Below are 144,179 nucleotides of genomic sequence, written 5' to 3'. Positions count from 1 at the left end.
AACCGAAGTGACATGGTGAGTGAAAAATGAAGTAGTGGGATGCCGCCCAAGTGATTTTCAGTGGCCAAGATTAATTGGAGCATGCCACCCGTTACCTTGTTTTTTCATTTGCCATCCTAAGTGCACTGGGAATGCCCAGGCATGGCTACCGGTGGAACCAAGCTATATCTGGCTGAAGAGCCCTAACTGGTACAAAACCAGTCCTAGTTTGTAAGTGTTCTGGTTCAGGAAGGAGCTGGTCTGGCAGTTCAGGCTGGACTTGTCCCATGTGGAGCAGGTCAAGACTGATTTGCATATGGCTGGATTCAAACTGAGGTGGCATGGTGGGTGAAAAATGATGGATGGAGATGCGGCCTGAGTGATTGCCAGTAGCTGAGATTAATTCAAGTATCACAGCCATTACCTTGTTGTTTTTGTATTTGATGCCCTAAGTGCAACAGGCATGCCCAGACGTGGGTCCTGGTCTCACTGTACCGCTGGAACCAAGCTATACCTGGTGGAACAGCCCTAACTAGGGCAAAACCGGTTCTAAGTTGCTTTTGCTGTGGTTCAAGGAAAACCTGGCCCGGAAGCTCGGGCTGGACTGTTCCCATGAGGAGCAGGGTCAGGACTCATTTATGTGGCACTGCGATGCCCAGATGTGGGTCCCGAGCTCACTGTGCCACTGGAACCAAGGTATACATGGCTGAAGAGCCCTAACTAGGGCAACACTGGTCCTAGGTTGTATGTGTTCTGGTTCAGGGAGGACCTCATCTGGGAGTTGAGGCTGGACTGCTCCCCCGAGGAGCAGCGTCAATATTGATTTGCATACAGCTGGGTCCAAACTGAGGTGAATAATGATCAATTCGGATGCAGCCTTGATACCTTGCCAGTAGCTGAGATCAATTCCATCCATCACCTTGTTGTTTTTGTCTTTGATGTCCTAAGTTTGGCGGGTATGCTGAGACGTGGGTCCTGGCCTCACTCTGTCACTGGAACAAAGCTATACCTGCTGAAGATCCCTAGCTAGAGTGAATCATATAATTGTGGTAAATACTTCTTAAGAAAATATCTGAGAAAAGGTAAATATTACTCAAATGGTCATTTTGGATTCCCAAAGACCAATTCAACAGAAAGGAAGTGTCAACAATGTTATTTCATCCGACATGCGGATAATGGCAAATCAACAAAAAACATATACATTCTCAGAAGACCACAAGCATCACAATGGATCAATGAACACAACCTTTTAATTCTACATATGTGGAATGCTAAAATGGATATACAATTTGTAAAAGATAACTCAACAGCAGTTGCAATTTATTGTACTTCCTACGTTACAAGGGCAGAAATACCAGATATGAAGGAAGTATGGGAATAAATATGTGGTGGCCAATCCTTAAGTAAAAGGTTATACAGATTTAGCCTACAAATGCTGTCTCACTGTGTGGATAGTAGCTATGAAGTCTGTGATCACTTAAATACATCAATCTTATATGGTGAATTAAAGGCAATTGTGGCTTAATATAGGATTGTTATCACCACATCAAAGAGCTCTGAAAGGCCTATCCGAAATTCAGGCCCTCATTATGGCATTGGTGGCAAATCCCACTTACCGCCCTGCTGACTGCCGCCAACATACTGCTGCCGCGGCGGACATCTGTCCACCATATTATGACACACACAAACCAATCCGTCACTATTCAGCCACATACACAAATCTGCCACACCAAAGGTCAGTGATAAACTGGCAGTATCCAAACCCATACCGTTACACCAACAAAACAACCCCCATCACATTATGACACATGAATCACCACTGCGGACATTCAATGGCGGTAAACCATTGGCGGTACATACCGCTGCGTTCAAAATTCACACACACATACAAAACAACACCACATTGGACAATTCAAACTACACACACCTCACTCCCATACACACACCACACCCACACACCCACACCACTATAAAACACACACCCGCATTACCCACAACCCTTTACAAATACAAACTATTGGCACGAGACAGACACCATGGCCACAGACACGACCAGAGCCACACACCACCATCACCTACATACCACACACACACACCCCACATCACACACCCCAACACATAACCCTACACACCCTCACCTACACACCTTACACAACACCCATGGCACCACAAAGACACCCCCAATTCTCAGAGGAGGAGCTAAGGGTCATGGTGGAGGAAATCATCAGGGTAGAGCCACAGCTATTTGAAGCACAGGTGCAGCAGATATCCATTGCTAGGAAAATGGAGCAATGACGGAGGATCGTGGACAGGGTCAACACCATGGGACAGCTCCCCAGAACAAGGGATGACATCAGGAAGAGGTGGAACAACCTACGAGGGAAGGTACGTTCCATTGCAGCAAGACACCAACTCGCTGGACAGAGGACTGGCGGTGGACCTCCACCTCTTCCCCCACAACTAACAGCATTGGAGGAGCAAGTCTTGGCAATCATGCATCCTGAGGGCCTGGCCGGAGTAGCAGGAGGACTGGACTCTGGTAAGTCAACTCTCTATTACTATCACCCCCCTACCTGCATGGTATCACATAACCCCATCCTCAAACCCATCACTCCACCACTTCCCACACACTCCACCATCACATCTCACTCATCCCAATGCCAAGCCCTGCATGCCATACCAACGCATGGACACCACTCACAGACCTGCATGGACACCTATCACTAAAGCATGCACACTACAGATAATCAGCTATCCCACCACATACCAACTTACACAAGTGAAAGCTGCCAGGGCAAATACAACCAAAGAGGGCAAGCCATCATTGCACAATATGCACACATAGAAACAATAACACTGCATTTACATCCCCACAGGTGCCCTAGCCAATGTACGCGGCGAAGTGGTGCCAGCACTATCCAGTCTCCCCACAGAAGAGGCCCACAGTGATGACAGCAACTCTGGTCACCTGGATCTGGATGACCAACCAGGCCCATCAGGGACCTCTGGACCGTCGATTACCCAGCCACAGTCACATACCACCACAGAGCCTCCCCCATCTGGAAACCCCACTGCAGCACCCACCCAGCTTACCGATACCTCTGTCCCCAGGACACGTCAATCAGCAGTGTGTCCACCACTACAGGGACCCCAGGGCACACCTCATATCCAAGACAATCAGGGAACTGGGGTCAGTGGCAGTGGGCACATGGTTCAGGGGACAGGGGCACAGGACAACAGGGACACTGGGAGGACTGCTGTGCGCCAGGGGGAGGACAGGCTCAGGCAACCGACTCTCCAGGAGGCACTCACCGAGATCCTGGGAGCATACCAACATTCCCAGGATACTCTGGGCCAGATCCTGGCCAACCTGCAGGAGAACAGGCGGCTGCAGGAGGGACAGTACCAGGGGATCAGGAGGACTTGCAGGCCATTAACACCACCCTGGTCTCCATAGCAGGGGTGCTGGCATACATGGCCAACATTACGAGGGAGGCAGTCTTACAACAGCGGGCCCCTGCCACTAGCCAGACATCTGAACTGCCTTCTACCTCCTCTGCTGCTAGTGGACAGGAGGCCCCACCACAGAACCAACAGGCCACCAGCACCCCCCCCCCTGCAGAAGGAGAACCACCCTGCAAATGTTCCCTGCGATCCAGGCAGAAGCCAGAGACTATTGCCAAGACCCCCACCAGGAAATGAGACTCTCCTGATTGTCACACTTGTGTCCCACACAGTCACCCTGTCCACCTTGAACTTTCATTGCTCCCCTTCCTATGTCCCCTTGGACAATGCACCTGTGCTACAAACAAACTGGAACTATACCCTGGACATTCCTCCATCATTACTCCACCCCATTGCACATGCCCCTCTATATGTTAGCACTTCAATAAACACCCTTTGAATAAATACAATTATGGAGTATGTCAAATGTTTTAAGTATGTATTTGTTTAACCAGGTTCAAACATTGCAGTTCAACTGTACAGTAATGTTCATATAGGAAAGACCTGTAGTTGGCTGCAGTGATCACATCAGGAGAGATAGTGGGCCACCAACATCTGCAAAATGAGTTGCCAAAGGGTACAGTGAGTGGGCATAGAAGTGGGAAATAACAGCATGCCAGTGACAAAGATAAACCAAAAAATGACATTTAAATGTTAAGTAACACTGTCTTACCTGTGTGTGATTGGACGTATTGTCGAATCACTGCAGTTCTGTTGTCCACATCCTCATCCTCACTATTCACAGGGTCCACTGCTGCCACACAGCCATCTCCAGCCTCCTCCTCCTGCAGAAAAGGCACATAGCGTCTCAAGGCAAGGTTGTGCAACATTCAGCATGCCACGATTATCTGGCAGACCTTCTTGGGTGAGTAGCACAGGGATCCACCTGTTAGATGGAAGCACCGAAGCCTGGCCTTCAGGAGGCCAAAGGTACGTTCAATAATCCTTCTTGTTCGCCCAGGTGCCTCATTGTAATGTTCTTCAGCCCTTGTCCTGGGATTCCTCCCAGGGGTCAGTAGCCATGATAGGCTGAGGTAACCAGAGTCACCTGCAAATATCGAGGGACAACATTTACCCACACACTATCCCATATGGCCCACACCATACCCATACACCAACATTTACTGGGTGAGAACCAGGGCTCACCTATTAGCCACAACCTATGCCTCTGTAGTTGGACCATCACATTTGGGATGCTGGTATTCCTCAGAATAAAGGTATTATGCACTGAGCCAGGGTACTTAGCAATGACATGGGAGATGTACAAGTCCGCCAAGCACACCATCTGGACATTAATTGAGTGAAAACTCTTTCGATTTCTGAACACCTGTTCATTTTGCCAGGGGGGGAACAAATGCATTATGTGTACCATCAATTGCCCCAATGATGGTGGGGATACGTCCCATTGCGTAGAAGTCAGCTTTCACTGTGGCCAAATCCTCCATCTGGGGGAAAACAATGTAGCTGCACATGTGTTTAATCAGGGCAGACAACGCTCTGGTCAGCATGTTTGAGAACATTGGCTGTGACATTCCTGCTGCTAAGCCCACTGTCACTTGGAAAGAACCTGTTGCCAAGAAATGGAGCAAAGATAGGACTTGCACAAGAGGGGGGAACCCAGTGGGGTGACGGATAGCAGATATGTGGTCAGGCTCCAATTGGGCACACAGCTCCGTGATTGTGGCCCTGTCAAGTCTACAGGTGAGGATAATGTGCCTGTCCTCCATTGTTGCCAAGTCCACCCGGGGTCTGTACACGGGGGTATGTCTCCATCTCTTATTCATCCACAGTGGTAGCAATCTATGGGGCAAAAGAGTGAGGAGCCGGTCACAAACTGAACATCGTAGTCACAACAGTACAATGCATGATGTTGATTTTGAATGTATGAGTGGTATCTGTCCTGTATGTATGAACAGCCGTGCAACTCCTCATTGGTTAACATTGGACCCTATGGGGTACAGTGGCCAATGGTGATGTACACTGGCCGTGATGGTATGCACCGCCACGGATATGACCACCATTTTCTATCTGATCACTCACTTGCTACCTGACCTTCAACAGGAGAGGACCTACACTGCATGTGCTGTTGTGACCTGTGTCTGGAACCTACCATGGCTCATGTGACTGGGGAAAGGGCCCCTGCCTTCACCTCGGCGGAGTTGGAGTGACTGGTGGGTGAGGCCCTACCCCAGTATGGACTGCTTTGTGGGCCTTTAGACCAACAGGTGGGTACACTGTGAGCACGATGCATGGGGCATGAATGCATGAAGTGGTGTGTACAAAGGCCTTGTGTGGGGGGGGGTTGGTGGATGTCCCCTGGGCGGCATGCAGCTTGTGTGCTGGGCCCTGTGTGTGCAACTGGTGATGTGAAGGGGTATGGTGGGCCATAAGTGTTATAGACAGGACGGTCTGACTAATACCTTTTTCTGTGTGTATTTCTCTGCAGGTCAGCGCCCATCAAAAGAAGTGTATATGGCGTGCCATCGCCAAGGACGTGAGGACCCTGGGGGTCTAGGGCAGGTGGAGCACCCACTGTCGGAAATGGTGGGAGGACCTGAGACACTGGGAACGGAAGACGGCAGAGGCAGGGGTGCCTGTCGAACCCTGACCCCCGGTTGCCCGCATACTGGCTATGGCCTATCCGGAGCTGGATGGGCGCTTGAGGGCATCACAGTAGCCACAAGGGGGTTAGTACAGTTCCCATCATTACAACATAAGCATGGTAGGAGGGTACCCGAGTGGGGATGTGTGTCAGTGGGTCCCCTAGGCCAGGCCTGACATTGCAGAGTAGGTCCCATGTTGGCCAGGGTTCTGAAGTGAGAATCCTGCTACCTAGCTTGTAGGCATCCACTACTGGTCAGAGCTGTGTGGGTCCCAGTTGTGCTACAGTTGGCAGTATGTGCCCCTCCCCATGCCCTGGTGGCTAGCATTATTACTGGTAGTGTATTGCATAGTGCGTAGGGCTGTTCTCTGTGTGTGACGGTGGTGTGTATGCCAACAGTGGTATTGGTGCAGCCATTGACCCAGTGTAACCTTTGTCTCTCTCCCCCTTTTTGTTTTGTCATCCTGTCCTTATGAGCATTAGCATCATCTGGCGGAGGCGAAGAGGCTACAGAGGGAGCTATATCCCACAGGACCCAGGAGGCGGAGTCCACTGACGGTGAGGGCACCAGTGGGATGGAGGGCGAGGGGAGCATCACGGTTGAGACTGGAGTGGACAGTTTGCACACAGATACCTCCTCCAATGGAAGCTCCCTGGTGGTGGCGGACACTTCTGTGGCCACCCCAGCTACAGGTACAGCCGCTACCCCCGTACCAGCACCGCCCCCCCCAGCAGCCCCTCAGTGAGTTGCTCGTGCCCGCTCACCCAAGAGGGTGGGCATCTCCTTTGCCCCCAGCACCTCAGGCCCTGCCCCTGTTAGCCCTGCTGCCCTGAGTGAGGAGGCTATTGACCTCCTGCGATCCATCTCTGTAGGGCAGTCAACCATTGTGAATGCCATCCAGGGGCTGGCAGCCCAAATGCAACAGACAAATGCATTCCTGGAAGGCATTCACACTGGTTTGGCGACCCATCAGAGATCAATCCAGGTCCTGGCCTCCTCTCTGAAGGCAGTCATTGTCCCTGTTTCCACTCTCCCTGTAAGAAGATAGCCTCTTTCCAGCATTGTTACCCCACTTTTAGCCTGTTTGTGATTATATGTCAGTATGTTTTTACTGTCTCACTGGGATCCTGCTAGCCAGGACCCCAGAGCTCACAGCAAAAACCCTATTTGTCAGTGTGTTTTACTTGTCTCACTGGGATTCTGCTAGCCAGGGCCCCAGTGCTCATAGTTTATGTCAGGAATAAGGCCATGCACGGTCCAGGTCTTGCCCGAAACTCCGCTGCGCGACTCTGCAGCGCTTTATGCGCACCACTTGTCATCCCCTCTTGTTCCAAAGGTGGCCTTCAGCGTCGTCTAGCCTGTGGCAAAGCTCATAGATCTGCAGGTTCAGGACATTGGCGGTCAAGATGCACTTATTAGTGCTATCCCATGAAGGGACTATATTTCCCATGTTTTTAGAGGCAGCAGCCATCTTGGGGTGTGGCAGGCCTATAAAGCCCAGCCACACCCAAGCACGTTGCTTACTATTTTGAAGACTTCAATGCAGCCAGACCTCGTGGGGGTTTCTCTGGAGAAGAGCAGAGTTCCTGAATGGCAGAGTGTCATCCAACCGAAGTATCCTTGTTTCCATGGTGCATTCAAAAACGGGTAGGTCGTACTCATAGCGGTAAGGCCTTGCTGAATCCAAGTTTGGAGGAAGTCGTTACTTCCAAAAGGTAAAGCGCCCCGTAAGAGCATAACGAGCAGCGTTTTCAGTTTCTAGAGTACAGCGGCCTTGGCGCAACGATCAAAGGCATTTCGGAGCACAGGTGTAAAGTGCTCCTTGCACGGCAGTTCAAGCAATTCAGTTCACAGATGTAAAGCGCTCTTGGCACGACAATTCAAGCGCTTCAGTTCACAGATGTAAAGTGCTCTTGGCACGGCAATTCAAGCGCTTCAGTTCACAGATGTAAAGCGTTCTTGGCACGGCAATTCAAGCGCTTCAGTTCACAGATGTAAAGCGCTCTTGGCACGACAATTCAAGTGCTTCAGTTCACAGATGTAAAGCGCTCTTGGTACAGCAATTCAAGCGCTTCAGTCCACAGATGTAAAGGGCTCTTGGCACGACAATTCAAGCGCTTCAGCTCACAGATGTAAAGCGTTCTTGGTACGACAATTCTAGCACTTCAGTTCACAGATGTAAAGCGCTCTTGGCACGACGATTCAAGCGCTTCAGTTCACAGAAGTAAAAGGTTCTTGGCACAACAATCAAAGTGATTTAGGCCACTTAAGTAAAAGCGCCCCCTTAGTATAATGAGCGTAGCGCTTCAAGGCAAGACAAGTAAAAGCGCTTCCTGGTATTATAAGTAAGGCGCTTCAAGTTCAATGAGTAAAAACATTTCAGTCTTTCTATTTGTGAATGTGAAAGTATTTTTGGAGATGAGCAAATCATAGTTTTCATTGTTCTTTGAAAAGCTTAAGATGTGGAAAGCATATTTAATTCTTTGAGATTTTCTAGGTCATGATCAAAGGTTGATGTGAATGCAGAGATGTTACAGGATTGATATTCTGAGTGTAATCATAATTCAAAGCTCTTGCCTTCTCTTGTTTCTGAGGTCATAGTTTATTCTTGTTCCATGTTTAAAAGAAGGGGCTTTGCCCTCATTTCAAAAGGGGTCTCCATCTGATATCTTGGAGACGCATTTAGTCAAGAGTCTATTGATAAGTTACATTTCTGTGAATGAGTAAATGCATATCTGTTCTAACCTTTTATTTTCAGATCTCTCTCCCTGCTGTTCCCTACCCTAATTCCCTTCCCCCCGACTGGCTTTACCATAACTCTGTGCTATAATAGCCTTCTGAGTTGGTGACGCCGGAAGGTGGGCCTTTTGTTCAGCGACAAGCAGATCCAGAGGAAAGGACACCATGACAGTTTGTGGCCTGAATGTTTATACCTGTGTACTGCATAACTGTGTCACTGAGGCTCTGCTAATCAGAACCTCAGTGCTCATGCTCTCTCTGCCTTTAAATGTGTCACTATAGGCTAGTGACCACTTTTACCAATTTCAATTGGCATTCTGGAACACCCTAATAATTCCCTAGTATATGGTACCTAGGTATCCAGGGTATTGGGGTTCCAGGAGATCCCTTTGGGTTGCATCAATCATTTTTTCACCCATAGGGAGCTCAGACAAACCTTTACACAGGACTGCCACTGCAGCCTGAGTAAAATAACGCACATGTTATTTCACAGACATTTTCACTGCATTTAAGTAACTTATAAGTCACCTGTATGTCTAACCTTCACTTGCTGAAGGTTGGGTGCAAAGTTATTAAATGTGAGGGCACCCTTGCACTAGAAAAGGTGCCGCCACATAGTTCAGGGCCATTTCCCCGAACTTTGTGAGTGCGGGGACACCATTACACGCGTGCACTACATATAGGTCAATACCTATATGTAGTTTCACAATGGTAACTCCGAATATGGCCATGTAACATGTCTAAGATCATGGAATTGTCCCTCCATGCCAAATCTGGTGTTGGGGAGCCAATTGCATTCATCCCCGGGGCTCCACTATGGACCCCGGGTACTGCCAAACCAGCTCTCTGGGGTTTTCTCCGCAGCTACTGCTGCTGCCACCCCACATTCAGGGTTCTGCCCTTCTGGGGTCTGGGCAGCCCAGGCAGAACAAAGCATTTCCTCTGAGTGCAGGGTGTTACACCCTCTCTCTTTGGAAATAGGTGTTAAAGACTGGGGAGGGGTAGCCTCTCCCAGCCTCTGGAAATGCTTTGAAGGACACAGATGGTGCCCTCCTTGCATAAGCCAGTCTACACTGGTTTAGGGAACCCCCAGTCCCTGCTCTGGAGCGAAACTGGACAAAGGAAAGAGGAGTGACCACTCCCCTGTCCATCACTACCCCAGGGGTGGTGCCCAGAGCTCCTCCTTGTGTCCCAGACCTCTGCCATCTTGTTTCCAGAGGCGTGAGGGTAATCTGGAGGCCTCTGAGTGGCCAGTGCTAGCAGGTGACATCAGAGACCCCTCCTGATAGGTGCTTACCTGACTAGGTGGCCAAATCTCCTCTGAGGGCTATTTAGGGTCTCTCCAGTGGCCTTTTCCTTGGATAACGACTTGCGAGAATTCACCAGAGTTCCTCTGCACCTCTCTCTTTGACTTCTGCCAAGGATCGACCGCTGACTGCTCCAGGACACCTGCAAAACTGCAACAAAGTAGCCAGAAGACTACCAGCAACATTGTAGTGCCTAATCCTGTCGGCTTTCTTGACTGTTTTCTGGTGGTGCATGCTCTGGGGCTGCCTGCCTTCTCCCTCACTGGAAGCCATGAAGAAATCTCCAGTGGGTCGACGGAATCTTCCCCCCTGCTTCAGCAGGCACCAAACTTCAGCTTCTCTGGTTGTCTGGGACCCCTCTCATCCTGATGAGCATGGCCCCTGGAACACAGATGGTGGACCCAAGTGACCCAGACTGTCCAGTAGTCCAACTGTCCAAATTTGGAGGAGGTAAGTCCTTGCCTCCCCTCTCCAGGAAGTAATCCTATGCACCACATGAACTGCAGCTAGTAGGGATTCTGTGCACATTTCCACAAAATCCGCCATGCACAGCCAAGCCTAAGTCCCCAGCACTCCGTTCTGTGATGCTCAGCTCCCTGAGTTGATCTCTGGTTTCGTGGGACATCCTTTTGCAGTGTTGAGATGTCCACTGTGTTCAGACTTCTTGAACCCATGTTCAAGGACTTCTGCGGGTGCTTCCTGCTTGTGCAAGAGCTCTCTATATTGCTGAGGGCCCCCTCTGTCTCCTCTCCCAAGTGGCGACATCCTGGTCCTTCCTGGGCCCAGGCAGGACCCTTTATCTCTAACCGTAACTCTTTCAGCTAGCAAGGCTTGTTTGTAGTATTTTGCCAAGGAAACAACTCTGCATCCTCCAGCATGCTGTGGGACATCTTCTGCACAAAGGAGAAGTTCCTAGCACCTTTCGTTGTTGCAGAATCTTCAGCTTCTTCCATCCAGAGGCAGCCATTTTGCACCTTCATTTGGGGTTTAGTGGGCTTCTGCCCCCCTGGACACTTTCGCGACTCTTGGACTTGGTTCCCTTCCTTTGCAGTTCCTCAGGTCTAGGAATCTGTCTTCAGTGCTTTGCAGTCTGTTGTGATCTTTGCAAAATCCCTTATCACAACTTTAGTGTGTTTCTGTGGATATAGTAGTAGTTTTCTCCTACTTTCCACGGTCTTGGGGTGGGGTATCTTGGACACCCTTAGTGTTTTCTTACACTCCCAGTGACCCTCTACACACTACACTAGCCTAGGGGTCCATTCGTGGTTTGCATTCCACTTTCTTAGTATATGGTTTATGTTGCCCCTAGGCCTATTGCATCCTATTGTATTCTACAGTGTCTGCACTACTTTCTGACTGTTTTACTTACCTGATTTGGTTTGTTTGTATATTTTGTGTATGTTAATTACCTCTAAGGGAGTATATCCTCTGAGATATTTTTGGCACATTGTCACTAAAATAAAGTACCTTTATTTTTAGTAACACTGAGTAATGTCTTTTTTATGATATAGTACCTATATGATATAAGTGGTATTGCATGAGCTTTGCATTTCTCCTAGTTCAGCCTTAGCTGTTCTGCTATAGCTACCTCTATCAGCCTAAACTGCTAGAACACTACTAGACTACTAATAACGGATAACTGGACCTGGCACAAGGTGTAAGTACCATTGGCACCCACTATAAGCCAGGCCAGCCTCCTACACTCCCCCCTAAAATTTCATCTTCCCAGTCCCATTTCCCTCAACCCCAACCTATCCCAAGAACACAGGCAGACAAGCATGCACACAGGACAACACACAAGAGTGGCACAGGCAAACACAACCACCACACATCATCCAACATTCCCTCACACAAACACCATCCAGATGCAGACATACCAGCATCCACTACCTCCACTGTGTCCCCCTCCTCCTCCTCCACCTCCCTCCCAGTTGTGTCTACACTCACACCTGCATGTACTACATCCTGATCCACTACCACCATCACCACCACACCTATCAGAAAACACTTCTCACTGGCAGACACCACCACAACAGCCATGCACATGTCCCCTGTGTCCTCTCCCACTGTGTCTGCCCCCCCCCCAAGGTACACAAACGCAAGCACTCAGACACCCAACAGCCATCCTCCTCGCAACAGCATCCAGCCCATGCACTTGCACAGAAACACAGCAGACAGACCCCTCCCACAACCACTCCCTCTTTCTCCACTCCCAAAACCTCTACCTCTTCCCTCCCCAATGTCCCTAAGAACGTTTTCCTCTCCACCATTGACCTCTTCCCTACCCCTCCCACCCCCGTCCTTCACGTCTGGCCAGGGTGGCAGAAACCCAGGCAAGCACCTCAGCCACCCACTGCACGGGACCAGTAGTCTCCACACCCACTCATGGTGGGAAAGGATCCAGGGCACCAAGCAGCCTCAAGGAAAGGGTGCCTGCCCCAAGTGCTGCCCAGAAGGGCAAGGAGCTTGCCCCAAGTGCTGCCCGGAAGGACAAGGAGCCATCCCCAGCTGCTGTTCCCAGGAAGGGCAAGGAGCCATCCCGAGCTGCTGCCAGGAAGGTCAAGGAGCCATCCCCAGCTGGTCAAGGAGCCATCCCCAGCTGCTGCCAGTAAGGGCAAGGGGCCTGCACCAGCAGGCAGGAAGGACAAGGGGCCTGGTGCAGGGAATCAGTCAGAGCCCCCACCACCAACCATGGTTGCGCAGCCGTCCGAGGCTGCAGGGGATGGGCTGGAGCCTCCCCCCACCACCTCCAGCAGCAACACCACCACCAGCAGTGGACACCATCCGAGGCTGCAGGGGATGGGCTGGAGCCTCCGCCACCAGCATCAGCAGCAGCATCACCACCACCAGCAGTGGGCAGCTGTCCGAGGCTGCAGAGGATGGGCTGGGGCCTCCCGCCACCACCACCAGCAGCAGCACAACCACCACTAGCAGTGGGCAGCCATCCGAGGCTGCAGGGGATGGGCTGGAGCCTCCCCCACAAGCATCAGCAGCACCACTACCACCACTGAGCAGCTGTCACCGCCAGTGAACGGTATGTAGTCCTGCCTCCATGGGCTGCTGTGCGGCCTGCCCCCTGCTAATCCTGTGGGAATAACACCCAGCTGACAGACTGTGACCTTGCACTCCCCAGGATAAGAAGCACAGGGCACAATGCCCCCTCCAGTAGCAGTGGGTAAGACACCCACTCACCCCATCGTCCCAAGAATCAGAAACACAGGACACAATGCCCCATCAAGAACCAGTGGGTAAGACACCCACTCACCCCATCCTCACAAGGAACAGAAGCTCAGGGCACAATGCCCCCTCCAGAACCATTGGGTAAGACACACACTCACCCCATCCCCCCCAAGATCAGAAGCACAGGGCATGTTGCCCCCTCCATAGCCAGTGGGCAAGTCACCCACTTGAGAGACTGTGGCCTTGCACTCCCCAGGACCAAGAACAGGGCATGTTGCCCCGTTCAGAGCATGTGGGCAAGTCACCCACTCGAGAGACTGTGGACTTGCACTCCCCAGGACCAAGCACAGGGCATGTTGACCCCTCCAGGACCAGTGGTGTTGCTCAATCTGCCAGCTGAGGTGCCCCCCCCGTCGCTCGGCCCCCTGTGGTGCCTGCCTATTTTCCAACTGATGCCCCTGCAGTGTTCTCTCCGTGTTGCTGGAGGTGACAAGTGGGGCCTTGGACTTTGGCGTGTGGCCCTGTGGCCCACGCACATTGAGGACTGGGCAGTGTCCCTTGAACTGTACATTTGTATATACCATTAGATTGAATTTACATATTTCTACTGTATTTATAATATTACACTCACTTTATCACTATCCTGTTGTCCTTGCATTATTTCTGAGGAGTACGGGGTATATATGTTTTATTACTCCATCTGATTGTGTGTATGGTGTTGGGGGTGGGGGTAGGGGTGTTGTGTGTGTGTGTCACTCTCTTTTTCCTCCCTTCCTCCCCTGTGTGCTAGGTGGCTGTACTCACCGTGGTCGTCTTCGCCGTCGTTGGTGTTCGTGGTGGAGCAGGACGTAGAAAATCATCTGGAATATCTGAAGTTCGGGCTCCATGGCGGTGTGGTTGTTCCCTGTGTCTCCAAAGGTGAGTCCTTTTCTTTCTGAGCTCAGTTTCCGTCAGGCTTTTGATGTCGTTGGTACCGCCCCGGAAAAGGTGGCAGATTGGCATGTCGTAAAATGGTGGGCGGAACATTGACTTCCGCCTGGCTGTAGGCGGCTACCGCTGTGGTGCCTGTTGTTTCCGCCCTGGCAGTCAGTGTGGTAAAGTGGCTGTCTATCTGAGTTCGCACCGCCATGGTCATAATTTGGCAGTAGTTACGGCCAGCCTGTTGGTGGTATTACCGTCACTTTATCACTCACTGCCAGGGTTGTAATGAGGGCCTAAATGTTTCACACATTTTGATCCCTCAAACAGACATTTTTAAAACAAACATGTTGGCCACATACTACCCAAAGAGAAGTCCATGGTTATAAAAACTATGCCTCTATGAAGTTGCTCATTTCTCCACATATAGAATTAATATGACACTGAAAAATTTCAAATAGATGGTATCAACGGTTATTTAATACGTCATACTGAACTTTCTCTTAATAATAATCTAAAACTAAGTTATGAGACAATACTGTTTATCCTATGGCACAAAAAAGAACTGATAGGTCCCTTTCATTGCTATGAGGATACATTGAATGTTTACCAGAATTACATTGCATTGCCTGAATTTGAAACATAGTTTGAAATGCTCAATCAAGAAACAGAAAAAGAAAACAAGATCAATGATGAAATTTAATGGAATACTATATCTACTAATACTACTTCTACTTTCAGGACTACTGTCTCACATGGACAACCAATTATTGATACGGAAGTTGTTGTTGCCATAGTCAGGGTTGAAAATGCAATGGACCAACTAAAAAAGGATGTACATAATTTAGATAAATTTGTATCTCAATTAAATAACAAGCCACTTCAAACTTACAAACACAGAAATAGTCAGTAGATCATTGACTTCAACATAAAAATGGAATATGCAAATGTAGTACTTATGAACCTACATTGCATGTAAGTGGACAAGCAGGCACAGTAAATCCTTTCTTATTAAAATTATTACTGGTTATATTCATAAAGATACTAGTGTAACTTATCTTGTGTAGTTACTGATCTTACTGGCTTAGGTGCACATAACATCAACGGAATTACCTTTCATTGTCTACTGTTATTATCTGTGGAGCACTATAATAAACTGGAATATAAAAAATTAAGCAATGATACATGCCAGTAACTTGGTAGAGTCCTGAAAAACATAAAAGGTTTGATTATAGATTAAATTATTATGTTTTCTAACTTAATGTTGGCTTTTTTTCATCTTCAAGTCCAGGAAGTGCTGAAAACACCAGAAAAAGGACATAATATTTTCAAAAAATGTTTGCTAGCCCAGAGCGACCCCCAGCACCAAAAAAGTAAAGAAAAACAGCAAAAAGTGGCATTATCCTGCAAAATTCTTACAGCATAAAAAACAAATAAAATGGCAGATGGGCTGCACTAATTCAGTATAAGCCCCGGGGAGCCTACCCATAGGGCTGTATTTAGAAAGAGGGAGGAGGGCTGTGTGCCCCCCCCCCCTGCCCTGTGCCTCGATAGGCCCCTTGGAGTCAAGCCCTGAGGCTGACATTAATTGTTATGGGGAGGAGGGCCACATGGCTCCCCTCCCCAAGCCTGTGTTTACTTTCACTTAACAAGAGCATGTTTAACTCTCCTGCCAAGCAGTAGCAAACATCAAGTCTGCTTCCAGCTGGCAAGAGCTTCAGAGATGCTCCAGTCCAATGGGAGCAGACTTTGGGAAACAGATCTAATATTGTTCCCACCCATATGGAGCAGCCGGGGGGAGAATGCTGGCTCACTTGGATGTAGAGAACCAGGTCAGGCTGTGGCAGCCTTTGGGCTCTCCTCACAGCCCCTAACAATAGTGTGGTGGATGCCCTGGGTGGGCACCAGGGCACCTACTTTTGGGTGTGTCAAAACTGGGTGTATATATATAACCTAATGGCAGTTGCCAGTAGGAAGTTGTAACTAGGACCTAGTGTCCAAAGGAAGAGAGTTTTTTTGTTTTGCCAATAACTTTGGTGCCGCTTGTTCGATCTTCATGAAATTTTCAAAACTTATACCACAGTTAGTTCAGTTGCTGTCTAGAAAGTATCAGGGAGATCCGTCAAGCGGGGGCTCAGAAGAAGGAGGGGTCCCAAAATTCATTTTCTCCATTCATTACCCCATAGGATCTTTAGAGAGGGCTACAACATGAGCTGCTGAACGGAATTACTCCAAATTTGGCAGGAAGATAGATCTTGGTATACAGATTGTGCTTTTTGTGATTTCGTGTATATGTGTTCAGTAGATTCAGATTTATATAAGGCTAAAAATAGAGATATATAAGGACGCAGAGGATCCACGGATCTGAGGGAAAAGCAAGGCCCTGATTGGCTGTCCGCAACCAGACATAAAAGTTGTAGCTGCCATTTCTTTGTTGCATTAGCTGGTGGGGTGGGAAAAGAAGAGTGCAAAAACATAAAAGGGGTCAGGATACAGGTTCCCTGACCCCATAGGACACATTGAGGGGTGCCTTAGGGATCCTCATGGGCAAAAAAAAATCCCTTTTTTTTTCCCAATCCATGGATCCATTGATCCACCTGGTGGATCCATGGATCAAGAGAAAAATTGAAAAAACTAACCACCCGCTGCATCCACACTCATGCTGGATTTGGGTGCATGCAGGTGGGTTGGCCTCAGGCCTGGCCATAGGCCAGGCCCTGCAACCAGCCCCCGCCATGTACACCAAACAAAATCACTGAAAGTATAGTTATGGTTAACTCAAGTAACTATAACTCGCGCCCTAAGGTAACTTTAACTTGCACCGGCGTCATACACAGTTTTCTCATTAATAATTTAATTGCAAATGTTGCATTGATAATATCAATGATGCCATAGAAGGTATCATCAATGATGTAATATGTGGAGTAATTAGCTGTCTATGGCAAAGGCGCAAGTTATAGTTATGTAAGTTGACCATAACTATAACTGGTGAATTTCTATGGTTTTGTGCGAGTAAATTCAGAACCAAACTATAACGTCCCTGTAACTTTTGTTTTTTTCAGTGAAAATATATATATATATATATATATTGTTAGAAATTGGGTCTCTGGTTGGCAGAGGTATACACCCTTGTCCAAATAGGGAACACAATCCTAGACAGGGTAAGTCACACACAATCCAAATTGTCCTGTGCTCACCCTCTGGTAGCTTGGCACTGAGTAGTCAGGCTTAATTTAGAAGGCAATGTGTAAAGTATTTGTGCAATAAATCATGCAATAGCACAGTGAAAACACCACAAAAATACACCACACAGGTTTAGCAAAATATAAGATATTTATCTGATTAAATTAAGGTCAAAATGATCAAGATTCAATAAGAACAAGTTGAGATATCACTTTTTCAAGTTTAAAAAGGCTTAGATCTTAAAAATCAACAGTTGTCTCTTGTTTGTACAAAGTTTCTGGTTTGCATTGAAATTACCACCCCCCGGAGACCGCAGAGGAGGAGATGGCAGGAAAAATAAGGTGTGCGTTGGGTTTTCTGACGTGTCACAGATGATGCGCTGTTTCTTTCCACACTGCAAGTGGCTTTGCATCGATTTCCGGCTTGCAGTCTTGGATCCTCGCTGCAATGTTCTTTTGATGCCCAGGGATGATGTGGGAAAAAATCTAGGGTCTGGGGGCAGAAGTCACAGGCGTTGCGTCAGTCCGGTAGACGATGCCTCAAACTTTCTGTCACATGGCAGGCGCTGCGTCGATTCTTCACTCAGGAAGTCGGGCTGTGTCGTTCCAGCTCAGCTGTGCGTCGATCCGGTAGGGCCGTGCATCGAATTACCAGTCGCAATGCAGGCGCAGTGTCACTCTTCGCTCGGGAAGTCGGGCTGCGTCATTCTGGTTCAGATGTGTGGCGATTTTCTCATTGTGGGGCAAGCTGTGTGTCGTTTCCGGCAGGCTGTGCATAGATTTTCAGTGCACAAGGAGTTTCCTTGAAGAGATGAAGTCTTTTTTGTCCCTGAGACTTCAGAAAAAAGGAGGCAAGCTCAATCCAAGCCCTTGGAGAGCACTTCTCAGCAAAGTCAGAGGCCAGCAAGGCAGCAGGGCAACAGCAGGGCAGCAGCCCTTTACAACAAAGCAGTCCAGGTGAGTCCTTTGGGCAGCCAGGCAGTTCCTCTTGACAGGTTGCAGGATTTGGTCCAGAAGTGTCTAATTTGATGGGGTCAGGGACCCAGTTTAAATACCCAAAAATGCCTTTGAAGTGGGGGAGACTTCAAAGAGTGGTTTTGAAGTGCACAAGTTCCCCTTTCAGTACAGGTCTGTCTGCCAGGGTCCCAGTAGGAGGTTTGGCAGTCCATTGTGTGAAGATAGGCCACTAACCTTTGAATTGTAACTGTCATGCCCTCCACCCTCCCAGCTCAAGAAGACCCATTCAGTATGCAGATGAGTGCAGGTGTGACGGAGTATCCTGTGTTTCGGGTCGTCTGGGTGAAATGCACAAGGGAATTGTCAACCAGCCCAGCCAGACGTGGATTGGAGACAGGCTGTAAGGCACAGATGGATTTTAAGTGCAGAGAAATGCTCACTTTCTAAAAATTGCATTTCTAAAACAGTAATATAAAATTCAACTTCACCAATAAGCAGGATGTTGTATTACCATTCTGGGCATACTAAATAAGAGCTAGTTACCCCTTCCTGATCAGAATCTACCACTCAAACAGAATATGAGGGTAGCCCTAATGTTATCCTATGAAAGGGGCAGGCCTCACAGTAGTGAAAAACGAATTTAGAAGTTTTCAACTACCATGACATATAAAACATACATGACCATGTCCTGCCTTTTACCTACATAGCACCCTGCCCTATGTGTTAACTAAGGCCTACCTTAGGGGTGACTTATATGTAGAAAAAGGGGAGTTTAAGGCTTGGCAAGTACTTTTAAATGCCAAGTTGAAGTGGCATTGAAACTGCCCCACAGGCGTTACAATGGCAGGTTTGAGACATGGTTAAGGGGCTACTTATTTGAGTGGCACAACCAGTGCTGCAGGCCCACTAGTAGCATTCAATCTACAGGCCCTAGGCACATGTAGTGTACTTTACTAGGAACTTCCAAGTCGATCAAATATACCAATTGGGTATGAACCAATGTTATCATGTTTAAGGCGGAGAGCATATGCACTTTAGCACTGATTAGCCGTGGTAAAGTGTGCAGAGTCCTAAAACCAGCAAAAACAGTGTCAGAAAAGTGGAGGAAGACAGGCAAAAAGTTGGGGGATGACCACCCTAAGGCTGTCAGGTCTAACATATATATATATATATATATATAAAAATATATATATATATATATATATAAAATCTAGTGGTGATTGCTACTAGGTAGTTAGGACTTAGGCCCTCATTGCGACCTTGACGGTCTGAAGACTGCCAGGGTCGTGGTGGCGGTCTCACCACCGACGAGCCGGCTGTGAAAACCACCACATTACGAGTGTAGTGGTTTGGCCTCTGCCACATCTCCACTGATATTACGAGTTACCTTACCGCCAGGGTTTCCACGGCGGTAGCACCTCCACAAAAACCCTAACGGAAAGGCTGCCGGTGACAGGAAATTAATTTCCTGCCACCGGCCGATGACTCCCCCGACCCCTCCTTCGATTACATCACCCCAACCCCTCCTTCCATGACAGCACCACCCGCCCCGCATACACACACACAACCACAAGCATCCACACACACACATTCACAACACTTACATACATGCATTCACCAATACTTACATACATGCATACACCAACACTTACATACACGCATTCACTAACACTTACATACACTCATTCACTTGCACCGACAGGCATGCATTCACAAAAACATACCAACACACACTCACTTTAACAATCACACACGCATTCACACATGCATTCACACACGCATACACACTTAGATTCACACACGCAGACATACACCCACTCACACATGCACACACAACACCCCCCCCAAGCCTCCTTCCCTTTGTCGGACGATCGACTTAGCTTGTCCGATGATGAGGTTGTCTGCCAGGGAAAGGGACCCCGTGCTTCTACCGCCAGCAGCGCCCCGCCATCAGGACACCGCCAAGCCGTATTACTGCTTGTAATTCAGCGGGCAGAGTCCTTTTGACGTGGCGGTGATGGCTGTGGAACCGCCTCTGGGCTGCCAACCGCCAGCATGACTGCTGATAGATTTCCACCCAAATTGAGGCGGGAATCCCTCAGTAGTGGCTGTCTTTTGGCACCTGTGGCTTTGGCGGTTTTTGTGAAAGACCTCCAAAGTCAAAATGAGGGCCTTAGTTTCTATATAAAAAAGTGTTTTTTAACTTGCCTATATCTTTGGAGCTGCTTGACGAATCTTCACGAAACTTTCCAATATAATTTACCAATCATGTCAGCTGCTATCTGGAAAGTTGTGGGGTGCTCCAACTAGGGGGGCAAGAAAAAGGGGAGGTCTTAAAACAATTTTTCCCCATTCATTTTTCCACAGAACAACAATAGCGCCAAAACTAGTGGATGGAATTACAACAAATTTGGCAGAAAGGTAGGTCTTGGTCCAGAAAGCAACTTTATTTGTTTTGGTGTAAATGCATGCAGTCGTTTTTGAGAAATTAAGGGGAAAACAAATTGGTGTATACAGGGACCTGAAGGATTCGTGACTCTTCACAATCTTGTGCTGAGATCTGATAGGCTGACAACACTTCAACAAGGAAGTGTTGTCAGCCCAAAAAAAAGAAAGGGGGCCAGGGTACAAACATCCTGACCCCTTAGCTCTGGTACTTGGGTCCCAAAGGGACCACAAAAGAAAGAATACACAGTTCTACAAAGAAGGGGATTGATTTCAACCAGTTTAGGGGAAATCAACCGGTCCCTGGGAGTATTGGAACTCAGGAACAAGAGCCCTCACTCACCATTCGGTGACATACTTCATATCGGGTTTGCTCCACGTCAGGCTGGCACTGCAATGCCTGATGGGCCATTCAAGGGGGCTGTTTGCCAGAGATCTTTTAATATTTCTTGCCGGTGGTGAATGCAATAATGTGGGATTGGTGAGATAGACTGTTAAAATTGGCTAGAGGGACCATATAATGGAATATTTATTAAAGATATGGGCCTCTGTCAAGATTAAAAACAAAGAAAGTAGAGGGAAAGTAAGAATAATGTATATTTTTCCCTACTCATATGTAATGTCTTATGTAGCCTCTATCATTCAGGGATATAGTATGTGTAGAGCAGAGTTGGGATTTCCTACACTGCCGCAAATAAAAAGGTCAACATGTTTCTCACTAAGTTAGTCTACAAAGATCTAAACAAGATTCATCAGGACCAATAAAGTTCATACCTAATCCTCACTGTTATAATAAGCTAAATTAGTTGAGTGCAGCAGGAACCCTCCTCAGATTCAAGGATGGGCCCCAAAGGGATAGCGACGGGCATACATGACCCCGCAATTGTAATAATTGGCACTTTGATCCTCCAGTTGGGCTGCACCTACGCTTGCTCCACACTCCCTGCTAAAGGGACCCCCCTCTCCCTCAGGGCTAAACATCTGTTTTTAAAAATTTTGTCATGGAGTCGCGACAGGGTCGCAAATCAATGGCAATTTTGTTTTAAAAAAACAAAGTGCAGGTTCCCGTGCTTCATCATTGTAAAGCCCCCAAGTGAGCCAAGTCCCAGGGGAATTTGCAGAATAATGCAGAAGAGGACCTCCTGGCCCCCTCCCACTGCCCGGGCCCGCCACCTCCCTGGGGCTTATAAGTAATATGCACTGGGGCCATGAGCCCCCTGCTGGCCCATGGAACACCACTTCCTCTGGGCTATAAATAGCACGTGGGCGGCCAAGTCCCCTTACTGCCCCGGGGACCACCACTTCCCCAGGGCTTTTGATACTTCTGCGGGCAGCCATGTGCCCCCGCTGTTCTGGGGACCACCTCCCTGGGTCTATTAATAAATAAAATGTGGGGGGCGTGTGCTCCCCCCTGCACCAGTGACCATCACCTCACCGGGACTATCCATAAATATGCATAAATATACATAAATATGATATAATATAACCATTATAATATAAGTATAATATAATGCTACCTCCCCGGGGCAAATAGTTAAAAAAAACAAAGGGGGTCCATTTGGGGCCCCCAAGCCCAAGGGATCACCATCCCTCCAGGGCTTCTACCACATTGGAGGGGGGCACGTGGCCCCCCCTTGTGCAGCCACTGATGGCACTGGGGACCGCCATCCCCCAGGTCTGGCTCCTGCTATGTCTCGGGGTGCCCAACCCTGGGACATAGTTGTTTGCTGTGGCTTGGCTGCAGCTTTGAAGCTGCAGCCAAGCCACAGCAAACAGTCTGGTTTTTGACAGTGGGACCTGTCAAACAGCCTAGAGGCTTCCCCAGCAGTCCCAGATAGCCAGTAAAGGGCTTGTTATAAAATAAAAGTAAAAAAATGCAGGAACTGCGGGGAAGCCTGTAAAGGTTCCCCTGCGGTCCCAGATAGCCCATGAAAGGCCTTTGCACTGAGTGTTCAGGGTTTGAATCCAGCCGGACTCATTTCCCTATTTATTTTTTTAAGTAACATTTTTTAAGGCTTATACTAAAAGGTGATCTTACTCTTTTCACATAACAAATAAATTTTTCTTTTCAAATTGTACAGAAATATCTCATTCTAAGTATATCATACATTAAAGCCTAAAAAACGTGCTATCTCTCTCCCTCTCACTTTCTCTCTCTCTCTCTTTCAATCTCTTTCTCCCACTCACACACCAATTCAGACACTTACGCACCCACTCACAGACCCACTCAGACACTCACACACCTACTCATAGACCCACTCAAAGCCTCATGTACCCACTCAAGCCCCAGTCAGATCCTCATGCACCCACTCACAGACCCACTCAGAAAGTTATGCACCCACTCACAGACCCAGTCAGACTCTCACACACCCACTCACGGACACACTGAGAGTCTCTTGAACCCACTCACAGACCCGTGCACACACTGACGCCCCCACTAAAACAATGATGTGTGCACTCTCACACCCAGACAGACACTCTCACCCCCAGATACATCCTTTCATACCTATTCTGACACCCAGAGAGGCTGCTGCCAACGTTCGACACGCACAGCCAAAGGGCTGTGCACAGTATGAAATTGGGTGATGAGGGGGGTTGGCCACAGGATCTGGCTGAAGGCCAGGTCTTGCCGACAACCTCCGCTGCGCATGGTCGAAGGCCGTGCATGGTACAAGGTTAGGTGCTTGTAGGGAGTTGGCCTCAGGGCCTGGCTGCGTTGGTTGGATTAAGGTATAGTAATAGAAATACCGGAAATTAAAAAAATAACTATAGAAATTCATGAAAAAAACAAAGTTTACAGGGATATTATAGTTAGTAAATCGCATTTAAAAAACCATGTGAGTTATAGTTACCTTAGGGCATGAGTTATAGTTACTTGAGGTAATTCTAACTATAACTGGTAAATTTCTATGGCTTCTCACATTTAAAATGTGAGCCTAATTGTAACATCCCTGTAACCTTTGGTATTTTAAGTGAAAAAAAAATAATATATATAAATATATATAGTTTCCATAGGAAATTGAGTTTTTGATTTGCTAATAAGTTTTGGCGCCATTTGAGAAATCTTCATGAAACTTAAATTTCGTCAAAAAATAGTTTCTCAAGCTTTCCTGTAAAGTTTTAGGGTCTAGAAAAAGGGGGATGTCCCAAAACACATTTTCCCAATGCAACTTACTTTCCATAGCGCAATGGCTGAATGGAATTAAACTAAATTTGATAGCAATTTGCATCTTGGTCCAGAAAGTATGCTTTTTGTGATTTGGTGGAAATCTGTTCAGTACTTGTTGAGAGATTAGGGTTCAAAATGTATTTCTCTAGAACTCCATGGAGAATCTGTGGATCCAAGAGATCTAAAAATAAGATGTGATTGGCTGCCACCACATCAATAAACATGCGATGGCAGCCATTTTAGGACCCGGGCAATCCTCTGTCCCCAAAAAAAGGTAAAAGAAAAATATAAAGGCAGGTTTGACAAAGTCAGAAAGTCTGCCTTACTGAAAATGACACCCTTTATATTGTTACATGACAGTGACATAGCAGTGCATGGTGGCGGGCTGTTGGCCACAGGGTTGGCCTGTAACCAGGCCTTGCATTTAACCCCATACTGCACCCAGAGATGGACCTTTTACTTTATTTTAAAAAAAAGAAATACACTGAATAAAACAAAGGTTAAAGTGACATTATAGTTAGGAATTGTAATAATATTTTATGTTACATTAAGAAAAACCTTAGAAATTGACTAGAAAATCAAAAGTTAAAGGGTCTTTATAATTGGGTGAAAATGTCAGTTAAAACATACCAGTTTAAACAAACAAAATCACTGAAATTTACCTGTTATGGTTATCTCAAGTAACTATAACTTGTAGCCTAAAGTAAGTATAACTTACACTCTCACCGTGCACTGCTAATTACCTCACATATTACATCACTCATGACGTTCTATGACACCATTGATAACATCAGTGGAGCATCTAAAATTACATCGTTGATGACAACATTGCGCATGGAAAATTCGGAGTTGATGTGAACAACAAAATATCCTCGTAGTGTTCCATATGGGATTCATCCAGCTGAAGACAAAATGAAAGATCACCAGGGAAATGAATGTGAGAGAAGCTAATGAGCGATTGTAGTAAAATGATATCCTTAGTGTCCTTTCATATCTGTAAGTGACACGGGTTCTTGCTAGAGTCCATATTTAATTTTTATCTACATTCAGAGAGAGATTTTAATTTGTTGCCAAACCATCGTTATCATGTAGATGCACTGCTTGGCACTGCTTGGCTATTTGTTTGTCTTGATCTCATTAGCTTATCTGAAACAAGAGATTTCAAGAGAAAGGGTGATAGATGCTGGGTTGATACAAAGATGCCATGTTTCGAACAGTTTTTAATTTTGAGACTCATGGTACTTGGGTTGCCAGCTTTTTCAAGGAAAAATACTGGACATTTTTAAGTACTTTGATGTTTTGAAGGGGCAAGCGATAGTAAATTAATAACATTCTGTCTATAATGTGCTGTGTTCTTATTTTAACACATCGGTGTCGTGTCTAATTGCTTTAAATATCGTGTAGGAACTGTCTTGATACTGTGAGAAATTGTGCTTTTGGTTGACTAGAGTATGTACCTTGGGCAACAACAGCACATTCCTTAACAGGGTGAACCATAAAAACCCACTAAATTAACCTGTGATTAACTCTGGGTAGCATGGCACAAAAAGCAGCTACGCTTAACTTAGAGGCAATGCATAAAATAATTATGCAGCACTCAAACAGTATTAACGTAAAAACAAAAGACAAGAAAAATCTCATACCAATTTAGAAAAATAGAGTACATTTTAAGAAATCATTTGACAGTTTGATTGTTTTTTATTTTGAGTTGAAAATATGGCCAACCGCGATGGAGAGTAGTTCTCATAGAAGGAGTAGATTGGGATCGGTCAGTGCTTACTTTCTGATGTAGAACAATTCTGGTGAAAAATGTTCCGAGAAGGAAAAGTCCCAGCGGATCCAGCAGATCAAAGCTCTAGGAGGTGTCTGAAGTGGGTGTGTCATCATCGAATAGCCTTGAGGTCAAACCCGCAGTGAGCATTTCTACATTTGGCCTTAGGGCCTGATTTAGAGTTTGGCAGATGGGGCTTACTCTGTCACAAAAGTGACAGATATACCATCCACCGTATTGCAATCCCGTTATAGCCTATCAAGATCGCAATACGGCGGACGGAATATATGTCACGTTTGTGATGGAGTAACCCATCCGCCAAACTCTAATTTAGGCCCTTAGGCTCTGAATTGGAAGTTGAAAATCATAAGCAGAATGAGGCGGAGGGCTGTAGCCGAAGACAATTCCACAAGGTTGGATACCCCTTTGGGGAAGGATTGTTGCAACGGATTAGCCATTGCAGAGAAGAACATAAGGGGATAAGCTCAAAGTCAATCCGACTGCCGATGCACCTCAGGCGGACATGCAAGCAGGTTGGAACTGGTCTCCTCCTGGTTCTCAGAGAAGTTTTTAGCTAAAAATTGGAGTGTCAGAACTCACTCAGGCTGGGTGCAAGTGCAGTTTCAAGATGGAGAAAGCCTTTTGTGTCCCTCTGGCTCTGAAAAGGAGGCCAGCAAACTAGCCTTTGTGAGGCACTGTGGTAGTCCTGGGACAGTTGAAGATCCAGTCCTTGTCCCCAGACAGAAGGTAGCTGAGCAGCAGGACAAACAGGGCAGCAATCCAGCAGGTCAGCAGTTCTTTATAGTAGCAGTCTAGCAGAGTGTCAGTTCTTCTAGCAGCAGCACAGCAGTCCTTTTAACTGGCAAGGTCCAGAAGTGTACTGAAGAGTTCATGTCAGGTCCTACTTTTATAACCTGATGCCCTGTCTCTGGAAGGTGGGAGAAGCCTATAGACAATGGCAGTAAATGCATGAAATGTCCTGCTTTCCCTGTCTTGGTTCCAAGCTAGCTACAGTAACAATGTAGGGTCCTTAGTCCCTTTGTGCAAAGGCAGAGCACAGGATATTTAGTTGCAAGTGGGGCTGTGCTCAGATCCACCCCCACATCCTGACAGCATTTGACCCATTGAGGCTTACCTAATCCCTCTATTGTGTGACTGTCTGGTAGAAATTCACAAAGTCTAACTGTCAGTTATACAGAGTCATGTTACCTAGGCCAGGCTACCAGCACAAAAACGCTGATGCAGAAAAATGTAAACTTTCTAAAAGTGGCATTTTTTAAATCGTGGTCAAACACCTGACTTTACCACTAAATAGGGCTGTTCACCACAATTCCAAAGACACCAAACATGACATGGCTACCAGCTTCCAATTGGAAATTACAGGTTATTAAATGTAATAAGGAATCCTATGGGAGGAGGAGGCCTCACAGTAGTGAAAAATGAATATAGAGTTTTTCACTATCAAGACATAAAAAACTTAAAAGTATCTGTCCAGCACCTGTCCACCCTTTTACTTACACAGCACCCTGACCTATGGGCAGCACAGGGCCTACCTTCGTGGTGACTTATATGTAATAAAAGGGGGTTTTAAGACTTGGCAAGAGGGTTTAAATGGCAAGTTGATATGGCAGTTTTAAAACTGCATTCAGAGTGCAGGGCAGACCCAGAACATGTTTTAGGGTGTTACTAAAGTGGGTGTTACAATAAGTGCTGCAGGTCCACTAGTACCATTTAATTGAGAAGCCCTGGCTATATAGTATACCAGCCTACAAAAGCCGTAAAAGAAAATAAATATGCAAAAAGAGCATAAGCCAATGTAACAATGTTTTAGAGGAGGAGAACAAGCATTCTAGCACTAGTTAGCAGTAGTAAAGTGCATGGAGTCCTAAGGCTAATGAAAAGAAGCGCAGCAAAAATTGAGGACGTGAGTCAATAAAGTTGGGGAAGACCACCCTGAGGCTGACAGGTCTAACATGTGCCCTCCCATCTGAAAGTGGGGAGAACTACCCAGCCCCTTTGGAGTTCTTTTCACAGAAAAACTTGGGGAGACCATCAGCATTATTGTGGTCTGATGCAGAACGGCGCTCCACCATAAAATTTAGTCTCTATAGGGAAATGGACCACCTCAACAATTTTGGATTCTCATCCCTTCTTTGCATTAGCCATCTGAGGGGCCTGTGGTCTGTCTGAACCCCTAAGTAGTCTCAAAGAGGTATTTCTCAGCTCCTTCAGTTCCCAGACCACAGCAAAGGCTTCGCTCTCAATAGCACTCCACCTCTGTTCCAGGGGAAATAGCCTTCTAGAGATGAATGTTACTAGTTGATCTAGGCCCTCCCCATTCAGCTGTAATAGGACTGTCTCTGTACCATGCTCTGAGGCATCTGTTTGGAACATATATTCCTAGGTGAAGTTAGTGGCCTTAAGCACAGGGGCTGTTTGCATGGCCTGTTTAAGGGAGTCTTAGGCTTTCTAACAGGTCTCTGTCCAGATCACCTCCTTGGGTTGCTTCTTGGAAGTCAGCTCAGTAAAGTAGGCAACAATGGTGCCATATCTGTTGATAAACCTCATGTAGTACCCAGTGAGGTCCAGGGAGGCCTTTACTTTTGTTTGAGTTTTTGGTGGCTCCCAGGCTAGGGCAGTCTCTATTTTGACCAGGAGAGGTTTCACTGTACCCCCCACCCAACACGTGTCCCAGCTACCCCACAGTCCCCTGCCCTATCTGGAAGGTACTGGCCTTGCTAGTCAGGCCTGCCTGTTGCAGAGCCGGCAGCACTTCCTGCAGTTGACGTAGATGGTCCTGCCAGGTGTGTCACGATCTGAATGCGTCTTACCGCGATTGTTTGTCAATCTCGAGGCACCACCTGGTCTGGTTCTGGACTGACCAAGGTAAGGACGACCCTTTCCAGTAGCCATGGTGCTGCTGATAGAGTAACACCAAGCAGACAGTGACCTCCAGAAGGAGTCCCAGAGGAAAAAACCCAGTCCTGGGAAAAACCTCAGAAGCAAGGAACTCCTGGAAAGGAGGTAAGAAAGAAGAGAAGCGTAATATAAACTGGAAACAGCAATACTGCAGCCAAGAAAAAACAGGAGAAGTCCAAAAATCACCGGAAACAGGAGAGAGGAGCACCACCAGAACGGAAGTGTTTGCAACGCAAGGAACAGAAGACCAACTGTGCTTATATACTGGAAAACAGGAAGTGACACGCAGGAAGTTCCAAAGACACAATCTTGAATTGGGAAAAGCCACATTTGAGTGAATGGAAAAATAGCCATGGTGTAAAAGAGGAAGCAAAGCATGCAGGGAAGGAAACATAGACTCCTGGGACGAAGAAAAGATGGCTAAGAGGAAAACCATAAAGAAAGAGAAATGAAGAAAAAAGGCAGAAAGAATAGGTAAGAGAGATTATAAGGGCAAAAAGTGGGCGCAGCGCGAAGCAGCACCCAAAGAAAGATTGACTGGTCACGCTGTGTACCGAAAAATAGGTAGTGGCTCAAAACGTGGATCAAAACGCGGCCTGCGGCAGAAACGGCTGTCCAGGACTCGGACCGCCGATCTGACCGCGGTCCGCAAGTGGTGCCCCGCAGGTCCTTGCGGCGTCACAGTAGGTCCCCTCCCCGAAGCCCCAGGCTTGTCCGGAAAATGCTGAAAAAAGGTACGGACCAAGCGGGGAGCATGGACAGAGGAGGCATCCTCCCATGAACAGTCACTAATGGGATAGCCCTTCCAGTGAATCAAAAACTGGAGGCGATTCCGAAAAATGCGCGAATCGCATATCTCTTGTACTTCATACTTGGGCTGACCATCAACCAAAAGAGGAGGAGGACCATGGACAGTTCTCTGGTAGGGATCTGGAACAAAAGGCTTGAGTTGGGACACGTGAAAGACAGGATGCACTTTCCAAGTCAATGGCAGGTGAAGTCGAACAGAGACTGGATTAATCACATGCAAAACTCGAAAAGGCCCATAGTAACAAGGTTTGAACTTGTTCTGGGATAAGCGAAAAGGCAGAAATTTTGAGGAAAGCCAGACCTTGTCTGCGGGCTGAAAGGATGGAGCAGCATTACGCCGAGCATCAGCTACCTTCTTCATATATCGTTTTGTAGCCAAGAGATTGGCACGTATCAGGTTCTGGACCTGATGGAGATGACGAACTAATGAGGTAACTGCAGGAACAGGGGAGTCCTTAGGAATGACATTAGGAAAAGCACTAGGGTGAAAACCATAAGTGCAAAAGAAAGGTGTAGACTTAGTTGCACTATGGACTGTATTGTTATAAGAAAACTCAGCCAACGATAGGTAAGAAGGACAATTATTCTGAGTCGCATTACAAAAACAGCGCAAATATTGTTGGAGTCTTTGGTTAAGGCGTTCTGTTTGACCATTGGTCTGCGGACGGAAACCGGAAGATAGAGCCACATCCATATGTAAAAATGTACAAAACTCTCTCCAAAAACGGGATACACATTGAGGTCCCGATCAGAAATAATTACTTGAGGAAGACCATGAAATCGAAAGATATCTTGTATAAAGACTTGACTCATTTCTTTATGAGTGGGTCATTTCTTAAGTGCTGAAAAATGGTCCATCTTAGTAAAGGAGTCCACTGTAACCATTATGACCTGACAACCTGCAGAAGATGGCAAAGAACATATAAAATCTGTGGTTACCGTATGCCATGGAACGGGGGGTACTGGTAAGGGCATCAACAGACCCGCTGGCTTAGTCCGAGGTGTTTTAGTTTGAGCACACATTGGGCAAGATCTTACATATCTTTCAGCATCAGACTTTAACATGGGCCACCAAAAAGAGCAAAGGAGAAGTTCTTGTGTGTTCTTAATTCTGCGATGTCCAGCAATTGGAGTCATGACACATTTGCAAAGCATCTGTCTGGACCTTCTCGGTAGGCAAAAATATGGTGGTTTTATGAAAGTAATATTCCTGATGCTTTTGTAAGTGGGGATTTAAAGTGTTCCATTCTTCCATGGATAACTTCTGATACTCGGTCTTCACCCGATCAAGAAAAGATTGAACAAGTCCCACAATGTGACATGGCTCAATGATGTGTGGAGTAATAGAAATATTGCTCTCCAGATATCAGCGAGATAAAGCATCTGCCACAATATTTTCAGATGCGGGAATGTAAGTAACAATGAAATCGTATTGACTGAAAAAGAAAGCCCACCAGGCTTGATGACTATTCTGGCATTGAAAACTGCGGAGGCATTGTAGATTGCGATGATCAGTTCGTACTTCAAAAGTCTCCTGAGAACCCATTAGGAAATGCCTCCATTCCTTGCAGACAGCCTTTAATGCCAGTAATTCTCTTTCCAATACAGAATAGTTTTGTTCTGCGTAGGATAACACGTGGGATAGGTAAAAGATTGGATGTTCAAGGTTATCATCGTCTTGTTTTTGAAGTAACATGGCTCCAATGGCTCGATCTGAAGCGTCCGTGACCACAATATACTTCTTAGTAGTGTGAGGATGACGAAGACTCGGGGCTTGGGTAAAGGCACGCTTTAGAGTCTGACAGGCCCTTTCCGCTTCTTCTGTCCAAATGAACCCCTTCTTTAGGCCTTCTTTTTTGATGGTCTGGGTTATACATCCTTGTTGTTGGGCAAAGTCCTTTATAAATTACCTATAGAAATTGGACAACCCTAAGAAGCACTGTGTTTCTTTGACAGACGGAGGAGAAGGTCAGTCTAATATGGCTTGTACCTTTTCAGGGTCCATGGCGATTCCAACTGGATTGATACGAAAACCTAGATATTGAACTTTGGTCTTGTTGAACTCACACTTCTCCAGTTTACAGTACAAATTATTTTGTCGGAGTCTTTCCAAAACTTGAAGAACATGTTGAGTGTGTTGTTCGGGACTGCGAGAATATATTAGAATGTCATCTAAATAGACTATGACACTCTGGTTCAAAAGATCAGAGAAAACTGATTCCATAAATCTTTGGAATATGGAAGGGGCGCTGACAAGACCAAAAGGCATAATACGATATTCAAAGTGGCCCAACGGGGTACAAAAAGCAATCTTCCATTCGTCACCTTCCTTAATTCGTAAGAGATGATAGGCACTCCTTAGGTCTAACTTAGTGATATTGTAGCTCCTGGAACTGCTTCCAGAACATCCTTAATAAGGGGTAAGGAATACCTATCCTTGATGGTAATCTTATTCAACTCTCGAAAGTCTATACAGGGGCGGAGATCTTTAGTCTTTTTAGGGACAAAGAAAAGAGGAGCCCCAGCAGGTGATGAAGAGGGAGCAATCAATCCACTTTGTAGGTTTTCCTCTATGTATTCCTTGAGTACCTTCTTTTCCTGTTCTGATAAGGAATACATTCTTCCAAATGGGAGAACTTCCCCAGGTATCAAAGGAATAGAGCAGGCATAGTCCCTATGAGGAGGCAAAATGGGTCTTTGAGGTTTCTGGAATACATCAGAGTACCCCTGATAGCATCTGGGTACTCCTTGAATCACATTAATAGTACTGCTTGCTTCGTTGGAGGAAAACATGGACCCTTTTGGTGACCAGTAGGAGTCAGTAGAATAACAATGCAACTGACAAAAGTGAGAGGAAAGGGATATAGTCAGTGTCTCCCAGTTTATATATGGGTTGTGTCTTGCTAGCCAAGGAATACCCAAAATCATAGTATGGTTTGGAGAAGATATCAGGTCAAAGGCCACATGTTCCTTATGTTATCCAAATTGCAGGCAAAGGTTGGGTGTGGTATCAACCACTGGTCCAGAAGTTAGAGGAGAACCATCTACAGTTTGGACGTGTTCTGGGATTTCTTTAGGAACACGAGGTATTCCTTTTTCTGTAGCCTGTTTCTCATCTAAAAACATACCACTGGCTCCACAATCCAATAACGCAAAGACTTGTTCTTCCTGGTTCGGGCACTGAAGAATCACTGAGACGATAAAAAGAGCGGAGTTGTCTTCTCTGGAGTAGCAGATTGAAGGAATTTCAATACCTCCTGTCCCCTTCCTTCTCACAGGGGGCGGGAGTTGGCGTTTCCCGAAGGTCTGATGGGACGGATGGGACACATTCGAATTAAATGACCTGAACTGCCACAGTAAAGACATAAGCTTTTACGTCGTCGGTTCTCTCGTTCTGCTTCAGATAATGGGCCACGGGCAACATCAATCTGCATGGGTTCTTCCTCCTTAGTAGCGGGGAATTCTGCTTGGTTTTCTTCAGGACAATGTGGAGACGGGCGAATAACCACTGTCGGAGACTGGACCCTGGATCTTCGTTTCTCTAATCTACGTTCCCGTAAAAGGTACTCAATATTAAGTGCCAGGTACATCAGTGCCTTCAATGATCTTACTGGAGTAGAATGCACCAGTTCATCTTTTATTTCTCGTAACCCTTGACGAAAAAGTGTCACAAAGGTGCGTTCAACCCATGTGGTGTCCGCTTCTAGTTGTTTAAATCGGGTTATGTAAGTCAGAACATCCTGATTCCCTTGTTGTATTTCACATAACGCCTCTCCTGCAGCAGCTTCCAATCCAGGTCGTTCAAACATCTGTTTAAAGGATGCAGAAAGTCTGAATAATTGCATATTATCAGATCATTGGCAGCTACCAAAGGAGTTGCCCAAGCTAGGTCTGCGCCGCACAAGGAGCTTATCAAATAACCAACCTTGGTCTTATCCTGGGTAAACTGAGAGGGTCAAAACACAAAGTATTCCGTTAAGGAGTCCAGAAATTCCTTTAACGTGTTTGGATCTCCAGTATAACGAGGCGTGGAAACAGAAATAGCAGGTACATCACTGGACTGTGACACCAATGCTTGCCTCAGAACTGTGTTCTCGGTCGGCAGTTGTCGTAATTCCTGTGTCTGTTGTTGTATAGTATGAAGCATAGACAGCGCAGTTTCCACGACATCATCAAGTTGGACGTCCATGGTTCCAGGGCAAAGCAGATTCTTTTGGCGTTGCAATCTGTCACGATCTGAATGCTTCTTACCACGATTGTTTGTCAATCTCGAGGCACCACCTGGTCTCTTGCTGGTTCTGGACTGACCAAAGTAAGGGCGACCCTTTCCAGTAGCCACAGTGCTGCTGATAGAGTAACAGGGAAAAGCCACATTTGAGTGAATGGAAAAATAGTCATGGTGTAAAAGAGGAAGCAAAGCATGCAGGGAAGGAAACACAGACTCCTTGGATGAAGAAAAGATGGCTAAGAGGAAAACCATAAAGAAAGAGAAAACAAGGAAAAAAGGCAGAAAGAATAGGTAAGAGAGATTATAAGGGTGAAAAGCGGGCGCAGCGCGAAGCAGCACCCAAAGAAAGACTGACTGGTCACGCTGTGGACCGAAAAATAGGCAGCGGCCCAAAAAGTGGTTCAAAACACGGCCTGCGGCAGAAACGGCGTTCCAGATTCCGGACCGCCGATCTGACCGCGGTCCGCAAGTGGGGTGCCGCAGGTCCTCGCGGTGTCACAAGTTGTTGCTGAAGACAGCTTTGTCATCTAAATATGGAGCACTGAAGGCCTTCAGCCTAGCGAAGACCTGGCTCCAGCCTTTGAAAGGTAACAGAGCATTCTTGATTCCAAAGGGCATCACCTTAAATGTAAAGTGGTCCTCTGGGGAAGAGAATGCTGACCTCTCTTCAGCCCCCTTGGTCAGGGCAATCTGCGAGTACCCTTAAGTCAAGTCAAACGTGCTCAGGAACTTGGCAGCCCTTAACCTATCAATGAGCTCATCAGCTCAGGGGTGGGGTCTGCATCAGTCTTGGTGACTGAGTTGATTCACCTGTAGTCAACACAGAACCTAAATTCTGGGGCAGTGCCTTGTGGGGCTATCTTTGGTACCACAACCACTGGACCAGACCACAGACAACTGGATGGCTCAGTGACCCCCATTTCCACTGTGTTAGTGTTTTCTGCTTTGATGCTGGCCCTCATTTTGTCAGACAGCCTTTACGTTTTGACAGGCAGGCTGCCTCCATTGTCTTTATCATGGGTACACATGTATGTAAGCCCAGGAGTGAGGGAAAATAGGGAGGCAAACTGTTCCAGTAACTGGTGACTGTCTCTCTGCTGCTTTGGTGTCAGGGTAGAGGAGAGGTTGACACCCTCCACTGACCCATCCTTCTCTTTCGATAACAGGAGATCAGAGAGAGGTTCACTTTCCTCCTCTTCTCCATCACCTGTCACCAGCAACATGGTAACCTCAGATCTCTCATAGTGGGGTTTGAGGCAGTTGAGATGGAGTAACCTTACGGGATCTCTGGGGTTCTTGAGATCCACCTCGCAAGTGGACTCACCTGCCTCTCCACCACCTCATATGGTCCGGTTCAGCTGTCCTGGAGAGACTTGGGTTCCACTGGCTCCATCACCAACACTTTCTGTCCTAGTTAGAATTTCAACATGGTAGCTTCTTGGTCATACCATTGCTTCATTACCTCCTGGCTAGTCTCAAAGTTCTCAGATGCCTCCTTCCAGAGCTTGGCATCTGGTGTCAGAGGGCTAGCATGTAGGTAACCACATCCGGGTTGTGGAGAAGGGGGTTTCTTGGGAGCTTGCTTCCACACCACCTGGACCAGACTAATAAATTCCTTTACAGGATAGCCAAACAGAAGTTCAAATGGGCTAAAGTCCACCCCCTTCTATGGTACCTCTCTGTAAGCAAATAGTAGGCATGATAAGAAGACATTCCACTTCCACCTTGTGAGCTCAGTCAGGCCCTTAATCATGCCTCTAAGTGTCTTGTTGACTCTTTCAACAAGTCCTTTGATTTGTAAATGGTAGGGGATTCATAACTTATAGATAACTCAACAATCCTTCCACATAGACTTCATGTACTCAGACATAAAGCTGGTGCCCCGGTCTCACACCACTTCTTAGGGGAAGTCCAATCTGATGAAAATCCCCATCAGAGACCTAGCCACTATAGGTGCAGTGACTGACTTCAGAGTAACGGCCTCTGGGTATCTAGTGGTATGGTCCATCAAGACTAGGCTAAGGCAATACTATTGCCTAAGGCTGTATTGGGGTTCAAGGGCCCTACAATGTCAATGCCCACCCTCTCAATGGGTTTGCCAACCACAGGCATGGGAGTCAGGGGAGGTTTTCACTTTTCCTCAGTCTTCCCACTAGCCTGGCCAGACTAATAAATTCCCTTACAGGATAGCCAAACAGAAGTTCAAATGCGCTAAAGTCCACCGCCTTCTATGGTACCTCTCTGTAAGCAAAAAGTAGGCATGATAAGAAGACATCCCACTTCCACCTAGTGGGCTCAGTCAGGCCCTTAATCATGCCTCTAAGGGACTTGTTGACTCTTTCAATAAGTCCTTTGATTTGTAAGTGGTAGGGGATTCAGAACTTATAGATAACTCCACAATTCTTACACGTAGACTTCATGTACTTAGACATAAAGTTGGTGCCCCGGTCTCACACTACTTCTTTGGGGAAGCTCAGTCTGATGAAAATCCCCATCAGAGCCTTAGCGACTATAGGTGCAGTGACTGACTTCAGAGTAATGGCCTCTTTGTATCTAGCAGCATGGTCCACCAAGACTAGGCTAAGGCAATACTATTGCCAAAGGCTGTACTGGGGTCCGAGGGCCCTACAATGTCAATGCCCACCCTCTCAATGGGTGTGCCAACCACAGGCATGGGAATCAGGGGAGGTTTTCACTTTTCCTCAGTCTTCCCACTAGCATGGCAGGTGGGACAAGGCCTACAGAATGCATCAGTAGCTGTCCTCATCCAGACCAAATAAAAGTGGGTGACAAGCCTTGCAAAGGTTTTGTCCTGTCCCAGATGTCCTGCCAGGGTTATCTCATGAGCCAGCCCCATTAGAAAGGCCCTGTATCATTTGGGAACTACCAATTTCTGAGTGGCCCAATAATCAGGATCCTCAGGCTCACTATACAGGAGAAGGTTATGCAAGTATATGAGATGATCTCCAGAGGTATCACCAGCTGCCTGGGCATCAGCTTGCTGTCTCAGACACTCAGGTGTTGGGCAGTCCTTTGGTGCCTTGCAGAACTCCTCACTGGTGGGTCCTCCTTCTACTTGCCATCCAGAAATTTGAGGTAGAGTACCTCCCTAATAGGCCACAGGGTGTCCTCCTCTGGTGCCCCAGTCACCTATACTGTAGGCCATTCAGGGGCTTGTTTCCTACACCCCTTGCCCTTCCCTTTCCTGGCAGCTGTCTGGGCCATTTCTACAGGCTCTGGACCTTTTTTATTCCCCAATGGGACCCACTGAGGCAACCCTAATATTTCCGGTTATGACCTGAGCTCCACTTCCTTCCAGGCAATGTTCTCCAAGTCATTCCCTAACGGACAACCCACAGCCTTAGCAGGGCTCACAGTACCTTTAAGCATACCTGAGACCACCCTGCTCAATGGGAACCAGAGCCACAGGGTTGTGTCTTTCTCGGTTGCCTGCTACTACAATCTGGTGAAATGTTTTGGATATTACCTGCTCTGATGACACCAGATGTCACCTGGCAGTAGACATTCTGGCTCCTGTGTCCCTCAGGAACCTCCACCTTCTGCACATGCAAACCCGCTGCCTATACTTTGAAGAATTGAAAGACATGTGGGCTTTGGGCAGCACCTCTGTATCACCCGAGGACTCTAAGGTAACCTCACTAGTGTCCCCCGTACGACCGCGGCCCATCTCCTCCCCAAGCCCTACTCTGGCCACCCCCCTGTGACTGCCCACCACTGGGGGCTAGTGCCCTCTTGGAGCACATGGCATCTCTCTTGATAAACCCATATTGGTAGCATTCGTAGCACTTAGGGACAACTTTTCCAGTTTTCTTATCTGTGGAGCCTTTCTTCTGGTGTCCAGATTAGGATTGGTACCCTTTTCCTTGCAAACTGTTTTGAGGTCCTTGAGAGAACGCCTTAATTTTATTTTTATCTCTTCTCTCTTTCTTCTATTGGTGACACTAATCACCCCCAGCTACCTTGTTAGACACTCTGGTGCTGACCCAGAGGTCTGTATCCTCAGCAGGCTTGTCAGGATCAGAAAGCCTGCTATCTACTAGGTGTTGATGCAGTTTTATAAAACAACTACTGAGCATGTGTTCCCTCAGGATTACGTTTTAGAGCCCGTTAATGTTATTTGTTCAACCATTTTTCAACTTATATGGTGTTAGCTTTATACATGTTGTATAACTTTGGGGTCTTTTCTGCCACACTGCTTTCACCACTACTTGATGCGTTCTCCCCATGACTTATTTTTTCCTACTTTTCTTATCTCAGGCATTGAAGAGATGTGCAATTTCTGTCACTCCTTTGTCACCGAAACGGCATCCTTTTTTTCAGAGGTGTGGGATGAAAATTATAATTTAATTGATAAAGTTTCAGAAAGGTGGCAGACTTAATAAATTAACAAAGTTGTGACAATGATCACCTTCGTAATACTGCCCTTGTCGGAAATCTGCCTTTATAGTTACCATAGATTGTTTGCCTTGATTTTTTGCCTATTGCTGATCCCCACATTATATTTTTGCTGGTTTTAGAACTCTATACGCTTTACCCTGCGAATCAGCAGCAAAGGGCCTGTGCTCAAACTTTAAACATGATCAAATTGACATATTCCTAATCAGTATCTTTAACCTACCTGTAAATCCCTAGTATATTGTACAAGATGTACAAGGGCCAGGAAACTAAATGCCACAAGTTGGCTGCAGCACATATTGTGCTATCCATCACAGTGTGTCAGGAATAAGGCTGTGCGCGGTCCAGGTCCCGCCCGAAACCCCGCTGCGTGTATTTGCGGCGCTTCATGTGCACCACTTGTCATCCCTTCCTGTTCTAAAAGTGGTCATCAGCATCGCCTGCCCTGTGGTAAAGCTCATGTAGCTGCAGGGTCGGGACATTGGTGGACAAGATGCACTTATCAGTGCTATTCTATGAAGGGACTAGAATTCCCAGGTTTTTAGAGGCAGCAGCTATCTTGGGGTGTGGCAGGCCTATAAAGCCCAGCCACACTCAAGCACATTGCTCACTATTTTGAAGACTTCGATGCAGTCAGACCTCGTGGGGGTTCCTCTGAAGAAGAGCAGATTTCCTGCATGGCAGATTGACAGCAAGTCGGAGTATCCTTGTTTCCATGGTGAATTCAGATACGAGTAGGTTGTACTCGAAGCAGTAAGGTCTTGCTGAGCCCAATTTTGAAGGAAGTTGTTACTTCCAAATGTACAACGCCCCTTAGCACAACGAGCAAAGCGTTTCCAGTTCTAAGAGTGAAGCGGCCTTGGCGCGACGATCAAAGCACTTCAGATCACAGGAGTAAAGCGCCCCTTAGCATAACGAGCAAAGCGCTTAAGGCCACACATGTAAAGCGCCCTTGGCACAATAATCAAAGCATTTCAGTCCACATGAGTAAAGCGCCCTTGGCACGATAATCAAAGCGTTTCAGTCCACATGAGTAAAGTGCCCTTGGCACGATAATCAAAGCGTTTCTGTCCACATGAGTAAAGCGCCCTTAGCACGACAATCAAAGTGTTTCAGTCCACATGAGGAAAGAGCCCTTGGCACGACAATCAAAGCGTTTCAGGCCACATGAGTAAAGCGGTCTTGGCACGAGGATCAAAACGCTTTAGTCCACATGAGTAAAAGCGCCCCCTTAGCACAACGAGCAAAGCGCTTCAAGGCACAAGAGTAAAGCGTCCTTGGTACGACAATCAAAGCGTTTCAGGCTACATGAGTAAAGCTATCTGGGCACGAGTATCAAAACGCTTCAGGCCACATGAGTAAAGCGCCCCTTGGCATAACGAGCGTAGCGCTTCAGACAAAGCAAGTAAAAGTGCTCTTTGGTATAATGAACAAAGAGCTTCATGTATGATGATCAAATCGCTTCATGAATAACAAGCAAGGCGCTTCTGCCTAATGAACAAAAAACACTTCAAGTTTAATGAGTAAACTTTCAGGCCTAGATAGTAAATATGAAAATGTTTCAGAGATAAGCCAATTATAGTTTCATTGTTTTTTGGGAAGCATAATATGTGAGTTACATATATAAGTCTTTGAGAATTTCTAGGCTAAGATCAAACGTTTATCTTATGAATGCATAATTGTTACATGATTGATATCTAGAGTATGACCATAGTCCAAAGCTCTTGCCATCTCTAGGTTTAGAGGTTGCAGTTTGTTCTTGTTCCATGATTTAAAGAAGGGGCTACGCCCAAGTCACAAAGGGTCTCAATCTAATATCATGGAAACGCCTTTATTCAAGAGTCTATTGGTGAGTTATACTGTTATAAATGAATGTATGCATATTTGTTCTAACCGTTTCTTTCAGATCTCTCTCCCTGCAGTTCCCTACCCTAATTCCCTCTTTCCCTGCCTGGCTTCATCATAATTCTGTGATATAATAGCCTTCTGAGTTGGTGACGCCGGGAGGTGGGCCTTTTGTTCAGCAGCATGCAGATCCCAAGGAAAGGGTACTGTGACACAGTGGCAGTGTAAACATGGCTTCAGGCATATCCACTATAGTGGGTAGTAGTGCAAAAAACGCAATTTGATCTGCCAAAAGAAAACCTATGGTTCGTAAAACATTCTTTTAAAAAAAACCTTTTTTAAAGTCACCCTCATATAGGTGGTGCAGTCCACAAGGCAGGATGCATTGTATTTAAAAGTAGAACATTTAGGAATTTAATGTTAACATGTCCTTACAGTCACTAGCACCCAGATGCTATTTTTCTGTATGAAGGCTGGGTGGCACCTAGAGATAAACAGAGTACAGATTAAAATCCTAATGCCATATCTTTGGAATGGGACTAGGTAGACAAATAAACAACTAATTTTAATGATTGTTAACAATCAAATTCAATGGTGTAGTTGGATTTTCAATAACCATTAAGGAAAAGTAACTCCTGCTTAACAGGACTGCTGGGTTTACATATAACACTTTGGGGCACACTTGTAAGGCATAGAACAGGATGCCAAGATAATCCTTTATTTTAGCTTTTTGAAGTCCTCATATAACCGAAATCAGACACTGATCAGTGTGTTAGAATGAGCCTTGTCAGCAAATGCAAATTACTCAGTTACACCAAATTTTTGCTCGATCTATGAATACAAATACTCATCTGCACATATTGCATATGAACAAAAAAAGTGTAATCATTAGAGCAGCATGTGAGAACCAGTCATAATCTACCATCTCACAAATGGCATCCAGAATTTTCCTTGCTATACAGTGGGGATTCCCCAATCTTGGGTATTTGCATTTCTAACTGACACTACCCAGTCCTCTATTGTTGCGGGATAAACGTGAGTCCATATTTTACATATTCATCTGAAAAGTAGCCTCATACACAGATGACCATATTATGTATACAGCTGACACTATGAAAAACATCGTGTTTGGACATAACTGTCATTGTTAGAAATGGGGTAACTAGTTGTCAGTGGTTTTCACCTTGTCCAAGTAGGGATCCTCACTCTAGTCAGGGTAAGGGAGTCACACACACCTAAGATAATCCCTGCTCACCCCCTTGGTAGCTTGGCTCAAACAGTCAAGCTTATCTCAGAGGCAACGTTTAAAGTATTTATACACACACACACACACACAGACACACAGTAACGAAATGAAAACTCTACAAAAGGACTCCACACCAGTTTAGATTAGCCAATATTTATCTAAGTAACACAAGAACAAAACAAAGAAATCCAACATGTACAAGTAAAGATATCACTTTTTTAAATTTTACATGAGACTTAATCCATAGGAATCAATGTTGTATCTTTTAGTACAAAGAACCTGGGATAGATCAAAATCAAAGATGATGCAGGACATAAGAGAGGTGAGGCTCTGAAAAAAACAAAGTGATGCATCAATCAATCAGTAATTTGTTAAGCGCGCCACTCACCCGGAAGGGTCTCAAGGTGCTTGGGGGGTTGGGGGAGAGGGTGCTAGTGCTCGAAGAGCCAGGTCTTGAGGCACTTCCTGAAGGTCATGTGGTCCTGGGTCAGACGTAGGTTAACGGGGAGGGAGTTCCAGGTTATGGCAGCAAGGTGGGAGAAGGATCTGCCGCCAGTTGTCGTCCGGATGATGCGGGGGCGGTAGCGAGGGGGAGGTTGGCGGAGTGGACCTGGCATGTAGGGATGTGGAAGTTGAGCTGCTCGTTACAGTAGGCTGGTCGTGGAGAGCTTTGTGAGCGTGGATCAGGAGTTTGAAGACAATCCTTTTGTTGACGGGGAGCCAGTTTAGCTTTCTGAGGTGGGCTGAGATGTGTTTGTGGCGAGGGAGGTTGAGGATGAGATGTGCTGAGGTGTTCTGGATGTGCTGGAGTTTCTTCTGGAGCTTGGCCGTTGTTCCCGCGTAGAGGGCATTGCCGTAGTCCAGTCTGCTGCTGACGAGGGCGTGGGTAACTGTTCTTCTGGTTTCCACGGGGATCCATCTGAAGGTCTTGCGGAGCGTGCGAAGGGTGTTAAAGCATGAGGATGAAATGGCGTTGACTTGCTGGGTTATAGAGAGCGAAGAGTCAAGTATGAAGCCGAGGTTGCATGCGTGGGTGGTGGGCATTGGGGCAGACCCCAAGGTGGCAGGCCACCGGGAGTTGTCCCATGCTGCTCTGTTGGAGCCGAAGATGATGATCTTGGTCTTCTCTGAGTTCAGCTTCAGGCGGCTTGCCTTCATCCAGTTGGCGATGGCGGGAAGTCCGGTGTGGAGGTTGGTTTTAGCGGTTGCGGTGTCCTTCGTGAGAGAGAGGATGAGCTGAGTGTTGTCTGCGTAGGAGACGATGTTGAGGTTGTGGGATCGGACAGTGTTGGCGAGCGGTGCCATGTAGACATTGGAGAGTGTGGGGCTGAGTGAGGATCCCTGCGGACTCCGCAGATGGTATTGGTGGCTTTAGACAGGAATGGGGGTAGGCAGACTCTTTGGGTTCTTCCAGAGAGGAAGGATGTGAGCCAATCCAGGGCTCTGTGGCAGATTCCGGTGTCGTAGAGGCGTGTTCGAAGGGTTTGGTGACAGACGGTGTCGAAGGCTGTGGAAAGGTCAAGGAGGATGAGGGCAACGGTTTCACCTTTGTTGAGCCTGCTCCTGATGTCGTCGGTGCAAGCGATGAGGGCGGTCTCTGTGCTGTGGTTCTTGCGGAAGCCAGACTGGGAGATGTTGAGTAGGCTGTTGTCCTCCAAGAAGCGGGATAGTTGGTTGTTGACTATCTTCTCAATGACCTTTGCCGGGAAGGGGAGTAGCGAGATGGGCTGATAGTTTTTGAGGTCCTCAGGTCAGCTTTGGGCTTTTTGAGCAGGGCGTTGACTTCTGCGTGTTTCCAGCTCTCCAGGAAGTTGCCGGTTTCGAAGGAGCTGTTGATGATGGTCCGTAGCTGCGGAGCGTTGATTTGGCTGGCTTTATTGAAGACGTGGTGAGGGCCGGGGTCGGCAGGTGAGCCAGAGTGGATGGTGCTCATGGTCTTGGTGGTTTTCTTGTCGTTGGTGGGAGTCCAGGGACTCAGGATGTTGGTGTGGTTGGGTGCGTTGGGGTCGACCTTGGTGGTGGTGGTGGTGGGGGACGTCGGAGCGAAGCTGGCATGGATGTCTGTGATCTTGCGGTGAAAGAAGGTGGCAAGGGAGTCGCAGAGGTGTTGCGAGTGGGGTGGCGGCAGAGCAGGACTTGGGGTCGGTGAGTTCCTTGATGAAGCAGAAGAGCTCCTTGCTGTTGTGTGTGTTGTTGTCTATTCATTCTTTGTAGAAAGATCTTTTGGTGGTCCGGATGAGCTGGTGATGTTTGCGGATGGCGGTTTTGAGGGCGGCGTGGTTGCTTTCCGATTGTTCTAGGCACCAGATTTTCTCAGCTTTCCGGCATTCAAGTTTGGAGACCTGAAGGTCTGTGGTGAACCAGGGAGCTTTTTTGTTGGTGCTGGTGTTGGTGGTTTTCCTGAATGGAGCGAGGGTGTTGGCACAGTTGTCGAGCCATTGCTTGAAGTTTAGGGCGGCGGTGTTGGGGTCGCTGGTGTTGGGTGCTAGGGAATGGGTGAGGTTGGATATCAATTGGTCCTTGGGGATCTTGTTCCATTTGTGGTGTGTGATCCGATGCTGTTGGTGGTGGGTGGTGGGTTTCTGAAAGGAAAAATGAACACAGCGGTGGTCGGTCCAATGGAGTTCGGTGGTGTGAGTGAAGGTGAAGTGGCTGCTGGAGGAGAAGATGGCGTTGAGTGTGTAGCCCGCTGAGTGGGTGGGTGCTGTGACCAGTTGCTTGAGGCCGAGGTTGACTAGGTTGTCCAGTAGGGCTAAGGAGTTGCTGACGTCGGTGTTCTCCAGTTGGAAATTCAGGTCGCCGAAGAGCATGTAGTCCGTGGAGGCGAGGGCGTGGGTACTGATGGTGTCGGCGATGGCATCGCAAAATTGTGGGCGGGGCCCGGTGGCCTGTAGACGAGGGTTCCTCTCAGGGTGATGTTGGCGTTGATGTATATCTGGAAGTGCAAGTGTTCAGTGGCATCTAGGGTGTCGTGGGTGTCGGTTGAGATCCTGATGGAGCTTCTGTGGACTATGGCGATTCCTCCTTCTGGATTGTTGGTGCGGTCTCTCCGGGTGATCTTGTAGCTCTCAGGGATGGCTATGGCGATGTTGGGTTCCGATGAGGGGTTCATCCAGGTTTCGGTGAGGAAGGCAATATCTGGGGAGGTTGATGTGAGCAGGTCCCAGAGTTCGACGGCGTGCTTGTGGACGGAGTGGGTGTTGAGGAGGATGCAGCTGAGGTGGTTGAGGTAGGTGGCATTGTTGTGGTGCTTGGTGGCTTGGGCGCAGGTGAAGTGGCACGTTGGGCATGAGAAAGGTCCGTAGGTGTGCCTGGGGGAGGTCTGGACGCAGGCGGTGGAGCAGCTGGGGTTGAGCTCGAGGAGTTCTGTTGCGGTGTAGCGGTGTCTGGTGGCGTGGGAGGTGCGAGGAGCAGGGGGACTGGCACTGGGCGCGATCCAGGTGCGAACGGGCGCAGATGGGCTTGCCTCTGGCACGCCAGCAGCGTGGCCGCGCAGCGGCCACCTTTAAGAAGGGGAGGTGGGAGGGAGGAGCAGCTGGGAGGCGGGTGGCGGTGGCAAATGGGGGTGCGAGGGATGTGGGGCCACAGGGACGCAGCTGCCGGAAGGAATGGCTCAGAGGAGCTGAGAAAAACAGGCGGGAAGGGGAGCGCGAAGCAGGGCCGGCAGAAAAGGGCTAAAATGCACAGATAAGCACAAAATGGCAGAATTAAAAAGCAGATACAAAAAACACAGTCACAGACCTTATGGAGACCCACTAGACACCAGGGATGAGGCACAGACGGGTGCCTGCAGGTGGTGGAGGGCCTCGAACTTGCGGCATCAGAGAGGGTGGGGTGGAAGGCACGGGCACAGTCTGGTGGAGCTGCGCGGCGTGAGGAGCAAGCACTGGATCTAAAAGCAGGTCAGGGGTCACTCCGAGCACCGCGCAGCGGCCGCCATTAAGAAGGGGAGGTGGGAGGGAGGAGCAGCTGGGAGGTGGGAGGCGGTGGCAAAAAGGAGCGCGATGGGGGCAGGGCCGTAGGGACGCAGCTGCGGGGAGGAACAGCTCAGAAGAGCCGAGAAAATTGGGCAGGAAGGGGAGCGCGAAGCAGGGCAGGCAGAAAAGGGCTAAAATGCACAGAAAAGTACAAAATGTCAGAATTCAAAAGCAGATACAAAAAAACACAGACACAGACCTTACGGCGATCCACTAGACACCAGGGATAAGGCACAGGCGGGTGCCTACAGGTCGTGGAGGGCTTCGAACTCACGGTGGCAGCGAGGGAATGGTAGAAGGCACGGGCGCAGTCTGGTAGAGCTGCGCGGCATGAGGAGCGAGCCCTGGACCTAAAAGCAATTCAGGGGTCACTCTTTTCTTTCCTTGCAGGAGAGGCGATGCGTCTGTTCCTTAGTGGCAGGAGAGGTGATGTGTCCATTCTTTCCTTGTGGGAAAGGAGATGCGTTGGTTTCCAGACATACAGCCTTGGTTCCTCACTGCGGTGTGGGGTCAATAAAAAATTAAGGCCCAAGGACAATGCATGGAAAATCCAGATGCACTGTGTTGATGGAGCTGTGGTGAAATAGGCCTTATGTCGATTCTCCAGCTGCGGGACAGGTGCTGCGTCGATTTTTTAGGCGTGCCACATCATTGCGAGGATTTTCTCCTTCAGGTCACCAGCTTACACTTCCAAGGGCCCAGAGACTGGAGCTGGCAGCACTTGGCAAGTCAGGACTCTCAGCAGAAGAGGCCAGTCACTGGTAGATGAAGTCTTTGATGTCCCTGAAACTTCTTAACAGGACGCATGCAAAATTCTGGAGCATAGTGGTGAAGAGCCACGCTGCATGGATGATGAGTTCATTTTGGAAGCTGCCAGCAGGTGTTGCATCGATTTTCCAGCTGCGATGCAGGTAGTGTGTCAATTTTTCAACCACAAAGCAGGCGCTGCGTCGTTTTTTACTCCTGCATGGCTCCTGTGCATGGATTTCAGTCTTGGTTTCACCAGCTTTTCCTTTGAAGGGCCCAGGAACTGGATTAGATATCACTTGGCAGAGTGGGAGTCTCAGCAAGAGAGCCCAGGTGCTGGCAGAGGAAGTCTTTGATGGCCCTGAGACTTCAGAGCAGGGGGCAAGCTCAGTCCAAGCCCTTGTAGACACTTCACAAGCAGGAAAACACAGCAAAGTCCAGTCTTTGTCCTCTCAAAGGCAGAAGCAGCAACTGCAGGCCAACCCAGCAAAGCACACTCACAGGCAAAGGAGCAGTAGTCCACTTCCAGCTCTTCAGCTCTTTTCCTTCGTAGAGGTTTCTCTTGATCCAGAAGTAATCTAAAAGCCTGGGGTTTTGGGTCCACTACTTATACCCATTTATTCCTTTGAAGTAGGCAAGCCTCAAAGGAAAGTCTCTGTTTTTTACATGATCCTGCCTTGCCCAGGCTTGGCCCCAGACACACACTAACCCAAACCATTGTTTGAGAACAGGCACAGCCCTTTCAGGTGAAAGTGTCAGCTCCTCCCTCCCCACTCTAGCCCAGGAGACTCATTAGGATATGCAGGCTACACCCCAGCTCCCTTTGTGTCACTGTCTAGAGGGAATTCACAAACAGCCCAACTGTCAGTCTGACCCAGACATGGATTCCACAAGCAGGCAGAGGCACAGAATAGTTAAGCAAGGAAATGCCCACTTTCTAAAAGTGGCATTTTCAAACTGACAATCTAAAAACCAACATTACCAAAAGATGTATTTTCAAATTGTGAGTTCAGAGACCCCACACTCCACATCTCTATCTGCTCCCAATGGAAAACTGCACTTAAAAGATATTTAAAGGCAGCCCCCATGTTAACCTATGAGAGGGATAGGGCTTGAAACAGTGAAAAACGAATTTGGCAGTATTTCACTGTCAGGACATGTAAAACACACCAGTATGTCTCATATCTTTAACATACACTGCACCCTGCCCATGGGGCTAATTAGGGCCTTACATGTACAGAAAGGGAAGGTTTGGGCGTGGCAAGGGGGTACACTTGCCAGGTCGAATTGGCAGTTTAAAACTGCACACACAGACACTGCAGTGGCAGGTTTGAGACATGTTTACAGGGCTTCTCATGTCAGTGGCATAATCAGTGCTGCAGGCCCATTAGTAGCATTTGATTTACAGGCCAGGGGCACACATAGTGCACTTTACTAGGGAGTTACTAGTAAATTAAATATACCAATCATAGATAAACCAATTGGCAATTCATTTTAGACAGAGAGCATATCCACTTTAGCACTGCTTAGCAGTGGTAAAGTGCCAGAGTCCTAAAGCCAACAAGAACTGGTCAGAAAAAAATAGGGAGAAGAAGGCAAAAAGTTTGGGAATAACCTTGCAAAAAAGGCCAGGTCCAACACAACACTCTCCCAGCTTAAAGCAAGGGCAGACCCATCAATACTTTGATGGACTTCCCTGCGTAGGGCAGTAGAACATGGACCCTGGCCCACAACATCAGGGGTACATTCCAGTTCTATACCTTTTTGAACCCAGTTGGATTCCTCTGTCCATAATCTCAGGGCCCACTAAGCTAACGAATGGGGAATCTTTTTCTTCACCTGCAGACCCTATCTGAGCCACACCTAACCTTACTTTGTTCACAGACATATTCCAGTAGGCAAACAGTCCCAGCAAGGCCAAAGTAGTGGTATGGTCCATTCCACCCTTGTGGTGTGACTCCTGTCCCCAACTCAAAGGCAACTCTGTCCACAAGGACAGCAACCCACAGTGGCCACTAACAGCTGTAAGTGATGATAGTCAGGCCACTACTCTTCCTGTGCCCCCTCTGAGAGCAATCCGTGCACTGGAACTGAAGATAGGGCACCCTGGGCCTCTGCCCACTCCCACCCCTTCTACTACTCCTGGAAAGACGTGGGCCCTTCTCACCCCCTACTACATTGGGACCTGTCTGAGGAGTGCAACCATTCCCCTTACTCTGATGGAAAAATCCTGAGCCACTCCCCTTAGGATTACTCCCCCAATGCCTCTTCAAGCCCTTGGGCACTCACCCAGAAGTCTGCCTCCAGTGCAAGTGCCCTGGTGTCAGGGAACTCCCACTCCACAAGGTTTTGGCTTAGCTCTGGAAAACTGTGACTGAACATATGCTCTCCAGCAATCAAATTGTACAACCTCTCACATGTGTTAACCATACTACCATTCAGCCAACAATCCAGTGCCTTGAAAAAGTACCCCACATAATCCCCCATCTGGCGATACAGTATCTAACTGCCCTTCAAACTCAACCTACAATGCTCTGGGTGACTCCATACTCCAATACCAGGGCTTCCTCCCTTGGGGTACACCTCTCCCTGTCAATCCCTTCTAGAGCCAGTAGAGTATCCCTCTCACAACCAGGAATATGACTCCCCTTGCCAGTTCCCCAAACAACCTCAGGGACCCTGCTCACCTCTGGAGCTACCTCATATGTCTGAGCCCACTGCTTTATGTCATCCCACTCTGTAGAAATCATGCCTCTACCTATGAGCACACCATATGCAACCTGCAAGACAAAGTAGATGTCTTTCTACAAACCTGGACCCCCTTCCTCCAGATGACCGAGGACTGAACACGGCCATCCACCCTTTATACCCCCTGTCCACCCTCAACCCCTTACTCCCCCACTTTAGTCATCACCCTCATCTTGGTATCTTCCAGACAGTCTCTCCCCATTTTGTCCTTCCACCCTCTTTTCATGTGCCCTCTGGTATGTATTTTTTCCACCTGCCATCCCTGCCCCACTGCCAGATGGTATCTGCCACCTGCACTTCTCACCTGCCCCCACGCACCGATGCAATCATTTTCTAGGTCCTTTATTCCAGTCCCCTGTGGAACATCCCTTCTTTTGCCGAGGCCTTCTTTGACCTTCTCCCTCCCTTACTGTGATATACATGGTCCACTGTAGCCTTATAGCTGCGCACCACCCCTACCTTTTCATGTCCCCATACACTGTCCATCTGGCTTACCGAGCAACCACTCAGCACCTTTGCCGAGCTTTGGTGAAAAGCCAAGACATCCCCTCTGACAGGACATTAGCCCAATGACTTCGCCCTAACCTTTGCAACAGAGGATCCTATCTCCACACCTTCTCCTCCTTCCTTACCCAGACTGACACCTGTCCTGTCTCCCATTCATACCAGACTATTACACAGGTCTCCTGCAAGTGTCAATGTTCCACCATCACCCGGTTTTCTTTTGTACCCACGATTGTTCCTTCCCAACCTGCTGTATCTCCTGTTTTGATGTTATATTCAATAAAAAATTGCAAACCAAAAAAAAAAACATCACGCCTCTGGGTATGTGGACCTTTTCATCAGTATTGGACATAGTACTTTTGCTGCCACCCTCTGAGCTGAACTCAGTAGTTCTGACTTTCAGCTCTATCAGACTGAGCTCCTGAGCTAAAAGAGCTTTGTTCTCCTTCAGGGCCAGTCTTATTTCCTCCAAAGCTTTTTCTTCCTCCTGCTTCAACCTGAGCTTTACCAGCTCCAACTTGAGCTTCCTGTCTCTCTGCCTGTTTTCCAGCTCCTCTGGAGACAGACCTAGAGTGGAAACACTGCTGGATGGAGCTCTTCCACCATTCAGGCTGGCCCCTAACCACACAGGTGATGCTGGTTCCTCCAGCCATACCAGATACAGACTTTGTTGCTCATCCTCCATAACATCATTCATATCCTTTGTGTGCTCTCCAGCCTTCCTGGCTGCCAAACAGGCACTCAGTGCTTTTGCAGCTCCTCGTTCCTAGTGAGGCCTTTAAAAGAACATTTGAACTTCCTGCAGAACTTTTTGAGCTGAGGCACTGTATAGGTTTTCAACCTCTCCTGCTCAAACATCAAATCTGCAGGTACCACTGATGGCTCACTAGACTGAGACATAATTGTGGCCAAAACTCAAGGGTTGCAAAAACAGAAAGAGAAAAACAGTATGCTGGTATGTAATGGTCTGCAATATGGAATTAATGTACACCAATCACTGTATGTAAAGTACAACTACAAGTCCTATCCTCACCATTGATCACCAATGTTAGAAATGGGGTCTCTAGTTGGCAGTGGTTTGCATCCTGTCTAGGGTCTAGTCAAACATAAGGGAGTCACACAGCTAAGATAACCTCTGCTCACCCCCGTGGTAGCTTGGCTCATACAGTCAGGCTTATGTCAGAGGCAATGTGTAAAGCATTTGTACACACACAGACACACACAGTAACACAGTGAAAACGCCACAAACGTACTCCACACCAGTGTTGAAAAATAGCCAATATTTATCTGGGTAAAACAAGAACAAAATGTCAAAAATCAAACATACACAAATAAAGATACACGTTTTCAAAGATTAAATCTTAGTAAAGCGCTTAGAAACATAATCTTGACAGAGTCGTCGCCAACAATCTGATGCCACTCGTGAGGGAATGCAGGCCGGTCATGGAGTCGCACGAACCCCTGGTATAGTACCTTGGAAAATGATGAGGAAACAAAGACTTATAGGGAGCCGGGAAGGTGAGGCGTCGCTGGAGTCTGTGCAGCATCGATTCCTTACTGCTGCCAGGGAAGTGAGGCATCAGCTCCTTACTGCGAGGCAGGGGAGGTGAGGAGTTGGTTCCTTACAGTTACAGGGGAGGTGGTGCGGCATTAGTGGCAAAGCATTGCTTCTTCACGACCCAGCAGGGTCAATTAACCCAGCAGGTCAAGATGTGAGGTGTCGACTTTGTGGTGTCGCGATCACACCACAGGGCCACAGGTGATGCAACAGTTTTGGAGTTGGGTGTCCTGGACATCAGTGAGACAGTGCTCGGATGCAGGCAGTGGCATGGAGTCGGAGAGCAGCACCAGTTCCGAAGTCACTCTGGAGTCGATGTGCTCAGTTTCTTCTTAGTTGCACCAAAGCTCACCTCTTAGGGCCCAGGAAGATACTGCAGCCCATAGCTAGACTGTGGTACAAAGTTACATAATTTCTGTAAATCTCATATTAGAGCATGTTTGCTCCCATTTGGGATTCACCAGGGACCTCAGAACTCCTAAAGAATAAGTTATGCAGGCCAATTTACAAAGACAGGATATCAAAATAGGGGGATCTACTGATGAAATGCTTACCTGGGAAAAATGGGGAGAAAGAGAAGGAGGCATTCTCTAGATTTAATTATGTACAAATAACCTTGTGGTTGAAGAAACAGGATTGTACTGAGCAAGAAGTGTGTCAGATGGAACAAGATTTGAAAAGCACAAATCCTAAAAAGAAGAAATACATACCCAGCACTGACATCTGGCTGAAGCTGCTGAAAACAGTAGGAAACTGCCTAAGGATTTTTGGAGGGAAGACTTGCCTCAGTCAGCAATAGATAGTCAGTGGCAAGTTTCTTAGAAATTATTATATGCTACTGTTAAATGGCCTGCACTTAGAAAAAAATACATTTTCATGAGTCAGAGAAGCTATAGGATCCATCTAGGTTAGTAAAAATCAAAAATGATGGGGAGAGTAAATGTAAATGATGCAGCCTACCTGAAGCTAACAATTTTCAAATGTTTATTGAATGTCCCCACTCATTAACCCTCACCTGGTAAGATGTGGGTAAGAAAGTAACATCTATGTTTGGCCTTGAAATGAAGGAAAGCCTCATTACTGCATTCTTTAGGTTATGGCAAAACAAATATGGTACACATGAGCAGATCAGAAACAACTATGATTAGAGGAAGTTGTTCTCTTTTTTTTTTACTATTGGCAAGAAGAGAAATCTGCAAAAGGATACCAAGATAAGTGTTGTCTATTCAATGTCTCGTTGCATAAAAACTCTGTTTTTTGCTACCAAATATCTGTCTCTGCATTTACATATAACACTGGAAGGGAACTTTAAATGACGGGAACAGGGTGGCAAGATGATTATAGTGTATCCACCATCTTGTTGCTGATAAATCCTGTTTTCTTCTACCAGATTTCTGTCAGTGGGTTTATTTGGGGTACCATGGCTACTTCAAACTGGGTTTTGGTGTTAGATGTGGGAGGACACTAGGATTACCGTAAGACTCCTCCCACATACGCACAACTAACCCTCAGAGCCAAAGTTTAGTGTGGCCTAAGACTTTTGCCATCTTGAAAATATCCAAAGTGCGAAGGGTTGGCCATGGTAACTTTTACCCCATTGGTTAGGGCCTGCAATTCTAACCAACTAGCGTGTGTCATACATAAATGTTTCATCTCCATGCACCCACTTCAGAACAGGTTTGATGCCGGTACCCCAGGGCCAGATTATTCGGTGGAACGATGATGGACAGAATATAAAGATACTATACACTTTGGACTTCTGACCAACTCTTGAAAATCTAGGTTGTTTTTGTGACTATAAACACCTATTAAAAATCAAACTAGTCACTCCATTGGAGACTAATAAGTACAGACTTGTTGTGGTTCTGCAAGAAATTTGGGAATCTCAATTTGAATAGAACTTAACAAACTTAATAAGAATAAGCCTTGATAAAGTCCTTCATAGGACGAAACACGTGTCGGCTGAATTTGGTTGAACTTCAAGATCAATTCTTTCATTTGGATGGAAAGGAAAAAGATGAATTGTTTTACCATTGATTTAATTATGCAAAGTGTGAAAAAACACTGCCAAGTTTATGTGTAACATTAGCTCTGTATTGTATTATTATAGCTTTGTTATAACTTTTGTATATTATTTCATGAAATTGTGCTACATTTGTATTATGTATATTAAATTTGCTAATGGAATAATGCATTTTTTGCAATTATCACTTATCATACTGATGCCACATCTGTTTCACATTATGCCTGTTGCTTAAGCTTTCTAATATAATTTAAGGATCCATGAACAGAATTGATAATTTATGAACTCTCTTCGCGTGTGCTCCATTCTCATCTTAGATATAAAATTTTGTTGGTACAAGTTTTCTTGTTCCATTACACATACTTGACAACAGGTATGTTCAGAATGTATTGAGCACCAGTACAACACCTCACATTATAGGAAAGTGCTGCCTTATATTAGGTTTTCTGCTGTCAACCACCACTTCAGAACACTCCTGGACCTGAGGAAGAACAGAAGAGGACTGAGCCTACTGCCTTAACCTGAGATGAGCTCTAAAAGATTGGGCCTGTTCCCTCTTGTACCTAGGACAACGATGTGTGTCTTAAGGCATATCTCCTGTTCAAGCCACATGGATACAACAAGCTAGAAGAGACCTTTTCTGCAAATGCCCAGCTGATTAGTGGCAACTGGACCTAGACTGTACCCTGCTCTGGGCCTCTGCCTGACACCTATGAATCTCTAAGTGCCTCGCAGCAGGCCCTGTGGGGTTTTAGAAATGTTCTTCTGTGGTGGCTTGGAACTGAAAGGACTAAAGTTAGAAGGTAAAATCTTTGACCAGGAAGAACCTAGTTGATGTATCAGACCAGCGCTATATCGCAGTCAGTGTCAAATTGTGCCTAGGTTTACAGTGACCATGGACTATCATTAACACTTAGTCCTTCTTGAAGTTATGTTTGCTTAAAGCTTTAAAAATTCATAACTCCATTCCCCCTATTGTAATTTTGTTGTTTTGGTGTCATATGGTTTATTAAATTGTATTCAATTTTTCTAATTCAGTTTGGAATTTTTATTGTTCTACATTGCTACTCTATCACTGTTTTGGTACGGCATAAATACTTTACACATTGCTTCCAGGTTAAGCCTGTCTGCATCAGGGAGTTGAGCTCAAGCAGGAATCATGAATTTAGTGGTTTACCCTGACAAGGGTTGTGATACTCCTTGAAGTGGGTAATCACCCACCCCAAGTAATAATCCAATTTCCTACACTACCTGAAAATTACCACCCTCAAAAATTCCTTTTTTGAAGGGGTGGTGGTGAGGGTTGTTACCCGCTCACCTTTGCACGATTCTCTCACATACTTTTACTGTTTGTTCCTACAACTTTAGTGACCTGCATGAACAGTGTAGTGATTTGTAAAAAAAACAACAGAATGCTTTCGGATTTAAACATTTGCAATCTTTGTAGGCCCGTTTGCCATCACCCAGGGCAAAATCCGTACAGTGTAGCGGTCAGTAACGACAAAAATAATTTGAAATGTCAGTTTGTTGCCTTTCCTGGATGACAGCAAACGGCTGCCGGGTTCACTTGACCATAAAAACTTGTAACACGTTCTATGCTCACGAAAGAAAAGCACAGCAAAGCCTTTCTCAGCGAAGCCATGCCGAAGCCCTGCGTTGCGTAAAAATGTGAATACGGCCAGCTTCTGACAACGCTTCAGGGGGCCGGAGGCATTTCTGTCATGTCCATTCCTCTGCACAATGGCGAGCGATTATTTATTAAACACTGAAGCATATTTGTTTTGGTGACCTCTTCCTAAGGCACGTGCTTGGCGGTGGCTGAACCTTGCAACGGCAATATACCCTCGCTCTTGGCAGCTTGAAGTGAGGGCATGCAGAGACGGCAATTGAACTGACGGATTTCAGACGGTTAACTTGGAAATGGTTTATGGGGGCTACTCAACAGCAGCTCTGCAGCTTGTATAACACAGGGCAGATGTGAAACTATTCAGAAACAGCTGCAAGCTGCTCTGCCTGAGGCAGCCATAAAAGGCTGTGGAGCAGGGATGATAAGGACACTCTACCAGATAAAACGGCGAGCTTTCTGAAAAACACTTAATTGGTAGAAGAATAGGCAGCATTTGTGAGTGCAGTGTTCTTTAAATACACTTGTACAGTAGTATATTGTAGCGATTATATAGCGCTTCATACTCCTGATGGAGTCACTAGGTACTCCGAAGTGCATCAGGTTACGGCACTGCCATAGCTTAAAATGATTCGAACTGCCATAGCTTAAAATGATTCCCACTGCTGAACGTGAAAGGGAGCCCAAGTCTCCCATAGCTAAGTGCCTGCGGTTTGGAGATGTGTTCTAAACACGACCCAGTTATTGCGGTACATAGGCATGAAGTGGGGGAGAAATAATGCGAGAATAGACACTGCGTTGCAGGTGACTACTTCTAATTTTATTGAAGGATTGGTTACTTCATATTAGTTGTGCACATGACGTGAATTATGTATTTAATGCTCTCTGAAATTCAAAATATTTGTAAATTATTCTTATTGGCAAGTGTCAAGTTCAGTAGTGATTTGATAAACTATGCGTTTCAAAACCAATTCTCTGATGATGTAGAACAGATGAACAAGAACAATTTATAAGGGTTGAAAAATGTAATAACATTGGTAGAAATGGTAGAAATGGTTTAACAAATATGAAAAAAACCTACATGAGCAACATAATTGTACTTATTACAATACAATTCACAATTACATCTTCATATATCATGAAAATGTACAGGAAGTATTTGATTTTTGCGACACATTTCCAATTGAGGAAAGAAGACAAAACACATTTTTATAAGCTGAGCATTCTAGTTAAGAGGAACACGTGAAGCAAAAGAACCCCCAAAACATATACAGAAATTCGGTTCGGAGAATAGAATGGAAATGTTGAGAAATCGTCTAAGTGCAGGGAATGGGAGTCAGAAATTGAAAAATCAAATATGCATAACCTAAGACAATACTTAGCATGTCTGTCAGATTTTAGTGGCAGACAGATACGATTCTAGAGCCAGCTATTGTGTTTCCGGCGCAGGCTGAAGTGATTGCCCTCATCATAAGGGAAGAAGAGGCTGCTGTTGCTGAAGGTTGTTAGGTTATGAGGAGGTAGATGTTGAAAGCACCAATGTGCATGCATTTTTGGCAATCTAAGCAGAATGTAGGTATGCAAAAACACCATTTGTAAGTCCAAATTCACACAATAAGAATGTCTGGACCATTACACCTCCAGAGTGAATTTAGTGAGGTGAACAGTTCACCAATTGGGCAGACGTATGTTCTACTAAGAGCTATGTGTAGAGACATTGATGTAACCTGGAGAGAGACGATGGAGAGGAGAAAGGCAAGGCAGTGAAGAAATGCAAAGTTGGAACTTCGTAGGTTTGCAAATGCTTCTTATGGTGTTCACACATCATGTGTACTTAAATATGGAATCTTGTAAGTTTGCAAATGCGTTTCATGGTGTTCACCCCCCAGATGTGTACTTAAATAAGGTGCTAGTAAAGACTGGCATAAGTGTACAAATTGGATTTGAAGGAAACCCGAACACTCCTATGTTTCATAAGGGTAAAGTGGAAGGGCATTGTCCACAGTTGAACTGTGTTCCCAATCAAGACAAAAATAAAATAAAATGGTGTCATGCATTTGTGCATTTGGAATACTGTTAGCAAACCAATTTTATACGTCTTTTTACTGAGTCTGATCCCAAACACTATTACCAAGCGAAGCACACATCAGCGCTCTTTAGCCACAGTGCAGTGCCCACCGGTTATTCTCATGAGACACAGAACTACATTTGTCCCCTAAAGCACATTTTGAATGATAGTTATTCACAGAAGGCTGGTTTATGTCACCCTTAAATACGCCATCCTCGTTACTCTACCCAAAATGTCATCAGCTACAGACTCATTAAGAGTATCACCGGCATATAAAAAGGCCTTAGAAAAATGTATTGTCTCAATTCCAAGCTTTGTTCAACAACTACAACATCCTCTTTTCAAATCATGTGCAATTCTCTCCTTCACATTGAAATGAATGAGTCTTAAAGTTAGTGGATGGAGCTTTTATAACAGTTGTCAGGGGAGAAATATGATTATTGGTAGTCTATACATCACAATGTAGATATTTACACCGTATTGCATCTGATCCAACGTTACTACCATGCTCATATAGCCAGGGTCATATATTCCTCCTTAGCAAACTAATCTCTAATATGTCTCACTCGAAGTCCCTTAAAAAATTCCCCATCAGTAGTGCTCTGCAAAAGTGCAAGTTACACTTTCGGAGAAAACTTACATTCAGATTTTGTGAATATCAAAAAAGTAGTAAACTTACTCTAAAGTTTAAATTTCTCAAGTGTAAGGCACGTTTGTCAATCAGGCCAGTTATCTTTTTTCCTTTTATAACTCTTTTACATTCTTTTTTGTGTATTTTTAATTCTGCAGCAATAATGACTCATCAAGCATGTCTATTAAAGTTTTGCATTTTAATTTCTAATTTTTGGCAAGATTGATCAAACCATTGATATTTAGCTAAGATGGAAATCCTACCTTTACCTACTAGAGTTCTACAGAATACATACTGGAGGCATGCAACACCATTACCAGATTTCACTAGGTACCATGTAACTCTATTCCCAGTTTGGTTTAGATATCCATATATACACCGTGGGATGTTTGGTAATCCTGTGGAGGTAGTATGTGGACGGGGTCTCGTCTTGCAGTTAATTTCCTTGACTATTCAATCTCCAGTAGCAGAACTATATTGTAAGTTCATTCTTCATTTAAGAGGATGATCACTTGCATAGTCGAGTGATTGCTCCCTTCATAATCAAGAAACTTGAAACCCTTAAAAAGTTGAACATTGTTAGAGCTAACAGCCTTAGGATGGTCACCCCTAAATTTTTGCCTGCCTCCTTCCACTTTTTGACATTGTTTTGGCTTTTTTTTTAGAACTCTGCGCACTTTACCACTGCTAACAAGTGATAAAGTACATATGCTCTTTCCCTTAAAACATGGCGACATTGGCTCATACCCAACTAGCATATTTAATTTACTTGTAAGTCCCTAGTAAAGTGCGCTGCATGTGCCCAGGGCCTGTAAATTAAATGCTACTGGTGGGCCTGCAGCACTGATTGTGTCACCCACATAAGTAGCCCCTTAACCATGTCTCAGGCCTGCCATTGCAAGGCCTGGGTGTGCAGTTTCACTTCCACTCGACTTGGCATTTAAAAGTACTTGCCAAGCCTGAAACTCCTCTTTTTCTACATATAAGTTATCCCCAAGGTAAGCCCTGGATGACTCCCAGGGCATGGTGCTATGTAGGTAAAAGGCAGGACATGTACCTACTTGTTTTATATGTCCTGGTAGTGGAAAACTCCTAAATTTGTTTTCCACTGCTGTGAGGCATGCTCCTTTCATAAGATAACATAAGGGCTACCCTCATATACGGTTTGAGTCATGGGTTCTGACCAGAAAGGGGTAGACAGGTCATATTTAGTATGGCCAGAATGGTTATACAAAATCCTGCTGACTGCAGAGGTTGGATTTTATATTACTATTTTAGAAATCCGCTTTTAGAAAGTGAGCATTTCTCTGCACTTTAAATCCATCTGTGCCTTACAGCCTGTGTCCAATTCATGTCTATCTGGTTGACAGCTCCCTTGTGCATTTCACCCAAACAACCACAAACACAGGATCATCAGTCACAACTGCACACATCTGCATACTGAATGGGTCGTTCTGGGCTGGAAGCGTGGAGGACCTGCCAAAAGGACTCACCTGGACTGCTTTGCTGTGAAGGACACCTGCCTTGTTGTTGTCCTGCTGCCTTGCTGGCCTCTATCTCTGCTGAGAAGTGCTCTCCAATGGCTTGGATTGAGATTGCTTTCTGTTTCCTGAAGTCTCAGGGCCAAAAAGACCTCACCTCTGCAAAGGAACGCCTTGTGTGGCAAAAATCGATGCACAGCCTCCCAGAATCGACACACAGCCGGCCCTGCAGTGAAAGAATCACCTCATCGCTGAACCGGAATGATGCAGCCCAGCTCCCCGAGTGGAGATCAACGCAGCACCAGCGTTGTGACCGGAACTTCGATGCACAGCCCACTAGATTGACGCACTGCCGAGCCGGAATGACGCACCCGACTTCCTGCAGGAGGAATTGACGCAGCACCTGCTGTGCGATAGAAACTCTGACGCATCACCCAGCAGATCGACGCAGTACCTGTGACTTCGTCCTGCATGCCTAGGATTTCCATGCATCGTCCCTGGGTTTCAAAAGACCCGCATCGCAAAGAGGATTCCAGCCTGCGTGCCGGAATTTGATGCAAAGTCCTTGCAGCGAGGAATATAATCGACGCATCATCTGTGTGTGCCGGTAAATCCGACGCACACCATTTGTTTTCCTCGCATACCCTCCTCTGTAGTTTTCAGTCGTGTAATTTTAACACCTACCAGGTACTTTGTTCTTGCTAGAGACACTTGTTGCTTTTTAAAGACTTAAGACTCTTCTTATCATTACAAAAGTGATATTTCCACGTGTAATTATCAAATCTTGATTGTTTTGACACTAATTCACCCAGATAAATATCTTATATTTTTCTAAACCTGTGTAGTGTATTTTTGTGGTGTTTTCACTGTGTTATTGCATTACTTATTGCACAAATACTTTACACATTGCCTTCTAAGTTAAGCCTGACTGCTCAGTGCCAAGTTACAAGAGGGTGGGCACAGGATAATTTGGATTGTGTGTGACTTACCCTGACTAGGATTGTGGTCCCTACTTGGACAAGGGTGTATACCTCTGCCAACTAGAGATCTCATTTCTAACAAACATAAATATAATCCTTGGGACAGAGGTGAATATCATAATGAAAGGTGTGGTTGGTTGGAGGGTCAAGGGGGCCACACCCATTGCGACAGATCATTCAGAGATCCTCTCCAGGGTGACCACAACTGAGACACTGGTGGCACCGGGGAAAGGTGCCTCAAGGCCATGCTAGTGAGTCTGGAGGTCCTGTGCTGGCACAGGCACAGTGAAAGAGGATATTGGGGCTTGCAACAGAGACTCACTTCCAGGATCCGGGCACTGCCGGTCCCTCTGAGAGGTCATGCGACACCTCATCCGAGTCAGTGGTCACTCAGCAAAGCGCATTCTCCATCCCGCTCCTTGCAGTGACATTCCAGATGGCTGGTGATATCTTCTAGCCGTGACCACAATGATATAATGACTTATGAAATAGTACTCCCCCACGTACTAGAGATCCCGGCATATAGGAGGCCGCACAATGGCCCCCCTTTTTAGGTCGAGCGCACAAGTGCTCTGATTTGTTGTAATCTATCTGTGGGCTTTTATCCACGCACATAGCATGCCCATTACTATCACTCGTTCATGGGCTTGCCTTTCAGAAATCCTTTATCATCATTGGTAAATGCTTTATATTTGTCCCTCCTTTCACCGATTTTGTTATTGCCTTGGCCATCGACCCTGTTACATGGATAATTGCACGACTGTCAATACGTTTGACTGCGAGCAAACTTATTTTTCTTTTTGTGTCTCTCCTCCACACTCATGGTGGCCAATTGAATTTGCTCGCTTATGTCAACTGTTTTACTTTTCATTTTCAAATTCTGCGGTAACAAAAGCCGAGCTAGGAATTTACAACACTAATAGCTCTAACTACTCAAGCAGATGCTAGACCCATTGCATTGCAAATGCTTGTTTGCTTTTCCCTCATTTTGTTGTTTTTCCAAGAAATGGGGATCTTTCATCCTCCTGGGCGTCACCCACGGTCCAGCCAGAGGGGCAGGACATTTCTGTACAATAGCCTCTGGACAATGCATGCTTGGAAGTTGAAGGCTCTAAATGACCCGCTGAGGCTATGCTAGTGCCCCCTTGTGCTCAGAACCCTGTGGCCCATGAGATGTCATTACAAAGGACCCAAAGGCTTTCGGTATTACATTAACTGTTTGGGCAGCCAAATGTCTCTGCTGCGCTAGACTACGGAGTTGGGGAACTTATGTTGTTGTTATATTTGAGTCTACCATGACAACCACAAGGTATTATGTCTAGGGACTGACCTCCGGCCCACAGTCATGGGGGATCGGAGAACCACCCTTGCAGCTCCTGCCACTCCCCTTCCTAGGAGAATTGGCATTGCTAGAGTATTGTTTCTGACCTGGAATGTCCAGGGAATGGGCACTGCCAGGAGGCACCATGCTGTCCACCAGTCTATCGGGTGATGGGGGGCCCATATAGCCTTTTTTCAGGAAGCACATATTGTCCAGGGGGAGGATTAGTAACTGCGAGTTGGAGGGGTAAATGCATTGGCAACGTTACTTGGGCTTTGCCTATGGGCATTAATTTGGATATGCCCCTCAGGACCTTTCCAAAGCACAGGGGTTGCGATGGACCCAGAGGGGTGCTATGTGCTCACGAACGGGAGGTTAGATGGACCGGAGGTGCTGTTGGGCACTGTGGAGTGGCGGAATGGTGCTTCCCAGTGCTAAAAGAGTGGAGGACATGTTTAAATTGCACCCGTGTTACCTTTCACAGCAATGGGATAGGATCGAGGTTGCTGTTTTGCATTGCTATTTCAAATCTATTACACCACCGTGTTGCTCATGGCAATTTCAGTATTCAACATCTGTGTTATAGAAGGCTGTAAATAAACTCCTGTACTGTGATGCTTATCAGGCTTGTTGTACATTACTTGCACCTACAATCCAATAAAGATGGTTAAAAAAAAGACAGCTGACTAGTGACTGAGTTCTGCACCAATAAATTCAAAACAATGGTGTATATGATGGGGCTGTGTAAGTCCCAAAGGATAAGGCCCTAGTGGGATTAATCACAGGAGAATACTCAAAAAGTCAAAACCGTTAAGGTTTATTCAAAATTAGGAATCATATTAGAAGACAAAAATGTAGTCACTTATTCATATTCAAATCAGCACAAATAAAGCATAAAATAAAACCAATTGTGAGAGGTCATAGTCTAAGGAGTTTAGCCATAAATAGCCATAAAAAATGAACTAGCATAAATCAACTCATTTTGACAGCCTATAAATAAAATCAGATGACATACCAACATGGAAACTGCTCAATATGAAATCAAAGAAAGCTCTTTATGTATAAATCAAACAAAATACTACCAAAGAGTGTGCTTTTTTAGAAGCCAGCTAAAGATCTGACATGAATCTAAGAAACGTCTCAGGAAAGTCTGGCAAACATCTCAGCACTTTGATAATTTCAGAGGAGTGAAAAAGAATGCTCCATACATACCATGAAGTGAAATCATAGGGTTGTACTAGCAAAGATACGTGGCATAAACCTGTCAACATCATAGAAATTGTGCTGCATTACTATTAAAAGAAGAGTATGAACAAAAAGACCTCTAACAAAAATTTTGATCTAAGAGAGTTATGCAGGCCCACTATGAAAAATCTAATTCAAAATGTTCTTTTCAAAATTAAAAAAAAAACAGTTTAATTTCTTCATCAGGACAATATTGAAATGTCGATCACCTTCATTTTCAGTTGGTGTCTATTCATGGAGTTTCCTCCAACAGGCACCAATACTCTCTCAGATCAATCAATCTTTCTCTGGTTCAAACTTTGACAAATATACCCATTCTGGAGCTGCATATTTCTTGTGCGGAACTCTTTCTCTGGTTGATCTCTCCTCTCCTCAGGCTTCTCAGTATGTCTGTCATTCTGATGTTTCACTATTTCAGCTGATTTTTCTCCAACGTTCTTCAAACTGTCAACTCTTTGCAACACTCTTTTCTTTCTCTCATATCTTTAGCAATATCAGCTTGTATCAAGCTTCCATCTTCAGTCAGATTTGTTTCACTTGCAACAATTTTATCTTTAATTGTTTCGTGATTTGCACAAATTGCAACTACAACACCTTGAGTTATTATTGGAGTTTTCAGAGCTCTATTTGTTAATCCCTCAGGTGCCCAGGATGTAACGCTTACATCCTGGGCAGCACCGCTCGGGGGCCCAGGACCTAACCGTTAAGTCTAGCTATGGCCCTCGGGGGAAGCGTCAGCACCCCCCTTCCCTGGGCAGGGATGGAAGGGGAATCGCTTCCCCTTCCACCCTTAAGTGATGTCTGATGAGGTCAGCACGTGATCGTGCGCTGACCTCATCAGAGGTCGCTCCCACTGCGCTGCATGGATCGGAAGAGAAATGCAAAAGCATTTCTCTTCCGATCACGTGGAGGAAGCGAGAGAGGCATCAAAGGAAAGGAAAGGCCATTTCAGCAGCCCGACTGTGAAGCGATCAGGCTGCAGAAATGCCCACTAGACACCATGGAGTTTGTTATTTTTTAAATAAACAATAAAGGGGAGCAACCCCGTGAGCAAGGGTCGCTCCCATGTGTGGCATTTTTTCTTAAGGCCTTTTATGCCCCCCTGGGGGCAGATCGGCCTATTGTTATCAGGCCGATCTGCCCCTTGGAGGGGCAGAAACCTCTAGACGCCAGGGATCCTTTTTTTTTGTTTACTGTTTTTTACATGTGGGGAGCGACCCCTTAGGCAAGGGTCGCGCCACTGGGAGGGAAACATTTCTTTAGGCCATTTCTGCCCCTCTTGGGGGCAGATCAGCCTATTTTTACTATTTTTTATTAGGCCAATCTGCCCCCAGGGGGGTAGAAATCACTTGACACCAGGGATTGTTTTTGTCAATTTCATGCAAGGGGAGCAACCCCTTAGGCAATGGTCGCTCCCCTGGGGGGAGGCAAATTTGTTTTAGGCCATTTCTGCACCCCTTGGGGCAGATCGGCCTATCTGCCCCCAGGGGGGCATAAACCTCTCAGCACCAGGGATCATTTTTTTGTTTTTGTTTTTTTAGACATGGGGAGTGACCCCTTAGGCATAGGTTGATCCCCTGGGGGGAAAAGTCTTTTTAGGCCATTTTTGTCCCCAACCACTAGGCACCAGGGATTTTTTTTAACAGATGGGGAGCGACCCATTAGGTAAAGGTCACTCTCCTGGGGACAATTTTGTTTTAGGGCATTTCTACCCCCCTTGGGGCAGATCGGCCTATTTTTATTAGGCCAATCTGCCCCCAAGGGGCGAAGAAACCACTAGACACCAGGGATTTTTTCTTTTTTTGTGTCAATTTCACGCAAGAGGAGCGACACCTTAGACAAGAGTCGCTCCCCTGTGCGGGCAAATTTATTTTAGGCCATTTCTGCCCCCCTTGGGGGCTGATCGGCTACTTTTAATAGGCCAACCTGCCAGTGGGGGGCCGAAACCACTCAGCACCAGGGATTTTTTTTTTGCACCAATTTCACGCAAGGGGAGCGAACCCTTGGAAACCACTAAGGCACCAGGGATTGGTGTGTGTATATATGTGTGTTTTGTTTGGGGGGCAGCCCCTGGGCAAGGGTCGCTCCCCATGGGGGCACATTACTGTTTGCCACCATATCTGCCCCCCTTGGGGACAAATCGGCCTATTTTTGGAAGGCCCATCTGCCCCCAAGGGGGGCAGAAAGCCCACCAGAGACCAGGGAAGAATTTCTTTAAAAAAAAAAGAGGGTGGGGGTTTGGCCGTACCCCCACCACAAATAAATGGGGCACAGTTGTTCTGCCCACTGGTGGGCAGATGGGTCAATTTCCCCGATCAACTCCCCGGGGGGAAGAAAGCCTACTAGATGCCAGGGAATTAAAAATAAAAACAATAGTGGGGTGATGGCTACCAACTAGTATGGGCATAGTTATGCCCCCACCCCAACTGAAGGGGGTAACAGTCTTTCAGCTCCCCCTGAACACTAAAACAAGTTATCCCACGGCAAGCAAGAGGACATTTGTTTATTATGGGTTTTGGTTTTACATTTGGGCCATGAAAGCTTGTCTAACTCTCAAAATCGTCCCACTTGGAATGGTGAGGGGTGCACTATTTGGACTTTGGGATGCTGAAATGTAGAACAATCCACAAGACCTAGACACATCTGAAAACTAAACATCTGGGTGAGCCTAGGGTGGTGTGCTTCACATGCACCCCACACCATTTTGTTACCCACAATGCCCTGCAAACCATCAACTTTGCTGAAATCACAGATTTTTCCCACATTTTTGTGATAGAACCTTCCGGAATCTACAGGAAGCCACGCAGCATTGTCACATCTATACCCGATAAAAAGTCTGCCTGACTTGTCAGCCTAAAATGTTTTTATTTTCAAACTGCCCTTTTGGACCCGCTTTTTTGCCCCTCAATTTCGACATGTTTTTGGCTCTTCCCTGTCACAGGCACTTAGCCCACCTACACAAGTGAGGTATAATTTTTACCCGAAGACTGAGGGGAACGTTGGGTGGTAGGAAGTTTGTCCCAGTGCAGAGATCCCACACAGAAATGTGGGGAAAATGTATTTTTTGTAGCTAAATTTGAGTTTTGCTGAGGATTCTGGGTATGAAAACACTGGGGGATCCACACAAGTCACACCTCCCTGGACTCCCTCAGGTGTCTAGTTTTTAGAAATGTTTGGGTTTTGAAGGTTTCCGTATATGGCTGCTGAGCCCAGGACCAAAAACGCAGGAGCCCCCCCCCCCCTGCAAAAACAGGTAGCCTTGTATTTGATCATTTTGATGTGTCCACACAGTGTTTTGGGGCATTTCCATTCGCGGGCACTAGGCTTACCCACACAAGTGAGGTATCATTTTTATAGGGAGACTTGGGGGAATGCTGGGTGGAAGGAAATGTGTGGGTCCTGTTAGATTCAAGAACTTTCGATCACGGAAATGTGAGGAAAAAGTGTTTTTTTGCCAAATTTTGAGGTTTGCAAAGGATCCTGGATAACAGAACCTAGTGAGAGCCCCACAAGTCACCCCATCTTGGATTCCCCTAGGTGTCTAGTTTAAAAAAATGCACAGGTTTGGTAGGTTTCCCTAGGTGCCGGCTCAGCTAGAGGCCAAAATCTATAGCTAGGCACATTACAAAAAACAGCTCTGTTTTCTTTGGGAAAATGTGATGTGTCCTTATAGTGTTTTGGGGCATTTCTTGCTGCGGGCACTAGGCCTACCCACACAAGTGAGGTACCATTTTTATCAGGAGACTTGGAGGAATGCTGGGTGGGAGGAAATTTGTGACTCCTCTCCGATTCCAGAACTTTCTGTCACCGAAATGTGAGGAAAAAGTGTGTTTTTTGCTAAATTTTGAGGTAACAGAAGCTGATGAGATCCCACAACTCACCCCATCTTGGATTCCCCTAGGTGTCTAGTTTTAACAAATTCACAGATTTGGTAGGTTTCCCTAGGTGCCGGCTGAGCTAGAGACCAAAATCCACAACTAGGCACTTTGCAAAAAAACAGCTCTGCTTTCTTTGGGAAAAAGTGATGTGTCCATGTTGTGTTTTGGGGCATTTCCATTTGCGGGCCACAGGCCTATCCACACAAGTGAGGTACCATTTTTATAGGGAGACTCGGGGGAACGCTTGGTGGAAGGAAATGTGTGGCTCTTCTTAGATTCCAGAACTTTCTATCACTGAAATGTGAGAAAAAAGTGTTATTTTGCCAAATTTTGAGGTTTGCAAAGGATCCAGGATAACAGAACCTGGCGAGAGCCCCACAAGTCACCCCATCTGGGATTCCCCTAGGAGTCTAGTTTAAAAAAATGCACAGGTTTGGTAGGTTTCCCTAGGTGCCGGCTGAGCTAGAGGCCAAAATCTACAGGTGGGCACTTTGCAAAAAACCTGTCAGATTTCAATATAAAAATGTGATGCGTCCAAATTGCGTTTCCTGTTGCAGGCACTAGGCCTCCCTACACAAGTGAGGTACCATTTTTATCAGGAGACTTGGGGAACACAGAATAGAAGAACAAGTGTTATTGCCCCTTGTCTTTCTCTACATTTTTCCTTTCAAATGTAAGACAGTGTGTACAAAAAGCGTCTATTTGAGAAATGCACTGTAAGTCGCATGCTAATATGGGGACCCCGGAATTCAGAGATGTGCAAATAACCACTGCTTTTCAACACCTTATCTTGTGCCCATTTTGGAAATACAAAGGTTTCCTTGATATCTATTTTTCACTCTTTATATTTCAGCAAATTAATTGCTGCATACTCGGTATAGAATGAAAACCCATTCCAAGGTGCAGCTCATTTATCAGCTCTGGGTACCTAGAGTTCTTGATGAACCTACAGGCCCTATATATCCCCACAACCAGAGGAGTCCAGCAGATGTAACGGCATATTGCTTTAAAAAATCTGACGACCAGGAAAAAGTTACAGAGTAAAACGTGGAGAAAAATTGCTGTTTTTTTACCTCAATGTTAATTTTTTTATTTATTTCAGCTGTTATTTTCTATAGGAACACTTTGTAGGATCTACACAAATAACCCCTTGATGAATTTAGAATTTTGTCTACGTTTCAGAAATGTTTAGCTTTCTGGGATCACACCCATTTCTGTCACTAACTGGAAGGAGGCTAAAAACACAAAATATAGTAAAAATGGGGTATGTCCCAGCAAAATGCTGAAATTATGTTTAAAAATGTAGTTTTCTGATTCAATTCTGCCTGTTCAGGAAAGCTGGGAAGATGGTGATTTTAGAACTGCAAGCCCTTTGTTGATGCCATTTTCAGGGGAAAAAACACAAGCCTTCTTCTGCATCCCTTTTTGCCCATTTTTGTTTTAAAACAAGCTTTTCGCTGTATTTTTGGCTATTTTCTTGGGCTCCTCCAGGGGAACCCACAAACTCTGGCTACCTCTAGAATTCTTAGGATGTTGGGAAAAAGGATGCAAATTTGGTGTGGGTAGTTTATGTGGACAAAAAGTTATGCGGGCCTAAGCACAAAGTGCCCCAAATAGCCAAAAAAAGGCCTGGCACCTGAGGGGGAAAAGGCTTGGCAGCGAAGGGGTTAAAGTCTCCTCGTTGTGTATTTGGTCTTGTACTCTTTCTTGTTGTTCTCTTTGTTCTCCCCCATAGATCCACATAGTGAACTTGAGCTTGACTCTGTGAATTAGTGGTTTGTGTTACCACTTCTTCATCTGCAGTCTTATCTCTCTTCGTGTGAGATGTGTGGATCTAGTGTGGCAAATCTCCAACCTTCACAGCAATATTCATCACAAACATCACTTGGTAACGGCCTTTCCATTGAGGTTGCAAGCCACATTTTCAAATATGCTTCTTCACCACAACCAAATCTCCAGGTTTCCAGTTTGTGGCAAGGTTTTTTTTACATTCTGAAGGTGTAGCCAAATTCACTTGGTGGGGGAGAGAGAGAGTATCTGTAGGAGGCTGGCCTGGTTTGTAGTGGGTACCTTGGGTACTTCCACTTTACACCAGGTCCAGTTGTCCCTTATTAGTGAAATGTAGTAATGTTCTAGCAGCTTAGGCTGATAGAGGTAGATATAGCAGAGTAGCTTAGGCTGAACTAGGAGACATGCAAAGCTCATGCAATACCACTTATAATTACACAGTACTTATACACAAGTAAAGACAATACTCAGTGTTACCAAAAATAAAGGTATTTATTGGGGTGACACAGTACCAAAAATATCTTAGAGACAATACTCCTTCTGGAGGTAAGTATTATACACAATATATACACTAGACAACAGAATTAGATAAGTAAATAGTCATAGAACAATGCAAACAATGGGAAATGCTATAGATTGCAATGGGAGAAAATAGGCCTGGGGCAACACAAACCATATACCAAGAAAGTGGAATGCAAATCACAAATTCCCACCTAGACAAGTGTAGTGTGTTCAGAATCATTGGGAGAGGAAGAATACAGTAAAGGTAAGTAAATGACCCCACCCCAGAGCCCAGAAAAGCAGGAGTAAAGTACTGTAAGTCTCCTTAGGACACACTACACCTCGTGATTGGGAGTTTGCAGCAGCCAACCAAGTCTGCAAAGAACAACTGCTGGATTCCTGGACCCGAAGACCTGCAAAGGAAGGGGACCAAGTCCAGAAGTCCAAAGAAGTTCCAGGAAGGACAGGAGCCCCTGCCAACCCAGATGAGGGTGCAAAAGAAGAGTCCACTGTTTGTCGAAGACTGCAGAAATGTACACCAGGAAGATACCAGCGAGTTCCTGCATGATGCAAAGGATGCCCTAAGATGGGAAGATCGTTGCAGATGTGATTTTATGTTGGAAGTTGCCAACAAGCCTTGGCTACAACAAAAGTGAATTTGTGTCAAAATGGAGCTGGATGGACCCAGGAGGGACTTGGGGTCTCAACTCTGTGAGACGAGGAAGAGGGGACTCTCAGCCCTCTATAAAGCCCTCAGGATGCCAGCCAGCACCCCCAGATGTCCCAGGTCATGGGTACAAAGGAGGTGTAAAACCTGGTTGATGCAGCACAACAAAGGAAGGTCCCATGCCGCTGGAGAACAACTCAGTGAGTAGAGCATCACAGGATGGAGTGCTGGGGACCTGGGCCAGGCTGTGCACGAAGGAAATTTGTAAATAGTGCACAGAGGCTTCAGGAGGTGAGGAAGATGCAGTACACAGGTGTACCGTCGCTCCCTGGGAAGGCAAGGTCTTACCTCCTCCAAATTGCATCAGCAGCCCCTCAGGACAGTCTATGGCGATAATGTGCACCCTCTGTGTCCTTAGGAGCATGTCCGTCACTAGGAGAGGAGTCCAAGGGTACGGGTCGTCGACTTGGAAGGTGCCTGCTGGAGCAGAGGAGTGACTCCGTCACCCCACGTGAGATTTCTTTGGTCCTTCTGGTGCAGGATGAAGACAAGGAGTCCTCATTGCTTGCACACCATGGAAACTATTGCAGATGCTGAGTTGGAGCTGAGGTTGCGGAAGAAAAGTATCTCTTGTGGATACTTTGTTGCAGTTACAGCGTTTCTTGGAGAAGGCTGTGGTTGATCCGACGTCAGAAGAAGCTGAAGTTGTTGCAGAGGATTGCCGAAAGAAACTTGCAAGCAGAATCTGAAGAGGATCCACAGGAGAGACCCTAAATAGCCCTGAGAGGGGGATTGGCTACCTCATCAGGTATGGACCTATCAGTAGGGGTCTCTGACGTCACCTCCTCGCACTGGCCACTCAGAGGCCTCCAGAGTGCCCCTACACCTTGATGGTAGTGAATTGGCAGGAGGCCCCGTAACTATGCAAACCTCAAATACAAATAATTTGCAAAGATGACAAGAATGCTGAGGTTAGTGTTACACAACCCAAGTATAGACTGGTTCAACCAGGTTTTACATCCTTCTTCATTTTCTTGCCTAGATAAGTGTCTTCTACCAAGTGAAGATAAAAAGGAAAATCCCCAACATTCTGTTGCCACAGCCACCTGCTAAAATAGTATTCAGAATATATTGATGTCTTCTATGAGAAAAAGAACCAAGTTTTATGAGAATATCTTAATCACTGCTTAGTCAACGAACTAATTAGATCATCAAGATCACTACCAGCTTCTCTGTTGTTTTTCGAACCCAGAGCTAATGGCGTGCTAATGACTAAGAAAAAGATTCAAGCTGTAGCAGAGCTGGCTCATAACAACTCCCACCATTCTTCTATAGACTCAACTCCTTTCTCTGGTTCATGTGGATGCCGTCCCCACATTTTACCTGTCAGGCTGCCTGCTTCTGCCCAAACCACACCAGAAGTTGTGGTCAAGAGTGAAAATATGTTCCATCCAAAATTCATAAGGGCCTATGAAGTGCTTCGACAGGTGAACCCTGTAACATACAAACTAAAGTGGCCATTGTCCTTAAAAATTCATCAAGTGTTTCAAACTTCACTTCCGAAACCTGCTCCTCCATTAGGCCAAGGTCATTGGGAGTATGAGGTATGATCTATCCTAAACTCCGGATATCGTAGATCTTCCCTTTGGTATTTAGTGTCCTGGAAGGAATACGGACCGGAAAATGACTCATGGGAACCTGAGAAAAATGTCCATGCACCACGTTTGGTGCGACAATTTCACCTCCTCTATCCTGGTAAACCGGGCCCTGGACCGCGCTTGGGAGAGGGGTGTAATGTCAGGAATAGAACCATGTGTGATCCAGGTCTCGCCCGAAAATCCGCTGCGCGGCTCTGCGCGCTTTCTGCGCACCACTTGTCATCCCCTCTTGCTCCAAAGGTGGCCATCAATCCCGCCTGCCCTGTGGCAAAGCTCATAGAGCTGCAGGTTCAGGTCATTAGTAGACAAGATGCACTTATCAGTGCTATTCCATTAAGGGACTACAATTCTCATATTTTTAGAGGCAGCAGTCATCTTGGGGTGTGGCAGGCCTATAAAGCCCAGCCACAACCAAGCACGTTGCTCACTATTTTGAAGACTTTGATGCAGCCAGACCTCGTGGGGATTTCTCTGGAGAAGAGCAGAGTTCCTGAAATGCAGAGTGTCATCCAACCGAAGTATCCTTGTTTCCATGGTGCATTCAAAAACGAGTCGGTCGTACTCATAGTGGTAAGGCCTTGCTGAATCCAAGTTTGAAGGTAGTCGTTAATTCCAAAAGGTAAAGCGCCCCTTAGCATAACGAGTAAAGAGTGTCAGGCCACACTGTTAAAGCGCCCCGGGCACGACATTTAAAGCGCTTCAGTTCACAGAAGTAAGGCCCAGTTGGCATGGTATTCAAAGTGCTTCAGTTCACAGGAGTAAAGCGCACTTGGCATGGTATTCAAAGCACTTACAGGAGTAAGGCGCACTTGGCATGACATTCAAAGTGCTTCAGTTCACAGGTGTGGAGTGCCATTGGCACAGCTATCAAGGCGCTTCAGTTCAGAGGAGTAAAGCGCCCTTGGCACATCATTCAAAGCGCTTCAGTTCACAGGAGTAAAGCACCCTTGGCATGACATTTAAAGCACTCCAGTTCACAGGAGTAAAGCGCACTTGGCATGGTATTCAAAGCGCTTCAGTTCACAGGAGTAAAGCGCACTTGGCATGATATTCAAAGCGCTTCAGTTCACAGAAGTAAAGCACACTTGGCACGACATTCAAAGCGCTTCAGTTCAATGGAAGTAAAGCGCCCTTTGCACAGCAATCAAAGCACTTCAGTTCATATGAGTAAAGCGCCCTTGGTCCAATAATCAAGGCGCTTCAGTTTACATGAATAAAACTTTCAGGCCTAGGTGGCAAATGTGAAAACATCTTAAAGATAAGCAAAGCATAGTTTCATTGTTTTTGGAAGCATAATATGTGAGAGACATATTTAAGTCTTTGATGATATGTGAGATACATATTTAAGTCTTTGTGAATGTTTAGACTGAGACCAAACGTTTTATGTTCATGAATGCATAGTAGTTGCATGATTGATGTTCAGAGTATGTCCATGGTCCAAGCTCTTGCCTTCTCAAGGTTCAGAGGTCTCAGTTCGTTCTTGTTCCATGATTTAGAGAAGGGCCATGCCCAGTTTTGCTTAATGCTCACAACATCCTGAAGCATCATGATTTTACTAATTGTTCTTGTTCCATGACTCAGAGAAGGGCCAGGCCCAGTTTTGTTTGATGCTCACGACATCCTGAAGTATCATGATTTTACTAATTGTTCTTGTTCCATGATTCAATGAAGGGCCACGCCCAGTTTTGTTTAATGATCACGACATCCTGAAGTATCATGATTTTACTAATTGTTCTTGTTCCATGATTCAGAGAAGGGCCACGTCCAGTTTTGTGTAATGCTCATGACATCCTGAAGTATCTTGATTCTACCATCTGTTGCACCTACTGAGATGCCTTTGTTTATTCCATAAGGGTCTCATCTCTTGCATCCACGGAGACGCCTTTGTCTATTCCATAAGGGTCTCAACTCTTGCACACACAGAGATGTCTTTATCTATTCCATAAGGGTCTCAACACTTGCATTCACGGAGACGCCTTTGTCTATTCTATAAGGGTCTCAACTCTTGCACTAACGGAGACGCCTTTGCTATTCCATTAGGGTCTCAACAGTTGCATTCATGGAGACGCCTTTGTCCATTCCATAATAGTCTCAACTCTTGCACACACAGAGATGTCTTTTTCTATTCCATAAGGGTCTCAACACTTGCATTCATGGAGACGCCTTTGTTTATTCCATAAGGGTCTCAACAGTTGCATCCACGGAGACGCCTTTGTCTATTCCATAAGGGTCTCAACTCTTGCACACACGGAGACGCCTTTGTCTATTCCATAAGGGTCTCAACACTTGCATTCATGGAGACGCCTTTGTCTATTCCATAAGGATCCCAACACTTGCATTCACAGAGACCCCTTTATTTTATTCCACAAGGGTCTCAACTTTTGCATTCACGGAGACCCCTTTGTTTATTCCATAAGGGTCTCAACACTTTCATCCACGGAGACACCTTTGTCTATTCCATAAGGGTCTCAACTCTTGCACACAAGGAGACGCCATTGTCGATTCCATAAGGGTCCCAACACTTGCATTCATGGAGACGCCTTTGTCTATTCCATAAGGGTCCCAACACTTGCATTCACAGAGACGCCTTTGTCTATTCCATAAGGGTCTCAACTCTTGCTTTCACGGAGACGCCTTTGTTTATTCCATAGGGGTCTCAACTCTTGCATCCACTAAGACGCCTTTGTCTATTCCATAAGGATCCCAACACTTGCATTCACAGAGACCCCTTTATTTTATTCCACAAGGGTCTCAACTTTTGCATTCACGGAGACCCCTTTGTTTATTCCATAAGGGTCTCAACACTTTCATCCACGGAGACACCTTTGTCTATTCCATAAGGGTCTCAACTCTTGCACACAAGGAGACGCCATTGTCGATTCCATAAGGGTCCCAACACTTGCATTCATGGAGACGCCTTTGTCTATTCCATAAGGGTCCCAACACTTGCATTCACAGAGACGCCTTTGTCTATTCCATAAGGGTCTCAACTCTTGCATTCACGGAGACGCCTTTGTTTATTCCATAGGGGTCTCAACTCTTGCATCCACTAAGACACCTTTGTTTATTCCATAGGGGTCTCAACACTTGAATTCACGGAGACGCCTTTGTCTAAATGGATAATTGAATGTTAATGCTGTTATGAACAAGTATATATATACATGCTTAACCACTTTTCCTTTTCAGATCTCTCTCCCTGCTGTTCCCTACCCTAATTCCCTTCCCCCTGACTGGCTTCACCATAACTCTGTGCTATAATAGCTTTCTGAGTTGGTGACGCCGGAAGGTTTGCCTGTAGTTAGGCGGTGTGCAGATCCCAAGGAAAGGACACTGTGACAAATATCATCTAAATATGCTGCACTGAAAGCTTCCTAACCTTGTAGGACTGTATTCACTAGCCTCTGAAAAGTGGCAGGTGCATTTTACAAACCAAAGAGAGGGCATAACTGTGAAGTGATAATGCCCTCATATGGTAGAAAATGCAGTTTTTGCTTTAGCATCTTCTGACATCTTGATCTGCCAATACCCTACAGTCAATTCAAAAGTGCTTAGATACTTGGCAGAGACTAGTGTATCTATTAGTTCATCTGCCCTGGGTATAGGGTGAACATCTGTTTTTGTTACTGTATTGAAACCTCTATAGTCCACACAAAACCGCATTACTCTCTTTCCTTCTTTGCTATGTGGTTTGGGACAAGCACCACTGGGCTGGGCCAGCGGCTCTCAGAAGGCTCAATAACTCCAAGGTCTAATATTTTCTGAACCTCTGCTTTTATGCAATCTCTGACATGGTCAGGTTGCCTGTAAATGTTACTTTTCTCAGATAAACTGTCTCCAGTGTCAATTGTATGTTCACACCAAGTAGTTGTACCAGGTGTGAGAGAGATGAGTTCAGAAAACTGATCAAGGAGATTTTTACAGTCTTCCTTCTGCTCAGCAAGGAGGCAGTCGGCCAGAACTACTCCGTCTATTAAACCATCAGTTTTAGTGGTGGAGAAGAGATCAGGGAGAGGGTCACTCTCTTCTTCCTGTCCCTCATCTGTAGCCATGAGCAGAGTTAAGTCAGCGGTGTCATAGTAAGGTTTTAGGCGATTGACATGAAGCACCGTAAGGGGGCTTCTGGCAGTGCCCAGGTCCACCAGCTAGGTGACTTCACCTTTCTTCTCTACAATTAGATGGGGTTCACTCCATTTGTCCTGGAGTGCTCTTGGAGCCACAGGCTCCAATACCCACACCTTCTGTCCTGGGTGGTACTCTGTCAGGGCAGCCTTCTGGTCAAACCATTGCTTTTGGAGCTCTTGACTGACCTGAAGGTTTCTTGCTGGCCTTTTTCATGTACTCAGCCATTCTACTTCTTAGGCCAAGTACATAGCCCACTATGTCTTGTTTTGGAACTTTTAAAGGTTGTTCCCAACCCTCCTTAACAAGAGCGAGGGGACCCCTAACAGGGTGACCAAAGAGGAATTCAAAGGGGCTGTAACCCACTCCTTTTTGGGGTACCTCCCTGTAGGCAAAAAGGAGGCATGGTGATAGGATATCCCATCTCCTTCTGAGTTTTTCAGAGAGTCCCATAATCATACTTTTGAAGGTTTTATTAAACCTCTCAAGCAGTCCATTAGTCTGTGGATGATAAGGGGTAGTGAACTTGTATGTAACACCACTCTCCTTCCACATTGCTTTTAGGTATGCAGATATGAAGTTACTACCTCTGTCTGACACCACTTCCTTAGGGAAGCCCACCCTGGAAAAGATTCCTAGGAGGGCCTTTGCCACTGCAGGAGCTGTAGTGGTCCTTAAGGGGATAGCTTCTGGGTACGTTGTGGCATGGTCTACCACCACAAGGATAAACCTATTGCCAGAAGCTGTTGGAGGGTCAAGGGGGCCAACAATATGAACCCCTACCCTTTCAAAGGGCACTCCAACCACTGGTAGTGGCATTAAGGGGGCCTTTGGGGTGCCACTAGTCTTGCCACTGGCTTGGCAGGTGACACAGGAGCGACAAAACTCTTTTGTGTCTTTTGACATATGGGGCCAGTGGAAATGTGTAACAAGTCTGTCCCGTGTTTTACTCTGGTCTAAAGGCCGAGCTAATGGAATGCCATGAGCCAGAGTTAGGAGGAATTCCCTGTACTGAACGGGGGTGACCAGTCTCCTGGTGGCACCAGGTTTAGGGTTCCCTGCTTCAGTATAAAGGAGATTATTCTCCCAGTAAACTCTGTGTGTGTCAGTGACATCATAATTTTGCTGTGCCACACTCAGCTTTTCCCTGGCCGGCCTCCCTGCACCCAAAAGCACAGCTGTATCAGCTTCCAGCTCCTCTGGTGTAGGTTCTGCACAGGGAGAGAATTACTCTTCCTCAAAAGGGGAATCATCTGTGGAGGGAGGGATAGTGGACAAGGGTTTGCCCTTCCTACCCCTAGTTTTTGGGAGCACTTGGTCCATTGTGCCAGGATCCAAGTTTCCCTGTCCTCTTTGCTTCTTGGCCTGAGCCCTGGTAAGAGCAAAGATATGCCCTGGAATGCCCAGCATTGCTGCATGGGCCTCCAACTCCACTTCAGCCCAAGCTGAAGTCTCCAAATCATTGCCTAGCAGACATTATACAGGTAAATCAGTGGCTGCCACAACTTTCTTTGGACCAGTAACCCCCCAGCAGTTGGGATTCACAACAACCATGGGGTGGCTTACAATGTTGCTATGGCCGTCTGTCACTTGGTATTGGTGACCAAGTAGGCTTTGCTCAGGGGAAACCAGTTTGTTCATCACTATGGTGACACTGGCACCTGTGTCCCTGTAGGCCTCAACCTGAACACCATTAATCAGGAGTAGCTGCTTGTGCTTATCCATATTAAGGGGACAAGCAACTAAAGTGGCTAGCTCAATGTCATTATCAGAGACTAAAACAGCCTCAGTGATCTACTTAACTAGACCAACCCCAACTACATTACTAATGGTGATCAGCTACACCCTTTGACTGGCTATTATTAGTGTTCTTCCCACCACCACTGCTGTTACTAGGGGCACTAGTGGTTGCAGTTGGGGTTGTAGTGGGGGGAGGTTTGGTGTTTTTCTTTGGACAATGACTGACAGTTGCACAGTGGCCTTTGGCTTTACACATATAACAAACACCAAGGTTTCTTATCTTTGTGAGAAGAGAATTTGGACCCACTACCCCCAGAGGATTTTTGTGGGCCTGAGGAAGACTCTCTTGATTTTCTATCTTTGCCCCCACCCTTGTCATGTGACTTACCATCCTTCTTCTTGCCATCCTTGTCACCCCCTGTTTGAGCCTTTCTGCTCACCCTTGTTCTGACCCATTTGTCTGTCTTCTTTCCCATTTCTTGGGGAGAGGTCAGTTCTGAGGCCATAAGATACTGATGCAACAAGTCAGACACACAATTATTCAAGATATGCTCTCTCAGTGTCAAGTTATATAGGCTTTCATAATCGGTCAACTTACTGCCATGCAAACCAACCTTCTAGGGCCTTCACAGAACAATCTACAAAGTCTGTTGAGTCCTGTGATGACTCCTTTCTGGTGTCTCTGAACTTACGTCTATACTGTTCAGTGGTTAAGCCCAGACCATCCAAGAGTGCATTCTTAAGAATTATATAATTATCTGCATCATCCTCTCTGACAATAAGAAGTCTGACTCTCCCTTAGACAGAGAAGGACAACCAAAGGATAGCAGCCCACTGTACATGAGGGACCCTCTGAACTTTACAGGCCCTCTCAAGTGCAGCAAACTACTTGTTGATGTCATCACCATCCTTGTAAGGAGCAACAACTTTTTGCAGATTCCTAGAATCAAATGAAGGTTCCCTAACATTTGTATTCCTAAAACTGCTGCTGCCACCATGGGGAACTAACCCCAAACCCTGCCTGTCTTTCTCCACAGCCAGGGATTCCCTGTCTAAGGCCAACTGTTGCTGCACTAGCTTCAGGCTGGCCTCCTCTAACCTCAGCTTTCTGAGTTCCCTGTCTAGGGACTGGTCCTCAGGGTTAGAATTATGTGAAGCCTCTGAAACAGAGATAACATGAGAGTGTGCAGAGGCAGACCTATCTCTAACAGGGGCCACTCTAGTGACCTGGCCTCTAGGGGTGAAGGGAGCCCTATTTGAGTGTGAACCCTTCCCACTAAAAGTTAGACTAGGGGGCTTGTTGACAGATAGGTCTGTGGAAGGGACCTCCACAGGACTGTCATCTTGCTCCTCGGAGCACTCCTGGTTGGAGTCATCCTCTACCTCTTCCCCTGTCTGATCAGGACCAGTGCTGAGTCCATGGTCATCCTAGAGGAGAAGAGTTAAGAGGAACTCCTTGTTGGGGTTCTTCCCAATCCCTAACCTTCTTTCAGTGTAGAGACCCCTCAAACTTTTAAAGTTTAGATTCTCATAGGTAGTCTTGACAACTCCAGGGGTAGCTTCTACAGAAGACATATTGAAAGAAAAAAGTTTAGGAAAGTGAGTAAAACGTTAGTAGAATAACAGAGCTAACTTTTTAGAGAAAAGAGAAAACGTTTCAGAACTTCATAAAACTTTTGGAAAGTTTAAAGAACTTTTAGAAAGTTAGAAAATGGTTTCTAAGTATATATTATATATGCTCTAAGTATTGGAGCAAGCTTTTCTTGTGAGAAGCACAGGTGACAAAGTGGTAAAGCAATTGCAAGTACTTATCGCTGCACCACCAATGTAGGAGTCTGGCCTGGTTTGTGGTGGGTACCTTGGGTACTTACACCTTATACCAGGTCCAGTTATCCCTTATTAGTGAAATGTAGTAGTGTTCTAGCAGCTTAGATTGATAGAGGTAGCTATAGCAGAGGAACTAGGAGACATGCAAAGCTCATACAATACCACTTATAGTTACACAGTACGTATGCACAAGTAAAGACAATACTCAGTGTTACCAAAAATAAAGGTATTTATTTGGATACCAATACCAAAAATATCTTAGAGACAATACTCCTTCTGGAGGTTAGTATTAACCACAATATATACACTAGACACCAAAATTAGACACGTAAATAATCATAGAACAATGCAAACAAAGGGAAATGCTATAGATTGCAGAGGGAGAAAATAGGTCTAGGGGCAACACAAACCATATACTAAGAAAGTGGAATGCAAATCCCGAATTCCCCCCTAGACAAGTGTAGTGTGTGCAGAATCACTGGGAGAGTAAGAATACTGTAAAGGTAAGTAAAATAGCCCACCCCAGAGCCCAGAAGAGCAGGCGTAAAGTACTGTAAGTCTCCTTAGGACACACTACACCTCATGATTGGGATTTTGCAGCAGCCAACCAAGTTTGCAAAGAACAACTGCTGAATTCCTGGACCTGAAGACCTGTAAAGGGAGGGGACCAAGTCCAGAAGTAGAAAGAGCCCCTGCCAATCCAGAAGAGGGTGCAAAAGAAGAGTCCACAGTTAGTCAAAGACTGCAGAAATGCACCCTAAGAAGATGTCAGTGGGTTCCTGCATGATGCAAAGGATATCCCATGACTTGAAGATGTGATTTTGTGTTGGAAAGTCACCAACAAGCCCAAAAAAAAATTGTGCTGGTTGGACCCAGGAGGGACCTGGGGCCTCAACTCTGTGTGAGGAGGAAGAAGGGCCTCTCAGCACTCTAGAGAGCCCCCAGGATACCAGCCAGCACCCCGAGGCCCCAGGACACAGGGACAAAGGTGGTGCAAAATGCGGTTGATGCAGCATATCAAAGGAAGTTCCCACGCTGCCAGAGACCAACTCAGCTGAGTTAAGCATCGCAGGATTGAGTGCTGGGGACCTGGGCCAGGCTGTGCACAAAGGAATTTTGCAAATAGTTCACAGAGGCCTCAGGAGGTGAAGAAGACACAGTACAAAGGGGTAGCATCACTCACTGGGAAGGGAAGGCCTTACCTCCTCCAAATAGCGTCAGAAGGACCTCAGGACAGTCTATGTTGATGATGTCTACCATCTGTGTCCTTTGGAGCATGCTCGTCGCTGTGAGAGGAGTCCAAGGGTACCAGTCGTCATGCTGGAGCAGGGGAGTGACTCCGTCACCCCATGGGAGACGTCTTTGGTCCTTCTGGTGCAGGATGAAGACAGGGAGTCCTCAGAGCATGCATACTGTGGAAACTTTTGCAGTTGCTGACTTGGAGCTGAGGTTGCTGAAGAAAAGTAGCTCTTGTGGATACTTTGTTGCACTTACAGTTTTTCTTGGAGCAGGCTGCGGCTGATCCCAGGGCAGAGGAAGCTGAAGTTGTTGCAAAGTATTCCTGAAGGAAACTTGCAAGCAGAATCGGAAGAGAACCCACAGGAGAGACCCTAAATAGCCCTGAGAGGGGGATTCGCTACCTTATCAGGTATGGGCCTATCAGGAGGGGCCTCTGACATCACCTGCTGGTACTGGCCACTCAGAGGCCTACAGAGTGCCCCCACACCTTGCAAAGCAAGATTGCTGAAGTCTGGGACACACAGGAGGAGCTCTGGGCGGTGATGGACAGGGGAGTGGTCACTCTCCTTTCCTTTGTCCAGTTTCATGCAGGAGCAGGGGACAAGGGGTCCCTGAACCGGTGTAGACTGGCTTATGGAAGGAGGGCACCATCTGTGCACTTCAAAGCATTTCCAGAGGCTGGGGGAGGCTACCCCTCCCCAGCCTGTAACGCCTATTTCCAAAGGGAGAGGGTGTAACACCCTGCTCTCAGAGGAAATGCTTTGTTCTGCCTTCCTGGGACTGGGCTGCCCAGACCCCAGGTGGGCAGAAGCCTGTATGTGAGGTGGCAGCAGCTGTAGCTGCAGTGCAAGCCTCAAAGAGCTGGTTTGGCAGTACTGGGGGTCCATGGTGGAGTCCCCAGGATGCATGGAATTGGCTCTCCAATACTAGATTTGGAATGGGGGGACAATTCCATGATCTGAGACATGTTAAATGGACATATTTGGAGTTACCATTGTGAAGCTACATATAGGTATTGACCTATATGTAGTGCACACGTGTATCGGTGTCTCCGCACTCACAAAGTCTGGGGAAATGGCCCTGAACTATGTGGGGGCACCTTTGCTAGTTCAAGGGTGCCTTCACACTCAGTAACTTTGCACCTAACCTTCAGCAAGTGAAGGTTAGACATATAGGTGACTTATAAGTTACTTAAGTGCAGTGAAAATGGCTGTAAAATAACGTGCGTTATTTCATGCAGGCTGTAATGGCAGGCCTGTGAAAGGGTTTGTCTGTGCTCCCTATAGGTGGCAAAAGAAATGCTGCAGCCTATATGGATCTCCTGGAACCCCAATGCCCTTGGTGCGTAGGCCCCATATACTAGGGACTTATAAGGGGGGTCCAGTGTGCCAATTGAAATTGGTAAATGAAGTCACTAGCCTATAGTGACAAATTTAAAAATAGAGTTAGCATAAGCACTGAGGTTCTGATTAGCAGAGCCTTAGTGACACAGTTAAGCACTACACAGACACACATTAGGCCATAAACTATGAGCACTGGGGTCCTGACCAGCAGGATCCCAGTGAGACAGGCAAAAACATACTGACATACAGGTAAAAATGGGGGTAACATGCCAAGGAAGATGGTACTTTCCTACAGTATCAGATCAGCACAACTCTTGCAGTAGTAATCCAGAACCAGATAATCAGTAATATTTAGCTGAATAAATGCCAAATCTTGGCACATTAAGACAAGCATGTAGTCTTGTTCGGTGTGCTTCTCACACTCAACAAATATAATGGAATGGCATCTATCCATTTCAGTTCTGTTGAGATACAGACTTCGGCTAACTGTGCATTCAGGGTACCGTTGGCATATCTGCAATTCCTGATGCTTCTGGTTGATATCCACAATGGAATTTCTGGCCCACTTTCAGTGCCCTGCAAAGGACCCTGAAGACTTTCTTTGAAATGAATCATCCTAACTGACTCTAAAGAAACTGTAAAACTAAATCTAGGGATCAGCTCCCTTAGTGAAAGCTTGGCTACAGTGAGAGCATCACTTGTACTGGTTCAAAATGCTTCCCCTATGAAAAAACAAGCAAATAACCACTACCATATTTCCTAAATCATTGCACAGAAATATGTAGGCACAATCTATTTATAATCTTGTGAAGGGACACTCTTATTTCCCTATATGACTTATGGTCACATTTGTCCTCCTACCTGTGATCACCTGTTCAGAGGTAACACATTTCTGACATAGGGGGTCATTGTGACCCCGGCGGTAGGTGATAATTTAGTGGCAGTACCGCCAACAGGCTGGCGGTACATACCGCCACATTATGACATTGGCAGGTTGGCTGCAGCCAACCTGCCATATTACCATTCATACCGTCTCGGCGGTAGCAGCCGCCGGGCCGGAGATGACAATCTCCAGCCATTATAGTACTGTTGGTGGCATTTTGAGACAGCCTACCGCCATGGTTTTCGTGGTGTTAGCAAAGCCAAGGAAACCATGGTGGTAGGCACTACAAGTGACAGGGAATTCCTTTCCTTTCACTGGTAGGAGGCTCACCCACACCCAAACACTCCCCAGGCGCCGCCTCCATCCACTCTCCCTCCCCCTTCTGATTCCCCACCCCCATACACACACACACGCAGATACGCACCACGCATGCACCCACTCACTCACACTGGCATACATGCATTCATTCATGCATACATCCATTCATGCTTGCACACATCCGTACATACATTCACACTGACATGCAGACACGCATTCACATTTCGATTCTTACACACATTCACACACATGCATACACCCATGCAAACAACACTACACACACAGACACATTCATGCACACACTCACACATTCATGCACACAACTGCACACACACAACACCCCTCCCGTTGGAAGGCCAACTTACCTGCATCGAGGTGGTCTTCCATCAGGGAACGAGACAGGCGCTGCTACTGCCAGCAGCGCCCGCCAGCAGAACACCGCCAGGCCGTATCATATGTCATGATATGGCTGGCGGCAGTCTACTGGCATGGCGGTGCTGGTGGTAGCGGCACCCCCTTACCACCATCCGCCAGTATGGCCACGGCCGGATTTCCGCCCTTCCTGTGGCGGAAGTCCGGCTGTGGGCATAATCTAGCAGATGGATGGTAGCTGTTGTGACGGTCTTTTGGCGGCCGTCACCGCAGTGGTAGGCGGTTTATACTGCCAATGTCATAATGAGGACCATAGGGTCTTCACCGCTTTCTGGAAATGAGGGTTAAACCAATATTTCTTAATGATTGAAAGCATACCATCACGTCCCACATGTGTAGACCTGTGAAAATATCTTCCATATGCAGCAACATGAAATCAGGTAGTACGTTTCTTATGTCACTTGGCATCCAGATCTTACAATTGTCTTTTGAACATCCTACTTTTTCCCATTTATACTTTTTATTTTTTGGCATTTCATTTTGAAAATCTCTCAACTCCTCAAGTGATAGAACTGACATTGTTAATAAACTGTTGAAGATTTCCATCTTCCATTCACATTTTTCTTTTGTTCCCAATATAACAGACACAAGAGCACAAAACCTCGCAACCTCTTCTGCAAAATTATTGCCCACTAAAACCATGTCATCTCAACTCTTGTGTACAGCACATTTAACAGCAATCTTCTTTGGGAATTGTAAGGCATCTACAATATCCAGAATTTATTATGTATTAAAAATTGATGTGTCAGCAAGAAACCTCTTTGTGACAACAGTGACCAAAATCATGGACGACTCCAAAACTGTATTAGCTATATGTATAATTTGTAACCCTCAATCCACTGACTATGCAGAATGCTCTTGTGATTGCAATCAATTCTGCTCCTTGTGCTGGTATTACATTATACAAGTATGAGCTCTACAATATATTCAACAGCACAAACTCGAAGTATTCCATAATGGCCTCTCGAACAAGAACCATTCATAAATAAAATCAGATCATCAATTTGTGAAGTACATCTTGAATATCCAGGCTTGGTTTGGTACACAATTCTGTCACATCAATACAATCGTGGTCACTTTAATCTACTTTGTCATTAAGCTTCTCCTTTGGAAATTGCAGAAGTGTTGCTGGATTAAGGGTATTTTATGTTTACTTGAAATGGACTCTGCTGCTAGAATAATTTGTTCATATTTATTTTAAATGACTGTTTGTATTATGCTTAGTATGTGTATGAGTGAGAAAGCCTCAACTAAATGTGGAACCAGCACAATAAGTGCATGCTCCACCACAGTCACCTCATTTTGAACAATTGCCAACGTAGTTGCTGTAATGTTCTTCATACATCTAGGAAGCAGAGCCACGGCATGTAGTGTAGCAGAAAAATATACAATGGGCTGCTGTGTACATCATCCTGCTGCTTACTCATAAAATGCTTACTCTTCTCTTTCATAGCAATATAAATAACAATTGGTCTCGTAATTTGGCATTCCAAGAGCAGGGGGGCTATACAAGCTGTATCTGAGCTCCAGAAACACTGGTATACATTAATTGTCCCCAAGGCACCGGGTCCCTCACATCACTGTGTTTGGAATCCATTGACAGCAGTAGTTAACCATCTCTAGAAACATTCTCACTTCTCACTGTGTTGTTGGTGGATTCATTTTCACAATTGCAGACATGCATTCTTTGAGAACTTTCCTTACTCCCTTCTCAATCATACTTCTTTTTTTGGTGTCCCAAATAAATTACTTCCTCCTGACAATACTGTAATTTCACACAATACTGTAATTTCATAGGAGTTACTCAATGCCAATTTTTAGCTAAATGATTCTACAGGGCAATTAAATCAAGTCTACAGCCTCTCTCATTTTGGCTGAATCATAAGGTAAATTTAGATTTTCCAGATCCTTCTTCAAGATTTGGAAAAAGATTGATGGACTTTCCTTAAACCCTTGTGGGATTGTGTACCAAATAAATATTCTATTTTGGAATCTGAATGTAAAAATATAATGACTATCCTCGTGAAGAAGAAATGTGAAGAATGCTTCAAAGGGGAATCTGAAACAATATTACTGCAGGAATTGGTGAAGGACATCAAAGGACATCAAGGATTCAATATGTCATTAATTTTGAGCTGATCATGTACCGTCCTCCATTTTCCACAGGGTTTCTTTATTTTCATTAATGGAGAGTTACTTATTTTAGAATGCTGTGCTCAATCATTTTATTGATAGCAGATGAATCCCCTCCTCTGCTTCACAATCAAGCTTGTATCAAGGAGTGCTGAACACACAACATTAATTGTTACAGTAATCTGCAGTGGCTCTGCACCTTTGCTCGATCCAATCTCTTTTCCTGAAAAATCCCATACCTCCTTATTCACAATATGTCTTAAATATGGAATTAAGTATACATCTCTGAAAGCTGGGGATAGTATAATTCTTAATTATTTTGATTTTATTTTCAAAATGGAATTCTCATTCTCTGTCTGAATGCCAGCACCATCCACTATACAGTAACTTACACAACAGAGTTTAAATTTTAGATCTTGTCCCAACACATTAAAGGAATCTTCTCACTGATTATGAATTTATAGTTATTTAAGATTGAATCAATCTTTACCAGGACTTTAGCTGACCACCTATTGGTCACTTGTTTATTTCAAAATGCCTTTTTTTCAAAGAGGGGTAGGTTTGGAACTTCCACTGGTTTAAGAGTGGAGCGCGTACCACCCATATAGATAAAAATGATAATGCATAGCCATTCAGTTGTCTTTCAACAAATGGGCCATTCTGGTCTATTCCTAGGTCTGCCCCACTGAGACATCGTCATTGTGCAAAACGTGGTCCTGTAGGAATTCTGACTGTAACTGCAAACTGAGAAAAATGATCATTAATTGCTGAAGGTTTTTGCAGAAATACGAAACTCTGTTGGAAACCCTGCATATTATTTTGTATGGCTGTTGCATGACTGGAGCTGAACACATATTCCCATTGTACTGTCTTGGATTCTGCATGTTCTTCACTGAAGCCGGTTGGGCTGGGACAGTTGACTGTATTTTTGTGCCATTTGATACATATTCTGCTATATTTGGGGAACTATTTGCGACTCATTCTGAAATCTATTTGAATTAAGCCTACAATAACATTTCCAATTACCATTTTCACTGAGATATGGCAAAGGTAATTTCCCATATGTGTAGTATTCAAATTTGAAATAGGCATGTTGTTATTAAAAAATCTACCTCTGCCATTAGGACCACCATTTCTACTTTATTCAAATTGTGCACCATTGTGTTACACACCAACAACAGTGCCATTACCAAAAGCAAAGCTAGGTGCCTGAAAACCACTTTGACCACCTTTTTGGAAAATCTTTGTTTGAGCCACGATCAATTTCTCTTTCGACATTTTCTTTTTTAGCATTGCTAGAATACGTTGCATAGATCACAATCTCACCCAGCGATTTGGCTTGCCAACACATTACACTTTGCTAAATATGTGAACTGATCTTCGGACGCCATCCCATCACAAAACTGAAACAAATCAAGAAATGCCATGTTTCATGGGGTCTTCAGCGCCACTATACTGTCGGTAAATCTGCATCAATCTCTCATAATATGTGTGCACTGATTTATCTGGATCTTGCATCTCGCTCATGACCTGACTGATTATCTTGTTTCTGGGGAACCATTGTTTTCAAATGCTTAACAACCGATAACATTTGGAGAAGGCCTATTTTGGGGGGTTTTCTATCTGTTGTTCTTCTACGAGGCCACTGTACTATGGTCTTACATTCACTCTACAAATCTCGAGGAAAAACAGTTGAAAATAAAGCATCCAAACCTCTGCAAAGTACTTTTGAAGTGTTCACCATCCTTTCCAATTCAGTACACTGTTTCTCTCCTCTCTGACCTTTAGGAAGTTCTTTGTAAATATGAGAAGGACCACTCATTGACCAAGCTATACACACATATGCTCCAACTTGCACTTCTCTCAGTGGAAACTATTTCCAACCACCATTTCACATTTAGAATCACACACACTCACATATTTCTATTCTTTTGGCACCCCAGGCTTATCGGGTGTGTCCATTCATTCTTTATGATACTTCGTCAGGTCCTCCCATTTTTAATCTTATCTAGTAATTGTATGAGTTTCTTGCAATATTTTAAAATTAATTTTCATTAATTTGTTTATAGACAACTCCATCCTACATTAGTCATGAATTATGTTTTGTCTTAAATCCATTATGAATTCTCCAGCCAATTCCTGAACTTTCTCAAAAGCAAGGTGACCACGTCTACCTGCTTCTGCACCCAAAACTGGCAATTCACTTTTATTATATATCAAAATGTTGTCTTTATGATTTCAATTTCTGCTATTATTTCCAAATCTTGTCTAAGTTTGAAAGTCCCAATGCCCACCACATTTGTCTCACTATGTGAAGTTGAATTAGCCATCATCTTACCTTTCCTGACACTCAGCACTTCTGATCCTAGTTCTTCTGCATGCATGTGAGCCTCATTATACAAAGGTTGCCTCACTTCAATCAACAATGTGTCCATAAACTCACTCTTTCCCTCTGAATCACTTTAATTATTTTCTATCTCATTCTTGTTCTCATTTACGTCATCTTTTATTTACTTTTTCTCTGATTCATCAGTAATTACAGGGAAGCAGCTATCATTTCCAACATTTCGTGTCTCTTTGCCTTCTTCTGTAAGCACAATCCCACATCCTTGCAATGGTTGCCAGCCTTACAAATTTGCACTTTTGACATTTTCTTATGTGCTCTCTCATTCACCACATAATCCCACTCATTCAAGGCTTCGAATTGTGCAGGTATAGTTACGACTTCATCTCAAACTCGGCATGCCTCAAATGTACATTCTTTTTCATTTCAAATGTACCATTCACTGAAGATTGTACGTTTTCATTATCACCAGTAATTCTGTTCCATTCATTAAGCTACTAACATGTATGTAATCCATTGTCCAACAGCATTTCACAGGTGGGGATACCAATCGGGGGCAGTGAATCTCCTCTGTTGAAAATCGCACCTATTGTAATTTCAGCCTAGCTCACAATACAGGCAATACCAATACAATCAATCACAATACAATTTCAAAATGAGGAATGAAATGGAATAGGTAAACCCAAAAATAAATATACCTTTGTCTGCCTATCAGGATACAGGACAGAAAATAAATCTCACAATAGAAATTGGAAAACACCTTAAGTGACAACTAACCTCTAGAATAAGCATGGTTATCTTCTTGCACATAAGAAACGAAGTACACAGATAGAGTATTAAGAGTTTTGTAGGAATACAACCAATATAACTTCAACCTATAAACTGATGTGATGCCCCATGCCTTTTTAAGCAGACAGCCTTCAATAATATCTTGAGACCTAGGATTTCTGTAAATCTGTAAACAGCTGCACATAGATCACATACGCACAATAACTCTTCATCAAGAAAAAAATTCAAACAGCTTCAGCAATTTATACAAAACTTACAATGCACTGCAGGGTTTGATGCATGTGCAAAACAAAAACACAGAATACAATTGATAAAGCACACAGTTCGAATTGCATACCCTGCAAATGAATTCACAAATTGCAAGACAACATGAGCATGTTGTTACAATCTGCATAGGACAACTAGGCCTGGGAAGAATTTTAATTATGGGGGAGTAATAAGAGCAATGTTAGTGATTTAACAAAATGTACATGCAATTACTGAGATTACACTATTATGCCACATTGTGTGATTTCGGGGGAGGTCAAGAAATGTTAGCATGAAATGTACCCTATGGGTAATTTTGTAATAAAACCTGCATTTCAGGTAGAATATTTTACCCTAGCTGTCTGTTCAGGTAATTTTTAGTTTGAAGCTACAAATTTGAATGTGAACAGCAGTATTTTCAATGGAACCAGTAATTTTTTTAACATGGGTGGCCATCAAATATTTCAGGTAGATTTTTTACCCGAGCAGACCATTCAGGCACTTTTTGAAAGCAAAACTTCAAATCCAAACATGACAAGTGGTGTTTTTAACACAAGCAACAAAAAATAAACTCAAAACTTTAGGGGGCGCCTAAATTATTAATCAAAATATTATCCCACTTACTCTAAAAACAAAGAAAATGACATTGCACTCCTGAAAAAAATTAAGAAATTAACCATCTAAAAATTAATACAAATACTATTGTGGTAGCCTTGATAAATGAAAAATACTAGATCATTCCAACCTTTATCAACGCCACACTGATTTATGTAGTACAAGAAAACCACCATAACATAAATTTCATTTTGACTATTTTACGAAAAGGAGAAACACAGAAGAGGAAGTAACATATCCATAGATACCTTGTTTGTGCAAACTAAAAGCCGTATTTTCTTCAGCTGTCAATGTAAATAGGCCAAGGGCCTAGTAATGTCGTTTTGCAGCCTAGATATGCTGGCTTAAACACATGTAAATAAGCATTATTTTCTAATTATTAAAACACTCCGATGCTAGTATGTTGTTGACTATTTCGTTTTTAGGAAGTCCTGTATATTTAGATTAATGCAATGAGCTAAACATGGCACTCTGAAGTATTCTTCATCCACCATGGCTTTTGACAGTAATACACCCATAGTCAGTAGCAACAACTGCAATGCTGAGACCTCTGGATTAAAGTGATTCTTAATTTTTCGTATAGCATTTTTCCAGGATGTTGGCAGCTGTATACGCTTTTTCCATGAAGTACATTGTAACTGTAGCAAGCTGATGAATGCCTTGAAAAGCATCAACAATGGCGACACCAGCAGCTAACCTTTGTATAATATGCTTGAATGACACCCAGGGTGCTGTGATACACATATAGGGGGTCATTCTGACCTCGGCGGTAAAAGGCCCTTACCGCCGGTCAGAAGTCCGCCATTCTACCGCCGCGGCCGCGGTAAACCGCCACAGTCATTCTGACCCACAACGGCGGAACCGCCAAAATCCCGACATCCAAGGAAGGCAGCCACATCACCGGGCCGCGGAAAACTGGAGATGACCAAACCTCCACCGTCACGCCAACACAAACACGCCCATGCCATTCTGACCTACGAATCCACGCGCCGGTCTTTCAACCGCTGTATTCCATTGGCGGGACACACCGCCGCGGTCAAAATACACACACAGCTCCAAAACACAGCCACATAGGACAATCTGAAATACACACACCTGACACACATACAAACAACACTCCCACACATCCAACCAACTATAAAACACACACCCACATCACCCACAAACCCCTACGACCGAAGATCATAGACGAAGGAGAGAGAGACACATCACAGAATAGAGAGCTACATCACACAGAGGCACACTACACCATCACACACACCACATAGAAGCACAAAGCACCACACACCAACACACTCTTCACCATATACACCACCCCACACCTCATCCACACCACCCCATGGCACCCCAAAGGCACCCACGCTTTTCGGACCAAGAACTCCGGGTCATGGTAAAGGAGATCATAAGAGTCGAACCCCAGCTCTTCGGCTCACAGGTGCAGCACACCACTATAGCCAGGAAGGCGGAGCTATGGCAGCGGATCGTGGACAGGGTAAACGCGGTGGGACAGCATCCCAGAAATCGAGAGGACATCCGCAAACGTTGGAACGACTTACGGGGAAAGGTGCGCTTGATGGTCTCGCGACACAACATCGCAGTGCAGAAGACTGGCGGGGGACCCCCACCCACACCACCCGAATTCACAGCATGGGAGCAAGAGGTACTAAACATCCTGCATCCTGATGGCCTCGCTGGAGTACACGGAGGAATGGACTCTGGTAAGTACAATCTCAACTACTTCACCCCCCCCCAGCATGCCAACCCCCACCACCACCCTCACCCCCAACCCCCCATCACACATCCTCCCTGAGAATGTCTCCCCAGCATAACCCACCCAACACCAACCCCTGCATGCCACCACAAACTATGGACACCCATCACCTAAGCATGACCACTGCACATACCCCCCCCCCAACACCCCCACAACACCTCCCCCAAGGGAATGACAGCACTGGGGGACAAGGGCACCCATAAATCGCACACAATAGCACACACAGAAACAATAACCATACTCTCTTACCCCATGCAGGACCCGAACGCCAACACACCGGCCAGGAGGGTCCAGAAATGTCCATCCCCCCCGGAAGAGGCACCCAGTGATGACAGCAGCTCTGTCGACCTGGAACCTGACGACCAGCCCAGACCATAGGGGACCTCTGGACAGTCGGTTCCCATCACACAGGCCACAGCAGACCCAACCCCCTCTGGGAACAACAGCACAGCTCCCACCCAGCGGGCCCATGGCTCTGTCTCTAGGACAGGTCAATCAGCGGTGTGTCTGCCACTACAGGGCCCCCAGGCTAACCAACCACCCCAACAACAACAGGGACCTGGGGGCAGTGGTAGTGGGCACACCGTCCAGGGGACAGAGTCTGGGGGAAACAGGGCAACTCGGAGGGCTGCTGTGCGACAGGGGGGGGAGGAGAGGCCCAGGGAACCGACTCTCCAAGAGGCCCTCACCACCATCATGGCAGCCTACCACCGCTCACAAGAGACGATGGCGACGGTACTGGCCAGGTTCCAGGAGATCCAGGCACAGCAGGAGGAACGCTACATGGGGTTCAACAATCATCTCACCAACATCTCTACCGCCATGGGGAGCCTAGTCCAGGCCCTCCACCGGATAGAAGACACGTTGCGGGACCATGTGGCACCACACAGGGCCCCTGTCACTAGCCCGGACCAGGAACAGCCTACCACCTCCGCCGGCGCTAGTGGACAGGAGGCCCCACCACAACGACAGGCCACCAGAACCCCACCTCCTGCTGAAGAACAACCACCCCGCAAGAGGAGCCTGAGATCAAAAAAATCGACAGAGTAGGATGTCAAGACCCCCGCCAGCATGAGATACCCCCTGAAGTCATCCCACTGTCCCACATTGCCACCCTGTCCAACCTTGAACTGCCCCTGCTCCATCCTTCCACAGGCATATGGACAATGCACCTGTGAGACTGAGAACTGGACTCTGCCATGGCCATTACTCCACCCCCACCCATCACCGTGTTTATATCATGTACCATTATCTAGCACAAAAAATAAATCACTCAATGTACTGAAATCATGCTGGAGTCAGGCTGTATTATTTACAAATGTAAAACACATTACCGATCAATTATGTTCTGTAAACTTTGTGCTGAACACATACCGAGATCAATAAGCATTAGTCCATGGGCTAACCAAGCAGAAGTCACGCAGTGGGTCATACAGCACTGAAAAGGGAAGGGAGAATCAAACATCAGTTTCAAATAACTGGGGGGTCATAGACAAAGTTGAGAAAAACGAGGCAGTCAGGAAAATTAAAATGGCGTGTGTGATTCTTACCTGTGTGCTACTGAAAATACTGTTGGATAACTCTGTCCCTGTTGTCTGGGTCGTCCTCTGAGTCTTCCTCCTCTTCACTCTCCACAGGCTCTACAGCTGCTTCAACACCACCATCTGGACCATCCTCCTGCAGGAAAGGCACCTGACGTCGCAATGCCAGATTGTGAAGCATACAGCAGGCCACGATGATCTGGCACACCTTCTTTGGTGAGTACATCAGGGATCCCCCTGTCATATGCAGACACCTAAACCTGGCCTTCAGGAGGCCAAAGGTTCTTTCAATGACCCTCCTAGTTCGCCCATGGGCCTCATTGTACCGTTCCTCAGCCCTGGTCCGGGGATTCCTCACTGGGGTCAATAGCCAAGGCAGGTTGGGGTAACCAGAGTCACCTATTAGCCACACACGTTATCTCTGTAGCTGTTCCATCACAAAAGGGATGCTGCTATTACGCATCACATACGCGTCATGCACTGACCCAGGGAACTTGGCATTCACATGGGAGATGTACTGGTCAGCCAAACAGACCACCTGGACGTTCATAGAATGGTAACTCTTCCTGTTTCTGAACACCTGCTCATCGTCTTTTGGGGGGACTAAGGCTACATGGGTCCCATCAATGGCACCAATTATGTTGGGAATATGTCCAAGGGCATAAAAATCACACTTCACAGTGGGCAAATCAACCTCCTCTGGGAATATAATGTAACTCTGCATGTGTTTCGTCAGGGCAGACAACACTCTAGACAACACCTTAGAAAACATTGGCTGAGACATTCCAGATGACATGGCCACTGTTGTCTGGAATGAGCCACTTGCAAGAAAATGGAGGACTGACAGCACCTGCACCAGAGGGGGAATTCCTGTGGGTTGGCGGATGGGGGACATCAGGGCTGGCTCCAGCTGGGCACACAGTTCATGGATGGTGGCACGGTCAAGTCGGTATCGTAGTATGATGTGGCGTTCTTCCATAGTCGACAGGTCCACCAGCGGTCGGTACACGCGAGGATTCATCCTTCTCCTCGCAAATCCCAGCGGACGGTGCCTAGGAAGGACAACATGGAGCACAGAGTCAAGATAATCACTGGTACGTTCACCACTGCTTGCATGGCACACGGTTATCTAGGTATTGAAAGGCGTGTATGTGCGGCAATGCCAGGCCTAGGCCTGTGTGTCGCAGTAGAGATTATGCCATGTGGGCCCTTGAAATGGCGGCTGCCTGACCTGTGAAGTGGGACAATGGGATGTGAGGTCACTGCGCTGGCGGAGCACACCGTGGCGGTAGGCGGTCGAAGACCGCTATACAGAGCCGCATTGGATAACATTGAAGCCTATGGGTTTCAGGAGCCAATGACGATGTGCGCCGGCGGTCCCGGTACGCACCGCCGCGGTACGCACCGCCGCGGGCGTGACCGCCATTTTCTATCTGCTTAATCACTCGAGACCTGGTCATCCACAGGAGAGGACCTATACTGCAAGTGCTGCTGTGAACTCGGTCTGGAAGTGACAATGGCTGCTGCGACTGGGGAAAGGGCCCCTGCCTTCATGTCTGAAGAGTTGGAGAAGCTCGTGGATGGGGTCCTCCCCCAGTATGCGTTACTCTACGGTCCTCCAGACCAACAGGTGAGTACACCGGGTGCACATGGAATGGGCGCTGCCTGTGTGGAGTGGGGTGGATGTAAGTTGGTGGGGTGGGGGGAGAATGAGGAGTGCAACGCACGACAGATGAGAGCATGTGCTATATTGCAAGGTTGGGGAGGGGGGGCCAATCACATCTAACATGCAGTAAGTTGATGATTGTTTCCTTCCCACCCTGTACATGTCACATAGGTCAGCGCCCATCAGAAAGTCGGGATTTGGCGTGCCATCGCCAAGGAAGTCCGGGCCCTGGGGGTCCACGTCAGACGGGGCACCCACTGCCGCAAGAGGTGGGAGGACATCCGCCGCGGAACCAGGAAGACCGCTGAGTCACTGCTGGGGATGGCCTCCCAACCTAGGAGGGGTGCCAGTCGTACCCTGACCCCCCTGATGTCCCGGATCCTGGCGGTGGCCTACCCGGAGTTGGATGGGCGCTTGAGAGCATCACAGCAGACACAAGGGGGTGAGTATCAGCACATTCAGCTATCTTTCTGCGCAGTGGAGGCGTCTGGGTGGGGGAGGAGGGTTGGGGGTGACATTAGGCCAGGGCGCTTTCTGTAGTGTAGTCCTCTCCCTTAGGCATGGCCCTGTGCTCCCGGCCCCCACCTCCGTAGGGTGACAAGTCCAGCTATTGATGGTCCAGCCTCACACATGTGCGCGCTTGTCGTCTCCTGACCTGTTGTCCGAGTCAGAAGTACTGAGTAGTGTGCCCCGAATGCGCGGCTTAGTGCATGCGGCTCCTGTGTCTGTCCTCTCCGCCAACGGTGTTGACATTGCATGCACTCAACCAGGTTTTCTCTTTCTCCCCCCACCCTTCTTCTTCATCTTCTTGTGCATGTGTGCATTAGCATCATCAGGCGGAGGAGATTTGGCATCGGAGCACGAGGGAGCTGCAAGCCACAAGGCCCCGGTGGGCACAGGAACAGACACCGAGGGCCCAAGTGAGCCGGAGGGCGAGGGGAGCACCACAACGGGGACCGCTGGTGAGAGCAGCGACAGCGACACGTCCTCGGATGGGAGCTCCCTAGCGGTGGCGGCAACATCCGGGCCCCCCGCCACCCAGCGCACCAGCCCCGCCCTCCCAGCAGCCCCTCAGCCTACGCTCCGTGCCCGCTCACCCAGGAAGGCGGGCGTCTCCTTCGCCCCAGGCACCTCAGCCCCTGCCCCTGTTACCCCTGCTGCCCTCAGTGAGGAGGTCATTGATCTCCTCAGGACACTCATTGTTGGGCAGACTACCTTTTTGAATGCCATCCAGGGGGTAGAAAGGGAGGTGCATCGGAGCAATGCCTACCTGGAGGGCATTAATTCGGGTCAGGCTGCCCATCAACAATCGTTCAATGCTCTGGCCTCAGCACTGACGGCAGCCATTGTCCCTGTTTCCAGCCTCCCTCTTCTGACTGCCTCCACCCTGTCTCTATCTCCTGTTCCTCAGCCTATCCCATCCACACCATCTGACCAGCCTGCACACACCTCAACACCCAAGGGCAGCTCATCCAGACACAAGCACCACAGATCCCACAAACACTCACCCAAGCAACACCCAGATGCAGACATCCCAACAGTCACTACCACCCCTGTGTCCCCCTCCTCCTCGGCTCCCTCCTCCCTCCCTGTGACGTCTCCACTCACACCTGCATGCACACCAACATCAGCCAGTGCTTCCATCACCACCAAACCCTCTTGTACAGTCCGCACGCGTGCAGTCACCACCCCCACTGCCATTTACACATCCCCTGTGTCCTCTCCCACTGTGTCTGTCACCACCCCTTCCAAGACACACAAACGCAGGCAGACACCCACCCAACAGACATCCACCTCACAACAGCCTACAGCACCTGCACCTTCACCCAATGACAGCACACCTGACTCTCCTACAACCACATCCTCTTCCTCCACTTCCATCTCCACTTCTCCTACCTTTTACCTTGGCCCTAAAAAACTTTTCCTGGCTAATCTTGACCTCTTCCCCTCCGATGACCTACCCCCTCCATCTGCAAAGAGTCCCAAGAGCACCACCCCCAAGGAGCAGAGTTCGCCCACTTCACCAGCCACAACGTCTAGGGGAGGCAAGGGCCCGAGAGCCCCATCTAAGGAGCGTAAGGGCAGCAGGGCGGAGACGTCAGCCAGCAGGAGCGCGGAGCAGCTGGGCCCCACATGCCACATCCCAGCTGTAAAGGAGGACACCAAAGGGCCCAGGACTCCGTCACCGAAGGGCCCAGGAACATCACGGCCGGAGGGCGTCTGAGCACGGAGTCCAGGCGTGCAGAAGAGCACCGCTGAACAGGGCCCGCCATGCAGAAGAGCACCGCTGAACAGGGCCCGCTGTGAAGATAGGCACCGCTGAACAGGGCCCGCCGTGCAGAAGAGCACCGCTGAACAGGGCCCGCCGTGCAGAAGAGCACCGCTGAACAGGGCCCGCCGTGCAGAAGAGCACCGCTGAACAGGGCCCGCCGTGAAGATAGGCACCGCTGAACAGGGCCCGCCGTGCAGAAGAGCACCGCTGAACAGGGCCCGCCGTGAAGATAGGCACCGCTGAACAGGGCCCGCCGTGCAGAAGAGCACCGCTGAACAGGGCCCGCCGTGCAGAAGAGCACCGCTGAACAGGGCCCGCCGTGAAGATAGGCACCGCTGAACAGGGCCCGCCGTGCAAAAGAGCACCGCTGAACAGGGCCCGCCGTGAAGATAGGCACCGCTGAACAGGGCCCGCCGTGCAGAAGAGCACTGCTGAACAGGGCCCGCCGTGCAGAAGAGCACCGCTGAACAGGGCCCGCCGTGAAGATAGGCACCGCTGAACAGGGCCCGCCGTGCAGAAGAGCACCGCTGAACAGGGCCCGCCGTGCAGAAGAGCACCGCTGAACAGGGCCCGCCGTGCAGAAGAGCACCGCTGAACAGGGCCCGCCGTGAAGATAGGCACCGCTGAACAGGGCCCGCCGTGCAGAAGAGCACCGCTGAACAGGGCCCGCCGTGAAGATAGGCACCGCTGAACAGGGCCCGCCGTGCAGAAGAGCACCGCTGAACAGGGCCCGCCGTGCAGAAGAGCACCGCTGAACAGGGCCCGCCGTGAAGATAGGCACCGCTGAACAGGGCCCGCCGTGCAGAAGAGCACCGCTGAACAGGGCCCGCCGTGCAGAAGAGCACCGCTCCGCTGGGCCCTTCCTGTCAAGCACCGCTCCGCTGGGCCCTTCCTGTCAAGCACCGCTCCGCTGGGCCCTTCCTGTCAAGCACCGCTCCGCTGGGCCCCGCCGTCTCCAGCACCGCTCCGCTGGGCCCCGCTGTCTCCAGCACCGCTCCGCTGGGCCCCGCCGTCTCAAGCACCGCTCCGCTGGGCCCCTTCATCTCAAGCACCGCTCCGCTGGGCCCCGCCGTCTCAAGCACCGCTCCGCTGGGCCCCTTCATCTCAAGCACCGCTCCGCTGGGCCCCGCCGTCTCAAGCACCGCTCCGCTGGGCCCCTTCATCTCAAGCACCGCTCCGCTGGGCCCCTTCATCTCAAGCACCACTCCGCTGGGCCCCGCCGTCTCCAGCACCGCTCCGCTGGGCCCCGCCGTCTCAAGCACCGCTCTGCTGGGCCCCTTCATCTCAAGCACCGCTCCGCTGGGCCCCTTCATCTCAAGCACCGCTCCACTGGGCCCCGCCGTCTCAAGCACCGCTCCGCTGGGCCCCTTCATCTCAAGCACCGCTCCGCTGGGCCCCTTCATCTCAAGCACCGCTCCGCTGGGCCCCTTCATCTCAAGCACCGCTCCGCTGGGCCCCTTCATCTCAAGCACCGCTCCGCTGGGCCCTTCCTGTCAAGCACCGCTCCGCTGGGCCCTTCCTGTCAAGCACCGCTCTGCTGGGCCCTTCCTGTCAAGCACCGCTCCGCTGGGCCCTTCCTGTCAAGCACCGCTCCGCTGGGCCCCGCTGTCTCCAGCACCGTTCTGCTGGGCCCCGCCGTCTCCAGCACCGCTCCGCTGGGCCCCGCCGTCTCAAGCACCGCTCCGCTGGGCCCCTTCATCTCAAGCACTGCTCCGCTGGGCCCCGCCGTCTCAAGCACCGCTCCGCTGGGCCCCTTCATCTCAAGCACCGCTCCGCTGGGCCCCTTCATCTCAAGCACCGCTCCGCTGGGCCCCTTCATCTCAAGCACCGCTCCGCTGGGCCCCGCCGTCTCCAGCACCGCTCCGCTGGGCCCCGCCGTCTCAAGCACCGCTCCGCTGGGCCCCTTCATCTCAAGCACCGCTCTGCTGGGCCCCGCCGTCTCAAGCACCGCTCCGCTGGGCCCCTTCATCTCAAACACCGCTCCGCTGGGCCCCTTCATCTCAAGCACCGCTCCGCTGGGCCCCGCCGTCTCAAGCACCGCTCCGCTGGGCCCCGCCGTCTCAAGCACCGCTCCGCTGGGCCCCTTCATCTCAAGCACCGCTCCGCTGGGCCCCTTCATCTCAAGCACCGCTCCGCTGGGCCCCGCCGTCTCAAGCACCGCTCCGCTGGGCCCCTTCATCTCAAGCACCGCTCCGCTGGGCCCCTTCATCTCAAGCACCGCTCCGCTGGGCCCCGCCGTCTCAAGCACCGCTCCGCTGGGCCCCTTCATCTCAAGCACCGCTCCGCTGGGCCCCTTCATCTCAAGCACCGCTCCGCTGGGCCCCTTCATCTCAAGCACCGCTCCGCTGGGCCCCTTCATCTCAAGCACCGCTCCGCTGGGCCCCGCCGTCTCCAGCACCGCTCCGCTGGGCCCCGCCGTCTCAAGCACCGCTCCGCTGGGTCCCTTCATCTCAAGCACCGCCCCGCTGGGCCCCTTCATCTCAAGCACTGTTTATGGTTCACTGTGCCCACCATGCCTCCTCCTTGACCAGTGGAGACTGTTATCCACTTGAGAGACTGTGGCTTTGCACTCCCCAGGATGGTCCAGTGGGCAAGCCACCCACTGTAGAGACTTGAGAGACTGTGGCTTTGCACTCCCCAGGATGGTACAGTGGGCAACCCACCCACTGTAGAGACTTGAGAGACTGTGGCTTTGCACTCCCCAGGATGGCACAGTGGGCATGGTGGCCCCTTCGTGGATCTTGCGTCGTGGACTCATGTGGCTGTGGTGCCCCCCCCCTTCCCTTCCCCCTGAGGTGCCTGTAGTATTTTCATCAGATGCCCCTGCAGTGTTCTCTCCAAAGGACTCAGGTCTCCCGTGTGGGCTTTGCCCTTGTGTCGCTACACTGTAGCCCACGGACTGTTCCATTTGACTTGGATGTAGCGGACTAATTGCCTCGGTTCGCCATGGCAGTGTGTATAGTATTATTTTGTTATGGATATTTTGCATAGTTGCCGATACGTCTCAGAGTCTATTTTTTATATAAAAATTTGGTTCACAATTCAATTATGTCTTTCCATTTTTCAGGGGGGTTTGGGTGGTGTCACTGTGCATTGTTGCTCTGCATTGGTGTGTACATAGTTTGGTGTGGTGGGGGTCGCATATGTGTGTGCCCGTAACCTTTCCTCCTCCCCCCTCCCGTGTGTCGTAGGTGCAGTACTCACCGTTGTCGTCTGCGCCGGAGTTCGTACTCGTGGTAGATGAGCAGGTAGAAGAGTGCAGGTAGGATGTTTAATTCGGGTTCCATGCTGTCCTCCGTACTCGTGGAGTGTGTTTTGGTGAGCGTTTTCCCGTCCGTAGTCTGTTTCCGCCGTGTTTTTATCGGCGGGGCTCCCGCCCCAGAAAAGGTGGCGGATTGGTGAGTTGTGATAGTGTGGGCGGTACATTGTCTGCCGCCTGCCTGTTGGCGGTGACCGTCGCGCTGTTTGTTTGTACCGCCGTGGCGGTCGGAGTGTTAATGTGGCGGGCTGTGTTGGCGGTTCCCGCCAGGGTCAGAATTCAATTTTTTGGACCGCCGGCCTGTTGGCGGGTTGGCCGCCGCTTTATCACCGACCGCCAGGGTTAGAATGACCCCCATAGTCTGTAGCTTGACAACTGGTCCACATGTCTGTAGAGAAATGCATGAACCACACAGCATTCTCCTTCATTGTGTCACCAACCATTTCTAGCACAGCAGTACTTGAAAACATGTCTGGCTTCAAACCATTCATTTTAGATAAGGGATCTCTACAAATTTCAGAAACACCTATCCTTCTTCCATAGGAAAGGGGAGGAGGGGTAATGTGCTGCCATTATGCCAGTTTCCCATTGTATAGATTAACCAGCTCATTGGTTCAGTTGTATGGCGACCTCTTGATGAATATAGGTTTGATCGTAGACTGTTATTTTTTTTGACAATACCACCTCAAGTGGCTTCTATGGAGGAGGTCAGCTGCTTGTATGCTTTTGGGTGGTTGTAGCATTCCTCTTGTCCTTGTGCCAAACCAATGTTGTTATAGTTAATGACTGCAAACTTTTAGTGACAGGGCTACTTTGCAGAATGACATCTTATTCACCACTACCACCTGCATCTATCTGTTCAGATTTTTCTCTGTTTCCAAAAACGAACATAAGTGTTGTTCTCACAGGATTGGTGGTTGGTTTTCCATAAGGAACATTTGGCACCCAGTGCCATAATGCACACTTGATTTCCCTTTACACTCTGGTATACAGCAAACTGTGCAGTCTGAAATGTAGTCACTGTCAGTCCTAAGTGTAATGAAGTCCCAAATGAATTCCTAAGTGTAAAGAAGTCTCAAATCGGGTTGGAGGGCTTCCATACAGCCCCATAGCCAGAAGGGGGGGTGGGCTGGTGTCATGTTTCAGCGTAAGTGACCACGTAAGAAAGTTGGAAAATATACCACATGGAGGAGATGGATAATTGGGCAGTGGAGGTTACAAGCATGGAGGACAATACCTTTCAGGATTGGGTTTGAAATATAGAGCCCTGGCATGCATATTTTGATGATTTTCTAGCATGAGGAAAGTCACCCTGATTTCAAAACTACATATTACAAAACTGCCAAAATCATGAAATGCCTTCTGCAAGAAGAAAGTATGTTTTTGTTGAAAAGGCATATGACATAAAGAGAAAGGTAGGAAGAAAACAGGGTAGGGTGTATTAGATGGGGAAAACATAGACTGGGGAGGAATATATCATGCACGTAAAATAAAAAAAATAAAAAGTGAAGGTTGAAAAAGTATGGGTATTAAAAAAGGAAGTGGAGGTAAAAGAAGAGAAGAGAGTAAAAGGGTAAGGTAACGAGGGAATGAGTACAGGATGGGGGAAATGTGAATGGAGCAGGAGAAGTAGTAAAAGTAACAAAATGAGTAAAATATGAGGGTACAAGACATATGAAATAAAGAAAAGGAAGGGGAAGTAAAAGGAGAAAAGGTAGCAGAGGAAAGACATAGCCTGCAGAAAATATAGAAGGGGTAGGAAGAGTAGTAAAAGTAAAATTTTAAAAAGAGTAAACCGTAAGAGTAGAAGACACATGGTATTGAAAAAACAAAAGGATTTGTAAATTGAGGATGTTAACAGGAATGGGGCATAATATGAGGAAAAAGTGAATGGTGTAGTGGGAAGCAGGAAACATAAAAAAGGACTAAAATGAGAGGGTACAAACAAGCGGATACAAGATGTATGGTGTGAGAAACAGTGATATGGGATAAGGGGGGTACTACTCAAGTCACAACCCCAATCCTTGTCAGGGTAAACCACTGAGTGTCACTAAATTAGATGTACTTAACCTCTCTTTAAGCCTTTGAGGTAAAAGCATAGATCTAGTCTGAATGGAATGCAGCCACTGCATATATCCTTATAAAGACTTGCAAATCTTAAATAACAGTGCAAGCGTCATCCTATCATTGAGGCTACACCCAAACGAATCTGGAGCAAGAGTCTGCTGCCAAGGGAATGCATTTAAATGCATCGTCTGAATTTAATAGACTACAATGTTCCAGGTACACATACTGCATAGGCTTGTTGGACAATAAGAGCAGTGTCTGCAGTGTCTGCAGTGGGCGCTTAACTGTAGAACCTTTAATTTGCTGCCAGATGTCATAGCTAAGACCATACTGCTTTGTCTGTTTGTACAGACCATGCCAGCAGTAACATTTTTGTAATAGTAAAACTGTAGCTGCCACACCAGCATGGGCAGAAGCAACACCCTCATGCACTGCCTGAATTAATTCTAGCCTATGGTCTTTTTTGGGGATAACACAATCATCCACCCCTTGTCACATAAGCAATATTGTGAGTACTTACACAGTAGGAATATATTGCTGGGTATGCTTTGGGTGAAGGGGGGCTGCTAGCTGAAGCATTCACCGCTGCCAATATTTTTGATCCAGCCTCATATGAGAATGAATAATTGCAGCTATAGTTGCAGTAATGACTACAGATTTGGCCGCTTTATCAGCTAGTGGATTCTTGTAACAGGATACTGAGGGAAACAGTTTTTGTTTTCTTAAAATTAGAATCGTAGCCAGGTTCAGCAAATCCCAAAACAATGTGATCTACTCTAGCCAAATGTGTATTTAAGTCATCATTCATCAGACATATGCCATTTACATAGGACAATGCCTCAGGCTCAATATAATGCACTGGACTGCTCCTATACCCTTATAGGTGTCGACAAAATCAGCACTGACAGCCGAGCATAGAAAAAGAGGTTAGATCCCAGCTTTCAGGTGCTATATTTTGGCAGAAAAAAACATTGGAAATATCCAAGGTCGTTTTGTATTTTTTGTGTACAGTGTTGTTTATTAGAGCTCTACTGTGTGAATTTTGTAAAGCAAATCTATATGTATGACTGTTTAAATCTCTGTAATAGACAACTATCCTATGGGAATTGTCCGGCTTAGCTACGGGGAGCAAGGGGTTGTTCATTAGAGATACACAAGGTTCAATTACTCCTTGGTACTAAAGTTGTGACAGAATCTCCCTCACATGAGATTTTGCTTCATGTTTTATAGGATACTTTGGTTGTACTTGTTGGTTGGACCTTATGGGTATTACATGATAAGGAGAATCCCTATCCCAACCCACATGGTTGTGGTACAGAGCTGGTGCCTGTGCAAAAGCCCAAACTGCAGCGTAAGCTTGTATTACTTGCTCTGGAACTAGGACTGAGAAAGATGGTAGAATAACATCTGCCCCTTGTAGGAGGTTCTAACACACTCTAGTGGCCAATATTTTTCTACCAAGAGAATATCATAACTAAGTGTTAATGTTTCCCAGAAAATTACTTCAACTGTGCGTATTATGTTCCCCTCAATTTGTATGTTCAGTTTATAAACACGATCTGCCTTGCCTGTCTGGGATTTTGACTTCTATGTAGTTGTTAGTGACTCTCACATCCAGAAACTCTTGAAGAAACTGTCATGACCTCTGCTGTGCTGTATAACAGAGTCACTGTCCACGTCCTGTTTCTCAGTAATGTTCCCAATATGTGTGGCATAGTTTGTCAACATTCCTGCAACCTTCTTTTTTAATTGATTTTTTTGTTGAGGAACCATCTCTTTCTTTTTTTTATTAGTGCCTCAGACAAGCGTTATGAGTCCTCCTTTGGATTCACATACTCCTCTGTTCTGCATTCTAACCACCCATCTCTCTCATTCCATTTGTCGGGTGAGTCCTGAAAGGAACGAGGAGTGTGTGTATCAGCATACTGAAACCTGTCTGGTTATTTCAAATTATCATGGTTACATAGGTTGTAATGTTTTACAGAGCTCTCCAAATGCAGAGATTCTCCCCATAATTTGACTTTGGGCCGCATTAAGAGTTTGGCTGATGGGATAGTCCGTCACCAAACTCCTGACAGGGTGGCTACCGCCGCCGACATGGTGGCTGTTGCCATAGTGGCTAATATGCAGTCGGACCTATTAGGTGTCTCCCACTAGGCTGATGGATGGAAACCTCAGTTTCCTCCCATCAGCCTAGCAGAAAACAGGTGGCAGCACTGTCTCCAGTTCGTAATCGAGCCAGCTCCAATGCTGTTGCCTGCAGGGTGCACCAGCATCCTCACAATCTTCCAGTGAACATTGTGAGGGTGCTGGGCATGGGGACCCATGCACTGCCCATGCCAAGTGCATGGGCAGGGCAGCCCCCCCTCCTGTGGCCCCCTGCATCTGTTCTCCACCAGCCTTTTCATGGCAGTAAAACTGCCATGAAAAGGCTGGTGGAGAACAAGGTCAAAATCCGCAGAGCAGCACTGCATGCAGCACGGTCCTGGCAGATTGCGACCTCCATCTATCGTCAACCTGTCTGGGTCACCAAACCTGGTGGAGACGGCGGAAACCTGGCAGTCTGACAATCAGGATCTTAGGCCCATATTTATACTTTTTGACGCGAAACTGCGCCAATGCAGTTTTGCGTCAAAAATACTATCGCCGGCTAACGCCATTTCTGTGCGCCATGCGGGTGTCAAATTTATACGTTGACGCACGGCGGCACAAACCACAGGTGTGAGTCATTTTCTTTGATGCACACCACAGCGTCACGTTGTAAAGAAAAACAACGTTAACGCGGCAGAAATTACTGTGAACCGATTAACGACACCGCAAACCGGATATGCTGAGTTTTATGACGCAATAGCGTGAAAATTAGCCGCAAACACAGCAAATTGTGCAGAGGAGAGCCAAAATTGATCCCAGATGCTTGCACAGACCCCAGGAAGATGACAACAGACCAGGAACCAGCCAGGAGGACCCACACAAGACCCAGGACAGGGAGAAGAAGAAAAGAAAGTGTCGCTTCAGAGCAGAGGAGCAGGACATTCTGGTTAAAGAGGTGACGGAACGCCAGCACCAACTGTTTGTCACCTCAAAGTTGCCAATCAGTAGGAGAGAGTCAATATGGCAACAAATTGTTGAAAAGATTAACATTGTGGCAGAAGTACACCGAACAGTCATCGAGTGCAAGAAACGCTGACATGACTGCAAGCGTAGGACCAAGGAAAAGATGGCCAGGAACAGGAAGGCAGCACTGCAGACTGGCGGTGGGAGTCCAGCACCGCAGGAGCCCCTGGACCACATAGAGCAGATGGTTGCAGCCGTCATCCCTGAGGAGATCGTCACAGGGATTCAAGGACAGGACAGTGCAGACTACCAGGAGACAACGCACATGCAGGGTAAGTCGCATGGGGAATTAAAATGCACAAATGTTAACTGCAAGCGGGGGGAATACCTACTACACAATGCATGTAAGTCATTATATTCAGGGAGTGGCATGGGTAAAGGGGCACGGCACTGGGCCATGGCCTGTTCAGAGGAAACCTGGGGCATACCACTACACAACACCAACAACCTTTCCATGGGTGTATGCTGCCATGCCAACTATGTTGCAAAGGTAAAGCCAGGCAAGGAGGGAAGGGCACAACGTCAAACTGGCATCCCGTCACACGTCAGCCACTATACTCCTTACATTAACTAGGGCCCAATTAACAACCTCTAGCCATACCGACAACTGGAATGTAACATTGACAACAGTTGCCACTACCACCTCCGCTTTGTGTGCTGGTCAAGTAGCTAATGGCAGTAACGTCCCCATGGATCAAACACACCCAAATTAGAGGGTTTAGGATGACAACGTTAACAATCCCCTGAAACAAGACAAATGTTCCAGTCCTGTCAAATGTGAATGTCCATAGTTGCCGCAAACATCAGCCAATGTCATCCACATTAGGAGGTACACAGCACTAATGTCATACCCATGCTGCATATGTCAGGGTCCATCCTGTGCCTGGGTCACAATGCAATATCCCAAATGTCCTACTGCTCAGACAACAGCATTGAGGGGGAGGACACATGTAACTGGTCACAGAAATACACCTGCACAGTCAGAGGAGGAAATAGGACACTGCTACAATTATCAGGGCAATCCAATGTACCACACATTCCCCAACATCAGCAATACACATTACCAATGCTGACATCCATATTGTGCCATGACAATGTTACACCTAGTATACGCTACATTTCAACTACATATAGGTGGATGTGAAAGATCAGAGACTGGGGCAGGTCCAGATCGTTACATGTGGTGCTAGTGCCATCAGAGCACCCACAGCCGGGGAAAGGCCTCACCATGAGAATGGAAGTAGACAGAGGGTTGAGTAGGACAAGAAGGTGGCAAATCACTATTTGGCCAGAACCAACACCTAGAGGAGATGATGCTGACAAGTCCACAAACTGACCACAATACATGTGACATGCAGGTGGGGCATAGGCCTGGGAGAATGCCCATCTGAAAGACAGGAGCAATGAACAGGAACCAAGATCACAATGTGAAAATAATCACAAGGCAGGCATGTCACATTACAAAGCCCACAACACTGACACACTAATTGTACCGTATTTCATTGCAGAGGGCGATGGATCTTCTGCGGATATGCCTGTCCAGGACTACCGTGATGACATGGATGACAAGCTGACAAACATCACCCAGCAGACCCTCAAACAGGTCCTTGGAACCCCCAGACCCCACCTTCAGTCACAAGGAGGAGCACAGATACAGCAGCCATCACAGAGGACCCACCCACCATCCCAATTGTACGACCTGCCAGCTCCAATACAGCTGAGGACTCTGACGACACTGGCACCAGTTTTGAGAGAACTGCAGTCGGAGTACAGCGGGAACTGGCCAAGAAGGTGCGGGTGGGGATGCAAAGTTTGGCAGCCAGCCTAGAGGGGGTGCGTTTGTGCATGATGTCAACTGAAGAACAGGCAGCAGCTATGCAAGGGTGAACAACTATCTTGCAGGAAGTAGAAAAAAGGCTGAAGGAAATCAGCACAGCTATAAAACAGTTGACCCAACACCTACAACAGCAATCCTGTCAACGTGTGCACAAATGCAACATTGAACCCCTCAGGGCCGACCTGGCTGCCTACCATCGTGATGTGGCTGCTATTCTTAAGAACCAGCAGATCCTCCTTGCAGTGTCGTAGTTTGGACTCTTGCTCTGAGCAAGACTGCTGGTTTAAAGATAACAGTACTTTTGTTTGTAGGCGACTGAGTCTTTCCTACAACAAGTCGCAACTGTTGTCCCAACCTTACCGGCTCACTGGCAGCACCTCACCAGAAACACAATAGTAAAAGGTGATTTGTGGCAGTAGCTTACGCATGGACTCAAAGTAAGATATCTCAGGGTTGTCGTGGTTAAACGGAAATTACCCTTTTCTCACAGATATATTATGTCTCATACAAACAAAGGCAAAAACACAGATGCAGTGAAGTTATAATAGTTTTTATTTAACATAACTGCAATTTGCGATAAGTTGCATGAACTGCAATGATTAGGATAATGAATATACCAAGCAACAGTATTGTGAAGAAGAGAGTCATTGTTATGAAGACCCCCACCATTTTACAATATATGAAAGAAATATATATATGTATGAGATGGAATATGCCCTAATACCCTAATGAGAATAGGCCTAACCTCCTACCTAAAGGAGAGCTGGATTTGCTAAACCTAATCTGCCAAAGCTGTGTCCATGAGAGGAGCCCCCAACCCTCGTTACCTTGGAATGAGGTCTCTACCTCAGACTCCGCAGGGACACGAAGACTGGGTCAGCGTCAAGATGATTGCAGCATTGGTATCAGCGGTGGTGGCGATGCCCTCTGGTCGGAATCCCTCTGATTATCTGTCTAAAATTGTGATGTATTTATACAGATCTACAAGGTCCCCTGACGTAGGTGTATTCCAAAACAATAGATAACAGCCATGCTTGGGACGGCAATTAATATCAACAATCCCTCGAAAGTATAGAGAGGGAAAATCCCTAAGTGTGAACACCTACTGTTTGTTTTTCTTTCGCGCTTGATCTTGACGCCTTGGCGCAGTGACACTGATAATAATACTCATAACAAGTGGCTTAACTATAAACAAGGCAGCCATCTTAGAGGAAATAAATAATTAAATGAGCTAAGACAGAGCAAGCTAAGTAGGTTAAAAGTCACTAGGTGACGGGGCACGAGTTTACAAGCCTACGGCTAAGCTAACTCCTGTTATCCCATTAAAACAAACTAGGATTCACTACACCCTCCCCATTGCCGTAACAGGTATGATGAAGGTACAGGAACCCAAAACGCTAAAAAAGCTGCTTCTGAACTAAAAAAGCCAAAGGAAAAAAACAAGCCAACAAAAGAAGCTAATAATGAAAATCGCTGTGTGTAAAAACACGGTAAAACAAGGCTGTCTAAAAAACACATACAGAGATGTTAATATCAACTATGACAAGTACAGCAAACGTCTATTATAATTGCATAATTTGGAATCGGGAATGGTAAGCAAATTCATCAAATCATGTGTTATACACAGGATCTTGAAGAATGTCATCTAAGTCACCAGTCAAGGATCTCAAAAATGAGTCAACATCGTCCGAAGTGAAGTCTAGTGCTGGGCGGACAAACGGATCCACAGAGCAGAAGTGAGCCATATTCACCAGTGCATCAATACTTGCTGCAGTGTCCTCATCCATGTTAGATCTTATAACGGAAGGCTCATAGGTGGCCTCGCGGAGCAACCTCAGTCTCAAGGGGCATGACCGTGTATGAACCCTCATCGGGGACATCAGCAGTTCGTGGTCCACAGGAGATGTCGGTGCCACAGCAAGACAGACCATAGGCAGATGCTCAAAGAGACACCTATGCATCAGAAGATCGGTTGAACACACCAGAGAAGTGGCCGGAATGACAACGACCAGTCAAGCTCCAGTTCCACCAGCAAAGGTGTACCGAAGATCCGAACCATGCGCTCACGGCACAGTGGAGTTGGCGGGAGCGGCTCCATTGCTCTGCGTTGCTGGAAAGAAACAACCACCGCGAATCAGAAGAAATAGCAGTAGTAGTCCGCCAATCAAAGCCAAAATAATTGGAAAGCCACCAAACACACTTGAAAAGAGAGAATGGATGGCTGATGGGATGACTCCAAAGACAGTCTGGAAAATGGACACAAAACCAGACCCGACAGCCTTAAAGAAATGAACAATCCCAGTGGTGCTTGAAGCATTGAATATTCTGGATACCAACTCTCCAAAGTATTTGGGGAAATCGGTATTTAAAAGGGATTGTATCTCGGCTGATGATCTCGCAATCTGGAGAGCACACGTCTCTTTTGCGGATGTCAAGGCGACCTGTTTCTGAAACAATAGCGCCTTTAGTCTACTTAACTTGTCATAGTTCACATTAATAGTATCTATGTGGGGCCACATTTCAGATATTTTTATCTCTCGTGTTGGGGGAAACAAAACATGTCCACAACACGTAACAACCTTCGTGACTGAGATTGCGTAGGCAATTCCAGGTCGCAAGCCGCAACAGCTTTCATCGTTCAGTACCACATAACTGCCATTGGAAAGTACATGAAACACTGGACGAATCAAGGGGATGAGAGTACCCTTCAGAAAACAGGCCCAATTCACAACCCCCGCATTGCAAAGACCGTGAAGAGACACCTGTTTGCATATCAGAGAATGACGAACAGCAGTCTCACATTCACTTCCGCTAAGAAAGACCTCCTGTTCACCATTCAGACATCTATAGTCAAAGGGCAACTCCCACTCTTCCTTAATAAAGCTATCTCCTAGCTGCACATATCGTCCCACCGCCAGATGTTTCAGGCAGCTCGAGAAACGAAAGGTCGAAATCGGTAAATTAATAATGCCGTGCAAGAGCCAGATAGTTGAAGGACTCTCTGCTACCGTGAAGGGCAACTTATCTAATTTCTCTACTTGAAGCAGGGTGAAACGTGCCTCCCGTTTAGCCATTGTCTCTTGGTCCCTGGAAAAATTAAAAGCAGTGAACAGTTCACTCCCATTAATGTACCTCCATGGAATGTGGCCACTTTTCAGTGTCTGTAATGTCAAACCCAGCTGCATGATGGAACGTAGCTGTGTCTGCCCATGATATAACTGGGACAAGTCTGTCTAAGTGATATCAATAGCAGACAACACTATGGGGGTGATTCCAACCCTGGCGGTCGGTGATAAAGCGGCGGCCAACCCGCCAACAGGCAGGCGGTAAAAAAAAATGAATTCTGACCCTGGCGGGAACCGCCAACACAGCCCGCCACTTTAACACTCCGACCGCCACGGCGGGACAGACAAACAGCACGGCGGTCACCGCCAACAGGCAGGCGGCAGACAATGTACCGCCCACCCTATCACAACTCACCAATCCGCCACCTTTTCCGGGGCGGGAGCCCCGCCGATAAAAACACGGCGGAAACAGACTACGAACGGGAAAACGCTTACCTCTACACACTCCACGAGGACGGAGGACAGCATGAAACCCGAATTGAACATCCTACCAGCTATTGTCTACCTGCTCATCTACCACGAGTACGAACGGCGGCGCAGACGACAACGGTGAGTACTGCACCTACCACACAGGGGAGGGGGGACGAGAAAAGGTTACGGGCACACACATACGCTACACACCCACCCACCCCCACCCCCCAACTATCTACACACCAATGCAGAGCAACAACTCAGAGTGACACCCCCAAACCCCCCAGAAAAATGCAAAGACAAAATAAAAATGATAATTTAAATTTATGTATAAAATAGGTTCATTGAAGTCATGGTAAATTATCTATATGAAATATAAAAATAAAAAATATGAAGAGTGCGAAAGCTATATACATAGTCAATAAGTCCTGCTCAGTTTGTCAAAGTTCCACAGGCCGTGGGCCAATGTCCACAAACACATGGGCAAAGCCCACACAGGAGACCAGATTCCGTTGGAGAGAACACTGCTGGGGCATCAGATTAGAAAACTACAGGCACCTCAGGGGGAAGGGAAGGGGGGGCACCTCAGCCACATGAGTCCACGACGCCAGATCCACGAGGGGCCTCCATGCCCACTGTACCATCCTGGGGAGTGCAAAGCCACAGTCTCACAAGTCTCTACAGTGGGTGGATTGCCCACTGTGCCATCCTTGGGAGTGCAAAGCCACAGTCTCACAAGTCTCTACAGTGGGTGGATTGCCCACTGCTGCATCCTGGGGAGTGCAAAGCCACAGTCTCACAAGTCTCTACAGTGGGTGGATTGCCCACTGTGCCATCCTGGGGAGTGCAAAGCCACAGTCTCACAAGTCTCTACAGTGGGTGGATTGCCCACTGTGCCATCCTGGGGAGTGCAAAGCCACAGTCTCACAAGTCTCTACAGTGGGTGGATTGCCCACTGCTGCATCCTGGGGAGTGCAAAGCCACAGTCTCACAAGTCTCTACAGTGGGTGGATTGCCCACTGTGCCATCCTGGGGACTGCAAAGCCACAGTCTCACAAGTCTCTACAGTGGGTGGATTGCCCACTGCTGCATCCTGGGGAGTGCAAAGCCACAGTCCATCGGATGGATACCCGACTCCACTGGTATTGGAGGAGGCAGGGTGCCCAGAGTGCAGCGTGAACACCAGCTCCACACAGAACCGGCACTGCCAATGGGCCAGCGGTGCTTGACAGGAAGGGCCCAGCGGAGCGGTGCTTGACATGGCGGGGCCCAGCGGAGCGGTGCTTGACAGGAAGGGCCCAGCGGAGCAGTGCTTGACACGGCGGGGCCCAGCGGAGCGTTGCTTGACACGGCGGGGCCCAGCGGAGCGGTGCTTGACAGGAAGGGCCCAGCGGAGCGGTGCTTGACACGGCGGGGCCCAGCGGAGCGGTGCTTGACACGGCAGGGCCCAGCGGAGCGGTGCTTGACAGGAAGGGCCCAGCGGAGCGGTGCTTGACAGGAAGGGCCCAGTGGAGCGGTGCTTGACAGGAAGGGCCCGCCGGAGCGGTGCTTGACAGGAAGGGCCCAGCGGAGCGGTGCTTGAGACGGAGGTGCTCAGCGGAGCGGTGCTTGACAGGAAGGGCCGAGCGGAGCGGTGCTTGAGACGGCGGTGCCCAGCGGAGCGGTGCTTGACAGGAAGGGCCCAGCGGAGCGGTGCTTGAGACGGCGGGGCCCAGCGGAGTGGTGCTTGACACGGCGGGGCCAGCGGAGCGGTGCTTGACAGGAAGGGCCCAGCGGAGCGGTGCTTGACAGGAAGGGCCCAGCGGAGTGGTGCTTGACACAGCGGGGCCCAGCGGAGCGGTGCTTGACACGGCGGTGCCCAGCGGAGCGGTGCTTGACAGGAAGGGCCCAGCGGAGCGGTGCTTGAGACGGCGGTGGCCAGCAGAGCGGTGCTTCACAGGAAGGGCCCAGCGGAGCGGTGCTTGAGACGGCGGTGCCCAGCGGAGCGGTGCTTGACAGGAAGGGCCCAGCGGAGCGGTTCTTGAGACGGCGGTGCCCAGCGGAGAGGTGCTTGACAGGAAGGGCCCAGCGGAGCGGTGCTTGACAGGAAGGGCCCAGCGGAGCGGTGCTTGAGACGGCGGGGCCCAGCGGAGCGGTGCTTGACATGGCGGGGCCAGCGGAGCGGAGCTTGACAGGAAGGGCCCAGCGGAGCGGTGCTTGACAGGAAGGGCCCAGCGGAGCGGTGCTTGACACGGCGGGGCCCAGCGGAGCGGTGCTTGACAGGAAGGGCCCAGCAGAGCGGTGCTTGAGATGGCGGGGCCCAGCGGAGCGGTGCTTGACAGGAAGGGCCCAGCGGAGCGGTGCTTGACAGGAAGGGCCCAGCGGAGCGGTGCTTGACAGGAAGGGCCCAGCGGAGCGGTGCTTGACACGGCGGGGCCCAGCGGAGCGGTGCTTGACAGGAAGGGCCCAGCGGAGCGGTGCTTGACAGGAAGGGCCCTGTTCAGCAGTGCCTTTCTTCACGGCGGGGCCCTGTTCAGCGGTGCCTGTCTTCACGGCGGGGCCCTGTTCAGCGGTGCCTGTCTTCACGGCGGGGCCCTGTTCAGCGGTGCCTTTCTTCACGGCGGGGCCCTGTTCAGCGGTGCCTGTCTTCACGGCGGGGCCCTGTTCAGCGGTGCCTTTCTTCATGGCGGGGCCCTGTTCAGCGGTGCCTTTCTTCACGGCGGGGCCCTGTTCAGCGGTGCCTGTCTTCACGGCGGGGCCCTGTTCAGCGGTGCCTTTCTTCACGGTGGGGCCCTGTTCAGCGGTGCCTTTCTTCACGGCGGGGCCCTGTTCAGCGGTGCCTGTCTTCGCGGCGGGGCCCTGTTCAGCGGTGCCTGTCTTCACGGCGGGGCCCTGTTCAGCGGTGCCTGTCTTCACGGCGGGGCCCTGTTCAGCGGTGCCTTTCTTCACGGCGGGGCCCTGTTCAGCGGTGCCTTTCTTCACGGCGGGGCAACTGTTCAGCGGTGCCTTTCTTCACGGCGGGGCCCTGTTCAGCGATGCTTGTCCTGTCTTTCAAGGGAGCCAGACCTGGCCAGGACTCCCTGCTTAGTCGCCCTCCGACCGTGCGGTTGCTGGCCCCTCCTGTGATGGAGTCCTGGGCCCGTGGGTGTCCTCCGTCACACCCGGTATGGGGCTGGTGGGGCCCACCTGGTCCGCGCGCCTGCTGGCTGACTTCTCCGCCCTGCTGCCCTTGCCCTCCTTCGATGAGGCTCTCTGGCCCTTGCCTCCCCTTGATTTTGTGGCAGGTGACGGCCCACGACTACGCTCCTTGGTGGCAGCCGTGTCAGCCTTCTCGCGCCGGCCCTTTGTCTTTCGGGTTCTCTTCCCAGGGGGTGGGCTGGCTGTCCCCATGCTGCTGGCCGATGTATCTGCACTGGGAAAAGGTGGACTCCAATACCCGTGCACAATGTTCGCCCTCGATGCAGGACTGGTGGTGGCTGAGGTGCTCTTAGGACTCTTACCAGATGGAGGGGGTGGGTCAGTGGTTGGAAAGAGGTCAAGGTTGGAAAGGAAAATCAATTTGGAAAGACAGGGACGGGTAGGTGTAATGGTAATGGGAGTGGAGGAAGAGGATGGGGTTGTAGGAGAGTCAGGTGTGCTGTGTTTGGGTGCAGGTGCTTGTGACGTAGGCTGTTGTGAGGTGGATGGCTGTTGGGTGGGTGGCTGCCTGCGTTTGTGTGGTTTGGAAGAGGGGGTGACAGACACACTGGGAGAGGACAGAGGGGACGTGTAAATGGCAGTGGGGGTGGTGACTGCACGTGTGCGGACTGTACTGGAGGGTGTGCTGGTGATGGAAGTACTGGCTGATGGTGGTGTGCATGCAGGTGTGAGTGGAGACATCACAGGGAGGGAGGAGGGAGACGAGGAGGAGGGGGACACAGAGGTGGTAGTGACTGTTGCCATGTCTGCATCTGGATGTTGCTTGGGTGAATGCTTGTGGGATCTGTGGTGCTTATGTCTGGATGAGCTGCCCTTGCGTGTTGAGGTGTGTGCAGGCTGGTCAGATGGTGTGGATGGGATAGGCTGAGGAACAGGAGACTGGGACTGGGTGGAGGCAGTTAGAAGAGGGAGGCTGGAAACAGGGACAATGGCTGCCGTCAGTGCTGAGGCCAGAGCATTGAATGATCGTTGATGGGCAGCCTGACCCGAATGAATGCCCTCCAGGTATGCATTGCTCCGATGCACCTCCCTTTCTACACCCTGGATGGCATTCCAAAGGGTAGACTGCCCAACAATGAGTGTCCTGAGGAGGTCAATGACCTCCTCACTGAGGGCAGCAGGGGTAACTGGGGCAGGGCCTGAGGTGCCTGGGGCGAAGGAGATGCCCGCCTTCTTGTGCGAGCGGGCACGGAGCGAAGGCTGAGGGGCTGCTGGGAGGGCGGGGCTGGTGCGCTGGGTGGCGGCTGTACCTGTTGTGGCGGGGGGCACGGATGTTGCCGCCACCGCAAGGGAGCTCCCTTCCGAGGACGTGTCGGTGTCGCTGACGTGTCCACGGGTCCCCGTTGTGGAGCTCCCCTCGCCCTCCGTATCACTGGTGACCTCGGTGTCTGTAGCATGGCCCACCGGACCATGTGAGTTGCAGCTCCCTCGTGCTCCGATGCCAATTCTCCTCCGCCTGATGATGCTAATGCACACATGCACAAGAAGATAAAGAACAAGGGTGGGGGGAGAAATAAAGACAGGTTGAGTGCATGCATTGTCAACACCGTTGTCGGAGAGGACAGACACAGGAGCCTCCTGCACTACGCCGCGCAATCGGGGTACACTACTCAGTACTTGTGACTAGGCCTACAGGTCTATGGACAACAAATGCACACATGGATGTTGCTGGACCATGGATAGCTGTACTTGGCACCCAACAGCGGTGGGGGGCGGGGGCACAGGGCCATGCCTAAAGGAGGGTACTAGACTACAGAAAGCGCCCTGGCCTAAAGTCACCCACAGCCCTCCTCCCCAACCCAGACACCTCCACTGCACACAAAGATAGCAGAATGTGCTGATACTCACCCCCTTGTGTCTGCCGTGATGTCCTCACGCGCCCATCCAAATCGGGGTAGGCCACCGCCAGGATCCGGGACATCAGGGGGGTCAAGGTACGACTGGCACCCCTCCTACGTTGGGAGGCCATCCCCAGCAGTGACTCAGCAGTCTTCCTGGTCCCGCGGCGGATGTCCTCCCACCTCTTTTGGCAGTGGGTGCCCCGTCTGTTGTGGACCCCCAGGGCCCGGACGTCCTTGGCGATAGCACGCCAAATGCCGATCTTCTGATGGGCGCTGACCTATTTGACATGTACAGGGTGGGAAAGGAAATATCATCAGTTTTCTGCATGTTAGATGTGATTGGCCCCCCCTCCCCAACCTTGCCATGTGGCAGATGCTCTCATCTGTCGTGCGTTGCACTCCTCATTCGCTCCCCTCCCCACCATCTTACATCCACCCTACTCAACACAGGCATAGCCCATTCAACGTGCACCCAGTGTACTTACCTGTTGGTCTGGAGGACCGTAGAGTAGCGCATACTGGGGGAGGACCCCATCCACAAGTTTCTCCAACTCTTCAGAAGTGAAGGCAGGGGCCCTTTCCCCAGTCGCAGCAGCCATTGTATCTTCCAGACCGAGGTCACAGCAGCACTTGCAGTATAGGTCCTCTCCTGTGGATGATCAGGTCTCGAGTGATTAAGCAGATAGAAAATGGCGGTCACGCCCGCGGCGGTGCGTACCGCCGCGGTGCGTACCGCGACCGCCGACACACATCGTCATTGGCTAATGAAACCCATAGGGTTCAATGTTAACCAATGCGCCTTCGCACCGCGGTCTTCGACCGCCTACCGCCACGGTGTGCCACGCCAGCGCATTGACCTCACATCCCACTGTCACACTTCTCAGGTCAGGCAGCCGCCATTTCAAGGGCCCACATGGCTTAATTTCTACTGCGTCACACAGGCCTAGGCCTTGCATTGCCACTCATACAAGCCTTTCACTGCATAGCGATTCATTTACTGTGCAAGCTGTGTGAACGAACCTGTGGGTTGCTTGACTCTGTACTCCATGTTGTCCTTCCTAGGCACCGTCCGCTGGGACTTGCGAGGAGAAGGATGAATCCTCCCGTGTACCGACCGCTGGTGGACCTGTCGACAATGGAAGAACGACATATTATACTTCGATACCGACTTGACAGAGCCACTATACATGAACTGTGTGCCCAGCTGGAGCCAGACCTGATGTCCCCCATCCGCCAACCCACAGGGATTCCCCCTCTGGTGCAGGTTCTGTCAGTACTCCATTTTTTAGCAAGTGGGTCTTTTCAGACAACAGTGGCCATGTCATCAGGGATGTCTCAGCCTATGTTTTCTAAGGTTTTGTCCAGAGTGTTGTCTGCCCTGATGAAATACATGCGGAGCTACATTGTTTTCCCTGAGGAGGATGATTTGGCTACAGTGAAGGGTGATTTCTATGCCCTTCGACATATCCCCAACATCATTGGTGCCATTGATGGGACCCATGTGGCTTTGGTTCCCCCCAAAGACAGTGAGCAGGTGTACAGAAACAGAAAAAGTTATCATTCGATGAATGTCCAGGTGGTCTGTTTGGCCGACCAGTACATCTCCCATGTAAGTGCCAAGTTCCCTGGGTCAGTGCATGACGCGTATGTTATGTGAAATAGCAGCATCCCTTATGTGATGGAACAGCTACAGAGACACCGTGTGTGGTTACTAGGTGACTCTGGTTACCCCAACCTCTCCTGGCTATTGACCCCAGTGAGGAATCCCCGGACCAGGGCAGAGGAACGGTACAATGAGGCCCATGGGCGAACTAGGAGGATAATAGAAAGGACCTTCGGGGTCCTGAAGGCCAGGTTTAGGTGCCTGCATATGACAGGTGGATCCCTAATGTACTCACCAAAGAAGGTGTGCCATATCATCGTGGCCTGCTGTATGCTTCACAATCTTTCATTGCGACGCCAGGTGCCTTTCCTGCAGGAGGATGCTCCAGATGGTGGTGTTGTAGCAGCTGTGGAGCCTGTGGAGAGTGAAGAGGAGGAAGACGACAGGGACGACACGGACAACAGGGACACAGTTATACAACAGTATTTTCAGTAGCACACAGGTAAGAATCACCCACGCCATTTTACATTTACTTCAGGCCTCCTGCATCTCTACTTTCTGTGTTCCCCACCATTTCCTCTTAACTGAATTGTGACTTTCCATTCACTTTTCAGGGCTGTTTGACCAACTGCGTGACTTCTGCTTTGTTTGCCCATGGACTACTCCTTGTTGTCATTGGTATGTTGTCATCACAATGTCACAGAACATAATAGCACCGTTATGTGTGATACATAATAGTAAAATATAAGCAGACTCCTGTTATTGTACGTGCAATAAGTGATTTATTTCAAGTGCTACATATAGGTCCATGATAGTAAAACTGTGATGGGTGGGGGTGGAGTAATGTCCATGGCAGAGTCCAGTTCAAGGTTGGACATGGTGACAATGTAGGACAGTGGGATGACATCAGGGGGTATCTTATGCTGGCGGGGGTCTTGGCATCCTACTCTGTCTTCTTGTGTGATCTCAGGTTCCGCTTGCGGGGTGGTTGTTCTTCAGCAGGAGGTGCGGTTCTGGGGGCCTGTCGTTGTGTGGGGGCCTCCTGTCCACTAGCGCCGGCGGAGGTGGTAGGCTGTTCCTGGTCCATGCTAGTGACAGGGGCCCTTAGTGGTGCCACATGGTCCCGCAATGTGGTGACTATCTGGTTGAGGGCCAGGACTATGGTCCCCATTGCGGAACCGATGTTCCTGAGTTCGTCTCTGAACCCCATGTACCGTTCCTCCTGCTGTGCCTGGATCTCCTGGAACCTGGCCAGTACCGTCGCCATCGTCTCCTGGGAGTGGTGGTATGCTCCCATGATGGTGGTGAGGGCCTCTTGGAGAGTCGGTTCCCTTGGCCTGTCCCCCCCCTGTCGCACAGCAGCCCTCCCAGTTCCCCTGTTTCCCTGGGCCTCTGTCCCCTGGACGGTGTGCCCACTACCACTGCCCCAGGTCCCTGTTGTTGTTGGGGTGGTGGGTCAATCTGGGTGCCCTGTAGTGGCGGACACACCGCTGATTGACGTGTCCTGGAGACAGAGGCATGGGCCAGCTGGGTGGGAGCTGTGCTGGTGTTCCCAGAGGGGGTTAGGTCTGCTGTAGCCTGTGGCTGTGTGTGGGGAACCGACTGTCCAGAGGTCCCCGATGGGCCGGGCTGGTCATCTGGGTCCAGGTCGACAGAGCTACTGTCATCACTGGGGGCCTCTTCTGGGGGTGGGATGGACATCTCTGTACCCTCCGTGGCGGTGTGGTGGCGTTCGGGTCCTGCAGGGGTATAAGGGTATGGTTATTGGTTCTGTTTGTGGCATTTCGTGTGATGGGTGGGTGTCCGTGTACCCAAGTGCAGGCATTCCCTTGTGGGAGCTTTTGTGAGGGTGGCTTGTGGGGGTGATGTGTGTGTGCAGTGGGCATGCTTTGGTGATGGGTGTCCATGCTTTGTGGCCGCATGCAGGTCTAGGTGTTGGGATGGGTGGGTTGTGATGGTGGGACATTTGCAAGGAGTTGGTGTGATGGGGGTGGGGGTATGATTTGGCATGCAGGTGGGGTGGGGGTGGGAAGTAGTAGTTAAGATTTGACTTACCAGAGTCCATTCCTCTGCGTACTCCTGCGAGGCCCTCAGGATGCAGGATGTGCAAGACTTCCTCCTCCCATGCTGTGAATTTTGGGGGAGTAGGTGGGGGTCCGCCGCCAGTCTTCTGCACCGCTATGTTGTGTCTTGAAACCATGGAACGCACCTTCCCCCGTAGGTCATTCCAGCGCTTCCTGATGTCCTTCCGATTGCGTGGATGCTCTCCCACCACGTTGACCCTGTCGACTATCCTTTGCCATAGCTCCATCTTCCTAGCAATTGTGGTGTGCTGCACCTGTGCCCCGAAGAGCTGGGGCTCTACACGTACTATTTCCTCCACCATGACCCTGAGTTCTGCGTCAGAGAACCTGGGATGTCTTTGGGGTGCCATGGGGTGGTGTGGATGAGGTGAGGGATGTTGTATGTGTTGTGGAGTGTGATGTGTGTGGTGGTGTATGGTGTTTTGTGCGTTGTAATTGTGTGGGTGATGTTGTTTTTAGCCTCTGTGTTATGGTCTACTCTAAGCTGTGCAGTCTCTCTCTGTCCTTGATTCGCAATTGTGGTAGTAAGGGTTTGTGGGTGATGTGGGTGGGTGTTTTATATTGTATTGGTGGTGTTAGTATGTGTATCAGGTGTGTGTATTTCAAATTGTCCAATGTGGTTGTGTTTTGTAAGGGTGTGTGTATTTTGAGCGTGGCGGTGTGTACCGCCAATGGAATACCACGGTTGAAAGACCGCCGCGTGGATTTGTGGGTCGTAATGGCATGGGCGTATTTCTGTTGGCGTGACGGTGGAGGTTTGGTCATCGCCATTTTTTCGCTGACCTTTGGTGTGGCGGACTTGTGTGGATGTCGGGTTTTTGGCGGTTTGCCACTTGCGGGTCAGAATGACCGTGGCGGTTTACCGCGGCGGTGTTGTGACGGCCTTCTGACCGGCAGTAAGCGCCTTTTACCGCCGAGGTCAGAATGACCCCCTATATTTGATACTGAATAAATCCTGTTGGACAGTGTGCATGCCATTGTCGACAACAGCTAATGTTTTTTCAAAATTTTCTCTATCTAGTTGCCTTAAACGTGCAGCAGCCTCAATCTGAGAAAGCTTCCAAATTTCATTGTACATAGCATATAAAAACCGTTTTGAGCGCTGCTTCCTAGGAACTAACAGGAAATCCTGTAAGTCTATACTGTCAGAAAGAGTGTTCAGGTGTTTTTTAACCGCTGTCAACGTGTTTGTCTGCACCCATTGCTGGCACAGCTTACCCACACTGTATGTTGTAATTATACCTGTATGTTGACCTGATAGAAAGCGAGGGTCAGGCCTGTGAATGGAAAAAAACCCTGAAGAGTTCAAGAAATGCTTTTGACACTCATCAGTGTCGGTGGGCCATACCAACCACCTGCCGGGATGGGAAAGTGAAGAATTATAGGCACCAGCCTTAACCATTGCATCTAGCCTGTCTTCTGAGACATTAAGAAAGTGTTGCCAATCTCTAAATTTTGTCGGAGTAGGGATACTGGGCGTGTTCAGGTCTTTAATTTTTGCTAACCCCAGACAGGATGTCTGCTCAATAGTGTCATTTAAGAAAATAATTTGCACAGGAATCAGGCATGCTCGAAACAAAGCCTCCCTACCCTATATCTGCCAATCTTGTGTCCCCCATACACTTTTCAAATCAATAGTATCTTTCCAATATTCGTAACCCTCAAGCGAGAGCCGGAAAACAAAGGGATCTGAATAAATCAGTTTCGTATCTGTTAGCAAAAGTTTTCTAATTTGTGCAGGAGGTATTTTAAAATAATACGACTCTGCTTTCTTTGTATCATGCCCGGAAAAGTATGTAAATTTATCGCTGTAATACTGTGGACTCCCCACCTGTGGTGTTGAACAGTGTTCCCACTGTGTGTAGTTCAAGAGAGGCCTATATCTAGTTGCACGGTGTAGGTAGTGATGTCCCCAATTGTTATAGCAGAACATTTCCCCATAATTCATTGTATAATGGTATACATCATCACTTCCAAAAGTGGAATAGTCCCTCATTTCAGCTAGCATGAAATCAACTGTTTGGACATCCCAATCATCAGAGACAACATTAGGTGTAATAACATCAGACATTGAAATTTTGAACACGTATGGTATTTGAATAATCTCTGTAGGCCCATATATATCGAATGTAACATTGTCCCACAGAATCCCATCAGTAATTGGTATAGCTGTAATATTTACAGGGGACAAATCTCGTCGGACCTTATGGGAAGAATGATGTGGTGTTAAAATTTCATCAACAGGCTCCACAGAGGAGCGATCAGGAATATAGTGACCATTAATCAGCAAAAAGAAAACAGTCACAAAACCAATCCATAAAAATAATGCAATAAATGTCAACAGAACCATAGATAGTTCCATGGATAGATAAAATAGTTCCTTTTAAGCCATTGATACAGCTTACTACTCTTTGAAAGTTCGTTAGTCACAGTTGAGGATGAATCCAAAGAAAAATCATCAATGTCTATGAAATAGCCAGAGGAAGTCTGCTCGTGGAGGTTCTTGATAGACAACGTCATTAGTCGTGGAAGTGTTTGTATAAAATACAGCCAAATCTTGAAGCGGGGTGGTCACCGAAGATGTGACTGGAACCCACAAAAGTTCATTCTCCGCCCTCCCCATGGTCGAGGAAGTGTCTGGAACAGCAGTTGACATAGTTGCATAGTAAGTAGCAGTGATGTTCATCCTACTATGTAGATGGATGTCCTGTTGGGTAGTGAGAGGGGATCGGGAACCACCCAAGAGACCTCCTGGTCTACTGTGGAGAATCGGCCACATGGTGTAATTTGATGTCATCAATGGAGATGAATCTATTCGATTTAGAACCGGACAATGGTGGTAGGATGACAGTCCTGGTGCCTTTTATTCCCAAGACCGGTACAGGTGCTCTGTATGATGGACCAAACTCCTTTTTCACAGCGATCTTCTCACGAACCAGATCCCCAACGTTAGGAATCCAGCCAGTCGAAGTTTTCGCCAATTCCCTTATTCCTAAGGTGGCAGCACTTGCAGATGATTTATCATCACAAAATTGTTGAAGCTCCTGTAAAACAATGAGACGTTCTTTTATGTCAAATGGTGTTTCTGCTGCCACCATACCAGGGGCATCAAGATCGGGGACATACATAGGTATCCCAAAGAGAACCTCATATGGAGGCTTTCCCCCCAAGGACCGTCTTGGCAGATTATTCAGTGCTCTCTGGACCCCATATAGGTGATGTAACCAACTGCGGCCTGAACCTAATACTCGAGCTGTTAAGGACTGCTTTAGATCATGATTCCGCCTCTCCACGACCGAATTTCCCTTGGGATGGTATGGTGAGGAGTAATGGAGTTCAACACCCATCGTTCCCATGGTATCCCTGAATGCTTTAGAGGCAAATGCAGGGCCCTGGTCCGAATGGAATGATGCAACCGCATATGTACCGATGAAGATCAGCAAATCTTTTATAACAGTCCAGGCGTCAGCCGTTCGCTGTGGCCATACCCACAGGAATCTATAACAGGAATCCACAGCCACTAAAATGTATTTGTATGCACCATCAGGCTGTAAGAGACCACAATGGTCTAGGTACACACACTGGAGAGGTTTGTCTGACACTAAGAGGGATGTCTGCGGAGGGCGTTTGATATTAGAGCCCTTAATCTGCTGACAAATGTCACAACAAAGGACATACTGTTTAGTCTGTCTGCATAGACCAGGCCACCAGCATCGTTGCTGTAGTATTGTTATCGTGGCCTGTATACCAGCATGTGCAGAAGCGACACCCTCATGTGCGGCTGTAATCAGCTCTAATCTCTGGTCCTCATTGGGGATCACTCGATCTCCAACCCCAGGAATTGTTGTATAAGCAACATTCTGTGCACTGATATGGTAAGTATAGTTCGTAGGGTATCCTTTCGGAAGGGTGTTGCTTGCACCCGAAGCTTTAACGGAAATCAGTATTTCATTATCCAACCTCGTCCGAGAATGAGTCACTGCAGCCACAGAAGCCGTAGCTACTGATGCTTTGGCCACTTCATCAGCCAATGTATTGCCGGCAACGTGTATTCCTACACGTTGGTGTCCTAATGTATGAACTACATGGACACATGGTAGCTTATCCTTAAGATCAGCCACCCTTCCCCACAACATTTTGTGTTTAATGGTGTTCCCTTTAGAATCCCTAAACCAGATCAGTTTCCAATGATTGAGATATTCATTGTATGACTGGACGCAGTAATATGAATCACAGACTATCAAAGTCTGGCTTCCTGCCTCAGTATGTTCGAGCGCTAGAAGAGCCTTAAGCTCGGCCAACTGGGCTGTGCAGTCCCCTAAGGTCTGCGTGTAGGTATTGTGAGGATGGAAAACTCCGTCTTCCAGTACCCCGCACACGGCTGCACAAGCTGCCGAGTATTGATTTAAAAAAAAAAATAATAATTTAAGATCTCTTTTATTGCTTTATAATTGCATGAAAACGCATACAGAACAAAATAACTTCCCATCTTTTTGTAACCCCCCTCCCCCTCCCTCACCCTTTTCGCACTTCCCATCAATTATACAGAGGTGTTTGTTCGGTTCACAAATGAGTCACTTATTTGGTCTCTTGTACGATCTTCAACTGGAATATCTTGGTCAACTACACATGATCTGATTCTGATAAATTTGCCTCTGCATCAGAGTTAGAAGTGTCAGGTGTTCTAAAATTGTCCAGTATCGTGTTCCAATGCTGAGCATTGTCTATAGTTCTTAGGCCCCTGAGTGTTTCCCTTAGTAATACTGTCCCTTCAGTTTCCGCCCACTTGATTAATGCATTTCTCCAACGATTTATCTGTGGGCCCTTCGACTCTTTCAAGTGTGAAGTTATTTCTCTCCTTGCTAGTATCAGAGCCAGGTCTATGAATCGGTTTGTGATTTTATGCTTTCTGGGGCGGGGGAAATCTCCCAAGACCGCCACCATGGCTGATCGGGAAAATGTTCTGCCCGTGCAAGTGGAGAGTGCCTCAAATATCCCCATCCAGTAGTCCCCGATTAGTGGGCAACTCCAGAGCATGTGCAGCAACTCTGCTGCTAGTTCTGCACACCGAGGGCAGCTGGCATTTTCTACACCATAAATCTTTGATATCATATATGGGGTTAAGTAAGCTCTGTGATAAACATATATGTATATTAATTTAAACCTGGCATTTCTGGAAACTGTATATATGTGTGTGGTTATTCTGGTCCACTGTGCCTCATCTATTGTAACATCTAGTTCCCCTTGCCATTTGGTCTTAAGTTTATTTAAGGGAAGACATATGCTGGTTAGTAGAGATATATATATCCCTGATATCAACTTCCCTTGGTCTCCTATAGTGCATATTTGGTCACAGGTATTATGTCTGGGGGTTTCTTCTAGTCCTGTGCCCCATTGTTTACGAAGAGTCCTAGCAATTGCGTTAAAGGTTAGGAACAGCTCTGGTGGTATCTGGAACCTTTCCTGCAGTTCTGCATAAGTGCACAGTTTCCCATTATTATATAGAGCCCCTATGGTGTCGATCTGCAGTGCCATGAATTGGGTGATACCCCTTATCACATGACTTCCTGTGATGGTTCCTATACAGATCAGGGGGGCCTCTGGTGAGTACGGTATTCTGGTATGTGTTTGTTTTAGGTATTGTTCCCAGCAGTGACGCAATGCTTCCCATTCTATTGGAAGTGGTTTATTCTGTTTCTTGGGGTTTAGTAGAATGCCCAGAATTCTATCGCAGGAGCAGTGGGAAGGGGCTCTCAGTGCTTTCCCCACTGGGGGTGCTCTGATGAATCGCGCCAGCCATTGGAGTTGGCTCGCCCAATAGTATAATTCAAAGTCAGGAACAGCCAAACCACCTTCTGCTTCTCTAGAGGGTGCGCAATGCTATCCTTTGTCTGTTGGTTCCCCATATAAATCCTGTAATCAAGGACGAAATTGTTTTAAATACTACCCTCGGTATAATGAGTGGGATGGTTGCGAAGTAATATAACATTCTAGGTAATACTATCATTTTAATCAGTGCAATTCTCCCAGTGACCGCTAGCAGAAGTATCTGCCAGAATATCATGCTGTTTTTGATACTCCTAATCGTGCTCTGAATGTTCCCTTCTAGTAAATCCTCAGCGGAGTGATAGATATTGACCCCTAAATATTTGAGTGTGGATGGGGACCACGGGAGACCCCGATTGTCCATTGGTTCTTCGATACCCCTAGTAGCTGGAAAAATGGACGACTTCCCCGAGTTTATCCGGAGCCCAGATGCAGCCCCAAAGTTGTCTAACATTGTCATTGCTCCAGGTAGATCGGTATATGCGTTCCTGAGGAAGAGTAACATGTCATCCGCATAGAGAGCAATATGATGCGTCCATGCATTGATTGTAATGCCTTCGTAGAATCTCTGGGACCTAGCTGATTGGGCGAGAGGCTCAACTGCCAACGCAAAAAGCAAAGGTGATAGCGGGCAGCCCTGTCTTGTACCCCTACCTATGGCAAAGGAAGGGGATATTGTATGGCCAGTGCGTACTCTCGCTGTGGGGTTTGTGTAGAGAAGCCTCGTCCATTTGACAAACCCTTCTCCTAGTCCTAGCTGCAGCATCACTCGTTCTAGGTAGTCCCATCGTAGGCTATCAAAAGCTTTCTCGACATCTATCGAGATGATTACTGCTCTATTTGCGTCAGAGGGCAGGGCATGAAGGAGTGAAATCAATCTATGGATATTTTGGGCAGTGCTTCGCTTGGGATGAATCCCGATTGGTCCTGATGGATTAATGAGGACATGTATGGTAGAAGTCTGTTAGCTAGTACCCTGCTTAGTATTTTATAATCTAAGTTCAACATTGATAGTGGGCGGTATGATCGAACTTCTGTGGGGGGTTTGGTGGGTTTCAGAAGGGGAATCATTATGGCCTCTGTAGTGAAAGGAGGCAAGCTGTTGTTATTCCATGCCTCTGCATATAAGATGCTGAGCTGGGAGGTTAATGAGTCCTGATACGTAAGATAGAACTCCAAAGCGAGACCATCTGCTCCCGGTACCTTGCCCCTTGCCATACTCTGGATTGCAGTCTTTATTTCTGTAAGCGATATGGGAGTCGCCAGGGCTATTCTATCTTCCCCTTTCAATGCCGGGAGGTTGAGGTTCCCCAGATCTTGTAATTGAGCGTCGTTGAGTACTTCGGGGGGGGGGGCATATAGCTCTGAGTAATATTTAAGAAAGGTGGCATTAATCTCCTTCTGTCCATAAACTTTAATACCCGGGGTGGTCTCTAACTCCACCACTATGGTTTGATGTTGGGGCGGTTTGGCCAGCCAGGCCAGTAGGGCACCTGCTCTGTTGCCCTCTGTATGTTGCTTCTGCAAGAATTGTTTGTAATCGAAGCAAGACAGTCTAATGTTAGTTTCTATTATTCTAGCCCTTGTCTCTTCTAGTTGTGTTGAGGGGTCGGGTTGTGTTGGGTGCCTACGTTCGAGATCCCTAAGGGAGTTCTCGAGATTGGTTAGTTCTATCTCTAGCACCTTCCATACTCCCACAATTGTGCTAATACAATATCCCCTGATCACTGTTTTAAAGGAATCACATTCGGCAGATCTGGACGAGGCAGTTCCAGCATTGTTCTCGAAGAATTCCGTAATCTGCGTGCCCAGTTGGGCTCTAAAAGCCTCATCTTCAAGTGACTCTGCTCTCAGACGCCAAGTGGGAATCAAAGGTCTCTCGCCGCACCAGGCCAAAGAAATCAATAAGGGATTATGATCTGAGATGGTGTGGCCAAGATACTCGGCCTTTGCCACCACAGACTGCACCTCTGGAGACGCCAAAAAGGTGTCCAGTCGTACATGCAGGTCGTGAACTGCTCAATAGAAAGAGTATTCTCTATTGGGGGGATTAAGTTTGCGCCAACAATCCATTAGTTGCCAGTGTTTTTGCCACTGCTGGAAGTGCAGTGCTGTTTTATGGGTTACGGATTGTGACAATGGTGGGTGCGATCTATCCATTGCGGTATCCATTACACAATTAAAGTCTCCTCCTATTAACGTAGTGTTAGTGAGAAGTGTGCTCATGATCAGTGATAATCTGTCTAGGAATCTTCCCTGTTCGTGATTTGGGGCGTATAGTCCCGCAAGAGTTACCTCTCTCCCGTCCAATCTACCAGAAATCAAGGTATGAAGAACCTGTAATGGGACGCCTGGTCTGATCCATATCAACACTCCCCTTGCAAACGCTGAGTGGGTAGTGGCGAATATTTGTCCCCTCCAGCGCTTTTTCAAGGTCTTGATCTCCTGCTCCAACAAGTGAGTTTCTTGTAAGATAGCTATGTGCACTCCCCTTCGTTTAAGATAGCTGTGAACCTTGTACCTCTTGGACATGTTATTTAGGCCCCTGACATTCCATGTGATTATCTTGTATTCTGTGGTCATAATTTAAGGAGGGGTGTAGAGGTGGTCCGCTAACACCGCTCTATTACTACTACTGGACATACCTATTGAGTTTCGTAATCTAAGGTGTGAACCATTTGGACTGCGTGATAGATGTGCCTGATAAACCCTGAAAACAACACAACCAAAATCGAACCCCCTTTGTAACTCCCTCTCCCCAGGACCGGTACCTACAACTCTCCCCGTCCAAACCATTAAAACTATTGTAATCTTAATTATCAACCTATTGGAGGGAGGCGTGCCAGAGACCAAAAGGCAGCGTCCCGGACCCTTCCCCAGGCCCGATCATGTGTAATGTGCCGGTTAAGAAATTACATCTAGGTTCCTATCGCCCTAAATTCACGGTTGGGTTCTATCAATGTCCCTAAACACATTGAGGTTCCCCCACAATTGTCTGCTCACTTGCCAACTTGTTCTTTTAGTGAGGTCAAATAATCTCGTCTGCCGTTCCTGGGGTGATCAAAGGCAAGCCGACAAGAGTGTCCTGGGAGGATATTGAGGAATGTTTGCAGTTTGAGTCAACGTCTGATGCAGCATCTGGGGTCCGGCGTTTATGGAAGTCTCCCCCGCTTAACGCTGCTGCTGTGTCCACCGCATCACGCATCTCCTGTTGTGACTGACGTTTCGATGGAGCCGCTTCTGTGGTCTTCTTCTGTGATCTGCTATGTTTCTTACCGGGGTTTCGGAATGTCCTGTTGCGGGTTGCTCTGCAGTGGATGTTCAGTGATTCAAGCCATTACATCGCCAGCCGAGGTGTGAGAAAAAAATGGGTTCTGTTATCGTATTCCACTCGTAGTTTTGCCGGAAAGAGCATGGCATATTTTATACCATGCTCATGCATGACTCGTTTTACTGCGATGTAAGATGCCCTTTGCGCCTGTGTTTCTCTCGTAAAGTCTGGGAATATCATAACCTTTTGGCCATCTAATTGAATCTCTCCTAGCTGGCGGGATTGTGACAGTACGTAGTCTCTATCTTTGTGGTGGAGTAATCTAGCGATTATTGGCCGTGGCCTGACTCCTGGTGGGGGTGGTCCGCCAGGGACCCTGTGGGCTCGTTCCACCGCACAAAATGGTGAGAAACCCTCTGATGCTATCATGTCCCTAAGCCACTGTTCTAGGAATACTTCTGTATTAGCCGCGGAGGCCTCCACCCCCTCCGGGACCCCCACCAATTTGATGTTGTTCTGTCGGGCTCGGTTTTCTGCCTCCGTCCTTGCCTCCAATGTTTTCAGCTGGGTGGTCAGGTCTTTAATTTCTGAGGATGAGTCTTTGTGCACCGCTAATACCCCTGTCAGCGTAGTTTCGTGCAAACCTACTGTTTCCTTTAATTTGCGGTGGTCGTCTCGCAAAAGGGAAAGATCCGCGGTGAGGTTATCGATTTTACGCTCAAGCGCTTCCCGGGAGTCTTTAATGGCCAGCAGCACAGTGTCCAGAGTTGTTTCTTGTTGTTCGTGCCCCGTTTGCGATTCTCTGGCGGGCGTTGGAGGTGGGTTCTCAGTGTGCGAGGAATCCCCCGCTGGTGATTTGTCTTGTTTTTTTGGTTTTACCATTGTAACAGGTCTCAGATGCTTCTCTTCAATTTTTGAGACCTTCGGTCGTTATTATGGCAGGGTTTAAGCTTTGGGCCTGGATTGTGGCCTGAGGGCGCTGCACTACGCTGCATTCGCTGATGTTCCGCTTCGTACTGTTGCTCTCGTCGTTAGTGGCAAAAGTGTCTGAGTCCTTTGCGCCATTCAATGGATGGTGTGGGAGATCTCACCTCTACGGGACCTTCGTATCCTCTCAGCCGAGGTCCGCGGCTGTAGCTGGCTCTTTGCTCTGTCGCGGCCGCCATTTTGGGTTGCGGCAGCCGCAAAATTGTCGGGGGCGGTTTCGGGCGATCACTGCCCCAAAGTGGAGCGCCGCGGTTCCTACTTGTGCTGTATATTCTCCGATCGCTTCTCTACAGTTTTTTGGACCTCCGGTCGTTATTATGACAGGATTCAAGCTTCGGGCCTGGATTCTGGCCTGAGGCGCCGCCCTACGCCGCATTCGCTGATGTTCCGCTTCATAATGTTGTTCTCGCCCTTGGTGGTGAAGGTGTCTGAGCCCCCTGTGTCCCTTGATGAATGGTGCGAGGGTCCTCACCTCCACGAGACCTTCGGGTCCTCTCTGCCGAGGGCCGCAGCCGCAGCGAGCTCACTGTTCTGTTGCGGCTGCCATTTTGGGTTGCGGCAGCCGCAAAGTTTTCGGGGGGAGTTTTCCGGGTGATCTCTGCTCCAGAGTGGAGCGCCGCGGTTCCTACTTGTGCTGTATATTCTCCGATCGCTTCTCTTCAATCCCCAAGACCTCCGGTCGTCACTATGGCAGGATGTAAACTTCGGGCCTGGATTGTGGCCCAAGGGCGCCACGCTATGCAGCATTTGCTGATGTTCCGCTTCATAATGTTGTTCTCGCCCTTGGTGGTGAAGGTGTTTGAGCCCCACGTGCCCTCAGATGAATGGTGTGGGGGCCCTCACCTCTACGGTACCTTGGTATCCTCTCAGCCGCGGGCCGCGGCTGCAACGGGTTCACTGCTCTGTCGCGGCCGCCATTTTGGGTCACGGTAGCCGCGAAGTTGTCGGGGGGACTTTTCCGGGTAAACTCTGCCCCAAAGTGGATCGCCTCGGTCTCTACATGTTCTGTATATTCTCCGATCACTTCTCTTCAGTTTTTAAGACCTCGGACGTTAATTATGGCAGGATTTAAGCTTCGGCCTGGATTGTGGTCCGAGAGCGCTGCACTATGCGTGCAGCTCCATTGGTCCCAGGCCACGCCCCCCCAGCTGCCGAGTATTGATGTTTAGTACCTACAGCCGGTTGTGCCGATCCGTCAGTATAAATGATAGTAGTATAACTGTCCAGCGGCAAGATATGTAGAGGAGCGGGGTACTCCTGTTCACACTGGAGAAATTCTTGTGTCTGAAGTCTTGGGTCAAGTACATAATCAACATCAGTGGCGGTCACAGACGTTGCCCTTTGAATCCAGCGTGGATGTAATGCCTTAGCGTTCGGAATGCTCGCTTTAGTGACAGCCTCTAAGGCCGGCACTGGGGAGACAACAATAATGCGTTTTCCCTGGGCAAGTGGCCTCTCCTTTATGACGGCCATCTGAACTGCTGTCAGAATCTTTTCTGTAGGTGCAAAACGTTTTTCAGCATTTGAATACAAATGTGATTTATATGCTATCGGCACAGTGTCATCCTCATTGAAGGTGACATAAGTAAATCCAAGGGCACTAGCAATTATTCCGATGACCAAATTTGTTTTATTGTCACGTGTCTGTAAGTGTTTAGTTTCCAGCATGTCCCGTTGCATGTCCCTAAAGATGTGTGTGTGTTCAATCGTCCAGCGTCTTCTAGAAAAATTGGGCTGAATTAAGTCATAAAGTGGCTTGATGCGTTCTGCATAATCTGGAATGTATGTTCTGCCAAAATTGAAGAAACCCAGTAATGACTGTAATTTCTTAAGTGTGTTCAGAGGCTGTAATTGAGCACACTTTTCTAGGAAGTGCGGGCCAGGCTCTTCCCCTCGTTTGATAGCTCATATCCCAGGAACAATACACTAAGAAAGACTATCTTGCTTTTCTTAAAATTAAATTTATAACCGAGGTCTGCAAATCCCAAAATGATCCGATCGACCCTCGCAAGATGAATGTCGAGGGCGTCGTCAGTGAGATAGATATCATCCACATAGGACAATGCATCGGAATCAAGCTTGTGCAAAATTGATGTTACACGGGCTGAAAACAGTCCTGGGCTATTTTTATAGCCTTGAGGTAAACGACAAAAGCGTTTCTGAGAGCCAAATGAAAATGCACTTAGGTCCCTACTTTCATGTGCTAAATTCTGGCAGAAAAACCCATTAGACATATCCACTGTAGTTTTTTATTTTTTACGCACTATATTGTTTATCAGTGCTGTGCTGTGTGAATTTTGTATAGCATATGTGCGTGTATGACCATTTAAGTGTCTATAATTAACCACTATTCTATATGAATGATCTGGCTTTGCAACAGGGAATAGTGGATTATTCATTGCCGATGTACAGGGCTCAATTACTCCCTGGTACTCAAGTTGTGATAGTATCTCCTTCACTGGAGCTTTCGCTTCATGTTTAACAGGGTATTGTGGCTGCGATTGGGGTGTAGACCTAACGGGAATAACATGACAAGGAGAGTCCTTGTCCCAACCTACATGATTACAGTATAGTGCAGGTGCCTACGCTAAAGCCCATTCAGCAGCATAGGCTTCTTTGGCTGCTTCGGGAACAAGATTGGAAAAAGAAGAGTCACGGCCCACTTCTTGTTCCTCAACAGTGTTCTCAATGCTACTGGCATTTTTAACTGTCAGTGCTGCCACCTTCTTCTTTTTAAACTGCGGCTTTTGCTGAGGAGTTTTTTCTTATTTTTTAATGGCAGACTGTGGTGAGTCTTTCTTTTCTTTCACGTATTCCGGAGGTCGATCTTGACGGCCCCCTCTCTCGCTATGTTTATCCGGTGCGTCCTGAAAGCAACGAGAAGGACATGAATAAGTATATCTGTCTGGAGTTCTAATGTGCTCCCTATTTCTGAGATTATACCTCCTTTCGGAGTACTCCGGATGAGGAGAATCAGCTCTCTTATTTCTCCTTTCTTTGAAATCTTTTTGTTTGTCCCAGCACTTTTTAGAGCCCTCTTGTGCCTGCTTTGTACCTTCCTTATGGGCGGTACTTGGTAATTCCAATTTTTGAGGTTTGGCTCCCAAACTATCCCGTCCTATACTAGTATAGGTATCGGAAATTATTTTCGGTAGCTGTCTCTCTTGTTCCACATTTGGAGTTTTCCGGAGACGCTGGCGTATTGCCAGTGCCACCGCTTCCCCTTTAATATTACTCAGTATTATCGAGGACACGGCGTCAAAGTTACGCATCAATTTCATCCCCAGATCCAGGGCCAGCCCCATGTTCATTTTGTATTTGTTTTAACACCTCCGGTAAATTGGCAAGTGTCGGGGTACCATGTGTGGTAGTATAAACGGCAGCGAAGACTGTACCCCATGTGGCGCAGTCATCCACCGAGGGAACCATCCCAAACGGCAAGCACATAGTGAGCAGCCTATGTTTTTCCAGTGGTCCCGTATGGGGAAACACAGCTTCCAGCTGATTCTTTTTCTGGGCAATCCAGAACTGTATTTTTTCCCGTTCCGTGGGCACTTTACCCATAATAGTATGCACTGTTTGTAGATTAATCCCAGTAGCCAATTGATATCCACCAGCTACTGGCGGTGCTGGACTAGCCATAGTTGTTTAGAGAAACGAACACCAAAAATAGGGGAAGTTTTTCCTTTTTATGAGTTCGAGCTAGAACAACCTACAGCTTAATTAGGTGTTACCTGTTCAGATGAGGAGGATTCTCCCAAAGACCGTAAAATGGTACTTAGGGTACCTGTTGTCTGTGAGACAGTGATAATCAGGGTATCCGTAATTTAGTGCCTAAACACCATCGTTGGTGGCACCATGTCATAGTTTGGACTCTTGCTCTGAGCAAGACTGCTGGTTTAAAGATAACAGTACTTTTGTTTGTAGGCGACTGAGTCTTTCCTACAACAAGTCGCAACTGTTGTCCCAACTTTACTGGCTCACTAGCAGCACCTCACCAGAAACACAATAGTAAAAGGTGATTTGTGGCAGTCGCTTACGCATGGACTCAAAGTAAGATATCTCAGGGTTGTTGTGGTTAAACGGAAATTACCCTTTTCTCACAGATATATTATGTCTCATACAAACAAAGGCAAAAACACAGATGCAGTGAAGTTATAATAGTTTTTATTTAACATAACTGCAATTTGCGATAAGTTTCATGAACTGCAATGATTAGGATAATGAATATACCAAGCAACAGTATTGTGAAGAAGAGAGTCATTGTTATGAAGACCCCCACCATTTTACAATATATGAAAGAAATATATATATATATATATATATATAAATATGTATGAGATGGAATATGCCCTAATACCCTAATGAGAATAGGCCTAACCTCCTACCTAAAGGAGAGCTGGGTTTGCTAAACCTAATCTGCCAAAGCCGTGTCCATTAGAGGAGCCCCCAAACCTTGTTATCTTGGAATGAGGTCTCTATCTCACACTCCGCAGGGACACGAAGACTGGGTCGGCGTCAAGATGACTGCAGCATTGATATCAGCGATGGTGGGGATGCCCTCTGGTCGGAATCCCTCTGATTATCTGTCTAAAAGTGTGATGTATTTATACAGATCTACAAGGTCCCCTGACGTAGGTGTATTCCAAAACAATAGATAAGAGGCATGCTTGGGACGGAAATTAATATCAACAATCCCTCGAAAGTATAGAGAGGGAAAATCCCTAAGTGTGAACACCTACTGTTTGTTTGTCTTTCGTGCTTGATCTTGACGCCTTGGCGCAGTGACACTAATAATAAAACGCATAACAAGTTGCTTAACTATAAACAAGGCAGCCATCTTAGAGGAAATAAATAATTAAATGAGCTAAGACAGAGCAAGCTAAGTAGGTTAAAAGTCACTAGGTGACGGGGGCATGAGTTTACAAGCCTACGGCTAAGCTAACTCCTGTTATCCCATTAAAACAAACTAGGATTCACTACAGCAGTAGTACTGCCCTTAAGGCCCCCACAGGTAGCAGCTACCGGGATGTCTGACTCCACGTCTACACACACTGAGGTGTGTGTTGCCCCTTCACAACCACCACCACCAAGGAAAGAGGAGGCAAAACACACATCAGAAGATGAAGACCAGGAACAGATCACCTTCACACGTAAGGTACCCGCTAGCACAAGTACCTCCCACATGGCCACCTATTACCAAGGTCCTGCGTTTTGTAACATGCCAGTCTTGCAACAACTGTACTCAAGCACTGTTCTGCAACCCACTGTTTATCTTGTCAGCCTGCCCTGTTATTGTCTCTCACTAACTAATTGGTAAGTCCTGTCCCTCTGCACTGTCTGACACTTCACCACAGCATGTCCAATGACATGTCCTTTTGCACTTGTGTAGGATCACAATGGAAGATGTCACTATAACAGACTCACAATCATGGACAATGTACATATAGCACTACAGCACTTTTCAATAAATAGCACTTAAACAACCACTTTGTCTCTGTCTAATGTGACACATCAACCGTGCAGTAGATCAGTGAATTTTGCCTCCTGTCAATTATCATAGATTGTCAATACAACTGTCCTGAAATAATGTGGGCTGATAACTATGCACGGTGGCCTGGATTCTACCATACTCTGCCCTTCCTAGGGGTTATTTCTGAGGAAAAGAGAAACTATACACCATAATGCTGTGTGGACAGAATAATGCTTCCTCAAGGGATGTCAAATCCAGAAAATAGTGCCTTCAAATTGTTGCTTCAATGCAAAACTAACGTTTGTGACATTTCCCACAAATTTAAGCTAACACACACCAAACTGCATGAATGGAGGTATATGAGTTTGCATCCAAATAAGTAATCATGCTGAATAGTGTAACAAATGATCTATGTGAGTTATGTACACTATACTACAAGAGAGCTCACTACCACTCACCTTATTAGGATTTCCTTGGACATGAGACTGCAGTCAGACTTAACACAGTGTCCCCAATACTAAATCTGGAAGCACAATATGTGACATTGAAAACATACATCATGAAAAAGCCACACTTTGGGATCCATAGTAACCGTGATTGGTGGTTGCAATGAATGGCCAGATCTTAGCTAAGTAGCTTTGGGGTAGCAGCCAATGTTATAGCTCAGTTGGGTTTTGTTTGCAGCATAGGACACAAAATCTAATACAAAAGAGACACTGTTCACTCATGCCAAGGCCCTGATCTACAAGCATTTGACACATACTGTAAAGGGTTACCCAGATATTTATTAAACAGTAAAAACAGAAGTGAAAACTCCGATAAAGACCTTACCTAACCTAATCTACTTTAACTACTCATTACCCACAACTGTCCCTAACTAACCTAAACTTACTTATCACATTTAACGAAATGATCTAAACATCAACACCCCACCCCCCTTATGAGACGGGACACATGGAGGACAACAGATACTAACCTAAACACATACTATCCTATACTAAACAAATATATATATATATATATATATTTTTTTTTTTTTTTTTTAAACACAAGTACCCCAACATTGCCCAACACACATACAAATAAACAGTAAACATATTCAGGAACACCCACCCACTAACACTAACTAAACTAACAGCCTATACTAACCTAACAATAAGCCCCCTAAACCCACAAAGTATAAGAACCAGGAAAGAGGAGGGAGGGGAGGGAATCATGTCCGTCTACACGTCTATAGGTTGGCCCTCCGGAGGCTCTTCTTGATGGAACGCACCTGCATGTTGACCTGTCGCACCTCCTGCTGCAGTCCGTTCATCCTTCTAAGGACACGGTCCAATTTCCTTTGCATTTGTGAAAAAGCAGCAGGGTCAATGGCTGCAGCAGGGGTGGTCTGGGTGCCAGCCGAGGATGTATGGGCCCGTGTTGTGGCAATGGCTGTAGGCTGCCCTGCAGGTGGTGCTGTGCTTGGTCCAGGAGCAGTTGCCGTTGATGGTCCCGCAACCGTCCCAGCTGCTGTATGTGCCACCTGGGTAGTAGTGGTGGTGGTGCTGGTGGTGGCTGTGGTAGACAAAGAAGGGCCGCCTTGTGCAAATGACCTCCAGGCTCCGTAGGCTCGTTCATGGCGATATCTTCGGGCCATGTTGCGGTACCCAGACTCGACATCAAGTATGTGGCGGTATCTCATTTCCCGCCGTTGAAACTCCTTGGCCTGGATGGGAGTCATATTTGCAGCTGTTAAGACAAATAGAAAATCTAACATTAGGGGCCTGATTCTGACCCCGGCAGTTCCTTACTGCTGGGGCCAGGGTAGGCGGGAGCACCGCCAACAGGCTGGCGGTGCCCCGCAGGGCATTCTGACCGCAGCGGTTTTGCCACGGTCAGAAGTGGAAAACCGGCGGTCTCCCGCCGGTTTTCCGCTGCCCTGGGAATCCCCCATGACGGCGCAGCTTGCTGCGCCGCCATGGGGGATTCTGACAGCCCATACCGCCATCCTGTTCCTGGCGGTTCTCCCGCCAGGAACAGGATGGCGGTATGGTTGTCGTGGGGCCCCTGGGGCATGGGCACTGCAGGGGCCCCCATAAGAGGGCCCCACATTGTATTTCAGTGTCTGCATTGCAGACACTGAAATACACGACGGGTGCCACTGCACCCGTCGCACCTTCCCACTCCGCCGGCTCAATTCTGAGCCGGCGTCCTCGTGGGAAGGCTCTTTTGCACTGGGCTGGCGGGCGGCCTTTTGGCGGCCGCCCGCCAGCCCAGTGCAAAAGCCAGAATCACCGCAGCGGTCTTATGACCGCGGAGCGGTGTTCTGGAGGGGGGAACTCTGGCGGGCGGCCTCCGCCGCCCGTCAGGGTTAGAATCACCCCCTAGGTACTGCATTGTGTGAAATGGCACAAGAAGTAAATCAGACAATACAACTAATGTACTTGTAAAAGCCCAGATCATCATACAGATCATTGATTGTCCCTGAGGAAGTACATGGCATGCCAGCCTACAAAGGTCCTATCACACATAGCACATCCAAACCCTACAAGATGGGTAACAACTGGCATGATTTTGGCATCATAGTTCTGCCAGTTGTCAGCTACAAATAATGATGCACATCCTCCACCACTGCCAGGGCTACAAATGTCATTGTACGGGATGGCAATCTAGGGCCACATGATGTGCGTGTTGTAAATGGACTTGCCAGTATAGAAAGCATGTGCTAATCATGAGTGGGTATACTAGGTTCAGACAAGTGATTCACTGAATTACATGTCTATGTACCAAACTTGTATCATCAGTCCTAGGTACACTATTCACAACCCTATGCCTGTGTCTGAGGGGGGGGCAGACTATCAACTAATAACTTCCAAAAACAAGGACACCCAGGAAGCTAAGGAAAGCTGGACATGGTTTTTGCCCAGCACACACACCACAGGTAAGGAGGATCTCCAATAGGAGACAGCTAACCCTTGGACAATCCCATCAACACACATGTTTGGAAATGCAGACCTTTTTCCACATCATTTACTACCAGTACGCCATGACTTACAACAAACAGAGAGATGCAAGAACACCTCTGGCCATGAGTTGCATGCACACCTAGGCCATTGTACTCAAGTGCCACATACTCGTAGCACTATATGTGGAGCTACATGCTGCTAGGAAGTTTAAAATACAGTTCAACATGTTCATTAGTGAATAGGGAAGCAGAAGTCTGTGGGTAAGACTTTGGCATCCCTATTCTGGGAGAATTTAGGTCTGACTGGCTGACTAATTCACTAATATGGTCTAGTGTGACTTTTTCTGAATCAAGTTTTATCCACATGACTCATTCCTATTCACAGTGCCATGCCTACAGGACTGACCTAGAATACCAAAATATGACAATACGATAAAGATTGGCCAACTCAAAGATGGTGATAAAATGATATTCCACTCATGGAATAAAACAAATGATTGGCCAGCGCATCACACCTTGCTATGTGTCCAACACACAGGAGTCCATCACACATCACCAGCAAACACAACACATAACAGACATATCAACACTTACTAGAGATGTCTGGGTCCTCAAATCGGGCCACCTCGCCAACAGTGTAGGGTACCGGCCCACCTATAAGGCATGGAAGGGAGAAATGTGCTCAATGTCTGTTCACTGCACAATTCCAAAGACAAATACTATGTGTAAGATTACATCAGAAAGTAAAGCCTCTCAGACATGATGCTGCTGCATCCTACATACCACGGCAAACATGTACAGACCCAGGGACTCCAGTGAGTGATTCACACATATCTGCACACATTCAGTGGCCCTAACTTTCATGTGGTGGCAAACATGCTCTTTCATTAGTGAGCAGACAAAATCATGGAGTGTATTCGTCTCATCATGCGTATCCATGAGAGACATCCAAAGCCACTTTCCGTGAGGACTGCATTACCAGTCAACCAGCCATTGTGACTATGACCAATTTATGACACACAGGTACAATGTACAGAGGGCCAAGGACAGTTGTTAGCCCTCAATTTGTATCAGTTTCTTCATTTGATGTGGCACAGCTGATGAGTTGCACCAACCATAGAGATATGAACCCATGTGCATACCTTTTGCCAGCCATCCCTAATTTAAATGTGGCACTACAAACTCCAAATACTAGTCTAAGATGTTAGCTGAGCGCAGCTAGAACTTGTTACCTATATGTCCAAATCCAGGTCAGACATGTATCCGAAATGAAGGAGGGGCACAATAATTCCTAAGATTTTCTTGATTTCCATGATCGGTTTCCTTACACACTCACCAAACACACATGAGACATATGTTTGCGCCACATTGCTATCATCAATTGAAGTGAAGCCTGCACTAATTTTCAGGCTCCTGTTGTGTTTCTAAAGTTAGTCTAGCTGTTGCGTCAACAAATGACAGTAATGTGTCAGAAAATTCTATACCTCACAGGCAACTGTGGCCTACATCTATACATATTTGGCACCTGATTTGTGTTGCTGTTTGACACAAACACGGCACTAACTTACAAAATACAAATGTATTCAGTAAGTTTGCGGAGCTCTTGCTTCCAAACAGCTCGCAATTGTGGTCCTTAACAAAGTAGAAATATGACCCTGTATGTTTCAGTAGCATTCCACACACTCAACATTGCCGGCAGATATAGTAAAAATCAGCTACTGTCACTACAGAGCATTTAAACGTGCACATTAACATGATTTGTACTCACCAACAGGGTCACCAATCACAGTCCCCAGGTGGTCCAGCAGATCTTGCTCCCTGGAGACAAGGTCAGCCCAGTGGTGCTTCAGCTGGTGGTCGTTTCTGGGTGTGTTGTAAATCCTTTGCAGATGATGCAACACCTTTGCCCACCGGAGCCTCCGTGCCTCAGTGTGATACCCAGGTATCACACTCCCACCTGCCTCAATCATCAGGGGTAGGAAGTGGCACACCAGCAAAATGAACCCACCCAGCTCCTCCTCTCCCATCCTGCCAAGACGGGGCCTACCCAACATAATGGTAAAAAAAGAGAAATAGGGGATGAAGGGGAACAAAGGAGAATAGGGGGAAAGTGGGACAGGAAAAATTCAAATAAACTACTAACACAACCCAACTAGCCCCAAATTAACACTACCCACAACAAACTCCCAACAAAAAAAAGACAATAGTTTACAACACAAATGACCACAAAAAACACTCAGACAGGATACTACAACACGTTTTTAATCACAAAAAACTATAAAATGACCACACAGCAGACAAATTCACTAACTGCACAGAGACAAATCGAGACACAGCCACACAGTCAAGAAATATCACAGACTGCAAAGTGAAAGTGAAAGTACACCCACTGTACCTATTCTGTAAACATTACATCACTTCCTGCCTAAAATGCGTGGCGTTTTTATTGTTATGCGTCAAAATATTTTGACGCATACAGTCTGCGAGTCGTTTTTTATTGACGCACATGAGTCGATTTAAGCCTGCATCCATATGGTTCAAAATTGTTTCAAATGTAACCAATTTTCGGAGGTACAGTGTGGAAGATACCTCTCAGGGCCATTGGTTCTTTCAGGTCATTATGCGTCATTTTTCAGGCATAAGTGTCATTTTTAGATGCATGTGCGTCATTCTTTGACATGCATGCAGCAAAATTTCAGGCATTAACTGGGTTTGGGTCATTTTACCATTTAAATGGTACATTACAGTTGTGACAAAACTGAGATAGGCTGATTGCACCCACTTTGGGCATGACAGTGTGTGGGCACATGTGACACATCATACTACTTCGGACCATGATCCGCTACTTCATGTGCAGGATTTTCACTCTTGACTGACGCAATAGATGGACAAACGTGTGGCCAACATATATGTATTACACAAATTGGGCATGTTTGGTGTCAGGAGACAATAGCAAGGTGACGCACATAAGTACAATAACTCAATGCCTATGGCTCAATGTGTGTGCTTTGGCTACTAATAGTGTTGTTGACCCACTGTGTGACCATCACAAGATACATAATTGCAAATATGCTTGTATGCATGTGGCTTCAATGTGTCCAACTCTCAGATGCAAGTCAGTGTGGAAATGAGAGAGGACATGTGTTAGTCATATATGTAGCAACAACTGTTGTGTGCACTTTCTAGTTGTTGAGTAACATCAACACCACAAATGACAAAGCATGCACCGGATAGATAGCAGACGGATGATCATGTCAATGGTCCAAAACTTGCCCATCACATGTCCTGCAATTTTGGATACTGCTTCCTAGGCACTTGTTGGTGAACCTACCATGAGTCAGGCACATGTACATACTAAGGGGCATATTTATACTCTGTTTGCGCCAAATGTGCGTCAAAATTTTTGACGCACAATCGTCGCAAACCGTGCCCCATATTTATACTTTGACGTCCGACCCCGCGGGCGTCAAAGTTCCACCATGTGCGTCATTTTTTGGAAGGGGGAACCAGCCTTGCGTTAATTATATTCAATGTAGGCGTTCCCTTCCAAAAAATGACTTTAAGGCCTGTGCCCCATATTTATACTGTGACGTCATTTTGACGCACAGGAGGGGGCAGGCCTTAAAAAACGGCGCCCAGCCTGATGGGCGCCGTTTTTTAACGCCTGGGTTAGGGCAGGCGTTAAGGGACCTGTGGGCTCAGAAGGAGCCCAGAGGTGCCCTCCCATGCCCCCAGGGACACCCCCTGCCACCCTTGCCCACCCCAGGAGGACACCCAAGGATGGAGGGACCCATCCCAGGGAAGTAGAGGTAAGTTGGGGTAAGTATTTTTTTTCGTATTTTTTTTGTGGCATAGGGGGGCCTGATTTGGGCCCCCCTACATGCCACTATGCCCAATGACCATGCCCAGGGGACTTAAGTCCCCTGGGCATGGCCATTGGGCAAGGGGGCATGACTCCTGTCTTTGCTAAGACAGGAGTCATTTCAATGGGGGTTGGGCGTAAAAAAAAATGGTGCAAATCGGGTTGAGGCCTGAATTTTGCCTCAGACCTGACTTGTCCCATTTTTTGACGCCCAACCTCCATTTTCCCCTACGCCAGCACTGCCTGGTGTGAGTCATTTTTTTTGACGCACACCAGTCCGCAGCACCGGCTAATGTCATTCAATAAATAAGGCGCCCGCATGGTGCTTTTGAATGGCGTTAGCCGGCGGTAAAATTTTTGACGCACAACTGCGTTGCCGCAGTTGTGCGTCAAAAAGTATAAATATGGGCCTAAGTGGGTACCATGTTTCTGACACGGAGAGCCAAAGATAAACCACATTTGTAATGTCATGCCACAGTTGAGGTCAAATAACTGAGCCACAACTCTCCTGTGGCAGTGGAGGTCCAGCAGACCAAGCAGCACGTGGCCACATATTTACAGTGATCAATTGCACAGAGGTGTCTGGTTCATGTGTGTGGGCCAATGTTTAGCCTGTACCTTTTTAGGGGTATATGTTGTCACAGTTACGTCCAGGTCTAGTCATGAGTCTGTGGCGGCTATTCCTGTATCTACTGAGTATCCTTCGGAGATCAATGGAAGTAAAGCCAATGAGGATTTGAGAACCCACATGGGGATGGTCCTACCCTGTCACTGCAGACGTGTTATGAGACTGTCAACAGGGCAACATTTGTGTGCTGAGTAAGCTAATACCTCAGGATTCTTGTACCGGCAGGTGTAATCACAACATTTGTACATAGTGTAAGGAAATGCCTCCTTGGCATGGTTACCCCCTGACTTTTTGCCTTTGCTGATGCTAAGTTATGATTTGAAAGTGTGCTGGGACCCTGCTAACCAGGCCCCAGCACCAATGTTCTTTCCCTAAACTGTACCTTTGTCTTCACCATTGGCACAACCATGGCACTCAGGTAAGTCCCTTGTAACTTGTACCTCTGGTACCAAGGACCCTGATGCCAGGGAAGGTCTCTAAGGGCTGCAGCATGTCTTATGCCACCCTGGGGACCCCTCACTCAGCACATGCACACTGCCTCAAAGCTTGTGTGTGCTGGTGGGGAGAAAATGACTAAGTCGACATGGCACTCCCCTCAGAGTGCCATGCCAACCTCACACTGCTTGTGGCATAGGTAAGTCACCCCTCTAGCATGCCTTACAGCCCTGAGGCAGGCTGCGCAATACCACAGGTGAGGGCATACGTGCATCAGCACTATGCCCCTACAATGTCTAAGCAAAACCTTAGACATTGTAAGTGCAGGGTAGCCATAAAAGTATATGGTCTGGGAGTTTGTCAAACACAAACTCCATAGTTCCTTAATGGCTACACTGAAAACTGGGAAGTTTGATATCAAACTTCTCAGCACAATAAATGCACACTGATGCCAGTGTGCAATTTATTGTAACATACACCCAGAGGGCACCTTAGAGGTGCCCCTTGAATATCAGCCCGACTTCCAGTGTAGGATGACTAGTTTCTGCCAGCCTGCCACACACCAGACATGTTGCTGGCCACATGGGGAGAGTGCCTTTGTCACTCTGTGGCCAGGAACAAAGCCTGTACTGGATGGAGGTGCTTCTCACCTCCCCCTGCAGGAACTGTAACACCTGGCGGTGAGCCTCAAAGGCTCACCCCTTTTGTTACAGCAACACAGGGCATCCCAGCTAGTAGAGATGTCCGCCCCTCTGGCCACTGCCCCCACCTTTGGCGGCAAGGCTGGAGGAGATAATTAGAAAAACAAGGAGGAGCCACCCTCCCTTCAGGACAGCCCCTAAGGTGTCCTGAGCTGAGCTGACTCCTGCTTTTAGAAATCCTCCATCTTGAGAGTGGAGGATTCCCCCAATAGGATTAGGGATGTGACCCTCCTCCCCACAGGGAGGAAGCACAAAGAGGGTGTAGCCACCCTCCAGGACAGTAGCCATTGGCTACTGCCCTCCAAGGCCTAAACACACCCCTAAATCTAGTATTTAGGGGCACCCCAGAACCTAGGAAACTAGATTCCTGCAACCCTAACAATGAAGAAGGACTGCTGACCTGAAGCCCTGCAGAGAGGACAGAGACGACAACTGCCTTGGCCCCAGGCCTACCGGCCTGTCTCCCAACTTCGAAGAAAACTGCAACAGTGACGCATCCAACAGGGACCAGTGACCTCTGAAGCCTCAGAGGACTGCCCTGCACCCAAGGACCAAGAAACTCCAGTGAACAGCGGCTCTGTTCAAAACCAGCTACTTCTTGGCAGCAAAGAAGCAACTTCCAAAGACTTCACGTTTCCCGACGGAAGTGTGAGACGTCACCCTCTGTACCCGATGCTCCCGGCTCGACCTGCAGAAAACCAACACCTCAGGGAGGACTCCCCAGCGACTGCGAGCCTGTGAGTAACCAGAGACGACCCCCCTGAGCCCCCACAGCGACGCTTGCAGAGAGAATCCAGAGGCTCCCCCTGACCGCGACTGCCTGTAACAAGGGACCCGATGCCTGGAATCAACACTGCACCCGCAGCCTCCAGGACCTGAAAGATCCGAACTCCATTGCAAGAGCGACCCCCAGGTGACCCTCTGCCTAGCCCAGGTGGTGGCTGCCCCAAGGAGCCCCTCCTGTGCCTGCATCGTTGAAGTGACCCCAGGGTCTCTCCATTACTTCCTACACAAAACCCGACGCCTGTTTGCACACTGCACCCTGCCGCCCCTGTGCCGCTGAGGGTGTACTCTCTGTGCCTTCTTGTGTCCCCCCCGGTGCCCTACAAAACCTCCCTGGTCTTCCCCCCAAGGACGCAGGTACTTACCTGCTGGCAGACTGGAACCGGGGCACCCCTGTTCTCCATGGAAGCCTATGTGTTTTGGGCACCTCTTTGACCTCTGCACCTGACCGGCCCTGAGCTGCTGGTGTGGTAACTTTGGGGTTGCCTTGAACCCCCAAAGGTGGGCTAACTATGCTCCAACTTTGAGACTTGTAAGTATTTTACTTACCTTCAAAACTAGCCTTTGCTTACCTCCCCTAGGAACTGTTGATTTTTGCAGTGTCCACTTTTGAAATAGCTTATTGCCATTTTTACAAAGACTGTACATGATATTGTGTTCATTCAAAGTTCCTAAAGTATCTAAGTGAAGTACCTTACATTTAAAGTATTAACTGTAAGTCTTGAACATGTGGTTCTTAAAATAAGCTAAGAAAATATATTTTTCAATATAAAAACCTATTGGCCTGGAGTAAGTCTTTGAGTGTGTGTTCCTCATTTATTGCCTGTGTGTGTACAACAAATGCTTAACACTA

The sequence above is a fragment of the Pleurodeles waltl genome, chromosome 5 (genome assembly GCF_031143425.1).
Source record: "Pleurodeles waltl isolate 20211129_DDA chromosome 5, aPleWal1.hap1.20221129, whole genome shotgun sequence".
Lineage (NCBI taxonomy): Eukaryota > Metazoa > Chordata > Amphibia > Caudata > Salamandridae > Pleurodeles > Pleurodeles waltl.
Note: the sequence above shows the minus strand (reverse complement) of the source record.